This window comes from Orbicella faveolata, unplaced genomic scaffold (assembly GCF_042242905.1).
Source record: "Orbicella faveolata isolate gen_17 unplaced genomic scaffold, um_ofav_v1 contig_46, whole genome shotgun sequence".
Lineage (NCBI taxonomy): Eukaryota > Metazoa > Cnidaria > Anthozoa > Scleractinia > Merulinidae > Orbicella > Orbicella faveolata.
Window position 1 is genome coordinate 4,968,295 of NW_028301576.1, and position 108,222 is coordinate 5,076,516.

At 39.6% G+C, this 108,222-nt stretch overlaps 9 protein-coding genes and 3 pseudogenes across 11 annotated transcripts; 5 read left to right on the forward strand and 7 right to left on the reverse strand.

Moving 5' to 3' along the window:
• Window positions 1-459: 459 nt before the first annotated feature.
• Window positions 460-6,760, reverse strand: LOC110051040 (MOB kinase activator-like 3). Of its 2 annotated transcripts, XM_089277299.1 has the most exons (9): window positions 6,593-6,756; window positions 6,329-6,394; window positions 6,101-6,185; window positions 5,143-5,236; window positions 4,736-4,799; window positions 4,120-4,189; window positions 2,293-2,408; window positions 1,860-1,946; window positions 460-1,004 (listed from the first exon to the last, which is right to left on the reverse strand). In XM_089277299.1, the coding sequence occupies exons 1-9, from the start codon at window positions 6,662-6,664 to the stop codon at window positions 975-977; spliced, it is 684 nt and encodes a 227-aa protein (XP_089133425.1). In that variant the 5' UTR covers window positions 6,665-6,756; the 3' UTR covers window positions 460-974. The 2 variants fall into 2 exon arrangements, with proteins under 2 accessions (XP_089133425.1, XP_089133424.1); XM_089277298.1 differs by lacking the exon at window positions 460-1,004 and having other exon boundaries at window positions 1,726-1,946; window positions 6,593-6,760.
• LOC110050996 (V-type proton ATPase subunit C 1-B-like) lies at window positions 6,754-18,666 on the forward strand. The gene is made up of 15 exons (XM_020756971.2): window positions 6,754-7,036; window positions 8,611-8,678; window positions 9,264-9,315; window positions 9,482-9,515; window positions 10,147-10,241; window positions 10,647-10,738; window positions 11,110-11,208; window positions 11,464-11,532; window positions 12,760-12,852; window positions 14,141-14,234; window positions 14,597-14,662; window positions 14,807-14,838; window positions 15,864-15,903; window positions 16,326-16,424; window positions 17,885-18,666. The coding sequence occupies exons 1-15, from the start codon at window positions 6,914-6,916 to the stop codon at window positions 17,972-17,974; spliced, it is 1,146 nt and encodes a 381-aa protein (XP_020612630.1). The 5' UTR covers window positions 6,754-6,913; the 3' UTR covers window positions 17,975-18,666.
• Window positions 18,667-21,133: 2,467 nt separating this feature from the next.
• LOC149098072 (uncharacterized) lies at window positions 21,134-45,306 on the forward strand. Of its 2 annotated transcripts, none has more exons than XM_089278134.1 (3): window positions 21,134-21,945; window positions 31,071-31,386; window positions 44,201-45,306. In XM_089278134.1, the coding sequence occupies exons 2-3, from the start codon at window positions 31,093-31,095 to the stop codon at window positions 44,825-44,827; spliced, it is 921 nt and encodes a 306-aa protein (XP_089134260.1). In that variant the 5' UTR covers window positions 21,134-21,945; window positions 31,071-31,092; the 3' UTR covers window positions 44,828-45,306. The 2 variants fall into 2 exon arrangements, with proteins under 2 accessions (XP_089134260.1, XP_089134259.1); XM_089278133.1 differs by lacking the exon at window positions 21,134-21,945 and adding an exon at window positions 27,447-27,604.
• A 2,546-nt stretch (window positions 45,307-47,852) lies between these two features.
• LOC149098073 (GPI alpha-1,6-mannosyltransferase 2-like) lies at window positions 47,853-55,771 on the forward strand. Its single transcript, XM_089277976.1, has 4 exons — window positions 47,853-47,945; window positions 48,015-49,039; window positions 50,805-50,937; window positions 52,092-55,771. The coding sequence occupies exons 1-4, from the start codon at window positions 47,877-47,879 to the stop codon at window positions 52,284-52,286; spliced, it is 1,422 nt and encodes a 473-aa protein (XP_089134102.1). The 5' UTR covers window positions 47,853-47,876; the 3' UTR covers window positions 52,287-55,771.
• On the reverse strand, window positions 53,890-54,333 carry LOC149098074 (uncharacterized). Its single transcript, XM_089276637.1, has one exon. It carries the CDS (start codon window positions 54,331-54,333, stop codon window positions 53,890-53,892), a length of 444 nt encoding a protein of 147 aa, XP_089132763.1.
• LOC149098075 (uncharacterized) lies at window positions 54,523-60,668 on the reverse strand (annotated as a pseudogene).
• A 6,676-nt stretch (window positions 60,669-67,344) lies between these two features.
• On the reverse strand, window positions 67,345-67,887 carry LOC149098076 (uncharacterized). Its single transcript, XM_089276638.1, has one exon. The coding sequence runs from the start codon at window positions 67,858-67,860 to the stop codon at window positions 67,345-67,347; it is 516 nt and encodes a 171-aa protein (XP_089132764.1). The 5' UTR covers window positions 67,861-67,887.
• Window positions 67,888-68,017: 130 nt separating this feature from the next.
• Window positions 68,018-70,305, reverse strand: LOC149098077 (uncharacterized; annotated as a pseudogene).
• Window positions 70,306-71,791: 1,486 nt separating this feature from the next.
• On the reverse strand, window positions 71,792-73,752 carry LOC149098078 (uncharacterized; annotated as a pseudogene).
• A 2,088-nt stretch (window positions 73,753-75,840) lies between these two features.
• On the forward strand, window positions 75,841-91,118 carry LOC149098079 (uncharacterized). The gene is made up of 3 exons (XM_089278214.1): window positions 75,841-75,937; window positions 78,848-79,163; window positions 90,314-91,118. Exons 2-3 carry the CDS (start codon window positions 78,870-78,872, stop codon window positions 90,938-90,940), a joined length of 921 nt encoding a protein of 306 aa, XP_089134340.1. The 5' UTR covers window positions 75,841-75,937; window positions 78,848-78,869; the 3' UTR covers window positions 90,941-91,118.
• LOC149098080 (uncharacterized) lies at window positions 80,570-83,764 on the reverse strand. Its single transcript, XM_089278216.1, has 3 exons — window positions 83,572-83,764; window positions 82,736-82,932; window positions 80,570-81,429 (listed from the first exon to the last, which is right to left on the reverse strand). The coding sequence occupies exons 1-3, from the start codon at window positions 83,636-83,638 to the stop codon at window positions 80,812-80,814; spliced, it is 882 nt and encodes a 293-aa protein (XP_089134342.1). The 5' UTR covers window positions 83,639-83,764; the 3' UTR covers window positions 80,570-80,811.
• A 2,384-nt stretch (window positions 91,119-93,502) lies between the features above and the next one.
• LOC149098081 (GPI alpha-1,6-mannosyltransferase 2-like) lies at window positions 93,503-101,843 on the forward strand. Its single transcript, XM_089278019.1, has 4 exons — window positions 93,503-93,586; window positions 93,656-94,680; window positions 96,494-96,626; window positions 97,782-101,843. The coding sequence occupies exons 1-4, from the start codon at window positions 93,518-93,520 to the stop codon at window positions 97,974-97,976; spliced, it is 1,422 nt and encodes a 473-aa protein (XP_089134145.1). The 5' UTR covers window positions 93,503-93,517; the 3' UTR covers window positions 97,977-101,843.
• Window positions 101,844-108,222: the final 6,379 nt, after the last annotated feature.

A 108,222-nucleotide genomic window follows, 5' to 3' on the forward strand; every position in this document is an offset into this window, starting at 1 on the left:
TTTGTCAACTCTATGCATTGTCGTTATTATCTTCGGACGCTTTCCATTCGACCAAAATTTCCGAGTTGCATTTCGAAAATTTTCAGTAGCGAGTGGAACAGCTTCTTGCACAATTTCCGGCAAAGAGGACAACCGCTGGGAGCTTCCGATATTTGTTACCGGGAATTTCTATTCCATTTGATTTTTATCACTGAATTTCCGGAACTTTTTGGTTGAAATGAAAGCGCGCCTCATTTAACCTATCAGTAAACGGGGTAGGGTTGTTGTGAGGGGGGGAGGGGGTGAAAAGCGAGGAAGGAGGGGGGAGCTCTTTTCCAGTCTCCCTCCTCTCCCTTCCCGTCAGTGTTCCGGGTGAAAATACTAGCGGTTCGATTTCACTGAAAAAAAAGACCAGTGCATCTGCACCATGCGCAGAGCAGAAGAAAAAAAAAAAAATTAATTAATAGATAAAGTTAGGTATCCAGTTTGAAAACCGTTCCCATTTATTTTTCAATCATGGAGTGTTTCTATAATTAAATCTACAACAATAACGTGAGCTTCCTTAAATAGAAATGGAGAGAAGTTCTATTCATTTAAACTACCATTGACAAGGTTCCATTGGCAGTTCAGCCACAATTTGAAAAATCATGACAAAATTCTCTTTTATAAAAACATTGAAATGGTAACAAAACTCTCACCATTTGTGCTTAGACATTTTTAAACGAAAGCTATTTCTTTATGGTTTGTTAGGTTTTTTTTTTTCAATAATTCTTCGTTCCTTATAAACAACTACCAAAACTGTATAAATTTATCAATTGATAATAGATTATATATGAAAATATGCATGCATATAAAGAAGTCATCTTTACAATAAGAGCGAAATTCATTAAATATTTCAAGCAAGACAAAATTACTGCTACAACTGGAAAAGAGTGATCATTCTACATGTATTTACAAACAAACTACCATTGAAATCACAAATATCAGTCCTGCTGTCAACAACACAGCTTCTGGGTCATTGTTTTCTGTATGGAAAAAAAATACTTCCATTAACACACTTCTCAATCTTGCTATGCAAGCATACAGTCTTGATAGGGGAAGACCCAACTTCTTCAAAAACAGGGAGCTGTGCCAGTTGTGCCAAGATTATCTGGGGCAGATCTAGGGGTTCAGAAGGGGGGGGGGGGGGGGGTTCAGTCGAGGACCTCAATTTTAAGGATGAGGATGCCCTGGACCCCTGTAGGGGGACCGGTGCATCTCTTAGAAATCTTGCATCCCATTCTCACACCCACTTCTCAAAAATCTCGCAACCCCTTCTCTAAAATGCTCTATCTGCCCCAGATTATGCACACTTTAGAACCATAAGGGGACGAGATGGAATCGAAGGCCCTCTTGGAAAATTGAAACATCTAAGTTTACTTGGCTGCTTTTACTTGTATTATTTCCTCCATCTCAGATTTTTGACAGATCACGATCAGATTCCAACCCCCACCACATCTCACCTCTCCCTCCCAAACAAATGCTCTATGAAGTAGTGTCACTGGAGTAACAACCATGGAATAGAGGGTGGTAAAAAGTATCATTGTAAATATTTGAATTGATGCATGGAATGAGAAAAGACAGTCGCTGCTTTCATCCTTGTGAAAAGTTTGCTGCTAAACAGCCATGAACCGTAATTTGTACATGTGCATGTAGCTACTTGTCATCCACAATTGTCTCGACTTGTACTTTTTGTTTGATAATTAATGAGGTGGAAGATAAAAGGTGTAGGATCAAGAAGTGTGAAATATGCAGTTAACTTTCCGTGAAAGGTGATCTGCATTATGCCACCAAGGGGTGGTGCAAAGGCATATAGGTGCTACCTGTAATAACTGACTTACAAGGGGCTCAAGCTCTTTCCTCTCAACAAGGTTAAGCTCAGTGACAAAGTAATAGAAATGCTTGTAACACTGGTTCACGTGTGCTTCCTGGAATGCAACACAAAACAATAAAATTCTATCAAAACGCATCTTAACATCCTTCATAAAATTTCAGTCCAATCTTTAATATGGACACAAAATGGGATAGAAGAGCTGAGTGTCTGTGTTATGGAGGTGTAAATAACAAAATGAAAAACCAACAAATGGACCAATCAACAGACAAACCAATTGTGTAATAATTATATTCTGACTAAGCTTAGTTTTCACTTTCTTACTTCACACGGATACATGTAATTATTAAATAAATAAAGAATCTTTAAGATCTTGTTCAAAGCTATCTTCAAGTTCTTACAGTGTGCTTCTAAGAGTACTTGGATTCATGGTTGATACTTACAGCTCCTAGAGATTGTATTTTGTCAAAGTGATGGATGTAAACATGAACAAACACTCTGAAAAGTCTTGTTAAGATCTTCTTGGCAGTGGGAAGAAATGTTTTGGGAAAGGGAACATCTGAAAAGGATTAAAAAGGACAGGTCAACTGATTACCTTGTATTTAATACAATAACTGTAATTATGTGTGGCACAATTAATGCAACAAAGGGAGACAGCTTTATGTTTTTGGACGCATTGCATACCTACATTGTGTCATGCGAGGAAAAGAGCAGAAAATTATGCATGAAAAGACCTCATAGTTAAACATACATGTAGCTTTCTGCTCACAATAATTCAAAGGTAAAGAAACAAAGTACTGGTCATCAGGGATGTTGTTAAGGGCCACATGTGGACTTATTTCACTGGCTGAAAGAAAACTTAAATCCAGCCATAATCTCTCACAGAACCAAAGACTAATTAAAATGTAAACTCTGGACTGGAGCTGCCTTGAAGGTGTGAAAAGCTGGGTAGGCTTGTTTGAGCCAGTTAAGCTAAGTGTTCTCTAAGCTTAAGGGCCCATTAACCGATTCATGTGCGCGCTCGCACGCGTTGCTAAGGAGGTGAAATTTCACTTCCGGTCACTTACGTCAGCCTGAGCATGGGAAATAAAAACAACTCAAAAACTTGCAAATTCGCTTACATTTTACGCGTTTTTCTTTGTGTTTCGCAAGATGCAAAGTAAAAAAGGTACAAACAAAGACAAAATAAGAGAAAGACAGAAAAACAAGAGCAACAGAAAGAGAAAAACTAACTCCGTATGGCTTTGTTTGATCTTACCGAAGTGCGCTGGTAGTGTAAATTGCGCACGCGCTGATAGGGTAACTTCCAATAGATATCGGGCGCACTTCCGGTTTCTTTAAATGCTAAAGGAAACGCGGTTTTTCATTAAATTCAGCCTTTTTCGACGAATTTCGATTAAAGCCAACGTTGGCAACATAGCTATGCATTCCTTTTTCGAAATCATGCTTTTTTCAGAAAATTACGAATTTTTCAATATTTTGAAATGCTCTCAAAATCTGACCTTTTAGAAATTAAACAAAATCGATGTATAGCGTAATGAGGATTTAAATTAAAACACTAAATCAATGAAAAAAATCCCGGGAAAGTAATTTGCCTGGGAGCCTTTGCATTTTTTCTGTATTAGTCACATGACCATGGGCATGGCCTGATGACGTCATCACTAGTATTACTGATCAGGAAAAAGTTAAAACACATGAAATAACTCTGAACTAACTAAAAATGATGAGGTTATATGAGACTAAATTTTCCCTAGCAACGAGGGTTTTCACTATTTTTTATGCTAACTGCATTACCAAAATGGAATGTGACTACCAGTATTTTAAGTTACTGTCTAATTAATAAAAATTGTGCAGTACCAGAAAATATCCATACTCCCCCCACAGAAGGGATTGGAATTTTCTGAAGGGTGGGGGTTCTCTAAGACCAAAAAATTTAAAGAAATGTATCAAGTTTAATTGGAATTTCCAGAGGGGTGGGGGGGGGGGGGGAGGTCTTGGAAAAAATCCCTTCTGTGGGGGAGGTATGGATATTTTCTGGAACTACACATTACTGATTTATACATGTCTTTATAATAGTTGATTGCATTTCAGACTAGGCAGTTAAAACAAACATTCCATTAAAACACAACACACAGTTAGGAATTCCAGTTCATAAGTAGCTGGGAGGAGGATTTTAACTCCAGCACCTTCAGGTTACATGTCCAACATTGTAGGCCAAGCTGCTTCCTGAAGAGACCCTTTGATATCATAATAACATGCCCAATCTGTACCTTTATCAATGGGAAATATGTCCTCATTGTTAATTTGACTTTCAACCCAATCCATCAGCAGGGAGATATACTGTTAAAGTACAAACACATCAAATGTAAACAAACTAAAAAAATAACACGATGAGCAACTTTAAAAATTTTCGGGAGAAAAGAAGAAATCCTAAGTGACTTCAAAATATGACAAATGAACTGACAAACAAAAAATTAAAATTAAAATTACCAATTATAGGGGATATGTACATACAATGAGTATGTGCATGTCTATCCTTTCATGTCGTAATCTTGGAGTCATAACTAAGCAGGGACTGAAATGTCCTATCATAGTGACCTTAGTTTATAACAAGGACAGAGACAATAACCCTTACAGATATCATGGACTGGACTAGCAGCATATTTCACCCCTAAGACCTACCTGCAAACTATGTGAAAATTTTATAATCACTCAGAAAAGAATTTGCAAAGCAAAAGATGAAAAAAAAAAAAAAAAAATACCCACAGAAAACCAGCATGGAGATGTAATAGAGGTTTTAGAGGAGGTTGGTTGCATAAACAAGGCTCGGCGAAAATTTTGAGCGACTCACACAGTCATGGATAATAAGTTTTGATAATTCCATACCTCTTGTGCAGGAACTGATGTTGGTTTCTTGTATCTGTCTCCATCACACCAGTGATACTCGTACCTTAAAGAACAACGTATTCACAATGTCATTAGTTAACACATGTTGATACTGTACACAAAAATATTTTATAATTAACTTATCACTCCCACCCCTCTTCAGTAAAGTACCGGTATACAGTATCAATTGAGGGGAGGGGGGGAGGGGGGGAGGGGGGGCGGGTGGGGGAGAGGTAGGACTGCAGGCCTGGCCTCCATCAAAGACAGACACTACTATTGCTATGTTTTTGCATGCTAGTCTATTAATCAGAACATGGATCTTGCATATCAGGTATGTACTTCAATGGATATGCTTAGTCTCAGGAAAAAAATTAAATGCTACTTATACATAGTTAATTAAAACAAACCTCTTTCCTCCAGACATGGTGGGACAGCTCTCCTCTGTGCAGACTTCAGCAATTGCACCATATATCAAGTTAATGCGGTTAAAGAAATCCACAACTGCATTAAATACAGATACAGACGAGTGTAAATTGTGCATGATTCAATTACATTATATTGCAAATTAAGCACCCTGTCTGAAGTGGAATGACTTGTTTTCAAGAGTGGTTTTACTCTATAAGGAAGGGAAAACAAGTCTAGTTTGTTATATGATGTACATGTATATGTCAATGCCAAAATCTCTACATCTCCAACTGATTTACCCTAGTGGGGAGAGAGCAGGGTGGGGAGCTGCAGGGATACACCATAAAATTACAGTAACATTAAGCTCCCTAACTAGGAAAAATCAATTAAAACTCTTAGTTGCCCTTAGGCAGTGTATGTGAGTAAAAAAGACAATGTTTGAAGTCTGACAGGGGTGGACATGTCTGGAAAGAGGGCATCTATTTTTAGGAGGTATTGATCAAACTTCATATTGAAAACCAAAAACATAAAATAAAATAAAATGAAATAAAATAAAATAAAAAATGAAAACCAGAAATCTAACCATGGGCTAACATTGATCAGCAGCAACAGTACAGCTATATGTCAGCCCCAAGGCAAAATCAAATTCAAAAAATCTTAAATACATTTATCCAGAAAGCACTTTAATCGATAAACTGAAACTTATCTTCCTCGCCATCTGTTATCTAAAGGAGCTCGTCAGTGATTTAAATCAGCTTATCTTACAACAGTGGTACAACTACATGAAATCAGATCATTACGAATGCGTACTCTGTACATGTATCTCAAGAAGCTAAGAAAGTAATCAGGCGCCATTTTGTTAACAGGAGTCGGTAAACTTCCCACAGTTGTAATTTAAGACTGGGTGGATTACGTTTTAAGATGTTCAGTCTGATTAGAGAGCTGTGATTTTAATCTTACTGTGCACGGCCACCCAGTCATTGAGATCCTCGTCAGCTGGGAGTTTCACGCATGCTTTCAGATTGATGCCGGAATGAAGCGAGGCCTTGAAAAGGCAAACGACATCAAGAATGTAAGTTAGTTTTACACGGCTTCAGCGCGTCAAAACGACTGATAAAATAATCATGAAGATCGAATCAAACTATGAATGGCTGAGTGTATTTAATTTCTATGTTTTATAAACGGTACCTTGGACTGCTTGTGTAGTTCGTAACGTAATGTTCCTTCTTCCAACTTCCTTTTCGGACGAAAGGTCTGGAAGATAACACAAAGTCAATGATAGCGACTTTGATAGGCAAAATGTGTAAGGATTCCTACAGATACCAACTTATAAATGTTGTACAACCATACAATCACAACAAAACAAACAATTATCATGCGGAAACGAAGTCAATTCGACGTACTTCCAACTGTAACAACGGAACAAACAAATCTAGTGGCAATTTTATCTACCTTGTCCTTTTGAAAGAAGTGAGAAAGACCCTTCGCAGCCATTGAGGAATAATATACTTTGACTTTTCGCATGAAACGGAAGTCCCCTTGACCATATAAAGGCAAGTTCGAATCATCAATCGATTTTAGAAGAAGCCATTCCAGTGAAATCGATAAGTCGCCGGCGATAGGATGAGCCAGCGTTCGTGCACGTGACAGTCATGCGCTCAAGTTGGGAAAATAGTGATAGATCGGTGGTAGTTAAGTCTTCGGAGATTCGTACGAAAAACACGTTCATGTTAGCATTAACTGCTTAGATTTTTGATAAGACTAGCTGACAGGATGGCAGAGTATTGGCTTATTTCAGCTCCCGGTGATAAAACACCACAACAAACGTATACAAACCTCAAAGGCAAGATGACCGGTCTCACCCCGGTCTTCCAACTTCAACTTCCCGAGCTTAAGGTTGGTGATGATCTGATCATATAAATCATAGTATTATTTCAATAAAAAACCTAGCTACGATAACATTAAGTACGTTTGTTTCTTGGTAAGCCATAGGCAACTCAAAAACCCTTAATTTTACGCGAGATTTATGATCAAATGTTCTTGTTCTAGAACTCGCAATTCCATAGTTGGCTTATATGATGTAAGCTAACAAGTTGTAGCTTACTCTCTGTGATGGTATTATTCACGAATTTGTTCTCACTTAGCTTCTCCGTTTGCTTCTGTTTTAAAATGACGTTTGTACAAAACGTTTCATGAAATTGAACAAGTTTTAACCTTGCTGATCTCGTGGAGTTAAAATATAGTTACATGACTTGCCTGGAGGCAGAGAGCTTACGGCCCAATTCTCCACTTGGAGAACGGATAAATGATGATGACATGACTTGTACATTGTACATGTTCAGTGTATGAGAACAACGTAGGCAGTTGCAAAAATAAAGTCTGAAAAACGAAATAAGGCTCCAACAGGCTTCAAACCCATTACTTTTACACTGTGATCCTGGTTCAGTGCTCTACCCACAGAGCTATCATATCCATGGATGGTGAACTAAAGCTAGTGAATATGTGAAATATCATGTACATTTTGTATTTGAACTGCAGGAGAAAAGATGTGTAAGTACAGTAGGCAACATGAGAGGTCATTGCAGTTATGAACACAACTTAAACAGTTATGTAAATAAAGCCTGAAAAAAACAGCAAACAACCAAAAACATTCAACCTTGAACTGTATTTGAACCCAGGAATTGCTGCACTTGCATTCTGTCCAAGCCTGAATTTATGTTACTTAGCTTTATTTTGATAATTGCCTAACTTGCACTTATAACTGCTATATATGCAAATTATCACTCATGGTGTGTTTCCAGTTAGTGGCCTTTATGACATTCCCTCTGTAATTACAAAATAAATAGTTCCCACAGTTTGGTAGCCTGTGTCACTACCGCCCTCCCCGAAAGAAAAAATTGGAGAGAACATCTCTGTGAAGCAGATATTGGTTCATTTCTATGTTGTAAACAGGACATTTTGCAAAGGTAGTGCAAAGAATGCGACATTGAAAATTGAATTCAGTTTGCCCCTTCTTCCTGATGGAAGAATTCAAACCAGCTGAATTTCAGGCAAATGTTGAAGGGATGTGATTTTGTCCCTGCAACATATTTTTTTCCCCAAAAATCATTTTTAGATATTTTATAGTAGTTATATAATCCTATTTGTTAGTTAAGTTTAATATTTATTCCCATTTGCACATTTTCACATTGTTAGTTTGTTTTCTTGGTACACCTGTAAACTAGCTGGTGCATCCTGTAGACTCTGCGTAAAGTCTATGGGACGTACCGTTCCCATTATGTAAGTATGCGACCAAGTAAAATAAACCATGTCTATGTCTATATGGCTATGTCTAAACATGGTCAGTCACTGTTGCAAAAACTGTGGCTGTGACACATCCCTGCTTCATGTCCTTGTGTCATATCCCCCAGTGTGTGCAGACCTTAACTTCCATGTACTTCTTCAGCAGTACTGTTATTATTTATTGGCAGGTGGGAACCTTGGATACGCTTGTTGGGCTGTCAGATGATCTGGGGAAATTGGATGGATTTGTTGAAAGGTACACATACATGTACACAAAGATACATCAGAAGGTTTTAAAGGATATTATGACGCTAAACTGGAATTTTCTTTAGAGAGTTGTGAGATTGAAATTATAAAAACCTTCCGTGAGAGGGGTATGGATATTTTCTGTAACAACATATGGTGAAACCTGTTTACAGGACTATAAATTTGATATGATGTTTATATTTTACTAGACAAATAGGGAAGTTCCCAAGCCTGGTGGTAGATTGAAGGGACTTGGGATAGAGGATCTGGGTTAGAGCCCTCACGGCTGGCTATGTCCACTATGTGGTGTTCTTGGGCAAGACACTTATAAATAAAATTAATGAACTTAATACTCTCACAATGCCTCTCACTGCAAAGATGGAAATAATAAGGACCCTTGTCTGGTGAATTTTTTGTAACCCTTACAATGGACTAGAATTCCATCAAGGAGATTACTTAAATATACTCCTTCTACTGTCTACGTGTATATTACAGTTAACTTCATGTTACTTGAATTAGGATGTACTCTGGGATATTTGCACATCTGGCATGACAGGGACTTAACATTGTTTCGTTGTTATTTCCTTATTTGCAGTGTCACTCGAAAGTTAGCTCACTACATGGTTGATGTGTTAGAGGAGCATCAGGTGTGTACTAAGATCTCTTCAGATTAATCACTGTCAGTAGGCTAATACACTCTCTTAATGTCCTCATGTGTAAATTTATGTGACCTAAAATAATAATCATTGTTACTGTTATGTTTAATGTTCATACACATGAATTTGTGTTGAATATACTCTTTGCTTCTTTCAGGACAGAGTGAGAGAAAATCTGCTTGCAAATGGCCGTAAGTATGATAGACATGCATGTACATGAATGCTACTGATGCTTGTTTGAAAAGCTAATTTGTAGATGCCAGCATGCACGTACATTTGTACATGTACAGTATTTCACTTTGTAATGTAAAATGGGTTTTCTCCAAATTTGAGATCACTTTGAATGGCACTGTGGCACTACTAATCAAGAAACCTAGTTTAAAAATTAAAACCTAGTGAAACATTTCAACCAATATTGTCTTTGATTAATGTCTGACTTAAAGAAGGGAGGCGCGGTGGCCTCATGGTTGCTGCGCTTGTCTCTGGATCGAGCGGTCTGGGTTTGAGCCCTGGACTGGGATATTGTATTGTGTTCTTGGGCAAGACGCTTTACTCTCACAGTGCCTCTTTCCACCCAGGTGTATTATAAATGGGTACCGGCGAATTTAATTCTGGGGGTAACCCTGCAATAGACTAGCATCCCATTCAGGGGAGAGTGGAAATACTCCTAGTCGCTTCATGTTATAGAAACCGGAGATAAGCGCTGGCCTGATTGGCCACTTGGCTTGTATGCAGTCTTTACCTTAAAGATAGTGAGTGTTGTATTATTAAGATTTAATGGAGTGCACAGTCCAAGACTGAAAGACTGTTACAATTTCACAGAGGACCTGTCAAACTTTGTAACCAAGTTTCAGTGGGATTCCGCTAAATATCCCATCAAACAGTCACTGAGGAACTTGACAGAAATCATCAGCAAGGTATGCAGAAATTATTGAACATTCTTACAGCTGTATGTCAATACTCTTCAGTGGAAACATTCACAGTAGACTGTGAAGGCCTGTGCCTCATCAAACTGAGTTAATTTTCTTAATTGTACTGGCTTCTTCCTTCATTAGTCACCAAGTAGACTGGGAACTTTACTGTAAAACGTGGTGAAATTCTAAGTGGTAGCAATTTAAACTGTTCCTTTGCTCTCTACATGTTTCCGTCAATGCCACTGTAATTATGGACTGAAATAAAATAGTTACATGTCTACATGTCTTTATGTCAATGTTTTCTGTACATGCCTAACAATGCAGTCTGTAAAAATCTTGATTTCATATGCTTAAATTCTAATTTGGTTAATGCATTTTTGTGACTGATTTTATCATTTTACAATGTAGCAAGTGACACAGATTGAGCATGACCTGAAGACCAAGGCATCTGCGTACAACACAATCAGAGGCACTCTGGCTTCCTTGGAGAGAAAAGCTACGTAAGTCTATCATGTAATGCAGAATTTAGCTTTCATGAGCACTCGACCCCTACAGATACACAATCTATCAAATGAACGCAACCACACAAAAACAGATATTCTTACAGGTACTTAAAATAATTATTATTTTAAGTACCTGTAAGAATATCTGTTTTTGTGTGGTTGCATTCATTTGATAGATTGTGCATCTGTATGGGAGTGCTCATGAATGCTACCTTTTCTGTTGAAAAGAAATAAAGTATAGAGATGAAGGCAAGGACACTAAGGAAAAATTGGGCTACTTTTTGTTTGTTTGCTCATTGAATCTGTGGTATTCTCGGTGTACTTAGTCCTCAGTTATTTACTAATGGAAACAATTTTTTTTGCCATAGGGGAAGCCTTCTCACAAGAAATCTTGGTGACCTGGTGAAAAAGGAAGATTTTGTTTTGGACTCTGAATACCTCACCACTCAGTTAGTGGTTGTCCCAAGGTACATGCATGTCACTTGCTCTTAGAAAAAACAAGTTTCTCTTTTCATTTCTTTGTTAATCATTTATATGTGGACCATTTTAATCCAGTGTGAGACTGATCTACATGTTGTCCATAGTTTCTTGTCTGATAAAAATGTAAGACAGTATTAACTGTGTTAAGTATAACTGTACTAGGCTTTTATCGTTTAATTTTGATGTCACACTACACGTACTTACTGTCAGTAACACTGGTTTAATGTTGCCACATGATATAGGGCCCTGTACAGTGAATGGCAGAAGGCATATTGGAAACTAACAGATATGGTTGTTCCGGAATCATCACGGTTGGTATAGGTTACTCTTACCATGTAAATCATTTATTTGAAAGAAATCAATTATAAATCAAACTTGAACATAAAATGAAATTTAAATCATGATCAAGTTATGCCTTCACTATCCTTGTAGTTATACTGTTGTTGCATCAATTGATTTTCATTATTTTGCCTTCACTGCCCAAGCAAACACTCTCAAAGGTTATGAGGCATGGGCACATTGGTCTGCCAGGACCAAGATGTTTTTTTGACACAATAAGGTTCCAGCAAAGTGGATAAAAGATACATCAAAAAATATCTTACATGATTGTGCCAAAGCTGGACACATAAACCCAAAAACCTCTTATGAGGAAAAATAGGGACTGTGTACCCCCAGCCAAACGCAGTGGCACCACCTTTGGGGTTTTAAGGTTGATATATAAACAACAGAATGCAAGATAAATCAGATAACGCTATTCACACAACGCTGAAACAAACAAAATAAACCTTATCCTAAAGTGAAGAATTTTTAAGAATTTTAAAGAAAGCTTATCTTCTATCTTTACGTAACCGCAGACTCCAAGATATTGCTATCCTTAGTTAATGTTTAAGACTAAGAACAATTTGGTTCCAACATATATTTCAGAACTATTTAGTTGTAACATGAGTAATTATAGCCTTAGGAATAAAGACCATTTTTCCATGCCTACAATAGATAGAATACCACTACCTCTGGGAGACACAGTTAAGATATATGGGTCCGTTTATTTGGTCTAAGCTCCCAAAATCTATTAACATGATTGAAACCTTGTATGCCTCTAAAAGTAAAGTGAGAAAGTTAGACCTTAGAAATGTTTTAAGTAATAATTGCAAGGATTGTCATTTATTTGATCTAATTAGTTGTTATCATACTTGTGGTAGATCCTGCAAAAATACTGGGAGGGACTTTTATTTATTTTAGATTTTGTATTTAATAATGTATCTTTTAAATAGATTATCTTTAGATTTGATATTGTATGTAATAATATTTTTAGATAGGTGTCCTTAATTAGTTTCTGTAATGAAGCTAGAACGAAAGACATTTTTAAATAAAATAAAAAAGTGCTAGTGGCAAAGCTGACCGTAGAATGTCACAAGTTTCTCAACTGTCTCTTTGCAAATGTACTAACCATGAGCCTTCTCTGCTTGATTTCGTCACAATACTAATTCATGTCAACACCGATTATCACAAATGACATGTTTTATGTTGTTGTTTTGTAGATTAGTTTTTGAAGATAATGAACACGGTTTGTTTACTGTCACCTTGTTCAAGAAAGTGGTGGATGAGTTCAAACTTCATGCAAGAGACAAGAAGTAAGTTGCATTGATGGTCCAAGAAGTCAGAGTTAATGAATCACTTTATTTATGTACTTTTAACACTACAGTACAACTCGGTTACAAGTGGTCTAACAGTTAATACATTGGACTTGAGGTTCAATCATGGGGCCTGTTCTTGAAGGTTCCGAAACGTTTTCACACCCGGAAAGCAAAAGCAAAATCTCAAATCTTATGATTACAGAGCTGTTTTATTCACTTATTCTTAAAATGAACAGAGGTTCCCTTCATACAAGAAGTTTCAGGCATATACACTTCTCCGTTTTTAGATACAGATGAACTAAAAATTTATAAAAATGGCTTTACCGACCTGAAAAGTTTCTGCGGCTTTCGAGAAATGGGCCCCTGGTTTCTTCATTGTGTTGTGCAATTGGTGAACTGCTTAGGGTCACCGGACAAGATATACTTGTCTGGGAGGGGGCTCTGTTGGACTAGCATCCCATCCACAATGTACATGTAGTGAGGACTAGAAATACTCTTAGTAGCCTGTATCACAGCCGCCTTCAGTGAAAGAAAAAGATTGGAAATTATCAACAGCAACACACAGATGATCTCTCCGATTTTCTTGTATGGCGAGGGCAACTGTGACACAGGCTCTACTGTTAGACTTGTTTGATTAAAGGTTGGATAATGCTATACACTACTTGTATCTGGCGGCTAGCGTGCGCACAACTGCAGTTTTGTATTTTGTTAATAAAAGATAAAAACAGTTTGTATAGTGTATAGAACTACTGATACTCCTGGGTTCAAACCATTTACTGTGAAAAGATAAAAACTTCAAATCTCGTTGAAGAAATTCAATCTACAGTGTAGTATGTTTACAACTGGATGGTGGTGTGGTATTTCCAGTGAAAAAACTTGTTATCCAACCTTTTAACGACTCGACCCTGGTCACTTGTTCATACTACAGCTTGTTAGATCACCAAAGCCTAAGCCATGTGTTAAAAATTCGCAAACATTAGATACAAAGCAGTGCTAAGTACATGTACACTGGTGAATTCCACATGTCTAAAATATCAAATTTAACCCTTTCCTCCTATAATAGGGATTAATAATAATAATGATAATAATAATAGGGAAAACAGTCCACTGGTATCACAAAGGTTTTGAGTTAAAAAGTTTTTCTTGCTTTCTTCCGAAGGTAAAACTTTCAAATAGCCTCTTTCAGAGTTACCATGTCAAAGCAGAATCTCTCTGTGCATTTTATGTTTACTTTATGATTTTTGTGTGTTCTCTGTTTTGAAGTTTATCTTGTTATTTTTTTTAGGTTTTTAGTTCGTGAGTTTGTATATGATGAACAGGCTCTGGAAGCAGGAAAAAACGAAATCACAAAACTGGAATCCGACAGGAAAAAACAATTTGTAAGTTAAAATAAGTTTCCTCTGTTGATAATAATATTTGTCAGATATTTTGGATTGTGAATTGGTTGATCTTAGTAACAGTAAACATTTCGCCAAATCACAACACCGTAAACTCCCCGCGTCTGGCAACACAGAGCGCGGTAAAAGAAAAGTAACTAATGATTGATTGTTTTGTTCTTTAACCCGATTGGTCGTGTAGATGACAGCTTCTCTCTAATTGGTTCGACCGCATTCCACGTGATTTACCAAACAAACTGGTTCACTTTATCTATCATTTGGAAGTGACCTGAAATGCAATAAAGTGTGTTACATTTTGTATATCATTTAACTCATAAATTTTTTTTATTTGAATTCCATTTTAGGGTCCTCTCGTGAGGTGGCTAAGAGTGAACTTTAGTGATTCATTCATTGCGTGGATTCATGTCAAGGTACAGAGTTTTTACCAAATTACACTTGCCAGTTAATCGTTCGGCTGGAGTTTGTGAACAAGTTCATACAATTTGAAAAAAGTGTCATTTTCTCGTGCTGCTGTTACATTGTAAGAAATTAATTTCCTCATTTTATTTGTTCAGGCCCTTCGTGTGTTTGTGGAGTCAGTGTTAAGGTAAGCTCGAATTCAAATGTTGAATCTTCTAAATCAATTTTAGTATATGGCTGGTTTGCAGTGTCACGCCATCAAAAATAAAAATCATAATCATTCAATAAACTAAGTTAAGAGGCTGGGATATGAAATATGATTGATATATAAACAACCTCGCCAAGATTTAGGTCTGTGCAATTTTTCATTCTCTCGTTTTTCGGAGAAGTGTTTCACTCAAATTTATAGAGCTTTGTATGAAGTCGCCATGTTTGTGCCCCTCGGAGGGACACGAACATGGCGGCCGTAAAGTAACAGAAACATCTATCATCGAGTTTCGCTATTGAAACGAAAAGTTATTACTCTGTAGCTCTGACACATTGAAATTAATACTTCTGCTAGAGCAACAACTGTTTAGTTAGCAAAAACTTGAGCAATAACTCAACTTTTTTGACTACTCGAGAGCCTTATCGGGCCGCCATTTTAATGTCACACAACGCATAAACTTGGAAATTCAAACGTGCTCTATTACATAATGAGAACCCTGTCGAGCTGAAACGCTGCAAAACATCAAGTTATTAGAGGGTCTTACATCTGATGAAACTAAAACTTCAGAAGGATTGGTAATTTCTTATTTTGGAAAATGATGACGTCACATGAAAAGCGGCAATAGGCCACATTCGATATATTAAAATTCAGTTTGATAGTCAGGCCTAGACGACACAAACAAAAGAAATGAATAAACTTGTTCATTCAATTTCCTTTGTTTGTGTCCTCTAAGCCTCGCTGCAATGTTGACTCGAAAGTGGTCTAATGTTTGCACTATTACTGCGCGCTAAATAGAATGACGTGCTACGCACACTCTGGTTGCCACTCTGATTGCTCTTGTTTAGTTATTTTCGCGCTCGCAAAAAACAGCCAATCAGAGATGCTTGGCAGATACGTAATCAGTATGGAATTTTTTGGGTCCAGTTTTACGCGTGTTGGACTTCCATTATTGTGGTGATGCAAACTATGCAATAAGCTCTAAATTTTTCTTTTTTTTTTTACAGATATGGCCTCCCGGTAAACTTCCAAGCTATGCTTCTACAGGTATAAAATGTACAATTTTACTTCATATTAATGCAGATGAAAAATCCAGCAAAATAGCACATTTTATGTTACCTTTATTACGATTCACGATCGTGTGAGTGTTGCGTGACCTAGTAGACGTTGCTTGCACACTTTGCGCGTGACTATTTGATTATTTGACATGCACGGAGTACTTTTACGCCCTTAAGGCACAGAGCACATCATTAAAGCTTTCCGAAGCTGGGTCGTGCCGGTCTTCCGGCACTTGCTGGTCATTTTAAAGATATTATTTGAGTCAACGCAAACACAGTTGAGCCAAAATGGCAACAATGGACCCTCCCAGTCAAATAAAATTTGTTATTCTTGAAGCCTGCTTCAAGATTCTCGCCAGCAACATCACATTACATCACTAGGATTTATTGATGTTTTCTCTACCCTCGCAGCCTTCCAAGAAGTCACATAAGAAGATAAAAGACATGCTCGACTCGTGTTATCAGCATCTTGATAACCAAGGCTTTAGTTCCACCATGTATGACGCTCACGTATGTATTACTTTTAATTGTTTGTACTTTCTTAACGAACAACGAAGTACCCCTGTGCTTGTAAAGTACAGCAAATGAGACATAAAGTAGAGGCTGCATCAAACGAACTGGCAACAGGAGTCAGTGAGGGTAGATCATAAAATTTGGTCAGGAGCTTTCTTCCGGAATCTCAGTTACTCTCAGTGCGGTGAAACGAGCTGAGAGTACACAAGATATGCCATTATCATTCGATGCATTTTTTCTTTCTTTTCATTGGCCCAGAGCCCACCACATGACATGCAAATAATTGTCTACAAATAATGGTCTGTTCATGCGCAAACCGTCTAATTGTGTTTTGCTGAAAATACCATATCCTACTTATGCGTAATTGTAACCACGCTCTTAATTTAGCAATAGCAAATCGCTTCCCTGAGCTGTCAGAGAGATTTAATATATGAAAACAAACTTGGTGATCAAATGATAAAACAATTATTGAACTCGGTTGTCGTAAAATATCGTGATTTGTCAGTGTCTCGCAGTTCAATTATTTTCCTCAGCCGTCGACTTCGGCAAATAATTGATCTGCTCGCCACTGACAAATCACGATGTTTTGCTCAACTTCGTGTCCAGTAATTGTCAATTATTTGCCTGTCAAGAAATTGGAAGGCGCGCTAGTCTTAGACTCAGCGGTTACTCTCTTTACGTATTTTTCGAAATCGTTATTTAACTCGAACGCATGCGCACAATAAAACCGGAACTGGGTTTTATTTTTCATCGTCCACGGATGAAAAACGGAGCAAGTTAGACTTGAAGACTGCTCTCAAGGGTGCACTGTTATATCAGCAGCAAAAAGAAGTGGTTTTAGTGACTTACCAGACTCGAATGTCAAGCAGTTTGTCATAAGAGGAGGCAGAATGGCCGAGTGATTATGGCAGCGGACTTGAAATCCGAAGTCAGTCGTGGGTTTATGTCCCGCTCGGATCACTAAGCTGGAGTTGTTTCTCGGTAGACTGTAGTTTCAACTCCCCGGTCATGCTTTTAAATAGCCAAGCGGTCTACCTCACGCCAGTTGGGATTTTTGGAATGTAACTGTTTCTTTCAGTTTAAAGGAGCTCAGTCACGGTATTTTGAGTTATTTGGGCCACGTACAAAATTACCTTTAAATGGTAGGAAACCTGAAAATAGCAGTTTAATAAGATAGAAAAACACCAAAGAGGTAATGGTAAACCATAAGGAACAAGGATGGCCAAGGATGGAGAAGATTGACACGGATTTCAAATGACGAATTTGAAAAATTGAGGCGTAACTTTTCAATATGCGTAAACCGTGACTGAGCCCCTTTAAGTGGCATGCCTGTGAACTACATGTAGCCAGGTGTAGTTAAGAGCATTGACCCCACTGTAAACAACAGCATTTGAGCACATATTTTTTTAACATTATTGGCTTCTAACCCGATGCTTGTTTTTTTCTTCTTCTTACAGAATCTCGACATCCCAGGGCTCAGTTTGTCTCAGCAAGAATATTATCCGTACGTTTTCTATCAAATAAAGTTAGACCTAATTGAACGGTAGAGAAAGACAGAGAATAGATAATGAACGTTTTAATATGAATTAATTAATTTCAGGCAAATTTCACACGGGATGTCAATTGTAATTTTTATTATACAGCGAGAGACTGACTGTTTGGCTCGTGGGAAATGGTTCTCAGATAATTTGTCAGTTCGGTTAAGTGACGTTGACAATACTAATCTACCTGCAGAATTATACAAAGATGATATTGAACTGTAAATACAATAACAAGATAAGTGAGCGAGATTGTCTTTTCGGTTGCCGCTAACTGCGGTTGGATTGATCTAGTCTGTGTACATTTTATCGATCAGTATTCTACATAAAAAATGCTTCTACTTCCTTTTCTGTTTTTGTTCATACAAAAATGGTGATGATGCATTGTTGTAAAAGACAGTTGATGAAAATGAAGTTTGTGGATTACCTGGATTCTCACAACTGACGGTCAAGCAAATGTATAACAGTGAATGAGGGAAATTAGAATTTCAGTATTTTTTTTTTCCATCGCCGCCTAAACATTCATACAACATTTAGAAAGTCGTTTTGCTTGATCGTTCTCCAGATATCTCAATAGGTAGCACTGGCCGGGACTTATGTCCATCCTCTTCTTGATAATTTAGTAATTTATCAGCATGTAAGGTCATGCATATTTTAACGACGTGAGTATGAAATAAAATTGATAAGTGGACGAGTAAGAACATTTTGTTCGTTTGTTTATTTGTTTGTTTGTACTGCTTACACAAAGTGCGTTATTGTTGTTGTTACTGAAGTTGTTAGTTTTGCTGTTGTTCGGATGAGAAAGATGATGCCTCGCGAAACAACAGACGAAAAATTATGCTTGACTGTTAACCGAAGCAAAACACGCCTGCAGTCTCTTTCTTCTTGGTTTGCTTTTTCTCATTGTTTACCAGGTACACTACATGAAATACACGACCGACCGACCGACAGACAGACATTTTTGGTGACAATAGACCAATTTCGATATATTTAAAAAAAATCAGCTTAACACAATAGACCTCAGCATGAGGCTCTGGAGAATAAACCCCACAAACTCTGTATTTGTTTCCTAGAACCTCGCATTCGTCTATTGTTTTAGGCTGAATTTTGATACATCGAAATTGGTCTATTCACTACTGGGCTGTACGGCAGAGGCAAAAGAATACCATCGTCAGAGAGGACGACGCATGCTGATCAGCATGAGGGAGTAGTGAACGGTATGCATAATGTAAAGTAAAACGTCCTGCGCTATCGGTAGGGTTGGTCAGCTGGCGTTGATGTGCGCTCTATAGTTCAGTGACATACTCAGTCACGGCCTGAATGTACCTACTATCCTGGCCACAAGTTGCTGGGGCACCTCCCCTTTTGCGCGCTAAAACCCACGATTTCAACTACGTCCTAGAAGCTTTAGGAAAAAAAGAATAGAGGCAAGTATAATTGACCCCCTCCCCCTACCAATGTTGAAAGAAAATGAAGCTATTCTGCTTGAAGACTATATCGGATGTGGTTGAAAAGGAAAAAGTGGTTAGACAGTTGTGTTGGAACCGAACGTGATTGCTGAAAAATTGTTATTATTGGAATAAGACGTGAATATCTATCTTATCGTCACTTTAGTTGGAGAATACTGCTCTAGGAGGCGAACAATTCTTGAAACGGCTATTCTGAAGCTATTGTCAAGGTTTTTTTTTTCCAAGATTTTTATCAACATTGACGGGGGGAAGGGTGGCAGGGGGGCTTACGCGGTCTTGGTCTTGAGAGGCTACCTGTGAAGTCATCTGCCGTGAACTGTTCCAACACTTGTGACCAGGATTGTAGCCTCCGCGCGTTCAGCAACAGACAATTTTTTTGCAACGATAGAGAAAATCAAGATTTTGGAAAATAACGCCATTATCCAAGATAGAGCAATGGGGACTCTCAACGTGTAAGATATGTTGCGACCGTACCTCGATCAGTCAAGCTCAGTGAGAAGCTGCTTCATTTCTTAAACCGACGCACATAACACATAGGAAAAAAATGGCCGCAAGCTTTGGCGAAAAGCGCTCTCTAGCCGTCGCGCACGCGGCCACTACTGTTGTGGTGGAAAGGATTAACTACGATTCTTCGTCGCCAATGCAAATGTTGTAAGTTTTTTAACAACAAGTGAAACAAGTAATGACACTTCGCAGAGAATGTGCCATTTTCGGTTAAATGAAAGTTTGTTTGATATTTGGTATTGCTGACTGGCTTTGCTTAAGGTGATTCCACGTGAAAAGAAGGAGTATTAAAAAATTCTTCAACTTCATCCAGTTAGTAATCATGTTATATATATATTAGAAAAATGCAATAAAAAATAGGGTTCACCGTGCTCGCTTTTGCACAACATGGATGGCCTTTAAAGCACCTTTGCAACCGACGAGGTTGTCATTACTTAACCATAATTATTAATTAACAAAAAGGGGCACTAAAAATTCTAAGAAAAGCACTTATTGGATTAATTTATTAGAGAAGTTAAACAAAATAGACCCTGAACCTACATTTTTAACCATGTTTGTTAAACAGGAGTTACGGTGTTCTTAGACGTGTTCATTTACAGCATTAAAATCAAAATATTTTTAAGCAGAATTTTCAACTTTTCTTCAAATCGAGATATATTGTAGATAACCTCGATAATTTAAATTTACGCATTAAAAAGTGGGGGTCACCGTGCTCGTTTAAAAGAAAACGAGCATTTATTTCGCTGTCGAGCTTAGCTTGAGGAAATTCTCTTACGTTGTGTACGCGCACGCGCTAATGTGCGCTTAAAACGTGCTCAGTTTCTCAGTGTCCTGTATTTCAGTGGACCTTTCTCAAATAAGCCTCTTAACTGTCGTGACGTTATGCTAACTGCAGTGATCTCCTGGCGATAAATGAAATACCGTAAAATGTCGATGATAAGACCTTCCAACCCACCCATAAAAACCATCAATCTCTTTCTTTATCCTTGCAGCTGTCCACCTTTATTTCCCTGAACTTGATCGGTTCTGATCAGTTTCTTTCAATACAATTAATCTCCAATCAGGCAATAGCCGAGGACAACTAGATCAGAAAAAAGTCATTGCTCAATTTCCTTGTATAGGGAACATAATTACGTGTGCATGAAAGGCAACACCATTTGTCAAATTTTCCATGCTAACGACAACTTGAGCGGAGATTGGGCGAGGAAATTTTACAGAGGAAAAAACGCGATTTCTTTCCCATGTTTTTTTTTTTTCGTTTTTTATTCAACTTCTAAAAGGAGCAAAGCGCCACGTATTTTCTCCGTTTTACGCCTCTGGGGAATACTCCCCCATATTGGCTATATAGATATGTGCGGCCCCAAAGGATATGGTTTTTAGCCATTTTGGTCATAAATAAGGGTCTGGTTTTTGTGCCATGGTCTTGAATTGAGTATGTTTTTTAGAAGAAGCCTATTTTTTTTTATCATTCTCGATAAGATCATCAACAAAAGCCCTTCACAATGCCTTTAACATCGGTCTGAACTAGGTAACTAATTCTAAGGCAGGTCTGAAACAGAGTATTGAATCAAGGGTTAAGTTTTAAATGGGGTAAGGGTTTTGAGAAGCGGGCCGCACACCCCAATCCGATTTCTCTGGGAGTTCCCCGCGGTTTATACCTCCGCTTACTTTAGATAAAACTGAAACTTCTTCATTATTAAAGAAAAAAGCCAGCTGAGAATTCGCTACTCACAATAAAATATTTTGTGTTTAAGCCAGTATTCAATGTTAACATTTAAAATTACAAGCCGTGCAAGGTAAAGACAAAAAGTGGAACACGGTAGTTTATTGTGACTTTTAAATGTCAAGTCATGCAAATTGGTTGGTTACACGGCATGTTTAGGGATCTATTTTTAGTAAGCTAATTCTACCATTACTGCGCTGGTGGCTACGGCGGCTAACAAACTGAACCAAGCTAAGAAAGGCCTACTATCAACATATTGCGACACCGTTCAATAAGTGACTGAGGTATAGTAGCTATGGATTTCCACTACATCCTAAATACACTTAGCCTGCGAAAACAGCCGTGTTTTTTATTCGAATACTGTTTTTAATTTCCGGCCCAGGCTGAATATTCTTATTCTTCTGACGATTTTAGGCTGAAATTATCCTTATGAATATTCTTAGATTATAGTCACATTGGAGCCAGACTGCAGGCCATAGAGCCTGATATCATAGTAGAGGGGATTATGATGATATGCAACACGTAACGTCTTGTCGAGATCGTTTTAGCATCGAACATACGTCTAGTGCTCTTTTAGTTGTGTTTTGGCTAGTTTTGCTGTTTAGAGTTAGAAAAAATTTTGTACCGTTTAGTTAAAAATATTTAATTTTATTGTATTCTACAAATTTTCAACACACCAAATTACATTCTTTTTAAAATCTCAGCCTTTAGGTTTGTTCTAAAGACTTCGCAAATTTCAGCCTCGTTATTCTTATAAAATGAATTGTTTTAAAAAAAATTAAAACGAGTGCAGCTGCTTTAATTTGACTTCAATTAATTTCGGTCAAAATTCAGATAAAATGACAGACAATTTCATGCAGGGAGCTTTGTTTTTGATAAGTTGAACAAAGGAGATCAAATAAACTCTTCGTCTTCGGAGATCGTAGCTTGATTAGAAATATACCACAAACAGCGGTGATAAAATTTTTAAAAACATGCATTTTATGAATTTGACGTTTCGTATGCTAGTCAATACACATTTTCAAAAGTATAACCGTTAAAATTTTTTGAAAAGCAATTTATACGGTATCAATGGGGGTCTGGAACCTAAACAGACAGAGAACATCTGCACTAGAGATTTAAGACGCTTCAAACGGAAACTGTCTGTAAATCGACACTATGGAAAAGCTTTCTTAATTAAGGTCATTCCTCAGGATTGCATTGCGCATCTCTACTGCGTATGATCTTTGCACGTACAAAACATAAACAAAATGGTGGCTTTTTCTAGACGGCTTGGCGAGAGGCAAATCATCGTTTTTTCCTCGAAAACGAGTACTGGGACCTAACGATATTTTTATTTAGTTTGAATGCAGAGATCACCTTTCTACTCAGTGAATATGGACCAAATTCTATTGCAGGGTAAAACAATTATCACGGAAAATGAGAGCATAGCTAGCACTCGTAAAAGATAACATGTGGTCCCAGAACACTACGTGCTTGGAATATATTGTATCCCTGTCGACTAAATATGAGTGCCTTTATAGTGAAACGTACATCAAATTGCTCCTTAACATTGATGCAATACATCCATTGTTGTATTTCTCGCTTAACTTTTTCCCTATTTTTCTGCTCTCTTAGAGCGTAAGGTAAATGATTCAAATATAAACGTTTCTCAAAGCAGATAATTTCTGGAATTAAATTATGGGGTTTATTGAAGGTCTTCGTGCTCCTAAACGAATACGGGGACTCCCCCCCCCCCCTTTTTTTTAATTTCAAATTTTAAGTTCTTTTGATATAAGAAGCCAACAGGTAAAGTTTGAAAGAAAATCTATTCTGAGTTCTATTTCGATGCTGATTACCTTAAGTAAAAGCTTTTCATTGCTGACGTTGCATGGTATTCAATGGATTATGCTGGCCGCAACTCCTGAATAAACAAGGTCTCCTTAACCTTACAATATGGTAGTCAGTCTTGCCGGTCGCCAAATTGTCAAAATGGTCCCATTTGATGTTGTGACCAGTTGTTTCAACGTGATTAGCAATAGCAGAAGAGTGATCATGTTTCAAAAGGGCCTTGAAATGTTCCGTTTTCCGGTGGTGAAGTCTTCGCTTCGTTTTCCCAATGTAAAAATCATTGCAGTTTTGTATTCATCATCATCATCATCATCATCATCATCATCATCATCATCATTTCTCTTCGCGCCAGTAGGCGCATAAGGCCGTCACGCTTTCCGACCAACACTCCCTGTTCCGTGCCACCGCTTTGGCTACTTCCCAGCTCTTCCACCCCGCCTTGTTTAGTTTTGTATTCGCATGGTGTAAATGAATCCCATTTGGTGTAGAGTCTAGTAAACGCTGCCCAAACAACACTTTCATCACGTCTCTTTACCGGAAGAAGACATTTACAGGACTCTATACCAATGGGATTCATTTATACAACGCAAATACAAAATCAACCTTATCCGCACGCTAACCTATCGATGCTTCCGTATTTGCTCTTCCGCTTCATTGTTACAATCCGTTGTCGAGGATCTCAAAAGGCTTTTGGTGCAAAATGGCTACCCTCAGGGCATCATCACTTTTCAGTATCAATGATGTCCTGAACAAGAACAAGAAGAAGCCAAATGAACCCGTAGCAACAGTCCCAAAAAAAGATGTTATTATTTTATTACCTTATATAGGTCTCCATAGCTATAGCAATCATATTACTAAGCGTCTAAAATCTTGTGTTAATCGTTTTTACTCTTCAGTGTTAATGTGAGAGTTATTTTCAAAACACCCGGTGCATCAAATCCTTCTTCCCTTACAAGGACCGTCTCAACCGATCACAATTGTCCAAAGTCATTTATAAAGCTAGTTGCTGGGGCTGTAAAGATTTTTACATTGGGAAAACGAAGCGAAGACTTCACGACAGGAAAACAAAACATTTTAAGGCCTTTTTGAAACATGACACGAGGCACGAGCAAAGCCTTCAGCGAATATGCCGGCTCTAAGCCAGTCAAACTGAAGCAATTTTACCCGTCATACTACAAGAATCAGATGTCAATGCGATAGATAAAAGCAAACCTCATATGTTGACATTTTGCCGCCAAAATTATCACTAATCTACCCATTCGTCTATTGTGTTAGGCTGAATTTTGATATATCGAAATTGGTCTATTCACTACTGGGCTGTACAGCAAAGGCAAAAGAATACCATCGTCAGAGAGGACGACGCATGCTGATCAGCATGAGGGAGTAGTGAACGGTATACATAATGTAAAGTAAAATGTCCTGCTCTGTCGGTAGGGTTGGTCAGCTGGCGTTGATGTGCGCTCTATAGTTCAGTGACTGGCCAAAAGTTGCTGGGGCACCTCCCCTTTTGCGCGCTAAAACCCACGATTTCAACTACATCCTAGAAGCTTTAGGAAAAAAAGAATAGAGGCAAGTATAATTGACCCCCTCCCCCTACCAATGTTGAAAGAAAATGAAGCTATTCTGCTTGAAGACTATATCGGATGTGGTTGAAAAGGAAAAAGTGGTTAGACAGTTGTGTTGGAACCGAACGTGATTGTTAAAAAATTGTTATTATTGGAATAAGACGTGAATATCTATCTTATCGTCACTTTAGTTGGAGAATACTGCTCTAGGAGGCGAACAATTCTTGAAACGGCTATTCTGAAGCTATTGTCAAGGTTTTTTTTTTCCAAGATTTTTATCAACATTGACGGGGGGAAGGGTGGCAGGGGGGCTTACGCGGTCTTGGTCTTGAGAGGCTACCTGTGAAGTCATCTGCCGTGAACTGTTCCAACACTTGTGACCAGGATTGTAGCCTCCGCGCGTTCAGCAACAGACAATTTTTTTGCAACGATAGAGAAAATCAAGATTTTGGAAAATAACGCCATTATCCAAGATAGAGCAATGGGGACTCTCAACGTGTAAGATATGTTGCGACCGTACCTCGATCAGTCAAGCTCAGTGAGAAGCTGCTTCATTTCTTAAACCGACGCACATAACACATAGGAAAAAAATGGCCGCAAGCTTTGGCGAAAAGCGCTCTCTAGCCGTCGCGCACGCGGCCACTACTGTTGTGGTGGAAAGGATTAACTACGATTCTTCGTCGCCAATGCAAATGTTGTAAGTTTTTTAACAACAAGTGAAACAAGTAATGACACTTCGCAGAGAATGTGCCATTTTCGGTTAAATGAAAGTTTGTTTGATATTTGGTATTGCTGACTGGCTTTGCTTAAGGTGATTCCACGTGAAAAGAAGGAGTATTAAAAAATTCTTCAACTTCATCCAGTTAGTAATCATGTTATATATATTAGAAAAATGCAATAAAAAATAGGGTTCACCGTGCTCGCTTTTGCACAACATGGATGGCCTTTATAGCACCTTTGCAACCGACCAGGTTGTCATTACTTAACCATAGTTAGTTAGCAAAAAGGGGCACTAAAAATTCTAAGAAAAGCACTTATTGGATTAATTTATTAGAGAAGTTAAACAAAATAGACCCTGAACCTACATTTTTAACCATGTTTGTTAAACAGGAGTTACGGTGTTCTTAGACGTGTTCATTTACAGCATTAAAATCAAAATATTTTTAAGCAGAATTTTCAACTTTTCTTCAAATCGAGATATATTGTAGATAACCTCGATAATTTAAATTTACGCATTAAAAAGTGGGGGTCACCGTGCTCGTTTAAAAGAAAACGAGCATTTATTTCGCTGTCGAGCTTAGCTTGAGGAAATTCTCTTACGTTGTGTACGCGCACGCGCTAATGTGCGCTTAAAACGTGCTCAGTTTCTCAGTGTCCTGTATTTCAGTGGACCTTTCTCAAATAAGCCTCTTAACTGTCGTAACGTTATGTTAACTGCAGTGATCTCCTGGCGATAAATGAAATACCGTAAAATGTCGATGATAAGACGTTCCAACCCACTCATAAAAACCATCAATCTCTTTCTTTATCCTTGCAGCTGTCCACCTTTATTTCCCTGAACTTGATCGGTTCTGATCAGTTTCTTTCAATACAATTAATCTCCAATCAGGCAATAGCCGAGGACAACTAGATAAGAAAAAAGTCATTGCTCAATTTCCTTGTATAGGGACCATAATTACGTGTACATGAAAGCCAACACCATTTGTCAAATTTTCCATGCTAACGACAACTTGAGCGGAGATTGGGCGAGGAAATTTTACAGAAGAAAAAAAGCGATTTCTTTGCCATGTTTTTTTTACGTTTTTTATTCAACTTCTAAAAGGAACAAAGCGCCACGTATTTTCCCTGTTTTACACCTCTGGGGAATACTCCCCCATATTAGCTATATAGATATGTGCGGCCCCAAAGGATATGGTTTTTAGCCATTTTGGTCATAAATAAGGGTCTGGTTTTTGTGCCATGGTCTTGAATTGAGTATGTTTTTTAGAAGAAGCCTATTTTTTTTTATCATTCTCGATAAGATCATCAACAAAAGCCCTTCACAATGCCTTTAACATCGGTCTGAACTAGGTAACTAATTCTAAGGCAGGTCTGAAACAGAGTATTGAATCAAGGATTAACTCTTAAATGGGGTAAGGGTTTTGAGAAGCGGGCCGCACACCCCAATCCGATTTCTCTGGGAGTTCCCCGCGGTTTATACCTCCGCTTAGTTTAGATAAAACTGAAACTTCTTCATTATTAAAGAAAAGCCAGCTGAGAATTCGTTACTCACAATAAAATATTTTGTGTTTAAGCCAGTATTCAATGTTAACATTTAAAATTACAAACCATGCAAGATAAAGACGAAAAGTGGAACACAGTAGTTTATTGTGACTTTTAAATGTCAAAATCATGCAAATTGGTTGGTTACACGGCATGTTTAGGGATCTATTTTTAGTACGCTAATTCTACCATTACTGTGCCGGTGGCTACGACGGCTAACAAACTGAACCAAGCTAAGAAAGGCTTAATATCAACATACTGCGACACCGTTCAATAAGTGACTGAGGTATAGTAGCTATGGATTTCCACTACATCCTAAATACACTTAGCCTGCGAAAACAGCCGTGTTTTTTATTCGAATACTGTTTTTAATTTCCGGCCCAGGCTGAATATTCTTATTCTTCTGACGATTTTAGGCTGAAATTATCCTTATGAATATTCTTAGATTATAGTCACATTGGAGCCAGACTGCAGGCCATAGAGCCTGATATCATAGTAGAGGGGACTATGCTGATATGCAACACGTAACGTCTTGTCGAGATCGTTTTAGCATCGAACATACGTCTAGTGCTCTTTTAGTTGTGTTTTGGCTAGTTTTGCTGTTTAGAATTAGAAAGAATTTTGTACCGTTTAGTTAAAAATATATAATTTTATTGTATTTTACAAATTTTCAACACACCAAACTACATTCTTTTCAAAATCTCAGCCTTTGGGTTTGTTCTAAAGATTTCGCAAATTTCAGCCTCGTAATTCTTATAAAATTAATTGTTTTAAAAAAAAAATTAAAAAGAGTGCAGCTGCTTTAATTTGACTTCAATTAATTTCGGTCAAAATTCAGATAAAATGACAGACAATTTCATGCAGGGAGCTTTGTTTTTGATAAGTTGAACAAAGGAGATCAAATAAACTCTTCGTCTTCGGAGATCGTAGCTTGATTAGAAATATACCACGAACAGCGGTGATAAAATTTTAAAAACATGCATTTTATGAATTTGACGTTTCGTATGCTAGTTAATACACATTTTCAAAAGTATAACCGTTAAAATTTTGTGGAAAGCAATGTATACCGTATCAATGGGGGTCTGGAACCTAGACAGACAGAGAACATCTGCACTAGAGATTTCAGACGCTTCAAACGGAAACTGTCTGTAAATCGACACTATGGAAAAGCTTTCTTAATTAAGGTCATTCCTCAGGATTGCATTGCGCATCTCTACTGCGTATGATCTTTGCACGTACAAAACATAAACAAAATGGTGGCTTTTTCTAGACGGCTTGGCGAGAGGCAAATCATCGTTTTTTCCTCGGAAACGAGTACTGGGACCTAACGATATTTTTATTTAGTTTGAATGCAGAGATCACCTTTCTACTCAGTGAATATGGACCAAATTCTATTGCAGGGTAAAACAATTATCACGGAAAATGAGAGCATAGCTAGCACTCGTAAAAGATAACATGTGGTCCCAGAGCACTGCGTGCTTGGAATATATTGTATCCCTGTCGACTAAATATGAGTGCCTTTATAGTGAAACGTACATCAAATTGCTCCTTAACATTGATGCAATACATCCATTGTTGTATTTCTCGCTTAACTTTTTCCCTATTTTTCTGCTCTCTTAAAGCGTAAGGTAAATGATTCAAATATAAACGTTTCTCAAAGCAGATAATTTCTGGAATTAAATTATGGGGTTTATTGAAGGTCTTCGTGCTCCTAAACGAATACGGGGACCCCCCTCTTTTTTATTTCAAATTTTAAGTTCTTTTGATATAAGAAGCCAACAGGTAAAGTTTGAAAGAAAATCTATTTTGAGTTCTATTTCGATGGAATTACATTAAGTAAAAGCTTTTCACTGCTGACGTTGCATGGTATTCAATGGATTATGCTGGCCGCAACTCCTGAATAAACAAGGTCTCCTTAACCTTACAATATGGTAGTCAGTCTTGCCGGTCGCCAAATTGTCAAAATGGTCCCATTTGATGTTGTGACCAGTTGTTTCAACGTGATCAGCAATAGCAGAAGAGTGATCATGTTTCAAAAGGGCCTTGAAATGTTCCGTTTTCCGGTGGTGAAGTCTTCGCTTCGTTTTCCCAATGTAAAAATCATTGCAGTTTTGTATTCATCATCATCATCATCATCATCATCATCATCATCATCATCATCATTTCTCTTCGCGCCAGTAGGCGCATAAGGCCGTCACGCTTTCCGACCAACACTCCCTGTTCCGTGCCACCGCTTTGGCTACTTCCCAGCTCTTCCACCCCGCCTTGTTTAGTTTTGTATTCGCATGGTGTAAATGAATCCCATTTGGTGTAGAGTCTAGTAAACGCTGCCCAAACAACACTTTCATCACGTCTCTTTACCGGAAGAAGACATTTACAGGACTCTATACCAATGGGATTCATTTACACCGCGCAAATACAAAATCAACCTTATCCGCACGCTAACCTATCGATGCTTCCGTATTTGCTCTTCCACTTCATTGTTACAATCCGCTGTCGAGGATCTCAAAAGGCTTTTGGTGCAAAATGGCTACCCTCAGGGCATCTCACTTTTAATATCAATGATGTACTGAACAAGAACAAGAACAAGCCAAATGAACCCGTAGCAACAGTCCCCAAAAAAGATTTTGTTATTTTATTACCTTATGTAGGTCTCCATAGCAATCATATTACTAAGCGTCTAAAATCTTGTGTTAATCGTTTCTACTGTTCAGTGTTAATGTCAGAGTTATTTTTCAAAACACCCGGCGCATCAAATCCTTCTTCCCATACAAGGACCGTCTCAACCGATCACAATTGTCCAAAGTCATTTATAAAGCTAGTTGCTGGGGCTGTACAGATTTTTACATTGGGTAAACGAAGCGAAGACTTCACGACCGGAAAACGGAACATTTTAAGGCTTTTTTAAAACTTGACACGAGGCGGCTCTAAGCCAATCAAACTGAGGCAATTTTACCCGTAATATTGCGTGAATCAGATGTCAATGCGATATGTAAAAGCCAACCCCATATGTTGACATTTTGCCACCAAAATTATCACTAATCTACCCAATAAAAATTGCCCCTATCAGATATGTGTATTTAACTGGAGTTAAGAACAATTTGGTCAGTCTTGGTTGTCAATTTTGCGTGAATCAGATGTCAATGCGATAGGTAAAAGCCAGTCCCATATGTTGACATTTTGCCGCCAAAATTATCACTAATCTGCCCCCAAAAAATGGCCCCTATCAGATATGTGTATTTGACTGGAGTTAAGAACATTTTGATCAGTCTTACTTGTCATTTTTGCGTGAGTTTTAATGATTTTAACTGAAGTGAAATTTTAAGAGAGCGAATGTGCCACTGCGGAAAAAGTTGAACCACCTCTAACTTGTAAGAGGGATTTGTTAGACCCGGGTGGGAGAAGGAAAGACGGTCTAGGATAATTGTATGCACATGCTCATTGTGAATGTTGTTTGTTTGCGAAGGGGGGAATTTAAAAAAGGAGAAGCCGGAGATGAACAACTGGGGCAAGGAAGAGACCTAGACAAAATGCTGGGTTCAGGATTTGGACCGACCAGGCCGCATTTGGATGGGCTTGTCGGGGGGGGGGGGGGGGATGGTGGGGAAGCGGTGGTTGGAGCTCTGACCACTGCTCCACCTCTTGTAAGAACGGAAGCTTATCGGGGATTTCGAAACGACGACCTTCCACAAAATGGACAGAATATAAGATGTATTTCTCAGCATTGAATATGTTTCCCTGTTTTTTGCCAGGTGTTTTGGAGACAAAGCTAAAATGGTAGGCTTGATGTTCTTGCTTGTCATGTTTGTAACACCAAGTGTCCCTCAACAATGCAGCAAACCTATACGTTCCGTAAAAGGAAAGTACTTGTCTGGCCACGTGATGTTAAACGGAAGCGCAGATGGTTTTAGCGACTGCTTGGTCAACTGTTCGCTTAACCCACGATGTAAAAGCGTCAACTTCCGGTTTAAGGAACTGCTCTGTGAACTGAACGAGGCCGATAGATTCACGCAGCCATGGGATTATGGGTCGAAAGATGGGCATGCGTACAGCGACTACCCTTTTAAGGTTATATCACTACGGTTATATTAGGTTGTACCAGGTTATATCAGGGCCGTTGCCAGAAACAAATTATAACTGAGGCAACTTCCATGAAAAAATTATGACTGGGCAATGTCCATGGTTAAATTCCCTTCCTAGGTATTTAGAGTGTATATGATGACTATAAACAAAAACAGGAAAAAATGACTGAGGCAAATGCCTCAGTTTGCCTGTTACTGTCTACGGCTCTGATGACTATCTTATACTTCATTAGCTCACTCCACTAGCTTAGGTTCTCGTAATAGAAATCTAATACTGTTATTTCAGCCGGGTATAGTCTATCAATAAAGGAGGGAACATAACGATTTATGGTAGAATATAACTGTAACCAGTTTAACACGTTCAATTTTGTGCGGTTTTACACCCGTTGAAAGGAGAACGACAGCAATTCCGTTGCGCGTTTCGGAGAGATATTTACGTTTATCCATCATGTGGGAGAAATGAGAAATTATGACTATGACTTAATTAAAATTAATTTTCTTTAATTATTTATGCATTTATGTACGTTTTTATTTGTTTATTTATTTATTTATTTATTTATTTATTTAGTTAGTTATGTAATTGCATCTATCTCCTGTTGGAAATCTCTCTATCGTCTAAACGAGGAGGTGCAGAGAATCTGTTTATGAGGTTTTCATTTCTTGTACTTGTCTTGCACGTTCTGTGTCTAACTTCTACTGCTTCTTCTAAATTACTTGACCAACAAATGCACACGCACTTAAATAGCCTATCGGTAGCCATGTGTAGGCCACACGAGACGAATTGACCATGGAGGATTAAACATCCTTTTTAAAATACTAACCCAGGCGACTCTCAGAAGTATACTACAAAGTTCTTGAAACAACCAATAGAAACTTAAGTTTAGAGAACAAGAAACCTGAACAGGATCTTTGTGGGAGATTCAGAGCAAGGCCAGGAGACAAAGCCAAACATGACCATTGATGAGGTATTGTCCGGAGCTTAAGTGTTCTCGATAAAACAAGATAGACAACTTGAAGTCACAAGACTCACTGTGTGGGAGGTCGGGCCCTCGAATCAGAGACTAACGCCGGTGGTAACTACAAAATAATAAATAATCGGTGATCAAGAACCAAAATTGTATAAAGATTATTGAGCTTCATAATATATCTATATTTATGTATTTATTTAATCTTTATTTATCAAGTTTCAATGTAGTTTTAGCCCATTTTATATTATTGTACCTTTTTAGTTAATAACACTTTAATTTTGTATGATCGTATATTCATGTAACCTGTGCAATATTGTCAGAGATCGTACGATCGAAAACCTCAACGGCTCTGGATACGACCAGAACAAATGCCTGGTGGGACAACATGATAGATCCGACTATCCTTTCGTTGTAATCGCCTACGAATCCGAATACTCTAAAACTAATGAATCCGGAAACATTTTCGAATTCGGAAAAAAAAACTCTCCTCTGGTGTGAACGTAGCCTTACTGTGTGGAATATTTTTTACATTACAAACCAGAAAATGGTGACAAGTAAAGGATTCTTTTTTCTTCCTTGATGTGAAGATAGTCATCAAGTCGTTGGCCTTGAATACTTCGCTCTGTCATTTTTCTTTCTTTGCTGCAATGGTGGTGGACAATATAAAGGATTTTACACGGGTTCTTTATATTAAACTGTACATACCTTTTAAAGTAATATATCAGCCTCTGTTCTATCCCCATAATGTTCGGCCGGAAGTCAATGCTATCCAACAGATGTGAGGGAAGTGGCACGAAAAGCCTGAACAAAAATGCATCGTGGGAACCCATGTAGTGTGATGTCGGTCCACAGAAGTCTCCCGTGTTGCAGAGACGCACGTTTTTGGAAGTTTCATGCCTGGTCAATGCGTACATTCTTTTCCTGTTCAAAATGCTTACGTTTAGTTGCTCAAACCCTTTATCCACATAACAGTCTGCGTTCATTATCATTACATTTCTACGTAGCAAGTTGTCCGAAGCGTACTGGAAGGCGTCTTTGCAGCGCATGCGCCGACCAAGAAAATGAAAATTTAATTTTCTGTCCTCGCGCAAATCCTTGATGTCGTCAGGATCCGTGTCACTTTCACAGAAGATATGGATTTTTTCAACCTGGAAAAAATCAAGGAAATTTACCCTCCATAAGCCACGTGCAGATGGATTCCATATAAGCCTACATAACTCATTTACACGTAGACTCCCCGGACAAGAGGTCGCATTCTTATTCTAGGTTTTCGACGGGAACTAGCTTGCAACTGGGGATAATGCGGAGTAGTCTTTGCAAATGCAAATTACATAAAGAAGGATTCCACCAAAAGAACGAGCAACGATGCAAGTGGACGAAAACCTCGTACTGAGATTTCTGAACAACACCAAATGTCGAGACAAAGTTTGAAGTTCATGTGAAACACTTTACCTGTGTTTGCACAATTTCTCGGAACTTTGCAATTTATTTTCTCGAGTTCTCATGGGAAATTGTTTTTGGTGCTATTTCAGGCAACTATATATTATAGCGGAGCTCCGGCGGCTCGAAGATTCGCTAAGCGGAGCCCCAGAAAGAAAAGGAAACCCGTGAATTGATTTTCTCAGGGTTATCATGGCTAGCGGTATTGCTCGTGGGCGCGTAGGCACGACGACGGCGACGGAGTCGCGCAAGATGGCGGCCATACTCCAGCTAATAGGCTGACAGAGACATGCAGCGTTGGTTTACAGCGTCCTCCTTTGAAATTGGACATCCCTGTTGTGGTTAAATGACACCTGTCAAATCAAGGTATCCGCTGACCAGTATCACGTAAAAATATGGTGGGCTCAAGTTTAGAGCTCATCGAGGACGCGTGTTTTTGAAGTTGACCGCTGACCGAGTGCTGATTTTTGATTGGATCGTAGGCTATTCGGAAGCCAGTAACTCTAACCCAGGGTTAAAGGTTAACCAAAGTATAATTGCTTAATATACAAATGCTTTTCACTTCTTCTGTTTGAGCTCGAGTGTATTTTGAGATTATTCAAACTCAGAACAGAATGCCAAGCAATATACAGAAAACTTCACCGCAAATTTACAAACTCAATTCAAAATTCTCGCTTATCCTAAAAAATGTAAAAAGAACTGTAATATACGTAACATTATTCTGATGCCAGATTTTTGTCCACAAGGCTGCAGCTGTTTGAGAGAAGTCCAAAAAACAGAATACATTGACCCATGGCGAGTTTAAACCTTGAATTCTCTCACTCGATTCAGCATCGAACATGCTGACACCTGGCTGACACCATTATTTAGACAAAGACAGTGCTCTGTGTGAGCTGTTACGAGAAAGGAAAAACAAGTCAAGATGAATTCGAAAACTGGAGAGTCCACAAAGTTCTTAGACAGCTTTGGGATGTTGTTGGCGATCAAAACTACGTTTAGAAACTGAGGGACTTGTGACTGTCTATTTCTTAAGTTAAAATGTCAAATAGTTGAAGATCGACATAAACTTACGTGTGGACTAATCAGGTTTCTTCTGAGGCAATAGATGTACTCCTTTTGTCTCGAGACATATTCGCCATTTTCTGGTTCGTTTATGATATTCAACACTGGAATCTGCCTCCGAGATCCGGCCGGAAGCTTTTCGGAAATATTTTGTGTGGTAGTTCTGTTTGATAAAGAATGACTGTCTAACCTCTCTGAGATGGAGCATCAAATAAGAAAAAAAAAATTAAAAAAAAAAGTATTATTACAATTGGCGTTGAGAGACAGTTTTACTTAAAATTATAAGACCCCGTACATTAAATCACGAATAAATACTTGAACAAAACATGAAAAATCCTAAAACCTCTAATTAAATGCAGAAAAGGTTGTGTTACGACCGCTCTAAGGATGGTGAACATAACTGACAGAAAGGGATACCGTTATCAAGGCCCTTCCCTCTCCAATGAGTTCCTCCCGCATTCTTGAGAACTTTGCCTTTTTTAAACACGTACTCCACCCTGTTAAGCCTCCATCCCATATTCAAGGCAACAATAAAGCCAACTCAAAATATTAGAAAGAATGATTTTGAGGTATGAATACGTTGTTTGAGCTGTCTTCTCACAACATTTCCGTTGTTTTATTGGAGCTAGCTAGCGTGGCGGCATGGTTAGGGTGTCAGAGGCCTCACTACAAGATATGTTTTCTCTAGTCCCGAGTACTACTACATATCATAATTGGTCAAAATTTCAACTGTCATCTAAGAAATAAATTTTTCAGGTCTGTAAAATTCACTGATAAATGAAATATTTCATTGATGAGCTTAGAAATCGCCGAAAATCTCAGTGATATCTGAGATTCCAGGACCTCTATCGAGATAATCTTCTAGCCAGTCAATTAAAATTCCATAAAACGTGAGATATACTTTTCCTCTTACCGTCAAGTTTTCTGTTTGGCATCAACGCAAATCCAGCCAAAAGAAGGAGAATTGCTGCCGCGATCGTTAGAGGCTAGGCCGACTTCGGAATGACCCGCACTAAAGAGAATATAGAAAACGACATGAGATTTCAAATAAATAAGCACCTTAACTTAAGGCGAAAGAACTTTCTGTTTTTACGGCAAACTCAGAGGTCACTGCCCAAATTTATAATTTTACTGGGGAACGAAAAGAAGCAAGAGGACTGGGGGGAGTAGTAGACGAGGAGTAGCTAATTAGTCAACTCAGTTTAGTGGTTCGCTTGCACCAGACACTCTCCGACGGCCGAGATTTGCATTTTAAGTTTTTCATTTCCTTTGTATAAATACGCCAGACGATACGTCAGATATGCTTAAAGTTATGCCTAAAATAGGACGGTTGAGTAAAGCCCTGGTCAATGCAAACGGCGCACGATAGTCAATGATAGTTGATTCTCTCCTAACTATCATAAACTATCACCAAATATAATTCACATGGTCAAAGGGCCAAAGAAGTTCGTGATAGTTGATGATAGCTCACGTTTTTGAGTCCATTGCGTTAGGCATTAGCCTACTTGTCAAAGTATCGGAGATGTTATTTTTGGGGCTTCAGTGGCGAAGACTTGATCAAATTCTTCGGTTTTAACGGTAAAAACATTCCTACGCCCACAACAATCATTCGATCGGCTCGAAAACGCTAGTAAACCTAGAAAAGGGGTTTCTCCATCTACAGTATAGGTATCCAATCCAAATGTGAAATCACAACAGAAATATAAAGAAAAATGTAAGTTTTACGGCTTTGGTTTCTTTGTAAATTTGCCCAGATTACCTAGGATGCAACTAAGAGCGTGAACCCGTCTATCCGAATGAAATTTCAACCGCTCTTAGATTGACTTAGGCCCGGTTCAGACGCCGTACTTCACTTGAGCCGAATCGAATTCAATGAATTAAGTTCATGTGAAGTACGGCGTCTGAATCAATTCGAAACGGCTGATTGAATTCGGATCGGCTCAGCCGTTCTTCAGGCCTGGCTCAGCCGGGAATAACGGCTGTGGACAGGCTTTGATTGAGACGCCGATCTTCACATGAGCCGAACCAAATGCATAAATTAATTTAACGTATTTTTAATGTATTTTGAAGACCTGAGTATGCGCAAAAGTATAAATTGTGTGAAGCGCATCAAAATGCTGGGTTTTGCCCGTCAGAGGAGAAGCCGATATATGCAGTTTGTCGTTTCCTTTTTTCGTGTACAGACTAGCTGCTACCCTGGTAAACAGCATCAAAATTAAATGTGCATTCATCATAGTTTTCTTGCTTGTGCTTGAATTACGTGTGAACATTGCATTTGTGAATTAACTTGAATATTGCAGTTGGGCTTTTTGCCCAAATTGTGTATTTCATGCAATACAAAAAGGTTGAAAGTTGAAATTGTATGTTGAAATAAAGTTAATGTGAAGTACGACATCTGAACCAATTTATCAGTTGTCTTCTTACAGTTACATGTAAATAGATTGACGCAGTTTGCCTCATTCTGCTCGTTTTTGTCGACTTTTCTTACATTTTTCACAGGACGGCTTTGGACCATGCTTGGTTGTAGTTCACTATGTTTATGGGAGTTCAGCACGTATCTGCGCTGATGCACTGTTATGCCCTGTTGAATTTAGTTCGGCTGGAATTGAGATCGGCGTCTGAATCAATTTAGCCGGTCTAAATTGATTTGGGTCGGTCTAAATTCGAATTCGATGATTCGGCTCATGTGAAGTACGGGGTCTGAACCGGGCCTTAGACTTGAACTAAACAGAAAAACATGGAACTCGAACCTTCAGCGGTAAAAACACATTTCTTGGGTAGAGTTAGATTACAGCTTTCAAGACGACTTTAGCTTTCCACTGCTGCTTTTTCTCTCAAAAGAAAGTTCCACCGCTCAAACAAATTCACTAAACCCGGCTCAACCGATCCTCCAGAAACCTTAAGTTCGTAGCCTAAATTACAGCACTTTGATCTGTGACTAACACCGAAAATGATCTGAACAAAGGCAAAAGAAACAATCTTACCTTCTTTGGCAATTAAGAGCATTTTTTGAGAAAGAATTCTGTAAAGACCTAAACTTTTCCTCTTGATGTTTTTCTCAACTTGTGTCGCACACAGCCTAAGAATATTAATTTTTTCATGTCTTTTCTTAGCAAAATACAATCGCCAGGTGATTTGACCAAACTCAACAAACATTCAAATAGCAGTTTGCAGCTAGGGATATTAAAAAATGCAGCAATATTAAATCTTGCCCCAGCTGAAACCTGATTTTTCAATTATCAGTCTATACTCGGCCCGTCCACTTCCTTTTTTATTTACTTATTTATTTATTTTTTATTTAATGTTATTGCCTTACAGAACACAGAATAAATGATTACAGTACTAGATACTAGATACTACTTGGGAATAACTACTTACAGAGCTGACATTAACTATTGTACTAGACGAAACTTATTATTCTTACAATACTATACTTACAATGTTCACACGAATAGTGTTTACAGCACCTTTTAATCCACAAAAATAAATCTAACACATTACAATAAAAAGAAAAAAAAACAATGAAGATGGTACAAAAGGGAAGAAAACGAAACAAGTGTTTCAAGTGTATTGTTAGGTTGATTACGTATAGCATTACTAGTATGTGAGAGCGAAGATAAAGAGCAGATTGCTGTGAAAAGCTCGTAGGTGACAGCGTATGTACGAGATGGTTGGCAAAGTTGATAGCTGCAAACGCTTCAGAGGAAGTGATGCTATCTATCAGTAGGTATATATTCTGCAAGAGGTTCCCATTTTTCCATATCGCCGCTTTTTGTCTCTAACTCGAGCCTTGATTTCAGAAAGCGTAAATAATGGTCAAAGTTAGGGGACATTTCTTTAGATTTGGCTAGCCAGATATGACGTCGAGCTAAAAGAAGGCAATAGTAAATTTGAAGTGCAAATTTTGATGTTTCCGGTTTCAGACCAAAAGCTGTAATGTTTAATAGGGTGGAGGTTTTGGGCATTAGTTTTATACTTTGCAGCCATTCTGATACTCTTTTCCAAAAGTTAGATGTCTCGTGACATGTCCAGAAGAGATGCATTAATGACTCTGGGCCTTCTTGACAGAAGGTGCAATTATCATTTGCCTTAAGCCCAATTTTATATAGAAAGTCATTAGTTGCTAGACGTCTGTGTAAAAATTTAAACTGGAATTCGATCAGTTTGGTACTCCTGGTGCATCGTGATGTCAAAAGGTATGCTGAGCTCCAGTCGAGATTTTCATTTCTTGAGTAGCTACAATCTAGAAGCTATTTCATTTGGCTGTTTTTTGGAACTTCGCCTTTGATTCTTGTCAGAATTTTGTATACGAGTGAGCTTACTTTTTTAGTCTCTAAAAGCTTGGTGCAAAAAGGCTTGTACTCCTGACTATTATCATGATCATCCACTTCTTTACGGAGGGTCTTTACAGCCGATATTATCCCGTAATATTTAAGAGGAGAGACACTTAAGCTGTATTTTAATTGAAAATCATTCAAAGAGAGAAAGTTGCTGCTCCCTGGTTTTTGTAAATGTTTCACTTTTGTAATTCCTTGTGCACACCAGTCCTTAAAGAATATTGGTTTGTTTGCTATTCTAATTAGAGAGTTGTGCCATAGGCTTTGTTCTTGAAACTGCACCTGGGATTTTATTTGTTGTTCGAAGTTGACCTCTGCCCAGACCTCCAAAATTTCTTTGAGAAATGCATCCGTAGCTTTAATAGACGTTGTGGTGTCTTTAACATTGAGATTGCCAGCAAAAATATTTTCACGACCATAGTGTTTTAGAGACAAATCTAAAAAAATTTTCCATTTTGCGTTATTGGTGGTATCTGGGTATTTCTTGATCCATGTTGTTTTTAGAGCTTTGTTAAAAGAAATAAGATCAATCATCTTTAGGCCTCCATCATAATAATCATTTATCATAATTTTGCGTTTGATTTTGTCTCCCTTTCCGTTCCAAAGAAACTGATAAAACAGCTTGTTGATCTGATTTAAAGCATTGTAATTCGATGGCAAAGGAGATAGTAAATAAACTAACTGCGACGCGGCTAACGATTTCAAAACAGTAATTCTTCCCATCAAGGTCAGTCTACGGTACTTCCAACAGCTAAGGATTTTCCTTATCTTTTCCACCTTTTCATCATAGTTTAGCAGAGCAGCTATTTCAGGCTCGACTGATAGCCACAGTCCTAATGTTTTAACTTTGGATTCCGGCCACTTTAATTCCTTTCCTGGCAGAGAAAGTTTGTCGTTTCCAATACTAGAACCGATCCAAAGGGCTTCCGTTTTCTTCTCATTGAGTTTCAGACTGGAGGCTTTACTAAATTCATCTAACATGCTAAGGGCAGAGAGAAGAGCTTGTTCTGACCCGTCTAAAATCAGTGTAGTATCGTCGGCATATTGGCTAATTTTACTGAATTTCATTGTTGTTAACACATATACCTTTTATGTTCACATTGTTTCTGATTGCTTTGGCCAATACTTCCGCTGAAAGGATAAATAAATAAGGAGATAGGGGACAACCTTGTCTAACACCTCTTTGGATCTGAAAGAAATTACTGGACTGTCCACTTCCTTATGTGTAGTTACTAAATGAGAACGTCGATCGAACGTTAGATTAAGTTTAAGCATTTTTAAAAACTGTGGTTAATGGGCTTTCTGCTCTACTTATCAACGAAATTAACGCCTTGAGGCCGCAATCTTGCCATCTCCAGACAGTTATTATGCAGTAGGCTGGGGTTAATGTCTTATGATGTATTATTATGTTGCTTTTCACGACGTTGACTGCCTGTCTAGTGGACCAAAACAGTTTTCAACTAGGTCCATCTGGCTCTTTTAACAGTTATCTCGCCGAAACTGAGGAGCGCTATTATATAAAGTTTTATGATTCGTACCTCATTAGTTTCGAGAACAGATGGCCTCAGCGAGACAAGTTTCTTTTGATCGCAAGTATTGAAACAGGACAATGTTCTACGATCGCAAATATAGAAGCCAGCGCAAGTGGCATCCCCCCCAACGACAAAAAAAAAGAAAGAATAAAAGAAGGAGAAGTAACCATTCTTGCTTAATTTGCGCCCGAGATCATTCTTGTCTCATGTGAAGAACGCTTTTAGATAGGTTTGTGACTAACGTATATGTCAGTCAGCAAATTTTTTGATTAACACATGTTGGCTTGATGCAACCACTGCCAAAATGTAGAACTTGCGAAATTTTTGTCAATATTTTTCTCGCCCAAAATTAGAAAATATTCGAATTCACTCCAGTGCTAGGGTACGAGACAAAAACAGAAACCACATCCGGGACTCGAGTGGCGTACTTTCCATATCCTCACTAGTGAAGATATCGATGATTTCACTGATATCAAGTTTGTCTCTTAAATTGTTCTTAAATTCGTTGGTGTATAATCGAAACATCTTCGGGTCTTACTCGAAAGTCTTCGGTAATCTTCGGAAATCTTCGGAAAATCTTCGGCAACGTTCCTGTGGCCTTCGGACAAGGTTTGAAGAATTTTCGGAAAACTTCGGAAAGTGGTCGGAAATCGTCCAAAAATTGTCAAAATGCCGTCATCAGTATGTCTATGTAATAAAAAGAACACTCTACCTTAGTTCGAAGAATATCTTCTCACCACTGTGTACTATCCTCTATATATAAAGCCAGAGAGATAGACAGTTGTCAAACTATTTACACTCTTAGACAAAATCAGTTTTTAAACCAGGTAAATCTGACTCTTTTTAGTGTATTTTCCAGTAAAACCCTCGTGTCTAGATAATAAGTCAAATTATTAGTCAATCGAGATTAAGTACGAACATGACAGCAGGCTTTTAGTTACAGTACGCTATGGATTGTGCTTTGATTGACTAGAGTGGACGGGAGGCTTGCCCGTAGAAGTAAATCTGCGTTTTCAATGTTTTACAGAAACGACGACGGCGACGCCGAAAAATAAGGCAAGTAAACAATGAATTCATATTTTACCAGGGAAATTCGCAATTGTTTAGATCTATTCAGAACCCCAATGGCTCTAAAAACGTGCTCAGGCTAAAAATACATTAATGACAGCGTTCAATTCCAAATAGTTATACGAAAACTTAGCCGTCGTTGTTCGCGTCCCTCAGACTACACCGAGAATTTGGTTATTTCACGTTGTTAGTTTTCAGAAGACAGCTAATTAAATGTAGAAAGATTTATAACGCACGCTGTGTACAGGTCTTAAACCTTTTGTTGGGAGACGTTTTCGGTGCCGTTGCCGTCCTGGTCTGCTTAAGCTCTCTAATAAGCGTTGTTAAAAGTCGACTCTGACTGCCCATCAACCCAAAATGCTCGACACAATTTATGGTGTACACATTAGGTGCGTTTTCACAACGACTGTTTTACACCCGTTGAATTTAGGAGAACGACAGAAATACTGTTGAGGGTCGTGGAGTGAAATTTAAGTTCATCATATCCATCATGCGAGAGAAATGATCGAAAACAAACCGGCACAAACGTTTAAACGATTTAACATGCTAAAAACACCCACAAGAAAAATAAATGGCTTGTTCTGAAAACTCCCATACTACAAAACTACGAAGTTTTTTTTTGCCGTTTACACACAACTGGACGAATCGGAATAAAAACTCCCTGGTTTGGTCATGTTTCCGGGTATTTTAAATCCGGACTTTAAAGTGGAAACTTTGAATTTGAAAACTTTGGAATCCGGAGAGTTTTGTTTTGTAAACGATTTTCTCTTGAATCCGGATATTTTCCTCGATCCTGCATGCGAACTTTTGAGTTTGCGATAGAACCAAAATGGCGTATCGAGTAATGTAGTCAGGCCATGTAGTCACAATCATAAGGGAGTTTAAGAAAACCACGACGGCAACGGCAACGGGAACGTCGCTAAACAAAAGGTTTAATGAGCAGAACAGTGGCTGTACGCGTACATAATAATTCTTGGTACGTATACATTTCTTTGCCGTCCTCTGCAAAACCACAACGTGAAATGACCAAAATCTGCGTTGTATGCAGAACGTGAACCACAAAGGATGATTTTTAAAATTTCTATTTGGAATTTTAAGCGAGATACTATAAATCGTTTTCACGTGACGTCATCAAATTCCAAAATCCAAAACTAAAGAGCCACAAAAGTTTTTATCCTCGTCAGGCATAAGTTGATCTAAATTTATATTCGTTTACAACTTTTCAACTCAATAGCTTGCTTGGTTTGGAAACCAGCCCAGTTTGAAGTTCAGAGTTATGGCGGTGCGTGACATACTGCTCTGATTGCGTTTGTGGAAGAAAATTTACACTTATCTAGTGATTTTTAGCCGTTTTAAGAGTTAAAGTGTTAGGAAAAGGGCTTGTGTAAATGTTTGTTGATTTAGTTCAGGTAATCATTTGCCTAGATAGCCAAAGTAATTTTCAGATGTTTGTACTGTTTTCCGGCCGCCATGTTGGTGGAGCACAAAGCTCCACCAACATGGCGGCTCCATACTGGGCTCTGTGAATTTGCGCAAACCATTTCGACGAATATCTGAAGTTTGGCAAAACGCAGAGACCCAAAACTTGGAGAAGTGTCTTCTTTAAATATCTGTTGTAACATTAAAATTTCTTGACTTTATCCACTTACTAGTTTTCGATTAATTAAATGACTTTAGATTATTGGGAGATTCGTAGGTAAAATATTGTGACGAATGAATGCGTGACATTATTTGTTGTTGCGAAATCACCACGCTGTTGTAATAGAATCTCCGAGAGAGGTCTGCGTCGGAGAATTGAGAAGAGAATTAAAAAAACACGTGTTTATTTACGTGAAGGATCTGTCCTTTATTTCGGCCCGTTACAATATAACTGTAAGCAAGTTTCACCCATGCAGAGTACATTATTACTTTGTGTTATTCTACGCTTTCAATTCCTGCACTGGGCACCGTACGTGTCCAAGACACTGGACAAAAAAAACAAAAAATAAATAACAGACGAATTGTCTAGCTAGTTCTTCTCACAATGGCCTCCATTTGGCGCGAAGATATGCTCGGATATTTGTCCTTGTACACTGTACGTTCCTCAAAGCTCACAGTTTCCCCGAGCTACACTCTCGGAAAACTTTTGGCTTCTCGGAAAAGTTAATTTCTGCGGACAAATATCCGAGTATATTTTCGCGCTAAATGGAGGCTATTTTTATATAATGACTGGAATGTTCAAGGATTTACACTGTTTATGATATTTGAAAATTATTTCAAATTGCAGTTCATCCGAAGGCCCCTGCAATTTTGAGAGAATTTTCAAATATCACTCGTAGTGTAAATCCTTATTTGCACTCGCATTCATACGATTACCTATACTAATGCTGACATTCTCTGTCTATTCAAAACAGGAGACGTTTAAAGAGTTTTACATGACGCCATTATGGCTCGAGACACATGCGTCTTACATCGATAACTTTAGTGTTATAGCCGCTGACCAAATAACGTTCCACGCAGGATCAACAGACCAGGCTCTCCTTTTAAGAATTCCCTTAGTGGAAGCTGGTCTCTTGGAAGATGGAACTCCCCTGAACGTTGAAATAACAGCAGCTAATGACGTCAGTATCGGCCAAAGTAGTGACAGCGATCCTCGTTATGGTGTGTCGGACGGAACCAATTTCATCGGATTTGAAACAGTAGACCAACGTAATTATGGCGGCAGACACTTTTTTTATCCCTGTCATGGACTGCAAGCCACGTCCGGGAAGGCTTTGACTGGCAAAAAGTTTTTTGACAAGACATCCCCTACTCAAGTCGCGAAATTCTACCCCGATCAATTTGTCTTCACCTTTAAACTGGACAAGTCTTGGGGCTCGTGTTTCACAGTGCATGGTGGAGGCTTCATCAAGACGGTAAACTATACGAAACAACTTTTTCTCAGCCAAGGTCTTTTTCTGGAGGTTTATAAACAGCACAAAACAGAGAAAGTTGGTATCAAGTATGTCGAGGTCACCGTAAGGAAAACTGGTAACTACTAAGCCATGTTGTTAAGAGTCATTTTTGTGTATTGAGATTGTGTCAGCGGTTTTTTTCTCTGATTATGAGCTGTGATACTTATTTAAGATAAAGATGTAAGGTCTGCAAGTGAATATAAATAATCATCTCAGTTAAGTATACAACTTAAACAGCTGCGAAAATAAAACCTGAAAAAAATAGTTTTTGGTCTGAACGGTATTTGAACCATCAAAGCACCGGGAGCTAGTTACCTTGGGAGCTCGTATAATATACCCGTAGATAGTCATGGGTTCGAATCCCTTCCAGGCCTAAATCTTTTCAGGCCTAATTTTCACAGCTGCTTTAGTTGTAGGCATAACAACGATCGTCATTCATGTTCGGGGGCCGCGTCTTAACGACGCTAGGTCCGTAAGCTGAAACTGCTCTAAACATTTGATGTCATATAATATTACGAATTTTGATGAAACTTTAACTGGTCGCAAATAAAGTAAAAACCTCAATACCTGTTTCATACGGTTTGGAGCACCACGGGCGAATTATTAGGGACTTTAAGATACGCTACGGCGAGGGGAGTGTCTAATCAGAGCGGGTCGTGGGTCGCGGGTCGCGGGTAATTTGGTGCGGGTCGTGGGTGAATTGGAGAGACAGTGTCTCATGCAGTAGTGAGATGTCCTGAGTTAAGTACATCAGTCTTTCATGTCCAAGCAAATGGTAGTTAATCTTATCTTTTATAACTCGGTCCTCCTCCTCCTCCTGGCCTTCCTACGCTTTTATCATATTGAAAACCTAGAAATTATAGTTTTGAGTAAGCCGACATCGCTTTGCTGCATGTTTCAACTCGTATTTCAAAATGTGAAAATAAGCCGTATCCGTCAACCGGATTTTCTCGATATTTCTTGTGTAATGAAAACTATAACAAAATTTTCATACGTGACTGGTTATTAGTAGCCCCATTTGAGCACCAATAGGTCGGTTTACTGCCGGGTCATGCTTGTAACTCACCCTCTGGTGTAAAAACGGTTAAACTTAAGTGTTCCCTAGCGTATGTAGGCGTAATTTCTTTCCAAAACCCTTTACGCTCTCTCACAAACCAAAAACCATTGCTACGAAGGTTAAGCGTTCCCAGGATGTCCCATCGGCTGACCTATTCATCAGACTAAAAGAAGTGGTAATAAATCAAAGTATTTTTGAAATACTAAACTACCCAATGATGTACAAAATAATTAGAAATCTAGCACTAATTGCCTTGGTTTAGAACACCTTCTTTTCAGTTTTAAAACAGTCACCGACGCACCGTGTTTAATGTCACCGTTGAATGAAAATTAAGGCTCCTTTGAAGAAAGCTTCTTTGAACACAAGCTAACTTAACGAAATGGAACTGTTCTGAATTCGTAAGCGGGCTTGGTGTTTGCCCGATTAACAAAACAGAACAAATAATGCCAACTTGGCAAATTCCAACCAAGATTTGAGTTAACAAGTTCGAGTTAAGAGGCTGCTCTATTGGTAAGCCATCCTCTTTTAACTAATTTATCGTGGATTCAGTTACTGACAATTTTTAAACCACAATACTACCGGGGAGGGGGGGGGGGGGGGGTGGGGGCTGTGTAAATTAGTCCAAGAAGGTATGCTGTTGACACAAGTCACGCTCGGGCAAAAATAAAACATATTTTCTGTTACAAAGTATTGACCGTATGGGCGTAGGACCCTTTAACACTAATTGACTCTCCCTCATTTTGTAAATTTCTACAGCCTCGACATCTTGGCACAGTTCCTCTTTTCTTTTCCTTTTATCCCCAAAGTCCAAATTTGTGCATACTGGTTTCTGGTGTCTTCTCTCAAGAGATATTCTACTATTGTTTTCCTGGATCTGGGCGGGGTTGTATTTTTATAAAGGAGATGCTCCGGGATAACCGTTGGTGTATTACCCAACGGTAACAAAACTTCAATGTTGGTTAAGGAGAGCTGCTGTGGAAGATGACTGTTCTCCGGCACTCCATTTTTTTAAAGTAGCTTCAAAGGGCAAAGCAGTAGAAGGAGACAATTAAAACTAAATCAAGTTCTTCGCAGTCGTCTCTCGAAAGGACTTTTATTGTAGTTAATTCTAAGAGTCAAATTTCCAGTTACAAAGTTCAATTTGGAAATAATCCCTCTTGCAAATGCGAGGATTTTTCAAAAAAATTCGGGCAAAGAACTATGTAAACACATCATATGGACAATGCATAATATTTGAACGTGCACGAGCACGAGAAATCCGTGCTGTGCTGTGCATGTTTCATGATTTTGGTTCATTAGGTTGTACAATGCAATGAGAAAAACACGCTCTCCAGTGTCTAATGTAGCCTGCCAGCAGGCTCACCTTTGAGTCACGCGCGCGCGAGCGGCGACTGAAGAGCAGTGTCTCGTCTCACGCTCGATATCAGGGAGTTTACGAAACCACGACGGCAACGGCAACGAGAACGTCACTGAACAAAAGAATTAATGAGCAGTACAATGGCTGTGCACCTGCGTTATAATTCTTGGTATATTTCTTTGCCGTCCTCTGCAAGACAACGACGTCAAATGGCCAGATTCTGCGCTGTCTGGAGAACGTGAACCAAAACGGCTAATTTTTAAATTTTTTATTTCAAATTTATCGCTGTGTTCCGAATTTAGTTTTGCAATAGTTTTGACAGTGATAAACAAAGTAAATGACTTTAGAGCATCGCGAGATTCTTAGGTAAAATATAAATTCATTTTTTAATCGACGTTGTCCTTGGCGTCGCCGTCGTTGTTTCGTAACTACTCCCCGATTTCGATTCGCGCGCGCAGCGTAGCCCGAGCGCGAATCGAAATCGAGCGCCGAAATGGAGTGCCAGTATGCTATTTTAGAATTCGTAGTACCTCTTAGAGGTGAAAAACATTTCAAGCCATGCCAGCAAAACAGGACCTTGCTACCTCTTCACGGGTTCTTTTCAAAAATTCCGACGAGCACCCGGGTTTGAAAGCTGTACTGAGTGGTTCGTCCGCAGGTCCAGTCAGTCATGTGATCGCGTTTGAGCCTACGTTGTAAGCGGTATCACTGGAAAATTCAAGATGGCGGACGAACTTGTACAAGTTGTTCGCTTGGCAATATCTTCAAGAGTTCTCTTACTTTTCGTTCAGGTAATTAGTGGTAAGTGCCTGTGGCAATCTGGTATGATCTCTGTCAAACTGTCGTACGTTATTTTGTAGGTTGTGGTGAATGAATTCATCTCTGACTACGATACTTCGAGTTTTATCGATGAAAACAGAATACAAATTTCAGGATGGTGCGACTGGACTCTTGAAAAGATTTTTGGAGGATTTGGCAAGTGGGACGCTGTATATTTTCTGAAGATAGCAGAACAAGGATACAAATATGAGCAGTACATGGCTTTCTTTCCGTTTTACCCTTGGTTATTAAGGATCTTGGCTCGGACACTACATCGAATGCTTCAATATTTTGTGAGCGAGCGAACTCTGTTGCTAGCTTGTGGATGGGTATTAAACACAGTTTTCTTTACATTAGCAGCTGTGTCGCTTTACAGATTGACTCACGGTTTGTTTGGGAAAAAGAGTGTAGCTTTGGTTTCGACGCTTCTTTTCTGCTTTAATCCTGCAAGTGTATTTATGTCAAGTCTCTACACCGAAAGCTTGTTTTGTTGTTTGCAGTTCACTGCCTTGTGTTACTTGGAAGAAGAACGTTCAACTCTAGCAGTATTGCTGTTTGGTCTGGGTTGTGCGACTCGGTCTAATGGTGTTATATCTTGTGGATTCGTAACTCACCAAATAATAAAATACTTTGTTTCTAATGCGGTTGATTCACTGAAATCTACAGCAAGCCTTTTTACCCTGTTGAATTTACGCAATGCAGTAAAGGCTTCCTTGAAGCTAATCATCTTTAATGGCATTATACTTGCTCCATTTATCCTCTTCCAGTTGTATGGATATGTGTTATATTGCATGCCTCCAGCAGATGTTACTCATGATACAGCATATAGCCCATGGTGTGACAAATTGATACCTTTACCTTACTCATATATCCAAGACAGTTATTGGAATGTTGGATTTTTACGTTACTTTGAGTTGAAGCAAATACCAAACTTCCTTCTTGCTACACCTATGATTCTTCTCAGTTCATATGCAGTAGTGATTTACTGTTGTAATCGAGAAAACCTTGAAATTGTGAAGACACTTGGTCTATTACAAAAAAGAAGCAAGCCTGATAATATGGCAAGGTATGTGCAAGGAATGAACTTGAGAACAAGCAATTGTCCTGTCCATTTTCGATCTCCATTTATTTATGCAATTGTGAGAGGCACGGTGGCCTCATGGTTAGTGCGCTTGTTTCCAGTTTGAGTGGTTTGGGTTCGAGCCCTGACCTGGGAACATTGTGTTATGTTCTTGGGCAAGACACTTTACTCTCACAATGCCTCTCTCCAACCAGGTGTATAAATGGGTACTGGCAAACTTAATGCTGAGGTAACCCTGTGATGGACTAGCATCCCATTCAGGGGGGAGTAAAAATAGTCCTAGTCGCTTCATGATGAAGAATCCCGAGATAAGCGCTGGCCTGATGGGCCAGGCAGACTTTTTATTTATGGAATGCTGGAAATAACAGTCGAACATTATGTGCAGGGTTCTCAATAGAAGCTGGCAGCCAGTGGAATTCTGCCAGCTGTAATGACGAATGTAGCCACCTGTTCCGGTTATTAAAATTTGCACACATCCAACAATAAATCAAGACTTACAGACTGACTGAGATGTTTCAAGAAGAAAATAGCATTTTAAGAAGGTGAAACAGCACTACTTGCTATGTCAAAATGTTATGATCATAAACAACTCATTTTCTGTAACACTTTTCCCATCTTTGGCAACCTACAAACTTTTCTGGTGGGGGGGGGGGGGGGGGGGGAGGGAGGGTCTAGGCTGGCTCGGCCCTTCAGGCCTTGCTTTACACCACCTGTTATGCTTTTTTGGCTGCTTATGAAAATTTCTACTGAGAACCCTGTATATAATCAAATTTGTAAATTGTCCAACTAAGTTTACATTATGTTTGGACATCATCACTGAGTGCCAAGATGATTTTTAGTTTTAATCATGAAGATCTTGTTTTGTAGACCTGATGTTTGCTTTGTAACATAAACACAAATTGTACGGATCTGTGGTTTGTTTTACTTTACACAAGTACCTCTCCAGACTTACATAAAACTTGAAACAAAAGCATCTGTTGTGAAAATCACCCCATAATGCATTGCTGAGCATGCTTATTACTTTATACACATATATTATACCCACAAATTGAGTGATCAGAAAATTGGTGTACATGCAAAGTACATAATTAATGTCTGACCAAACTGGTAATATTTCCAGCCAAAACAGAAATTTGAAAAATTACTTGCAGCTCAGTTACAGTATACATGTACATTTAATTTAAGTTCTGAGACTTTTTCATGTAGCTCATTATTATTATAGGAGAGACAAAGATTCACTAAATCAATACACCAGTGCAAACTACATGTACTTTACCTCGTTTTTCTTAGTGTAATACTTATTACTTGACCCAGAGTGCTTGCTCTGCCCTATGGATGGGTGCTAGTCCATTGCCAAATCACCCAAGCATTAAATTCACTAGTGCCCATTTTCAGTGGAAAGAGGCACTGCAAAAGTGAAGACAGTCTTGCTTAAATGCATAATGAAATGGTGTTTAAAAATTACACGCCATTCCACAGTTTGGTGATATTCATGGTATTCTGAGTGTCCAATATCTGCTAACAGTTAGGCCACTACACTTCTAGCACATACAAACTTCCTTTACATTTAGTTGTTTTCTGTCTACGTTTTCATGATCTTCAGAGACCTTGACTTTAGTCTTGTGCAGACACCTTCCTTAGTTTTCATGTTTACTGGCCCCAGTGTTGTACAAAAACAAGACCTTCTAAAGCAGTCAAAATTAAAAAAAAAACTTTTGAATTCTTACAGTGTGCTTCTTTTTTTTCAAAGGAGACCGATTCATCTAGCTATTGGAAGAAGTCAAAAGAAAGACTGTGATTTCTACTACAGCCCTTCAGTCATAGTTTATACATTCCATCTTGCTTTCATGACAGTGTTTGGCTTCTCATCGATGCATGTCCAGGTCAGTGTCAATAAGTTCTTGATGCAAACTAAGGTCTGTAAGTTGCTCTAGAGAAATGAATGTTGAGACATGGTCAGGATTATTAAAAAATGATCTCCATGCTTTTACATGACTTGTACAATAGAGCATCAAACTACATGTACAACTAAGCAAAGTCTTGGGACAAATTTGCAATTGTTGGGCTTTTTCACACAAAATACAAAATCAACAGTTCTGTGCAAATCCAGCTACACTACTTGTCACACTTGCCCCCCTCCCCTCCCTCCTCCCCAACAACAATGTTGGAAATGTGTTTAAACCACAGTTTCTCCATAGTTTCAACATGATACATGTCCATGTACATAAGTGACAATGTGTGCACTAATAATTTGAGAATAATTTGAATAATAGGAGCAAGTCTATGGTTGCCCATGATTTGTTTAAAGACAGATGTATATGTATAAAAGCACTATATGGGTTGTGTTTCCTTGTTATCGTTCTTTGTTTTAATTGCAGTCCACAATGTACATTTGCTGCTGTCACTATATTAGTTTAATTTTTAAATTCAATCGTCAGCCTGGTCAAAAAATGTTATTATGCCTGTACAAATGGTGATACACTGTGTGGCATGGATTTTTTTTTTTTATCTTAAATGAAGTCAGAAAGTTGATATTTTTTAGTAGCTGTTGTGGAAAGGCATAGAGGTTTATAACTTTGCACAGAATACTGTACCTGACCCAATAAACATTGTAAACATTATCCTCACTGCCCCCTCTCCACCACAAACAACACCAGTAAGTCGAGATCTTCTTCATATAACCATAACGTTGCCTAAGGGACGGGCCATTATTTTTTTGATTGGCGGAGGGGTTGGGCAATTTTCTAGGGCATGAAATTTTTTTCTCCTTTACAAAAGGAGGTTTTGCATAATTTATTTTCGGTGGGCAATAGCTGGTCCAAGAATTCCATTTTTAGAAAAAAAGTAACACAGGACCTAGTTAGTAGAAAGCACTTGCTCTAATTTTTTACCCCATTGCTCCCCTTGCACAATTTTGTTTTCAGCAGTTTTTGCTGTGGCGGAAGTTTTTGGAAGAAATTGCCCAACCCCCCCCCCCCCCCCCCCTCAAAAATGGCTCATCACTAATTCTGATGTATTTGACAAATTTCTTGTCTAGGTCATCACAAGATTCATTGCTTCTGCATCTCCTCTCATTTACTGGTACTCTGCACATGTCATCATCAAAGATACTGCTGACCTAACATACAGGCAGTGCAGTAACAATTGGAGATCTAAGTTTATCGTGGGCTATTTTTTGTTGTATTTCTTCATTGGAACGGTGCTACACTGCAACTTCTATCCATGGACCTAACTGTCTACCCTCAGGAGTCTGCAAGTGTCAAGTCGATAATGATATTATTTATATCTGTCTGGATTTATGAAAACAGTGTTAAAGAAATCACGCTCTGCTCAAGCGTTTTTTTTTTCTCTTCTCTAAAGTAGACCATATAAAAATTAAAAGGAATGCCAGCCTTTGTTTTTCTTCTCCACTGTCTTACATACATCTTCCTTTTCTCGCTCTCCTCTCCCCCTTTTTTTTTTTTTTCCATCGCTTGGAGTGATTTTAAGGCCTTTAGGAGTCGTGAAATCAAAGTGCATTTTTACCACAATTACTACTTATCTCGTAATCTGATTGACTAATTTCCCGTTGTCGATAAGAGTCCAGACAACGCTGCTCGCGTCAATGTGTCACGCTCTTGGTCACGCTCTGAAAAAAACACTTTCTTTGACGTTGAAATTGTGGTAAAAAACAAATCGAATGTGATTTAGCGTTGTCTTTACTCTTATCGACAGTGATATGCGTCATCACAGTGGTCAAAATTTGTTGTGGACTCACGAGGCGCAGCTGGTGCAAGGTATTGACACGGTTTACATAAATCCAGTCATACATATATTGTTTTTAAATGGAGTACTGTTAGTTGAGAAATGTTAAAGTAACTTTTTTTTTGAGAAGGAACCTTTACGAAGTTCTAATGTGCGTGAAAACTTTGACGCCTTCAAATGCAACTTGCTTTTCAGTTTGTTGTTGATTAATTGTTTGGTAATTGATATGCATATTTATTCTCCGCAAAATTTCATTATTTTTATTTTTATTCAAGTTAGCGAAACCTTTCTTGTGTAGTGCAGCATTTGCAATTAAAATTAACTTCGTCTGAAACAATAACAAAACAAAACTGAACGATGGTTAAACAGTAACTCGCCTTCTTTTAAGTTTATTTCTCTCCTTCAAAGAAACTGACACCAATCTAGTAAATTAATTTCTAAGGAAGTTTATTTCAACGCAATGTTTTTTTGTTTTTTGTTTTTTAAATTTCTGTAATATTAGCAACTCCGGACCCGGACTATCGATATCGCACGCCAATGTATAGTTTTAATAAGTTCTTATTCTTCCTTTAGGCTGGTTTTCACTAACACATAAGCATTACCAGCAAGTGAGAACACCAAACATAAGCATAAGAGCATACGTCGGTGTAGTATTAACAAAATTCCTCGATACCAGCTTTCCTCAACTACAATCAAGATGGCGGATGAAGATGAAATATTTCTCTTTGCGTTGCTTGTAATTTACCTCTTTCGCTTTCGGTCTAGGATCGGAACGAAAAGGTTGAATTTTGAATTTCTTAGATTATGTGAGTGAACACTGGATGTAAACTTAAAAACACTATTCAAACTAGTCGGAAAAGGATTATGGAGTGCCTTAAACAGAATAATTGCTTGTTGCTTAGAACGCCTTCGCTCTTGATAACACTGAGCAAGTAACTCTTCGTTTGAGATGGTGTTTGGTCAGAAAACTCTTTTTATTCTTCTCAGGTTCCTTGTGTGGAAGACTGATAGTTTGGTAAGGTTGCTTACTGTCATTCTCCAACATTCTGAGCCGTACAGAAGGGTGGAGAAGACACAGCTCTGGTTCAGCCTTAGTTTGGTCCTGATGTTGTAATGTTGAGACCTCCATATGTTGTGAGCATTCTGAATGCATTCCTGGCCTTGTTTAGATGGCTGCTGATGTCATTGCTTGCTCCTCCATCACGCCTGACTATGCTGCCCAGGCATGTAAACTCCTCGGTTGTTGGAAGATCCTCTCCGTTGACTCGGATTGGTGAAGGATTTGTGATGTTTAAAATCATCATCTCAGTCTTCTTCTGGCCGATTTGCAGGTCAATCTGCTGTGCATAGTTAGTTGCTGAGACATGACGTTTTTTCATGCATGTGTTGGTGGCTGTGGGAGACCAGAGCCAGATCGTCGGCAAAGTCAAGATCTTCCAATATTGGAAGGGGGTCCATCGTATGCCTCTTGCTTTATCCTCAGTTGTTCGGCGTATTACCCAGTCAATGGCTAAGTTAAAGAGGAGTGTCGACATCACGCAGCCCTGCCTTACGCCTGTTGTCACCTTAAAGCTGTAGTCACTGCTCCCAACTCTGCATGAGAAGCAGGACTATCTGTTAAGGAATTCCATATAGTCGCAGTATCCGCCAGAGACAGTCTCTATATAGGCTATCGAAAGCTTTTTCAAAATCCACAACGTTGATATAAAAGTTGTCTCATTGGTCTATTCATTATTTACTCTAGGATGTTTGGCATGAAGGCATTTTGGCCGACCAGATACTTTTGACTTTAATGACTTTGGCTCAAAGCTAGGGTCTGGGGTGATGCTTCTACTAGCGCTGCTGGCTAGTCGAGTGCATGTGCCTTCATCTTCATTATCGGCATCATCTACTTGTGAAGTTTCGTCTATCACTACAGGGCTACTGGGAGAGCGATGGGGGTGGAACATATGGATCCCGCCACGCCAAAAGCCTGTACATGTCGCTTGTTTGACTTTTGGCATCTGTGACAGATTGTGTATCCGTTCCACTTACTTTAACATTTTGTACTTTCTTCTTGTCTCTTGAGTATCTGTTACTTAGGTTTTTGAAGGCAGTTTCTGCATCTTTACCTAAACATTTTAAGCATCGATTCTTGGTCTATTTGGCCTGTTTTAGTCTGAAAAACCTCAAACTACTTTGCACACAACGATGCCTAATAAAGATCAACCATATTAATAATTTTATCAAATAATATCCAGTCACAATAGAAACAGCTTGCCATTTCGGGTGAATTCTTCTGTTGTTCCGACTGTTTTGTGTTACGTTAAAATCAAAATAAAGTGGACGCGGGGACTATCAATTCCATGAAAAAGCTTCATGAGGTAAACCTGGGTAAGCTTAAACTTAAGCCTACAAATGATGTCAGATAAAAATAATGACCTGAGTGAAAACCAATCTTCCGTGCCACGTCTTGCAATGCCAGCTCCTTTTTCTTGCGGTCTTTGAAATCTTTACTTGCTTTATTTACTCAGGCTTCCGTAGGAAAGCCTGAGTCTAAAAATGCAAGCCGTTCGTCGTCGTCGTCGTATTTGGTTGCCAAATGGGGGGTCATGGTCCCAGGCGTTCTTAGCGTAGTGCGAGGAAACTGGGGATGAGAATGCGACAGCTCTCGCTCTTCGCCGGTGAGAATGCTATGAGTATCCAGGTAGTTTTCAGAGCTTTCGTCTCCTTTGCGAAGTCTGCAGCAGCTTGTGGTGAAACTTGTTCGCATTTGATTTGTTCCTCGTGACGACGGTGTACAAAGCAAGCGATAAATGAGAGAAAACTATCAAAGAAAAGTTGAAAAATTAAAACAATGAACTTGTTAAACCAAGCCCCATAACAACTGTTATATAACGAAAAGTCTACTTCATACCTACAAACCGTTCGATACTAATAAGTGTAAGATGTAACAGAAGTGCAAAAATAGGAATAAATAACATCAGATGGGTCGCCTTGTTGTATCGGCAGTATTCCGATAGAGATAAACCTTTTATGACATAAACATTCCCCGCTATTAAAATTCGGCTGGGAAGCCGCTCCTACCAACAAGTCTGTTCCAGCCAAACAGGCCAGCAAAATGTAATATTTACTTTGCAATCTGGGGCTTGTCTTCACCGCCATTATCACCAGCACATTCATCGCGATCGTCACAGGGAAGCTTAGATGTTCAGGATTATTGCTGTTATGGCGAAGGCCATCTTTTCCACATGGTACTCTTGCTTTCAAACCATTGGTCACATTATAACCAAAGATCCTGCTTTAGCTATGGCGAGTTTTCAGCCTGCGGTATTTTTTCAACCCGACACGACATTTTTTTTTTTTTTTATGAAATATGCCTAACTAGATCACAGTCTATATCCGAAACTAATTAGAACGAAAACAGAGACCACAAAAAGTTCATTCATGTAAAACGTCATTAAGCAATATTTCACGAAGTATGAAGTGATATTTCGCAAGGTAAAGTGAAGTAACTTTTCGGAAAGAACCTCGAAGGATTATTTTAAAAAGCAAAACGCCATCTTTCTCAAAAATGGAAAGTAACAGTTCGCCAAAAATCTTAACAAATATTTGTGTCTGTTAAAGTGACAAACACCATTTCGCAAATTACCAATTAAAATTTTGTAAACTCTATTGAAGGTTAAGACTCAATCAAAACACGGAAATAAATGTTGATAATTATTATTCGTTAAAATATAGTTTTTGTCTTGGGCTTGTTCATTGAAAGCGGCAGCTGTCGGCTACTGATTAAAAGTCCGAGTGACTCCGGATTACTGAAATTCGAGAAGGAATTTAATTTCAAATGCAGGAGAAAACTTACTCTGCTTTAAAGTGTAATACTCTCACTTGAGAAAATTAATGTATCTCTTTCAAGAAGGAACTTCAGATATTATGAGTTAAAAATTTGACACCTTCAAGTACAGTGACACTTGCTTTTCATTTTGCCGTTGATTCACCAATATGTACGACAGCGAAACCTATCTTTCATAATGCAGGATTTCCGATTAAAATGAAAGCCGTCTGAAACTAAAACAAAAACAACTCTGAGTTGCGGCTAAACAGTAACCCGCCATGTTTTAAAGTCTAATTCTCTCCTTCAAAAAAACTGAACACACTCTGAATCAATTTCCAACGAAGTTTATTTCGTCATGTTCATAATAATTTTAATTTTAGCAATTCCAGCATTATCGATATCACACACTAGTAATGCTATTTTTTTAATAAGTTCTTACTCCTAGTTAAAGTTTTTGTGCGGTTCATCCTAAACAGCTCCTTGCATGACTTTCGAAACATCTTCTTTCACAGTCTACAAACGTCTATATACGAAATTAATTAGAACGAAAACAATGAACACCACACAAAGTTCATTCAGGTACCACTTCATCAAGCAATATTTCACGAAGTATGAAATGACATTTCTTTCGAATCTCGAAGGATTATTTAGCAAAGCAAGACGTAATGTTTCTAGAAAGTGGAAAGTAACATTTCGCCAAGAATCTTAACAAAGATATGTATCTTTGAAAGTGACAAACGCCATTTCGTAAATTACGAATTAAAAGTTTGTAAGCTATATTCAGTGAAGTGAAATTTCTTAAATTATAAACGTTGAGACACAATCAAAACACTGAAACAAATGTTGCTAATTAGTATTCGTAATCGGAGCCCTCGTTAAAATATAGTTTTGTTTTCCGCTTGTTCATTGAAAGCGGCAGCTGCCGGTGACTCATTAAAAATCCGAAAGATTCAGAATAAATAAAATTAATGCAAAAAAATTATTTTTCAGAACCAAAAGTAAACTTATTGAGCTTTAAAATTTAGTACTGTTAGATGATAAATTTTATCGCATTATTTTTAAAGAAGGAATCGTTACGAAGTTTTGATATGCGTAAAATCTTTCAAGCCTTTAAATGGCACTTGCTTTTCAGTTTGCTGTTGATTCATTGATGGGTAATTGATATGCATTTAATCTTCTTTTATTCTCCTAAAAAGTTTGCTATTTTTATTCTAATTTTTGGTTAGCGAAATCTTTCATTCATCGGGCAGGTTTTGAAATTAATATTTACGTCGTCCAAAACTGAAAACAAAACAACTGAATGGTAGCTATAGCTAAACAGTAACTCGCCATATTTTTAAGCTCTTTTCTCTCCTTCAAAGAAACTGACAACACTCTAAATCAATTTCCAGCGAAATGTATTTCAACATAACGTTATTAATATCTTTAATAATACACATGAAAAAATTACTCGATTCTGATCGGCTAAGAGCAGTGCAGTTCAAGTGTAACACCAGTGCAAAAAGTGTAACATCAGTGCAAAAAGTGTAACACCAGTGCAAATTACACATCGAAATTCTGGATTATGATTGACTGAAAGAAAATAGGAACTTTTCTAAGAAAATGATATCACATAAAATGATGACAAAAAGTTTGTGCTGAAACTTTGAAAAGAGTTTTCTCAAATGAGAAAAAATGGCTTCAAGAAAGATTTCCCGGCGCTTCCTCCGCGCGAATTTTTTCATGTTTATATTATTAATAAGTAATCATACGGTTTTTCTGGTTCAATTTGGAGATAATTTGCACTTGTGAGTTTTTCAAAAAGCTGAAATTACACTCGCCGAAGCGGCTCGTGCAATTTCAGCTTTTTGAAAAACTCACTCGTGCAAATTAATTCCAAATTGAACTCGAAACCGTATGATTACCTATACTAATCAAGAGATTATGATCCCTTGCCTTAATATTATCAGTTTCAAGATTATCGATATCACACGCCAGAATTGTGTTTGTTTTGAAAAAACAAAGAGAGAATAACATAAGCTCTTAGTTCTCGTTAAATTTTGTGCACTTCATTCTAAGGCAGCTCCTTGCATGTCTTTCGAATCATCGCATTTTTCTATCGCACTACTAATACATAAATTAACAATTTTTACCTGTAACAGAGATGCAACAACGAGAAATTCAATTTAAAACATCAGATGGGCCGCCATATGGTATCGGTAGTATTCCAACAGAACTATACCTTTTATGACATAAATCTGACCCACGATGTAACTTGGCTGTAAAGTGGCCCCTAATAACAGGTCTGTTCCCGCCAAACAGGCCAGCAAAATATTATATTTACTTTGCAAACTGGGTCTTTTCTTCACCACCATTATCACCAGCACATTCATCACGATCCTCACAAGAAAGCCTAGGATCCTCAAGATTATTGCTGTCATCACGACGGCAATCTTTCCCACCTGGCACTCTTGCACCCAAACAATGGGACATATTATAACCAAGGATCCCGGTTTAGATTCAGTTACGTTCATGGCGAGTTTTTTCAGTGAAATTAAAGCAAATGATGTTTTTTCTAACACGGCACGAAATGTTCTTTATGAAATATGCCTAACTAGATCACAGTCCGCTATATACGAACTTATTTCGAACGAAAAACAATAATCGCCACACAAAGTTCATTCAGGTACCATGTCATCAAGAAATAGTTCACGAACTATGAAGTGGCATTTCGCAAAGAATTTCGAAGGTTTATTTCACAAAGCAAAACGCAGTCTTTTTCAAAAGTGGAAAGTAACATTTCGCAAAAAATCTTAACAAATATAAGTATGTTTCCCAGTTTGTAAAACGTAAAATTTTGTTTTCAGCCTCAATTTCGTTTCCAGGATCCAAGTTATGCGCGCTTCCGCTACACGGCAGACCATTTTTAACAAGAATACGAGCATACAAGCACGAGCAAGCGAGGAGTCACCTGATTTTTGCGAGCAATTCAAGCAAAGGAAAAATTTGGCGAGGAGGAGTATTGAATGAGACCACTCAATACACCTCAAATTCTCTCCTTTAAAGAATCTGACAACAAACGCTCTCAATCAATTTCCAACGAATGTTATTTCATCATGTTATTAGTAACTTTAATATTACCAATTCTGACATTATCGATTTCACACGTCAGTAAAGTTTTTTTTAATACTTCTTACTCCTCGTTAGAGTTTGTGCAGTTCATTCTAAGCAGCTCCTTGCATGTCTTTCGAAACATCTTATTTCTATAGCAGTATATGATCGGATTGCACAGAGAATTCAGCGATGTCAACCAGATGACAACGGGATGAGACAAATTATTACGTTCACAATATAACTACTACTCTTCGAAGAGACGCTCCAAAACAAAACATACAAAAACAGGGGGAAAAGACATACAAGCAAAGCCATTATAATTATCCTGGTGGTCTTCAGAGCTTTTTTCTCCTTTGCAAAGTCTGCTGCAGCTTGTGGTGAAACTTATTCACATTTGATTTGTTTCTCGTGACGACGGGTTACAAAGTAAACCGATAAATGACAGAAAATTATTGACAAAATGTTGAGAAATAAAACCATTGCAATTGCAATCCCAGAAATAAATTCCACCTTTTCAGAAAGACTTCGCAGAATAGCTGGGCAAAATGCGAACACCCAGGAACTATCTAGCGAAAAGTATACTTCATGGCTACAAAACGTTCGATACTGATTAGTGTCAGATGTAATACGGATGCAAAAATGGGAATTAAGACCAGAAAATTGGTCAGTTTGTGGTATCCGCAGTATTCCGACAGAGATAGACCTTTTATGACATAAATCTGTCCCACGATGTAACTTGGCTGTGAAGCGGCCCCTACCAGCAGGTCTGTTCCAGGTAAACAGGCCAGAAAAATGTTATATATACTTTGCAATCTGGGTCTTGTCTTCACCGCCATTATCACCAGCACATTCATCACGATCGTCACAGGAAAGCTTAGGAGGTTCAGGATTATTGCTGTCATAGCGAAGGCGATTTTTTCCTCCTGGTATTCTTGCTTGCAAACCATCTCGTTCATGAGACATGTTGATCCCGCTTTAGACTCAGTTACGTTCATGACGACTTTTTTCAGTGGAAGAACAGCTTGCGGTTCTCTTTCAACACAACACGAAATGCTCTTTATGAAATTTGCCTGACTAGATCACAGTTTATATACGAAGTTAAACAGAACGAAAAAAATGCACACCACAAAACGTTCATTCAGGTACAACGTCATCAAGCAATAATTCACGAAGTGTGACTGACTTACATTTCGCAAAAAATCTCGAAGGATTATTTCACAAAACAAAACGCAATGTATCTCAAAAGTGGAAAGTAACAATTCGCTAAGAATCACAACCAAGATATATATCTTTAAAAGTGACAAACACCATTTTGCAAATTACGAATTAAACGTTTGAAAGCTATATTCACTGAAGTACCATTTCTTCAATTATAAACGTTGAGACACAATCAAAACACTGAAACCAATGTTGATAATATTCGTAATCGGAAGTCTTATTAATTTGCGCTTGTTCATTGAAAGCGGCAGCTGTCAGCGACTCATTAAAGGTCCGAGTGACTCAGGATAAATGAAATTAATAAAAGGAATTTAGACTAATTTCAAATGCAAAAGTAAACTTATTGCGCTTTTAAATTTAGAACTGTAAGATGATGAATTTTAAAGTTCATTTTTTTAAGAAGGAACCTTTACCAAGTTTAGATATGCGTAAAATCCTTCACGCCTTCAATTGGCACTTGCTTTTCAGTTTGCTGTTGATTCATTGATGGGTAATTGATATGCTTTCAATTCATAGTGCAGAATTTGTAATGAATATTTACGTCGGCTGATACTGAAAACAAAAAAAAAACACTGAATGGCAGTTAAACAATAACTTGCCATATTTTTACGCTTGTTTCTCTCCTTCAAAGAAACTGTTAACAATCTAAACCAATTTCCAGTGAAATTTATTTTAACATAATGCTATTAATATCTTTAATCAAGAGATTATGATCCAGATCATATTCTGTTGTTTTAATTTTATCAGTTTCGTTATTATCGATATCACATGCCAGTAATGGTTCCCTTTTTCTTTCCAAAAAAAAATAATAATTAGTAGTAGAGAGGGGATTAATCAAATACCGTTTCGCAGAGGGAGAAGCATTTCCCCGTTCTACAACCCCCAGCTTTAATTCCGAAGCTCGCAAGCTCGCTTCGGTTGAACCAGGGGGTTGTAAAACGGGGAAATGCCGGGTCCCTCTGCGAAACAGTATTTGATTAATCCCCTCTCTACTACTTGGGAATCGTGAAACCGGGAGGGATTCCAATTAGAAACAAACGACCGCGCTGTTATACCGTTCGAACATAAGCGATGATTCGAGGAACAAACAAGTGTGCGTGGTTGATGCGTAGCCGGAAAGAAAGCTGCGGAAAGAGCTGTGTCGGCGCTTATTGCAGGCAGCACAAATACCAACTAAAGAAAGGAATGAAAATGCCAGCTCCGTGTAGAGGCTGCGGAGTCGGGGTTTTGTGTGATTACCGTCTATGCATTCCATGCGGCGGAAGCGCGCTAAAACAGCGACTGATCCGCAAGCGCAAAAAAGCGAAGAAAACTATTGAACTTGTTTTGCTCGAGCTGAGGTCAGCCCAATTAGAGAAATAAAATCTTCCGTTATACAACAAGTCACTATGGCTTCCGTTGACCACAGGTTTGAAGAAATTCTGAAAGAAGAGTTTGCAAAATTTTGATCCAGCAGCGTTGCAGTATTTAGAGCAATTACTTGCAGAAAACGAGCCCGCTGTTAGAAAGATTGTTCAGAACGTGCTGGATGAACCTATTTCCCAAAACCTTTAATTCCAAAACCTTACCAACCAAGACCCCCTCCCCGACAAAGAAAGGCGAGAAAGGAGCAAGAGCTTCTGAGGGAGTACGACCCTTTTCCTGCGCAGAACATCCGAACAGTGACAGACTACCAGAATGAGATTCTGGATCTGTTCGATGATGCAACGCATGAGGGGAAAGAGAGTAAAGGACGGCGTTATATTCGATGGCGGTTCATCAGAGGTCTGGAAAATACCTAACAACAAACTTTATGGAAAAAATTCGAGGAAATGTTGACACATCGTTTTACCTGAGGCATGTTTTCTCGTGCCAGTTGCGCAACATTGAAGATGGAACGGTCATTCTGTACTACACAAACCACGGCTCACCTTGGATAAACAGACTGGCAGAGGCAGAAGAATGGCTGAGTGAAGAAGAGACGAAAAGCCTGGACCATGACAAAATCGAAAGACCATCAACAAAGTCGGAGTTTGTAAGCTTTTTTAATGTTGACCTGAAGGTTGTGATCGACCGTCAGCCGTTGTTGGGCGCAGGCTCTTTGCCGGACTGGCTGCGCAACCTTGCCCATGGCGGGGCGATGGCGGCGTTGGATACGCATAAAGACAACTTGTGCCTTTGGCCTGGGCGTGCGAAGTTGGGAAAATCGACGCTGATCCACCGCGAGCCGAAACAAAAAGCTACCCGCACGCGATCTTGTACGATTTCGAGGCGTATGGCGATAATAATCATCGGAAGGAAGCGGCGCCCGCGCTCACGATAGAAAACACGCACGTGCCAATTTCGGTGAGCGTTGGCGACACCCTTGAAAGAGAGCCCACCCACATCTGTGAAAGAGACCCCGCGAAGTTGGTCCGCAAGTTTATGGAAGAGCTGGAGAGGCGCGGAAAAAACATTCGGGACCGCGTTAGAGCGGAGTTTTTGACAGAATGCGTGGGCACGCTTCCAAAAGCGCAGCAACAAAAAATCAACGAATGGTGCGACCAGGTTCCTGTCGTCGGGTTCAACTCAGGCAGTTACGATCTTAATCTGATCAAAAACCACTTCCCGGGCCAGCTTGCTGACACAACAAGCAAAGTCAGAGTGGCAAAAAAGGGGAATAAAATCATGTTCTTGCTCACTTGGGGCTTCCGTTTCCTTGACATCATCAACTACCTTGGCCCGGGGACCAGCTACGAGAAATGGGTGAAAGTCTACGGATGCAAGACCGTGAAATCATGGTTTCCGTACGAGTGGTTTGACAATCCAGGAAAGCTTGATTATCCTGGGCTTCCAGACTATCCAGAGTGGTATTAGAAGCTAAAGGGGGAATATCTTCTCACGCTGGATGAGTGGGAGGGGTGCAAGAGACTGTTCAAAGAAATGGGCATGCGTACCTTCGCAGACTGGCTGTGTTACTACAACAATGTCGACGTGGCTCCCGGTCTTGAGGCTCTGGAAAAGATGAAAACTTTCTACAGTGAGAAGGGGATCGACATCCTGAAAGACGCTGTCAGCATCTAAGGTGTGAGTTTACATTACTTGCTCCAAGGCGCGGTTGAGAGGGGCGCGGAGCTTTACGGCCCGTGCAAAGAAGAGTATGAGATTTTGAAAGAAGCTGTTGTAGGGGGGCCGAGCCTCGTTTTCACAAGGCGCCACGAAGTTGATGTAACGCGGATCAGGTCTCATCGAGTTAAAGAGCCGCGTCTTTGCAAAAAAGTCGTTGGTTCGACGCCAACGCTCTTTATCTTTCGACCATGCTCAGAGAAATGCTTTGCGGGAAGGGAAGGGTTGTGCACTACAGCGACGAGCTCCAAGCGGAGGCGGGCCCTGTACTAATAAACTGGCTCAAAGAAGGAAACTGGTTCGGATTTGCTGAAGTCGGCGTTGAGATTCCAAAGCTCTTATACCCAAAGTTCGAGGAGATGTGTCCTTTCGTTTACAACAAAGAAGTGCCTATCGAAGCTGTACCGAGACAAATGCTCGATTACTTGAGACGAACCGGCAGAAACCGTGGAGACGGAAAAAAACTTGTGGCGGCGCTGTCTGCAGAACGGGTGTTGGTGTACGCCCCTCTGCTGCTCTGGTATGTGAACCACGGGGCGGTGGTCACGAAGGTTTACAGAACAATCGACTACCAACCGGCCAAGATCTTTCCCTGGTTCGTGGAGCAGGTGACGGAGGTGCGCCGGACAGGAGACGTGGATAAAAGAAAAGCGCCGCTCGCTGAAGTGTTCAAACTGCTGGGAAACAGCGCGTATGGGAAGCCAATCGAAGCCTTGGAGCGGCAAACATACGTCATTTACACCAAAGACGAGAAGATAGTCGACAGGGCCTTGCGAAGCGCGTGTTTCTCCGATCTTGAAGAGCTCGGGCAGGCGTGTGAGTTGGAAAGCCGGAAGCCTCGGATCACAATCAGGCGGCCGTTTCAGGTTGGAATCGCTGTCTATCAGCTGGCAAAGCTGCGGATGCTGGAATTTTATTACGACTTTCTCGACAGGTATGTCGATAGAAGAGGTTTTGAGCTGATCCAGATGAACACTGAAAGCTTATACATGGCTATCTCTGGCGAACGGCTCGAAGACATTGTTCGGCCAGAGTTGAAGCAAGAATATGAGGCGCAAATAAATCAGTGGCTGTCTTGGGACAAGTGGAGCGGTCGGACCCCAGGTCTCTTCAAGCTTGAGTGTGAGGGCAGCCGGATGATTGCGCTCTGCTCGAAGTGTTATTTCGTTGACGAAGCAGAGGGCGAAAAAAAGAAGTTTAGCACGAAGGGGATGTCGAAGAAGCAGAACGAGATCACGTGGCAGCGTTTTGAGGAAACACTGGAAGGCGGCAAGGTTTCAGGATGCGGGACGGGCAAATGGTCACTTACGAGCAGCGGAAGCTGGGGCTGAGCGCTTATTACGACAAGCGGTGGGTGCTGCCCGATGGGATTCACACCGAACCAATCGAATTTCACATTTAGTTCACGTCAGCCGGAGGAAGAGTGGTGTTTGGAGGGACAACCAGCAGTTCTTCACGCACGAAGCCGCGCTTGGGGCCGTCGTGCAAATAGTAGAGAACGGGTTGATCCGGTTTGGTGAAATATCTCTCAATGTTGTAAACTTTCAAAGACCAGATTGGATCCGTGGCTCTTTTAACACCGCCTTCAAGCTCTCCGGGTTGGTAGAGATAACGAACTTGGACAAGGGAGGGGAGTATTTTTTCGCTTTTTCGAACAGGCCTTGAATAAGATGTCGATGGCCTTGCATAAACAGCTTTTTCTTTGATAGCAACGGCGGGTTTCTTGCTGACAAGGCTTGTTACCTCGTTGTTCAAAGCCGAAACAACTTCTGGAAGTCTTTTCACCCAGGCAGTGGACCGCTGGCCCTCAGGGAGTCGCATTTCCACGGCGTACTGGTGCCCGAACAAGCGCTCAGCCAGGGTGCGGTTGAAACGTTCAACAATGGCCTGGTCACGGTAAATGTCAACGCGTCCGTGCCGGATATATGTTTTGTGCTTTTCCATCTCTTTTGTTACAGCTCCCATGAATTCGCGACCGGGGTCAACCTGCAGCATTTGTGGCCATTTCAGAGGCGAGCGCTTGTAAATCTTTCGAAAGGCCTGGGCGACCTCATCAGAATTTTTCGAAGTCAAGGATTCGGCCTCTTTGTAGCGGCTGGCCACGTCGACAACGGTCAGCGCGTATTTGAAAACTTTGCGCCCGCGGGGCAGTTTGTCGTGCGGCAGGAAAAGAAGGTCCGCCTGGTGGACCGCGTTGGGTGTGGGAACGTCGAATTTCGGCCGAGGAATTCGCCTCGGCACGGGGAGGAATATCTGCCAGAGCGCTTGCTTGATCAGCCACCTTTTTGCGGTTTCTTCAGGTACGTTGGGGGCTTCGGCTAATTTTTTGATCGCGGCGATACCTTTCCAGTAGCCCCCGGGGCCGTAGTATATCTTTGCGAATTTGTCGTCCATAGTGTTCTATAAGAAAGAGTTAAAAAAAGTTTAAAGGAACCGGAAGGATGCGTAGCCCAGAGCGAGCGCCCCGGCGCCCACGAACATGAGTTCACCATTTTTCTGCTGCTCGCTTGGCTGATAGAAATCTGAGAACTTGGGCTCTTTGGGGGGTATCATTCGTTCTTCAGGATGCGCCTGGTTGTAGAGTTTGAAGGCATAGTCAGTGTTGGTGAAGTTCTGCTTGGCCTCCGCCTTTATTTGCGCGTTGGTCGCAATCCAGTCGAGAAGATGGGTGCGGTCGCGCGTGTATTTGGCGTAAGCCGCTTGGTACGCCTCGAGAGCTTTGTCATGGCGCTCTTTTTCTTCAAGTGCAGCTTTGTCGCCCCCGCCAAGCGCCTTTGCCAGATAATTGCCACCGATAAAAGCCGTGGCGTTCAATACAGCCCCACCAACCATAATCGCGATGCTCGCCATGGTGTTATATATCAGAGTCTTTTTTTTAAACCATTAATTTCAGACGCTGGTAGGAAGGATTTTTTGGTCCTCGAGGTACTGTTTGAGCGCAATGCTACCTGCCATGACGGCGGTGAACTTCACGTAATTCATCGCACTGCTGCTGGGATCAGAGGTAAAATTCTCTTTTACAACCTTTTTTGCGGCCCAGCCGATGCCAGTGGCTAAGTCAGTGATAGTAGCGGCGTCCATGATGGTCTTAACAAGCTTGTTGTCGGACATAGTAGCGTTTGATTGTATAGAAATATACAAAAGTTTAAAACAAAATTTAATCTGTATTTTCTGCGTCCTTGTCACACATGTTGCACTCAAAAGATCGCGGCCTGTATGAAAAACCTTTACGTTGAAGTCGTACCATACCAGCGCGATGCCAAAAATGGCGGAGAAAGAGATAAGAATTTGGGGAACGTCAACTTTCTTCATGTTTATCTACTACAGGTGAAAATATTTAATCCATTTGTCTTAAGACTTTTGGCTGTGTCGCGCGAGCAGGTTGTGGCTCAACACGCGCGGGCTCAGGCGTATTTTTTTTTTTTTTTTTTTTGCCGAGTACGGCCTTGAGCTCTTCACGTTTGTAATAAATCCCGACCAGTGAAACGACTAAGCTGCCAACAGCAAGCCATTGGGTGGTGCTGAGGCTGCTATTTTTTTCTCCGCTGCACTTTGGGCTTTCGCCTTCTGTAGTCGGGGCTGGCTCAGGGGCCGCTGTGGTGGCTTTCGTCTTGTTGTTTGCGATATAAGCCTCAGCTGCTTTTTTCTGTTGTTCCCGGGCCAGCCGCGTTCTTTCAGCAACCATTTTTCCAGCAGCCACACGCTTGGGATTTTTTACGCGCTGCGTTGTCGTAGTTGTCGCTTGCTGTGTGATATCGACCTGCGAATTCGCCGTGACGGCAGGTGCTGTCTGTGTCTCGCCCTGCGAATGCGCCGTGACGGCAGGTGCACTCTCGGATTGTTCGGTAGACATTCTGAAACAAATGTGTATGCTTAGCAAATATTTACTTCGGCGTTTCTCTCTTAATGCGAGTTAAAATCAATATGTTTTGTGGTGTTCAGCGCCGCGTTGGCCGCAGCAAGAAACCAGCCGCACTTCAAAGCAAGGATGCCGGCCAGGTTCGAGCTCTTTGTTTAAGATGTAGTCGTTTCTGAGTTCTTTTTCATAAGCGTCGATGTCTTTGATTTTAAGTTTAATTCCGACCGCTTTGGTTACAAGAAAAATAAAGCTGTCGATCAAACTTTCTGTTGTCTTTGAGCCCACGTATGTCTCGTAGCGTTTGGTGTATTTCTCGACATTTTTGTCGCTCAGGCGCTTCACCTGCTCGTGGGTTAACTGCACTCCGACGGCGTCTTTAGCTTTTCCTGTGGATACCAGCACGGCCAGCCGCTCACGAAGAGCAGGAATGTCAGGTCCGGGGGCGGTTGGCACTATACCACCAGCTGGCCCACTCGACAGCTCGGCTTCCAGCTCGGATTCCACTGGTTTTAAAACATCTTCTGTCACGACGATCTCTTCTCCAGCCATTGTGCAACAATATATACAGCTTTCATTTCTTTTATTCAAAATAACTTTACCTCGTAGGGGTGGCGAAGCGAGAACACAAGATAAGAGAACTTCCGCTCTTTCAGCTTTGAAACCAGACCTTTGTACTCATCCAGGGAGAGTTCGCCAGCGTAATCATCAAAAATGGCTTTCGTGGTCTTGGCCGAGGGGGTGTAAAAGAGAACGATCGCCGCCACGTTCTCCCGGAAGAAAGCTGTTATGCTGGTCATCTTCTGGGTCAGCACCCAAACGCTGATGCCGATATGCCGAGTAGAAAAGGCGAGATTCACCAGCTGGCCGGTGCGCCCTTTCACATCTTTGGAGGCTGCACAGTCATCGAGTATTATGAGCGTGTTGGTGCCGTCGAAAAGCCATCTCACTATCTTCAACCACTTTTCCACGTCGTGCTGCTCGTATGTTACCACATTCATTCTTGGATCATTTTCACCAATTCGGTAGTAGGTCTTGTTGTGCGCGAATGTCGGGCAGATGAGCACGATGTAGTCGAACTTGAAGCGGAAAGGGCCGTAGATCTGGTCAACCACAAACCTCGATTTGCCTGAATTCGTCGGCCCCACGATGAGAGCGTTGAAGGAAATCTTGCTGGGGTCCATGTTCATATTCTATACTGCACAGATTCCAGCTGTCTGTGCAAAATGTTGAACTGGGAGTCGGAGATGACGAATATGTGGCAGTTCACGTTGGCTGAGCCTTCGGCTTTCCGCTCGATTTCCAGCTGAACCCCGTCTGTAGTGTTCACAAGGCGCTTGCCGCTGCCGTGCATCGACTGATCCGCCATGGAGCGCATATCGATCACAAGCCCGAACTTATCACCTGTGTAAAACTTTGTCAAATTCATGTGCTCGGTTTTATTTTTTTCTTTCACAAAGAAGCTGCGGGCCTCTTCCCACATGTCCTTGCCTTCGATGCCGTTGTTGTAAAGCATGTTGGGCGAGCCGTTGACCGCGACGCTGACTTTCGTCAGATTCGGGAAGATGTATTTTTCTGAATCTCTGGCCCCCCATCATACGGCTCCATGAACAGGAGGAGGATGGCTTTGAGTAACCTTCTTTGGTCGTCGACTTTGATGTTGATCCTCGTATCAGTTTCTTTTTTGAAAGGCACCACTTTGGAACGCATCACGTGGTCATAAGTGAACTCTTTGCCGGGGTAGTAAACGCTGTCTGCCTCTTCTGCCAGAGTCTTGCTGCGGATCATTTGGTACTCGAGCTGGATGTTGGTCAGCTTGTATTTCAGCTGGGTTGGTTCAGAACCTCTGACCACTTGTGAAGCTGGTGCAAGGGTTACTTGGAACATGAGGTCGTTGTAAAGGGCCTGGGGGTAGAGAACGCCGTGGTCAGTTACGATCTGATGGTCAAGCCTGATCCGGTACTTGCTTCCGTATATCTCGTTCAGCTTGTTTTCAGCGTCGACGCCCGAGGTTTTCTTGTCTCCCGCGCCTGAGCGGATCTTGCATAAATCCTCGCTCTGGATCCCTTCGAGAATCATGCCGTCTCGCTTTTCCCGCGAAAGGAAAAAGTCTTCAAAGATTTTGTAGATGTCATATCCAACCGTGTCTTGCAGGATAGCGCCTGCAAACTTCACGACCAGCCTGTCAACGAGCGCCCGCGTGACGTTCTGGACAAGGAAGTTGTTGGCGTGCCCTCCAGAAAGGTCGATGTTAAAGACAAGCGCTAGCGAGCCTGGCACCAGAACCTCGTTCTCGTTCAGCTTGGGCACTGAAACATACAGCGTCTCGCCGGGGATGGCTTCAGAGCGTTCAAAGGTGATTCGCTTGACCTCTCGCTCGGCCTTCATGGCGTTTAATGTCTTTTCGTTGTACGTTGGGCGGAGGTTCTCTGACACTCACATTTCGTATAATATACCGGTTAATATTTTTCTAATTTAAAAAATAACAGGATTGAAATATATTGCAATGGCGAAAGGCGGCGGCGAATTTGATTACGAAGAAGGCGATAATCTCCTGGGTCATACAGATGACCAAGACGACGATGACGAACAAGAGGCTGAAAGAACCCAGCCTTTTCAGCCAGGCGCGGCGTCCACTCCTTACCATGGCGGGGAGACAATAGAAATGCAAACGTGGCAACACGAGCAGACAGGGCTGCCTGAAACCTACGTAAAAGTTACAGACGAAGAGCTTCGAAGAAGGCTGGATGCTTTGAGAAACCCCGTACACGGGATTCCTGGATGATTGTGGAATCACTCTTGTGCCCCCCGATTTACGACAAAAAGAAATCGAAAGAGTCAAAAAATTTATCTAAGCTCGGTACCCCAACGCCGAAGTTGACAAGCTGGTCATCAAATTCTCCGATAAAAACCAGATAGTGGTTCTTGGCCCGAAGCAAGGTGAGACCAAAATTGTTTTAGACGATGGGAGCGGTTTCCGGAAAGACTTCTTAAACAAGACGTTCGTCAAAAAATTCTGGGAGATAGTGCTGAAGAAACTATCCGCAAAAACACTGCTTCAATTCGAAAAAAGCAAAAAGAATTTGAGGAATTAAGAAAGCTAAAGGCAAAAGCAGAACAAAGATTGCGTGAAAAGAATAAATTGGTGATGTCTATTAATGAGCGGTTAAATAAAGAAAATGCCAAGATTGATCAACTCAAAGACCTGCCAGAATATGAACAAGAAATTAAAACGAAGAAACAACTGGCAAATAATTTAGAAAAAGATTTAAACGCCGCAAAAAAAAGAAAGAAAAGAGCTCGAAAAAAAAAGTAAAAAAACTGGACGATCAAGAACAAAAGAACGCCCGCCTTGAAGAAAGTATTGCAGAAGAGATAAAAAATAGAAATGCGCTGGAAGAAAGGCTGAACAGCACAAAGCCTTTGGATGATCTAAAAGAGCAGGAAAGCGAGGTGCAGCGCCAAAACGAGGAAGACCAGGCAATCATCCAAGATGAGAATGCCTCGCCCTCCGACATAGAAGCCGCAAGAGAGAGAGTGGAAGAAAGAAACGAAGAGCTCGCGCGTTTGCAAACTGAGATTGGGGAAAGGGAAAGGACGTGGCCTCTCTCGGAAAAGGTCAAAGATATCTTCAAAAAATATGGCGTGGCGGTCACTGCTATTCTTCTCGCCGCGGGGGTCTCAATAGGGGTTGTCGTCGGTTCAATCACAAACGCTTTGAAAGCCACCGGAAAAGCTTTGGGAAAAGGCCTAAAAGATATTGGCGCGAAACTTGGTTCTCTGCTGCCCGGGCTGATTGGATCGATTGCGACTTTTCTATTCAAAGCTGCGGGCCAAGCCGTCGGGTTTCTGGCCGAGCACACCTGGCTGCTGATTCTTGCCGCGGTGGCCTTTTTGTTCGAAAAATATTTTAAGAAGCAGCTGTAGCTTACCGCCAAGCCGTGAACAGCAAAGCCGATAATCCTACTACACCGACAATTACCGATGTTTTGTTTATTTCATGTTGCGGTGTTTTATCTGGAGCCTTGGGCTCTATTTTTTGCGCCGTTGGCTATGCTTGCTGAGTTTCGGTCGAAGCTGATTTCCTTGATTCGGGTGTTGAAGCTTTGTGAATCGGGTTGGAAGGATGGCTGTTGGGAGGGTTAATTTTTGACGGGCCGCCTGCCATTAGTTTGAGCGCAGCTTTTTTTGTGTCTGGATTTACCTCGTTTTTAACGCCAAGCTGCATTCCAGGAACCGCCTGTTTCAGCTTGTTGTTGTAACCGACCGTGTTTTCGGTGTTGATTATCATTTGCGCGGGCATAAGCCAGGCCATAGGGGCTACAGCAAGATTGAACCTAACCTTCGCTTGATCCACCGAGAGCTGGTACCTTTGCACGCTCTTGGCCAGGTCAGGCTCTCTGATCGCGTCTTCCACCAAAACAAGAAACTCGCTTTGGGCTTCTTTTGCTCTCCCTCCTTCGCCAAGAATACTGCTGCGCACATTAACCTGCGCGCCCAGAACGCAGTAAACAAAGGCTTCGATTGACTGATTTATTCTCGACAATCCGGCCTGCGTCAAACCAGATGCTGTGTTTGGCGCGAACCAGTCCGATTGAGTATCAGAAGGGGCGCCCGGCTCGATGTAATAAATCAGGTTTCCTTGAATCGCTTTCCCACCTTCATCACTGAATTTGTTCCATCCCGGGTATAGGTAGGTTAGTTTTCAACGCGCCGCCCGCATAGACGTAAACGCTTCTAAGCCCGTGGTTTGCCCCGCGTGTGAAGCGAAAATCGCTCGAGGGGTCTAAGCCGAACTCGTCGCATAACCTTTTGTACGAAGAAACGTCATAATGATTATTGAATTGGTTGAAAGGCGGATCTCCGAGCAAAGCGCTCATGCTCTGAATTCCTCCTAGCTGGTACAAAATGCGCCTGACGGTGAAATACACGTGGAAGGTGTAAAAAGCTCTTATCTGCGGGGGGAGATTTATTCCATTGACAAAGATGTCGCGAGAAATTCCGCACCCCTGTGTCGCGCAGAAAACCGCGAAGTTGAGCTGTTGCGGCCAATATTTCATGTCAGGCCCTCCTAACCAGTGTTTTGATTCGGCTCCAGAAGTGTGCCTGAGTTTGGTTTTTTGGAATATTTCTCTGAATTTTGCTGTGAAATATTGGTCAGGCGTGACGTAGATTTTGATTTCGGCGTTGAATATTTTCTTCAAGCTTGGCGCTTTTCCGTCGAAAGGTTCCCCAGGGATGGGTAAAGAAACTTTTGAACCAAGTGGCGACAATTGATAAGGAAAACCCCGCTGTCTCCCAAACCGAGCGCCTGTTTCATTTCCGCACTCCAATACCGCCTGTCTGAACCGAAGACGCTTTGTAACGAGCCTTCGCTTTCTTTGAAAAACACCTCTGCGGTTGCGTTATTTTTCTCGTCGATGCTTTCTTGTGAAACGAACCGGCTTTTTTCCGCTTTTGGAAAGTGGTTTAAAAAGTTTGTCCACGCCTTTTCCTTTGCGATTGCCGCTTTTTTCACAAACTCAGGATCTTCCCACATATTCGCCATTGTATTTGAACACAATTTTGTTTGTTAAATATAAAATGGTTGTTCTCACTATTGCCACACAAGAGAACGGAGAGACTATCTATTTTGAAGACCCGATACCGAAAGCACATTTCATGAAACTCATATCTTGTAGTTTATTCAACAGCTGGGACACTTTGAAAAAAGAAGGTTCAGCCTCCTTGGGAGATAAAGACAAAGATAAAGCTTTATCAATTAGTAAATTACTCCCAGGGCATTACAATTTAGAAAGCTTGGCAAAAGAAATAGACGGTCTGTTCGACAAATATGGCTATGAACAGTTGGAAACAGAAATAAATCAACCTGTTGGCCAGCTTGTAATCAAAAATTTGGGGGCAAAACCGATTGAATTGATCGCGATTTAGCCAATTTGCTTGGTATTGGGCGAAAGTTGAATCTTATAACATTATATCCAACTACATATTTTATTCATTGTGATTTGATCGACAAAGAACGGAATCTGTTCAATGGCAAAAAGTCAGACGTCTTAGCCCTGTTTGATATAAAAGGGAAGCCTTTTGAAAAGGTAAGCTACCAGGGTTCTCCGCAACAGGTTTTGCGTGACTGCTCTACGGACAAGTTTATAAATAGCATCACTATTAGCGTCAAAGATAAAAATGGCGAACTCTTTGATTTCAAGGGCTTCCCGCTTCTTTTTGAATTAGAGTTAAATTAGATTTCTTTTATATACACGATGTCTTCAGCGAATGTGTTACCTTCCGCTCCTCCTGCCGAGCCTCTTTATCCAGTACTGGCGGCGCCTTCTGAAAATTTCCGCTTGCAAAAGATCAACGAGATTTCCAACACTTTGGACCGTGAGGTCGGCCACTATCGCCTCGTTGCTAAAAAATACAAACGGGCAAGAAAATTAGTTAATTGGAGTGCTGCCGGCTCCAGTGTTCTCTCGGCAGCGTTTTCCAGCGCTAGTTTTGGCTCCGCTCTGTCTTTGGTTGGCCTACCGGCAACAGTTCCTTTAGGCGGCGCTGGGGGGTGTTTCGCTCTCGTTTCTTCGAGGCTGATAATCGCCAGCAAAAAACTTGATTCTAAAATAAAAAAACATCAAGAGATTACCACGCTCGCCGTTGCCAAGCGGGATACAATCAACAGATTGCTCTCCAAAGCTTTGTGCCTTCCCACGAGTTTGACACCATCCTTTCCGAGTTTCAACAGTATAATGCACTGAAGGAACAAGTCCGAGCAAAGATGCTTCGCCAACCATCAAATAGAAAGCTTGCTGATGTTGATGTTCAGAAATGGAGAAAAGACATCCGCGACAGACTTGAAGCTGAACTGATAAAAAAAATAACAGACCCCTCCACTTCGAACTGACTTTTAGAAACAGACGGTTTAATTTGCATATTATAAAAAACATGCTCGTCAGTTTCCACCTGATTGCGTTTCTCGTCCACGAATATTTCACATCTGAGTGGCAAAAAAATGTTCCTGATATTACGCGCGAGATTGTTTCTGCTATGCTTGATGCCGATGAGGTTTTTTACTAGGAAACACCCGCCTTTTTTTTTCACACTTGTGATGTTTGCTTTTCGCTAACGCTCCCTGCCAAAAAGGAACCATTCATGCCAATCATAACCATCACAGGAGCATACTTTTAAAAAATTCTTGTACTTAGCGCTGTTTTCTATGAGAGGCGGGATTAGCGATACTTTATGAAGAGTTCCCTCACTTTCGAAACATGGGAAACAACAACCCTCGAAATAGCAGTTCGGAAATTCAAAGCAAATTATCGTTGGTACAATCTGCTGCATGTATTGATAGAAAGGCAGTTTTGAAATATGCTCCTGTACCTTTTCCCAGCCCAAATCCGCTCGCCGCCTAAGTTTTGTGGCGATATATGCCCTCAGGATTTTCTCACGAAGCTCTGGAGTGAGGTTTTGAATGGCCTCGGAAAGTTGGCAGTTGTTTGTTCCACGAACCATGGCCGCCTCTCGAACGATATAACGCTGGTGTCGTTGTGTCTAAATTGTGAAACCCCTCTCTAGCAGTATATCAGTAGTGTATCCGGAATTAAACAAATAATGTTTTGAATCAATTAGCCTCTTTTTCTTATTTTAAGCCCCCCACCGACCCAACAACCGAGCTTGTGAGGTTGTTGGCCGCACACCTCAATCTGATTTCTCTGGGAGTTCCCCGCGGTTTATACCTCCGCTTAGTTTAGATAAAACTAAAACTTCTTCATTATTAAAGAAAAGCCACCTGAGAATTCGTTACTCACAATAAAATATTTTGTGTGTAAGCCAGTATTCAATGTTAACATTTAAAATTACAAGCCATGCAAGGTAAAGACAAAAAGTTAAACACAGTAGTTTATTGTGACTTTAAATGTCAAAATCATGCAAATTGGTTGGTTACACGGCATGTTTAGGGATCTATTTTTAGTAAGCTAATTCTACCATTACTGTGCCGGTGACTACGACGGCTAACAAAGTGAACCAAGCTAAGAAAGGCTTAGTATCAACAGACTGCGATACCGTTCAATCAGCGACTGAGGTATAGTAGCTATGGATTTCCACTACATCCTAAATACACTTAGCCTGCGAAAACAGCCGTGTTTTCTATTCGAATGTTGTTTTTAATTTCCGGCCCAGGCTGAATATTCTTATTCTTCTGACGATTTTAGGCTGAAATTATCCTTATGAATATTCTTAGATTATAGTCACATTGGAGCCAGAATGCAGGCAACAGAGCCTGATATCATAGTTAGTAGAGGGGACTACGCTGATATGAAACTCGTAACGTCTCGTCGAGATCTTTTCGGCATCGAACATCGTCTAGTGCTGTTTTAGTTGTGTTTTGGCTAGTTTTGCTGTTTAGAGTTAGAAAGAATTTTGTACGGTTTAGTTAAAAATATATAATTTTATTGTATTTTACAAATTTTCAACATACCAAATTACATTCTTTTCAAAATCTCAGCCTTTGGGTTTGTTCTAAAGATTTCGCAAATCTCAGCTTCGTTACTCTTATAAAATTAATTGCTGTAAAAAAAATTAAAAAGAGTGCAGCTGCTTCAATTTGACTTCAAGTAATTTCGGTCAATATTCAGATGAAATGACAGACAATTCCATGCAGGGAGCTTTGTTTTTGATAAGTTAAACAAAGGAGATCAAATAAACTCTTCGTCTTCGGAGATCGTAGCTTGATTAGAAATATAACACGAACAGCGGTGATAAAATTTTTAAAAATATGCATTTTATGAACTTGACGTTTCGTATGCTAGTCAATATACGTTTTCAAAAGTATAACCCTTAAAATGTTTTGGAAAGCTATTTATACCGTATCAATGGGGGTCTGGAACCTAGACAGAGAACATCTGCACTAGAAATTTAAGACGTTTCAAACGGAAACTGTCTGTAAATTGACACTATGGAAAAGCTTTCTTAATTGACGTCATTCCTCAGAATTGCATTTTGGTTCTTGCAAGCGTAAGGTGAATGGTTCAAATATAAACGTTTCTCAAAGCAGATAATTTCTGGAAATATGGGGTTTATTGAAGGTCTTCGTGCTCCTAAACGAGTACGGGGACCCCCCTTTTTTATTTCAAATTTTAAGTTCTTTTGATATAAGAAGCCAACAGGTAAAGTTTGAAAGAAAATCTATTGTGAGCTCTATTTCGATGGAATTACCTTAAGTAAAAGCTTTTCACTGCTGACGTTGCATGGCATTCAATGGATTATGCTGGCCGCAACTCCTGAATAAACAAGGTCTCCTTAACATCACAATATGGTAGTCAGTCTTGCCGGTCGCCAAAATGTCAAAATGGTCCCATTTGATGTTGTGACCAGTTGTTTTAACGTGATCAGCAATAGCAGAAGAGTGATCATGTTTCAAAACGGCCTTGAAATGTTCCGTTTTTTGGTGGTGAAGTCTTCGCTTCGTTTTCCCAAAGTAAAAGTCATTGCAGTTTTGTATTCATCATCATCATCATCATCATTTCTCTTCGCGCCAGTAGGCGCATAAGGCCGTCACGCTTTCCTACCAACATTCCCTGTTCCGTGCCACCGCTTTGGCTACTTCCCAGCTCTTCCACCCCGCCTTGTTTAGTTTTGTATTCGCATGGTGTAAATGAATCCCATTTGGTGTAGAGTCTAGTAAACGCTGCCCAAACAACACTTTCATCACGTCTCTTTACCGGAAGAAGACATTTACAGGACTCTGTACCAATGGGATTCATTTACACCGCGGAAATACAAAATCAACTTTATCCGCACGCTAACCTGTCGGTGCTTCCGTATTTGCTCTTCCACTTCATTGTTACAATCCGCTGTCGAGGATCTCAAAAGGCTTTTGGTGCAAAATGGCTACCCTCAGGACATCTCACTTTTAATATCAATGATGTCCTGAACAAGAACAAGAACAAGCCAAATGAACCCGTAACAACAGTCCCCAAGAAAGATGTTGTTATTTTGTTACCTTATGTAGGTCTCCATAGCAACCATATTACTAAGCGTCTAAAATCTTGTGTTAATCGTTTCTACTGTTCAGTACCTGTTAATGTCAGAGTTATTTTTCAAAACACCCAGCGCATCAAATCCTTCTTCCCATACAACGACCGTTTCAACCGATCACAATTGTCCAAAGTCATTTATAAAGCTAGTTGCTGGGGCTGTAAAGATTTTTACATTGGGAAAACGAAGCGAAGACTTCACGACCGGAAAACGGAACATTTCAAGGCTTTTTTGAAACTTGGCACGAGGCACGAGCAAAGCCTTCAGCGAATACGCCGGCTCTAAGCCAATCAAACTGAAGCAATTTTACCCGTCATACTACAAGAATCAGATGTCAATGCGATATGTAAAAGCCAACCCCACATGTTGACATTTTGCCGCCAAAATTATCACTAATCTGCCCAATAAAAATTGCCCCTATCAGATATGTGTATTTAACTGGAGTTAAGAACATTTTGATCAGTCTTGCTTGTCATTTTTGCGTGCGTTTTAATGATTTTAACTGAAGTGAAATTTTAAGAGAGCGAATGTGCCACTGCGGAAAAAGTTGAACCACCTCTAACTTGTAAGAGGGATTTGTTAGACCCGGGTGGGAGAAGGAAAGACGGTCTAGGATAATTGTATGCACATGCTCATTGTGAATGTTGTTTGTTTGCGAAGGGGGGAATTTAAAAAAAAGGAGAAGCCGGAGATGAACAACTGGGGCAAGGAAGAGACCTAGACAAAATGCTGGGTCCAGGATTTGGACCGACCAGGCCGCATTTGGATGGGTTTGTCGGGGGGGGGGGGTGGGGGAGGGGATGGTGGGGAAGCGGTGGTTGGAGCTCTGACCACTGCTCCACCTCTTGTAAGAACGGAAGCTTATCGGGGATTTCGAAACGACGACCTTCCACAAAATGAACAGAATATAAGATATATTTCTCAGCATTGAATATGTTTCCCTGTTTTTTGCAAGGTGTTTTGGAGACAAAGCTAAAATGGTGGGCTTGATGTTCTTGCTTGTCATGTTTGTAACACCGAGTGTCCCTCAACAATGCAGCGAACCTGTACGTTCCATAAAAGGAAAGTACTTGTCTGGCCACGTGATGTTAAACGGAAGCGCAGATGGTTTTGGCGACTGCTTGGTCAACTGTTCGCTTAACCCACGATGTAAAAGCGTCAACTTCCGGTTTAAAGACCTACTCTGTGAACTGAACGAGGCCGATAGATTCACGCACCCATGGGATTATGGGTCGAAAGATGGGCATGCGTACAGCGACTACCCTTTTAAGGTTATATCACTACTCAGGGCCGTTGCCAGAAACAAATTATAACTGAGGCAATTTCCATGAAAAAATTATGTCTGGGCAATGTCCATGGTTAAATTCCCTTCCTAGGTATTTAGAGTGTATATGATGACTATAACCAAAAACAGGAAAAAATGACTGAGGCAAATGCCTCTGTTTGCCTGTTACTGTCTACAGCCCTGATGACTATCTTATACTTCATTAGCTCACTCCACTAGCTTAAGGTCTCGTAATAGAAATCTAATACTGTTACTTCAGCCAGGTATAGTCTATCAATAAAGGAGGGAACATAACGATTTGTGGTAGAATATAACTGTAACCAGTTTAACACGTTCAATTTTGTGCGGTTTTACACCCGTTGAAAGGAGAACGACAGAAATTCCTTTGCGCGTTTCGGAGAGAAATTTACGTTTAACCATCATGTGGGAGAAATGAGAAATTATAACTATGACTTAATTAGAATTAATTTTCTTTAATTATGTATGCATTTATGTACGTTTTTATTTATTTATTTATTTATTTATTTAGTTAGTTAGTTAGTTATGTAATTGCATCTATCTACTGTTGAAAATCTCTCTATCGTCTAAACGAGGAGGTGCAGAGAATCTGTTTATGAGGTTTTCATTTCTTGTACTTGTCTTGCACGTTCTCCGTCTAACTTCTACTGCTTCTACTAAATTACTTGACCAACAAATGCACACGCACTTAAATAGCCTATCGGTAGCCATGTGTAGGCCACACGAGACGAATTGACCATGGAGGATTAAACATCCTTTTTAAAATACTAACCTAGGCGGCTCTCAGAAGTATACTACAAAGTTCTTGAAACAACCAATAGAAACTTAAGTTTAGAGAACAAGAAACCTGAACAGGATCTTTGTGGGAGATTCAGAGCAAGGCCAGTAGACAAAGCCAAACATGACCATTGATGGGGTATTGTCCGGAGTTTAAGTGTTCTCGATAAAACAAGATAGACAACTTGAAGTCACAAGACTCACTGTGTGGGCGGTCGGGCCCTCGAATCAGAGACTAACGCCGGTGGTAACTACAAAATAATAAATAATCGGTGATCAAGAACCAAAATTGAATAAAGATTATTGAGCTTCATAACCTATCTATATTTATGTATTTATTTAATCTTTGTTTATCAAGTTTCAATGTAGTTTTAGCCCATTTTATATTATTGTACCTTTTCAGTTTTTAACACTTTAATTTTGTATGATCGTATATTCATGTAACCTGTGCAATATTGTCAGAGATCGTACGATCGAAAACCTCGACGGCTCTGGATACGACCAGAACAAATGCCTGGTGGGACAACATGATAGACAACAATTGCGAGGTCAGCGAGCGGAAAGGAAACTTCAGACTGTCTCAGTCTACCCCTAGCCTTCTTTTTGGCGGCATTTTGTTTCTCGTTGTCGAGGGAACGAATAGCTTGTTAACCATTCCATCATAAATGTTCCCAGAGTTAACGCCAGTGCAAACGGTGAGGAATCCGAATATCCTTTCGTTGTAATCGCCTACGAATCCGAATACTCTAAAACTAATGAATCCGGAAACATTTTCGAATTCGGAAAAAAAACTCTCCTCTGGTGTGAACGTAGCCTTACTGTGTGGAATATTTTTTACATTACAAACCAGAAAATGGTGACAAGTAAAGGATTCTTCTTTCTTCATTGATGTGAAGATAGTCATCAAGTCGTTGGCCTTGAATACTTCGCTCTGTCATGTTTCTTTCTTTGCTGCAATGGTGATGGACAATATAAAGGATTTTACACGGGTTCTTTATATTAAATTGTACATACTTTGTAAAGTAATGTATCAGCCCCTGTTCTATCCCCATAATGTTCGGCCGGTTGTCAATGCTATCCAACAGTTGTGAGGGAAGTGGCACGAAATCCCTAAACAAAAATGCATCGTGGGAACCCATGTAGTGTGATGTCGGTCCACAGAAGTCTCCGGTGTTGCAGAGACGCACGTTTTTGGAAGTTTCATGCCTGGTCAATGCGTGCATTCTTTTCCTGTTCAAAATGCTTACGTTTAGTTGCTCAAACCCTTTATCCACATAACAGTCTGCGTTCATTATCATTACATTTCTACGTAGCAAGTTGTCCGAAGCGTACTGGAAGGCGTCTTTGTAGTGCATGCGCCGACCAAGAAAATGAAAATTTAATTTTCTGTCCTCGCGCAAATTCTTGATGTCGTCAGGATCCGTGTCACTTTCACAGAAGATATGGATTTTCTCAACCTGGAAAAAATCAAGGAAATTTACGCTCCATAAGCCACGTGCAGATGGTCTCCATATAAGAATACATAACTCATTTACACCAAAGTTGGAATGCCTGCTGTGATTTCTAATTTCAACATCACAGTTTACCCAGCAAATCATTAGACTCCCCAGACAAGAGGTCGCATTCTTATTGTAGGTTTTCGACTCGACCTAGCTTGCAACTGGGGATAATACGGAGTAGTCTTTGCAAATGCAAATCACATAAAGAAGGATTCCACCAAAAGAACGAGCAACAATGCAAGTGGACAAAAACCTCGTACTGAAATTTCTGAACAACTCCAAATGTCGAAAACAAAGTTTGAAGTTCATATGAAACACTTTACCTGTGTTTGCACAATTTCTCGGAACTTTGCAATTTATTTTCTCGAGTTCTCATGCGAAATTGTTTTTGGTGCTATTTCAGGCAACTATAGTAGGCACGACGAAGGCGCCGGAGTCGCGCAAGATGGCGGCCCTACTCCAGCTAATAGGCTAACAGAGACATGCAGCGTTGGTTTACAGCGTCCTCCTTTGAAATTGGACATCCCTGTTGTGGTTAAATGACACCTGTCAAATCAAGGTATCCGCTGACCAGTATCACGTAAAAATATGGCGGGCTCAAGTTTAGAGCTCATCGAGGACGCGTGTTTTTGAAGTTGACCGCTGACCGAGTGCTGGTTTTTGATTGGATCGTAGGCTATTCGGAAGCCAGTAACTCTAACCCAGGGTTAAAGGTTAACCAAAGTATAATTGCTTAATATACAAATGCTTTTCACTTCTTCTGTTTGAGCTCGAGTGTATTTTGAGATTATTCAAACTCAGAACAGAAGGCCAAGCAATATACAGAAAACTTCACCGCAAATTTACAAACTCAATTCAAAATTCTCGCTTATCCTAAAAAATGTAAAAAGAACTGTAATATGCGTAACATTATTCTGATACCAGATTTTTGTCCACAAGGCTGCAGCTGTTTGAGAGAAGTCCAAAAAACAGAATACATTGACCCATGGCGAGTTTAAACCTTGAATTCTCTCACTCGATTCAGCATCGAACATGCTGACATCCGGCTGACACCATTATCTAGACAAAGACAGTGCTCTGTGTGAGCTGTTACGAGAAAGGAAAAACAAGTCAAGATGAATTCGAAAACTGGAGAGTCCACAAAGTTCTTAGACAGCTTTGGGATTTTGTTGACGATCAAAACCACGTTTAGAAACTAAGGGACTTGTGACTGTCTATTTTTTAAGTTAAAATGTCAAATAGTTGAAGATCGACATAAACTTACGTGTGGACTAATCAGGTTTCTTCTGAAGCAATAGCTGTACTCCTTTTGTCTCGAGACATATTCGCCATTTTCTGGTTCGTTTATGCTATTCAACACTGGAATCCGCACAATGAGGTGAAGTTGAGCTCCGGACGGAAGCTTTTCGGAAATATTTTGTGAGGTAGTTCCGTTTGATAAAGAATGACTGTCTAATCTCTCTGAGATGGAGCATCAAATAAGGAAAAAAAAATTTTAAAAAAGTATAATTACAATTGGCGTTGAGAGACAGTTGTACTTAAAATTATAAGAACCCGTACATTAAATCAGGAATAAATACTTGAACAAAACATGAAAAATCCTAAAACCTCTAATTAAATGCAGAAAAGGTTGTGTTACGACCGCGCTAAGGATGGTGAACATGATTGACAGTACTCCACCCTGTTAAGCCTCCATCCCATATTCAAGGCAACAATGAAGCCAAGTCAAATTATTAGAAAGAATGATTTTGAGGTACAAATACGTTGTTTGAGCTGTCTTCTGACAACCTTTCCGTTGTTTTATTGGAGGTAGGTAGCGTGGCGGCGTGGTTAGGGTGTCAGAGGCCTCACTACAAGATGTGTTTTCTCTAGTCCCGAGTACTACTTCATATTATAATTGGTCAAAATTTCAACTGTCACCTAAGAAATGAATTTTTTTTAGGTCTGTAAAATTCACTGATAAATGAAATATTTGATTGATGAGCTTAGAAATCGCCGAAAATCTCAGTGATATCTGAGATTCCAGGACCTATATCGAGATAATCTTCTAGCCAGTCAATTAAAATTCTCATAAAACGTGAGATATACTTTCCCTCTTACCGTCAAGTTTTCTGTTTGGCATCAACGCAAATCCAGCCAAAAGAAGGAAAATTGTTGCCTCGATCATTAGAGGCCGACTTCGGAATGACCCGCAGTAAAGAGAATATAGAAAAAGACATGAGATTTCAAATAAATATGCACCTTAACTTAAGGCGAAAGAACCTTCTGTTGTTACGGCAAACTCAAAGAGGTCACCGGCCAAATTTATAATTATTTTTACTAGGGAACGAAAAGAAGCAAGAGGACATGGGGGGAGTAGTAGACGAGGAGTAGCTGATTAGTCAACTCAGTTTAGTGGTTCGCTTGCACCAGACACTCTTCGACGGCCGAGATTTGCATTTTAAGTTTTTCATTTCCGTTGTATAAATACGCCAGACAATACGTCAGATATGCTTAAAGTTATGCCTAAAATAGGACGGTTGAGTAAAGCCCTGGTCAAACGGCGCACGATAGTCAATGATAGTTGATTCTCTCTTAGCTATCATAAAATATCACCAAATATAATTCACATGGTCAAAGGGCCAAAGAAGTTCGTGATAGTTGATGATAGCTCACGTTTTTGAGTCCATTGCGTTAGGCATTAGCCTACTTGTCAAAGTATCGGAGATGTTATTTTTGGGGCTTGAGTGGCGAAGACTTGATCAAATTCTTCGGTTTTAACGGTAAAAACATTCCTACGCCCACAACAATCATTCGATCGGCTCGAAAACGCTAGTAAACCTAGAAAAGGGGTTTCTCCATCTACAGTATAGGTATCCAATCCAAATGTGAACTCAGAACAGAAATATAAAGAAAAATGTAAGTTTTACGGCTTGGGTTTCTTTGTAAATTTGCCCAGATTACCTAGGATGCAACTCAGAGCGTGAACCCGTCTATCCGAATGAAATTTTAACCGCTCTTAGATTGACTTAGGCCCGGTTCAGACGCCGTACTTCACTTGAGCCGAATCGAATTCAATGAATTAAGTTCATGTGAAGTACGGCTTCTGAATCAATTCGAAACGGCTGATTGAATTCGGATCGGCTCAGCCGTTCTTCAGGTCTGGCTCAGCCGGGAATAACGGTTGTGGACAGGCTTTGATTGAGACGCCGATCTTCACATGAGCCGAACCAAATGCATAAATTAATTTAACGTATTTTTAATGTATTTTGAAGACCTGAGTATGCGCAAAAGTATAAATTGTGTGAAGCGCATCAAAATGCTGGGTTTTGCCCGTCAGAGAAGAAGCCGATATATGCAGTTTGTCGTTTCCTTTTTTCGTGTACAGACTAGCTGCTACCCTGGTAAACAGCATCAAAATTAAATGTGCATTCATCATAGTTTTCGTGCTTGTGCTTGAATTACGTGTGAACATTGCATTTGTGAATTAACTTGAATATTGCAGTTGGGCTTTTTGCCCAAATTGTGTATTTCATGCAATACAAAAAGGTTGAAAGTTGAAATTGTATGTTGAAATAAAGTTAATGTGAAGTACGACATCTGAACCAATTTATCAGTTGTCTTCTTACCGTTACATGTAAATAGATTGACGCAGTTTGCCTCATTCTGCTCGTTTTTGTCGACTTTTCTTACATTTTTCACAGGACGGCTTTGGACCATGCTTGGTTGTAGTTCACTATGTTTATGGGAGTTCAGCACGTATCTGCGCTGATGCACTGTTATGCCCTGTTGAATTTAGTTCGGCTGGAATTGAGATCGGCGTCTGAATCAATTTAGCCGGTCTAAATTGATTTGGGTCGGTCTAAATTCGAATTCGATGATTCGGCTCATGTGAAGTACGGGGTCTGAACCGGGCCTTAGACTTGAACTAAACAGAAAAACATGAAACTCGAACCTTCAGCGGTAAAAACACATTTCTTGGGCAGAGTTAGATTACAGCTTTCAAGACGACTTTAGCTTTCCACTGCTGCTTTTTCTCTCAAGAGAAAGTTCCACCGCTCAAACAAATTCACTAAACCCGGCTCAACCGATCCTCCAGAAACCTTAAGTTCGTAGCCTAAATTACAGCACTTTGATCTGTGACTAACACCGAAAATGATCTGAACAAAGGCAAAAGAAACAATCTTACCTTCTTTGGCAATTAAGAGCATTTTTTGAGAAAGAATTCTGTAAAGACCTAAACTTTTCCTCTTGATGTTTTTCTCAACTTGTGTCGCACACAGCCTAAGAATATTAATTTTTCTATGTCTTTTCTTAGCAAAAAACAATCGCCAGGTGATTTGACCAAACTCAACAAACATTCAAATATCTGTTTGCTGCTAGGGATATTAAAAGATGCAGCAATATTAAATCTTGCCCCAGCTAAAACCTGATTTTTCACATTATCAGTCTATACTCGGCCCGTCCACTTCCTTATGAGTAGTTACTAAATGAGAACGTCGATCGAACGTTAGAAGTTTAAGCATTTTTAAAAACTGTGGTTAATGAGCTTTCTGCTCTACATATCAATGCAATTAACGCCTTGAGGCCGCAATCTTGCCATCTCCAGACAGTTATTATGCAGTAGGCTGGGGTTAATGTCTTGTAATGTATTATTATGTTGCTTTTCGCGACGTTGACTACCTGTCTAGTGGATCAAAACAGTTTTCAACGAGGTCCATCTGGCTCTTTTAACAGTTATCTCGACGAAAATGGGGGGCGCTATTATATAAAGTTTTATGATTCGTACCTCATTAATTTCGAGAACAGATGGCCTCAGCGAGACAAGTATTTTTTGAGCGCAAGTATTGAAACAGGACAATGTTCTTCGATCGCAAATATAGAAGCCAGCGCAAGTGGCATCCCCCCCAACGACAAAGAAACGAAAGAATAAAAGAAGGCGAAGTAACCATTCTTGTTTAATTTGCGCCCGAGATCATTCTTGTCTCATGTGAAGAACGCTTTTAGAAAGATTTGTGACTAACGTATATGTCAGTCAGCAAATTTTTTGATTAAGCCATGTTGGCTTGATGCAACCACTGCCAAAATGTAGAACTTGCGAAATTTTTGCCAATATTTTTCTCGCCCAAAATTAGAAAATATTCGAATTCACTCTAGTGCTAGGGTACGAGACAAAAACAGAAACCACATCCGGGACTCGAGTGGCGTACTTTCCATATCCTCACTAGTGAAGATATCGATGATTTCACTGATATCAAGTTTGTCTCTTAAATTGTACTTAAATTCGTTGGTGTATGATCGAAACATCTTCGGGTCTTACTCGAACGTCTTCGGTAATCTTCGGAAATCTTCGGAAAATGTTCGGCAACGTTCCTGTGGCCTTCGGACAAGGTTTGAAGAATTTTCGGAAATCTTCGGAAAGTGGTCGGAAATCGTCCAAAAATCGTCAAAATGCCGTCATCAGCATGTCTATGTAATAAACAGAACACTCTACCTTAGCTCGAAGAATATCTTCTCACCACTATGTACTATCCTCTATATATAAAGCCAGAGAGATAGAGAGTTGTCAAACTTTTTACACTCTTAGACAAAATCAGTTTTTAAACTAGGTAAATCTGACTCTTTTTAGTGTGTTTTCCAGTAAAACCCTCGTCTCTATATAATAAGTCAAATTATTAGTCAACCGAGATTAAGTACGAACATGACAGCAGGCTTTTAGTTACAGTACGCTATGGATCGTGCTTTGATTGACTAGAGTGGACGGGAGGCTTGTCCGTAGAAATAAATCTGCGTTTTCAATGTTTTACAGAAACGACGACGGCGACGCCGAAAAATAAGCCAAGTAAACAATGAATTCATATTTTACCAGGGAAATTCGCAATTGTTTAGATCTATTCAGAACCCCAATGGCTCGAAAAACGTGCTCAGGCTAAAAATACATTAATGACAGCGTTCAATTCCAAATAGTTATACGAAAACTTAGCCGTCGTTGTTCGCGTCCCTCAGACTACACCGAGAATTTGGTTATTTCACGTTGTTAATTTTCAGAAGACGGCTAATTAAACGTAGAAAGATTTATAACGCACGCTGTGTACAGGTCTTAAACCTTTTGTTGGGAGACGTTTTCGTTGCCGTTGCCGTCCTGGTCTTCTTAAGCTCTCTAATAACCGTTGTTAAAAGTCGACTCTGACTGCCCATCAACCCAAAATGCTCGACAGAATTTATGGTGTACACATTAGGTGCGTTTTCGCAACGACTGTTTTACACCCGTTGAATTTAGGAGAACGACAGAAATATTGTTGAGGGTCGTGGAGTGAAATTTAAGTTCATCATATCCATCATGCGAGAGAAATGATCGAAAACAAACCGGCACAAACGTTTAAACGATTTAACATGCTAAAAACACCCACAAGAAAAATAAATGGCTTGTTCTGAAAACTCCCATACTACAAAACTACGAAGTCTTTTTTGGCCGTTTACACACAAGTGGACGAATCGGAATAAAAACTCCCCGGTTTGGTCATGTTTCCAGGTATTTTAAATCCGGACTTTCAAGTGGAAACTTTGAATTTGAAAACTTTGGAAGAGTTTTGTTTTGTGAACGATTTTCTCTTGAACCCGGATATTTTCCTCGATCCTGCATGCGAACTTTTGAGTTTGCGGTAGAACCAAAATGGCGTATCGAGTAATGTAGTCAGGCCATGTAGTCACAATCATAAGGGACTTTCAGAAAACCACGACGGCAACGGCAACGGGAACGTCGCTAAACAAAAGATTTAATGAGCAGAACAGTGGCTGTACACGTACATAATAATTCTTGGTACGTATACATTTCTTTGCCGTCCTCTGCAAAACCACAACGTGAAATGACCAAAATCTGCGTTGTATGCAGAACGAGAACCACAAAGGATGATTTCTAAAATTTTACGCTGTGTTCCATATTCAGTTTCGAGATACTATAAATCGTTTTCACGTGACGTCATCAAATTCCAAAATCCAAAACTAAAGAGCCACAAAAGTTTTTATCCTCGTCACGCATAAGTTGATCTAAATTTATATTCGTTTACAACTTTTCAACTCAATAGCTTGCTTGGTTTGGAAACCAGCAAAGTTTGAAGTTCAGAATTATGGCGGTGCATGACATGCTGCTCCGATTGCGTTTGTGGAAAAAATATCTACACTTATCTAGTGATTTTTAGCCGTTTTAAGAGTTAAAGTGTTAGGAAAAGGGCTTGTGTAAATGTTTGTTGATTTAGTCCAGGTAATCAGTTGCCTAGATAGCCAAAGTAATTTCCAGATGTTTGCACTATTTTCCGGCCGCCATGTTGGTGGAACACAAAGCTCCACCAACATGGCGGCTCCATACTGGGCTCTGTGAATTTGCGCAAACCATTTTGACGAATATCTGAAGTTTGGAAAAACGCAGAGACCCGAAACTTGGAGAAGTGTCTTCTTTAAATATCTCTTGTAACATTAAAATTTCTTGACTTTATCCACTGACTAGTTTTCGATTAATTTCTTCGTTGCGTGACAGTGAAAACAAACTAAATGACTTTAGATTATTGGGAGATTCGTAGGTAAAATATAACTGTAAGCAAGTTCCACCCATGTAGAGTACATTATTACTTGGTGTTATTCTACGCTTTCAATTCCTGCACTGGGCACCGTACGTGTCCAAGACATAAATGACCATTGAAATGTAAAGAAGAAGTCCATTGATCTTATTCAGGCTAAACTGAAGCATTGCATCTCACTAACATTCTGAGAAAGTTCTGCCATAGATTTTCGATAAGCTATTTTTCTCTAAAGCCAAAGAAACGTTTTATAATAAGATAAGTCTCAGGGCGTTTTTGCAAAAAAAACAAAAAAAAAAAAAAAAAACAGACGAATTATCTAGCTAGTTCTTCTCACAATGGCCTCCATTTGGCCCGAAGATATGCTCGAATATTTGTCCTTGTACATTGTACGTTCTTCAAAGCTCACAGTTTCCTCGAGCTCTCGGAAAACTTTTGGCTTCTCAGAAAAGTTCATTTCTGCGGACAAACATCCGAGTGTATTTTCGCGCTAAATGGAGGCTATAAATCGTTTTCACTGTCACGCAATAAAAGAATAAATCGAAAACCATCCAGTGGAAAAAGCTATGAAATTATGTTATAGAAGATAACTAAATAAGCCACTTCTCCAAGTTTTAGGCCTGTGCGTTTCCCCAAACTTCAGATATTCGTCGAAATGTTTCGCTGATATTTACAGAGCCCAGTATGAAAACGCCATGTTGGTGTACCTCCGTGGTACACCAATATGGCGGCCGGAAAATAGTGTAAACATCTGGAACTGAACTTACTTTGGCTATCTAGGCGACTGATTATCAGTACTGATCAAACAAGTATTTACATAAGCACTTTTCCTAATGCTTTAACTTCTAAAAAGCTCAAAATCATGGGATAAGTATATATTTTTCGACAAACTCGATCATAGCCTTGTGTCACGCACCTCCATAACCCTGAAATTCCAAATGCTCTGGATTCCAAACGAAGAACGCTATTGAGCTGTAAAATTGTAAACGGATATAAATATACCGCCTCTTGTGCCTGATGAGGACAAAAACTTTGGTGGCTCCTTCGTTTTGGATTTTAGAAAGTGATGACGTCACGTGAAAACGATCTATTGTTTATATAATGACTGGAATATTCAAGGATTTACACTATTTATGATATTTGACAATTATTTTAAATTGCACTCGTCTGAAGGCTCCTGCAATTTTGAGAGAATTTTCAAATATCACTCGTAGTGTAAATCCTTATTTGCACTCGCATTCATTCGATTACCTGTACTAATGCTGACATTCTCTGTCTATTCAAAACAGGAGACGTTTAAAGAGTTTTACATGACGCCATTATGGCTCGAGACACATGCGTCTTACATCGATAACTCGAGTGTTATAGCCGCTGACCAAATAACGTTCAACGCAGGATCAACAGACCACGCTCTCCTTTTAAGAATTCCCTTAGTGGAAGCTGGTCTCTTGGAAGATGGAACTCCCCTGAACGTTGAGATAACAGTAGCTAATGACGTCAGTATCAGCCAAAGAAGTGATAGCGATCCTCGTTATGGTGTGTCGGACGGAACCAATTTCATCGGATTTCACACAGTAGACCAAGGTAATTATGACGGCAAACAATTTTTTTATCCCTGTCATGGACTGCAAGCCACGTCCGGGAAGGCTTTGACTGGCAGAGAGGTTTTTGACCAGACATCCCCTACTCAAGTTGCGAAATTCTACCCCGATCAATTTGTCTTCACCTTTAAACTGGACAAGTCTTGGGGCTCGTGTTTCACAGCGCATGGTGGAGGCTTCATCAAGACGGTAAACTATACGAAACAACTTTTTCTCAGCCAAGGTATTTTTCTGGAGGTTTATAAAGCGCACAAAACAGAGAAAGTTGGTATCAAGTATATCGAGGTCACCGTAAGGAAAACTGGTAGTTACTAAGCCATGTTGTTAAGAGTCATATTTGTGTATTAAGATTGTGTCAGCGGTTTTTTTCTCTCATTATGAGCTGTGATACTTATTAAAGTTAACGATGACAGGTCTGCAAGTGATTGTGAATAATCATGTCAGCTAAGTATACAACTGAAACAGCTGAGAAAATAAAACCTGAAAAAAATAATTTTTGGTCTGTACGGTATTTGAACCATCAAAGCACCGGAAGCTAGTCACTAGTTATATATCTTTAACTCGGCCCTCCTACGCTTTTATCATATTGAAAACCTAGAAATTAATGTTTTGAGTAAGACATCACTTTGCTGGTTCAACTCGTATTTGAAAATGTGAAAGCAAGCCGGATCCGTCAACCGGATTTTCTCGATATTTCCTGTGTAATGTGAAAAGTATAACAAATTCTTCGTACGTGACTGGTTACGTTATCAGTAGCCCCGTTTAAGTACCAATAGGACAATTTACGGGTCATGCTTGTAACACCCTCTGGTGTAAAAATGGTTAAAATTAAGCGTTCCCTAGCGTATATAGGTGTGATTTCTTTCCAAAGCCCTTTACGCTCTCTCACGAACCAAAAACCATTGCTACGAAGGTTAAACGTTCCCAGGATGTCCCATCGGCTGACCTATTCATCAGACTAAAAGAAGTGGCAATAAATCAAAGTATTTTTGAAATACTTAACTATCCAATGATATACAAAATAATTAGAAATCTAGCACTAATTGCCTTGGTTTAGAAGACCTTCTTGTCAGTTTTAAAACAGTCACCGACGCGCCGTGTTTAATGTTAACCTTGAATGAAAATTAAGGCTCCTTTGAAGAAAGCTTCTTTGAACACAAGCTAACTTAACGAAATGGAACTGTTCTGGATTTGTAAGCGGGCTTGATGTTTGCCCGATTAACGTTTTAAAAACAGAACAAATAATGCTAACTTGGCAAATTCCAACCAAGATTTGAGTTAACAAGTTCGAGTTAAGAAGCTGCTCTATTGGTAAGCCATCCTCTTTTAACTAATTTATCGTGGATTCAGTTACTGACAAGTTTTCAACCACAATACTACGGGGTGGGAGGGGGGGGGGGGGTGTAAATTAGTCCAAGAAGGTATGCTGTTGACACAAGTCACACTCGGACAAAAATAAAACATATTTTCTGTTACAAAATATTGACCGTATGGGCGTACGACCCTTTAACACTAATTGACTCTCCCTCATTTTGTAAATTTCTACAGCCTCGACATCTTGGCACAGTTCCTCTTTTCTTTTCCTTTTATCCCCAAAGTCCAAATTTGTGCATACTGGTTTCTGGTGTCTTCTCTCAAGAGATATTCTACTATTGTTTTCCTGGATCTGGGCGGGGTTGTATTTGTATAAAGGAGATGCTCCGGGATAACCGTTGGTGTATTACCCAACAATAGCAAAACTTCAATGTTGGTTAAGGAGAGTTGCTGTGGAAGATGACTGTTCTCCGGCACTCCATCTTTTTAAAGTGGCTTCAAAGGGCAAAGCAGTAGAAGGAGACAATTAAAACTAAATCAAGTTCTTCGCAGTCGTCTCTCGAAAGGACTTTTATTGTAGTTAATTCTAAGAGTCAAATTTCCGGTTACAAAGTTCAATTTGGAAATAATCCCTCTTGCAAATGCGAGGATTTTTCAAAAAATTGGGGCAAAGAACTATGTAAACACATCATATGGACAATGCTTAATATTTGAACGTGCTCGAGCACGAGAAATCCGTGCTGTGCTTAAAATGCATTACACTGTTCAAGTTCTGCATGTTTCATGATTTTGGTTCATTAGATTGTACAATGTGACGAGAAAAACACGCTCTCCAGTGTCTAATGTAGCCTGCCAGCAAGCTCACCTTTGAGTCACGCGCGCGCGAGCGGCGAAGAGCAATGTCTCGTCTCACACTCGATATCAGGGAGTTTACGAAACCACGACGGCAACGGCAACGAGAACGTCACTGAACAAAAGAATTAATGAGCAGTACAATGGCTGTGCACGTGCGGTGTAATTCTTGGTATATTTCTTTGCCGTCCTCTGCAAGACAACGACGTCAAATGACCAGATTCTGCGCTGTCTGGATAACGTGAACCAAAACGGCTAATTTTTTAATTTTTTATTTCAAATTTATCGCTGTGTTCCGAATTTAGTTTTGCAATAGTTTTGACAGTGATAAACAAAGTAAATGACTTTAGAGTATCGCGAGATTCTTAGGTAAAATATAAATTCATTTTTTAATCGACGTTGTCCTCGACGTCGCCGTCGTTGTTTCGTAACTACTCCCCGATTTCGATTCGCGCCCGCAGCGTAGCCGCGAGCGCGAATCGAAATCGAGCGGCGAAATGGAGTGCCAGTATGTTATTTTAGAATTCGTAGTACCTCTTAAGGGTGAAAAACATTTCAAGCCATGCCAACAAAATAGGATCTTGCTACCTCTTCATGGGTTCTTTCCAAAAATTCCGACGAGCACCCGGGTTTGAAAGCTGTACTGAGTGGTTCGTCCGCAGGTCCAGTCAGTCATGTGATCGCGTTTGAGCCTGCTTTGTAAGCGGTATCACTAGAAAATTCAAGATGGCGGACGAACTTGTGCAAGTTGTTCGCTTGGCAATATCTTCAAGAGTTCTCTTACTTTTCGTTCAGGTAATTAGTGATAAGTGCCTGTGGCAATCTGGTATGATCTCTGTCAAATTGTCGTACGTTATTTTGTAGGTTGTGGTGAATGAATTCATCTCTGACTGCGATACTTCGAGTTTTATCGATGAAAACAGAATACAAATTTCAGGATGGTGCGACTGGACTCTTGAAAAGATTTTTGGAGGATTTGGCAAGTGGGACGCTGTATATTTTCTGAAGATAGCAGAACAAGGATACAAATATGAGCAATACATGGCTTTCTTTCCGTTTTACCCTTGGTTATTAAGGATCTTGGCTCGGACACTACATCGAATGCTTCAATATTTTGTGAGCGAGCGAACTCTGTTGCTAGCTTGTGGATGGGTATTAAACACAGTTTTCTTTACATTAGCAGCTGTGTCGCTTTACAGATTGACTCACGGTTTGTTTGGGAAAAAGAATGTAGCTTTGGTTTCGACGCTTCTTTTCTGCTCTAATCCTGCAAGTGTATTCATGTCAAGTCTCTACACCGAAAGCTTGTTTTGTTGTTTGCAGTTCACTGCCTTGTGTTACTTGAAAGAAGAACGTTCAACTCTAGCAGTATTACTGTTTGGTTTCGGTTGTGCGACTCGGTCTAATGGTGTTATATCTTGTGGATTCGTAACTCACCAAATAATAAAACACTTTGTTTCTAATGCGGTGGATTCACTGAAATCTACAGCAAGCCTTTTTACCCTGTTGAATTTACGCAATGCAGTAAAGGCTTCCTTGAAGCTAATCATCTTTAATGGCATTATACTTGCTCCATTTATCCTCTTCCAGTTGTATGGATATGTGTCATATTGCATGCCTCCAGCAGATGTTTCTCATGATACAGCGTATAGCCCATGGTGTGACAAATTGATACCTTTACCTTACTCATATATCCAAGACAGTTATTGGAATGTCGGATTTTTATGTTACTTTGAGTTGAAACAAATACCAAACTTCCTTCTTGCTACACCAATGATTCTTCTCAGTTCATATGCAGTAGTGATTTACTGTTGTAATCGAGAAAACCTTGAAATTGTGAAGACACTTGGTCTATTACAAAAAAGAAGCAAGCCTGATAATATGGCAAGGTATGTGCAAGGAATGAACTTGAGAACAAGCAATTGTCCTGCCCATTTTCGATCTCCATTTATTTATGCAATTGTGAGAGGCACGGGGGGCCTCATGGTTAGTGCACTTGTTTCCAGTTTGAGTGGTTTGGGTTCGAGCCCTGACCTGGGAACATTGTGTTATGTTCTTGGGCAAGACACTTTACTCTCACAATGCCTCTCTCCAACCAAGTGTATAAATGGTTACTGGCAAACTTAATGCTGGGGTAACCCTGTGATGGACTAGCATCCCATTAAGGGGGGAGTAGAAATAGTCCTAGTCACTTCATGATGAAGAATCCCGAGATAAGCGCTGGCCTGATGGGCCAGGCAGACTTTTTATTTATGGAATGCTGGAAATAACAGTCGAACATTATGTGCAGGGTTCTCAGTAGAAGCTGGCAGCCAGTGGAATTCTGCCGGCGGTAATGACAAATGTAGCCACCTGTTCCGGTTATTAAAATTTGCACACATCCAACAATAAATCAAGACTTACAGACTGACTGAGATGTTTCAAGAAGAAAATAGCATTTTAAAAAGGTGAAACAGCACTACTTGCTATGTCAAAATGTTATGATCATAAACAACTCATTTTCCGTAACACTTTTCCCATCTTTGGCAACCTACAAACTTTTCTGGGGGGGGGGGGGGGGGGAGGGTCTAGGTAGGCTCGGCTCTTCACGCCTTGCTTTACACCACCTGTTATGCTTTTTTGGCTGCTTATGAAAATTTCTACTGAGAACCCTGTATATAATCAAATTTGTAAATTGTCCAACTAAGTTTACATTATGTTTGGACATCATCACTGAGTGCCAAGATGATTTTTAGTTTTAATCATGAAGATCTTGTTTGTAGACCTGATGTTTACTTTGTAACACAAACACGAATTATACAGATCTGTGGTTTGTTTTACTTTACACAAGTACCTCTCCAGACTTACATAAAACTTGAAACAAAAGCATCTGTTGTGAAAATGACCCCATAATGCATTGCTGAGCATGCTTATTACTTTCTACACATATATTGTACCCACAAATTGAGTCATCAGAAAATTTGTGTACATGTAAAGTACATAATTAATGTCTGACCAAACTGGTAATATTTCCAGCCAAAATAGAAATTTGAAAAATTATTTGCAGCTCAGTTACAGTATACATGTGCATTTAATTTAAGTTCTGAGACTTTTTCATGTAGCTCATTATTATTATAGGATAGACAAAGATTCACTAAATCAATACACCAGTGCAAATTACATGTACTTTACCTCATTTTTCTTAGTGACAGTAAGTGTGCATCAGGCTGAAGTGTCCAAGACTGTCAGAGCTTTTCCTGGTTTCTGTAATACTTATTACTTGACCCAGAGTGCTTGCTCTGCCCTATGGATGGGTGCTAGTCCATTGGCAAATCACCCGAGCATTAAATTCACTGGTGCCCATTTTCAGTGGAAAGAGGCACTGCAAAAGTGAAGACAGTCTTGCTTAAATGCATAATGAAATGGTGTTTGAAAATTACACCCCATTCTACAGTTTGGTGATATTCGTGGTATTCTGAGTGCCCAATATCTGCTAACAGTTAGGCCACTACACTTCTAGCACATACAAACTTCCTCTACATTTAGTTGTTTTCTGTTTACGTTTTCATGATCTTCAGAGACCTTGACTTTAGTCTTGTGCAGACACCTTCCTTAGTTTTCATGTTTACTTGCCCCAGTGTTGTACAAAAACAAGACCTTCTAAAGCGGTCAAAATTTAAAAAAAACTTCTGAATTCTTACAGTGTGCTTCTTTTTTTCAAAGGAGACCAATTCATCTAGCGATTGGAAGAAGTGAAAAGAAAGACTGTGATTTCTACCAGAGCCCTTCAGTCATAGTTTATACATTCCATCTTGCTTTCATGACAGTGTTTGGCTTCTCATCGATGCATGTCCAGGTCAGTGTCAATAAGTTCTTGATGCAAACTAAGGTCTGTAAGTTGCTCTAGAGAAATGAATGTTGAGACATGGTCAGGATTATTAAAAAATGATCTCCATGCTTTTACATGACTTGTACAATAGAGCATCAAACTACATGTACAACTAAGCAAAGTCTTGGGACAAATTTGCAATTGTCGGGCTTTTTCTCACAAAATGCAAAATCAACAGTTCTGTGCAAATCCAGTTACACTACTTGTCACACTTGCCCCGCTCCCCTCCCTCCTCCCCAACAACAATGTTGGAAATGTGTTTAAACCACAGTTTCTCCTTAGTTTCAACATGATACATGTCCATGTACATAAGTGACAATGTGTGCACTAATAATTTGAGAATAATTTGAATAATAGGAGCAAGTCTATGGTTGCCCATGATTAGTTTAAAGACAGATGTACATGTATAAAAGCACTATATGGGTTGTGTTTCCTTGTTATCGTTCTTTGTTTTAATTGCAGTCCACAATGTACATTTGCTGCTATCACTATATTAGTTCAATTTTTAAATTCAATCGTCAGCCTGGTCAAAAAATGTTATTATGCCTGTACAAATGGTGATACACTGTATGGCATGGAGTTTTTTTTAATCTTAAATGAAGTCAGAAAGTTGATATTTTTTAGTAGCTGTTGCGGAAAGGCATAGAGGTTTATAACTTTCCACAGAATGCTGTACCTCACCAAATAAACATTGTAAACATTATCCTCACTGCCCCCTCTCCACCACAAACAACACCAGTAAGTGGAGATCTTCTTCGTATAACCATAACGTTGCCTGAGGGACGGGCCATTATTTTTTTGATTGGCGGAGGGGTTGGGCAATTTTCTAGGGCATGAAATTTTTTTCTCCTTTACAAAAGGAGGTTTTGCATAATTTATTTTTGGTGGGCAATAGCTGGTGCAAGAATTCCATTTTTAGAAAAAAAGTACCACAGGACCTAGTTAGTAGAAAGCACTTGCTCTAATTTTTTACCCCATCGTTCCCCTTGCACAATTTTGTTTTCAGCAGTTTTTGCTGTGGCGGAAGTTTTTGGAAGAAATTGCCCAACCCCCCCTCCCCCCCCCCCCCCTCAAAAATGGCTCATCACTAATTCTGATGTATTTGACAAATTTCTTGTCTAGGTCATCACAAGATTCATTGCTTCTGCATCTCCTCTCATTTACTGGTACTCTGCACATGTCATCATCAAAGATACTGCTGACCTAACATACAGGCAGTGCAGTAACAATTGGAGATCTAAGTTTATCGTGGGCTATTTTTTGTTGTATTTCTTCATTGGAACGGTGCTACACTGCAACTTCTATCCATGGACCTAACTGTCTACCCTCAGGAGTCTGCAAGTGTCAAGTCGATAATGATATTATTTATATCTGTCTGGATTTATGAAAACAGTGTTAAAGAAATCACGCCCTGCTCAAGCGTTTTTTTTTTTCTCTTCTCTAAAGTAGACCATATAAAAATTAAAAGGAATGCCAGCCTTTGTTTTTCTTCTCCACTGTCTTACATACATCTTCCTTTTCTCGCTCTCTGCCTTTTTTTTTTTTTTGCCATCGCTTGGAGTGATTTTAGGGCCTTTAGGAGTCGTGAAATCAAAGTGCGTTTTTACCACAATTACTACTTATCTCGTAATCTGATTGACTAATTTCCCGTTGTCGATAAGAGTCCAGACAACGCTGCTCGCGTCAATGTGTCACGCTCTTGGTCACGCTCTTAAAACAACACTTTCTTTGACGTTGAAATTGTGGTAAAAAACAAATCGAATGTGATTTAGCGTTGTCTTTACTCTTATCGACAGTGATATGCGTCATCACAGTGGTCAAAATTTGTTGTGGACTCACGAGGCGCAGCTGGTGCAAGGTATTGACACGGTTTACATAAATCCAGTCATACATGTATTGTTTTTAAATGGAGTACTGTTAGTTGAGAAATGTTAAAGTAACTTTTTTTTTGAGAAGGAACCTTTACGAAGTTCTAATGTGCGTGAAAACTTTGACGCCTTCAAATGCAACTTGCTTTTCAGTTTGTTGTTGATTCATTGTTTGGTAATTGATATGCATATTTATTCTCCGCAAAATTTCGTTATTTTTATTTTTATTCAAGTTAGCGAAACCTTTCTTATGTAGTGCAGCATTTGCAATTAAAATTAACTTCGTCTGAAACAATAACAAAACAAAACTGAACGATGGTTAAACAGTAACTCGCCATCTTTTAAGTTTATTTCTCTCCTTCAAAGAAACTGACAACAATCTAGTAAATTAATTTCCAAGGAAGTTTATTTCAACGCAATGTTTTTTTTTGTTTTTTTTGTTTTTTTTTAAATTTCTGTAATATTAGCAACTCCGGACCCGGACTATCGATATCGCACGCCAATGTATAGTTTTAATAAGTTCTTATTCTTCCTTTAGGCTGGTTTTCACTAACACATAAGCATTAGCAGCAAGTGAGAACACCAGAACATAAGCATAAGAGCATGCGTAGGTGTAGTATTAACAAAATTCCTCGATACCAGCTTTCCTCAACTACAATCAAGATGGCGGATGAAGATGAAATATTTCTCTTTGCGTTGCTTGTAATTTACCTCTTTCGCTTTCGGTCTAGGATCGGAACGAAAAGGTTGAATTTTGAATTTCTTAGATTATGTGAGTGAACACTGGATGTAAACTTAAAAACACTATTCAAACTAGTCGGAAAAGGATTATGGAGTGCCTTAAACAGAATAATTGCTTGTTGCTTAGAACGCCTTCGCTCTTGATAACACTGAGCAAGTAACTCTTCGTTTGAGATGGTGTTTGGTCAGAAAACTCTTTTTATTCTTCTCAGGTTCCTTGTGTGGAAGACTGATAGTTTGGTAAGGTTGCTTACTGTCATTCTCCAACATTCTGAGCCGTACAGAAGGGTGGAGAAGACACAGCTCTGGTTCAGCCTTAGTTTGGTCCTGATGTTGTAATGTTGAGACCTCCATATGTTGTGAGCATTCTGAATGCATTCCTGGCCTTGTTTAGATGGCTGCTGATGTCATTGCTTGCTCCTCCATCACGCCTGACTATGCTGCCCAGGCATGTAAACTCCTTGGTTGTTGGAAGATCCTCTCCGTTGACTCGGATTGGTGAAGGATTTGTGATGTATAAAATGATCATCTCAGTCTTCTTCTGGCCGATTTGCAGGTCAATCTGCTGTGCATAGTTAGTTGCTGAGACATGACGTTTTTTCATGCATGTGTTGGTGGCTGTGGGAGACCAGAGCCAGATCGTCGGCAAAGTCAAGATCTTCCAATATTGGAAGGGGGTCCATCGTATGCCTCTTGCTTTATCCTCAGTTGTTCGGCGTATTACCTAGTCAATGGCTAAGTTAAAGAGGAGTGCCGACATCACGCAGCCCTGCCTTACGCCTGTTGTCACCTTAAAGCTGTAGTCACTGCTCCCAACTCTGCATGAGAAGCAGGACTATCTGTTAAGGAATTCCATATAGTCGCAGTATCCGCCAGAGACAGTCTCTATATATGCTATCGAAAGCTTTTTCAAAATCCACAACGTTGATATAAAAGTTGTCTCTGCCACTCTGTACATTGCTCGATGATGTTACGTAAAGAAAATATTTGTTCAGTGCATCCCCTTCCTTTCCTAAAGCCAGCTTGTTCCTGTGTGAGCTGTTGGTCCACTGCGCTCGATTACGTTGGATGGTGATCGATCTTTACCATTATCTTACTTGGGACTGACAAGAGAGTGATTCCGCGCGAGTTGCTACACTTCCTAAGGTTTCCTTTCTTAGGGATCTTCACAATTATTCCCTCTGACGAGTTTTCCGGTATCTTCTTCTCTTCCCATATAGCTGTAAAGAGTGGTGGGAGCAGTTTGGCTGCAAGTTCGGTGTCTGCCTTTAACAATTCTGCACTGAGATCTTCTTGTCCAGGGGCTTTTCCGTTTTGGAGGAATTTAGCGAGCGCTAAAATTTATTCTTTTATTGGGGGTTCAATGTTGATGTCAAGATCTGCCTCCGCTGTCGCATAAAGTAAAGTAAAATCCTTTATTTAAAACACAATTATCGTTTAAGCATTACATGCTTGAGGGGTCGTGTATCTAATTAATTATCTAATTATCCAATTACCTGCTGATAAAATGAATGAAATATAAGAAATTAACTTACTTTATCGCAAATCTGATTTCCCTAAATATCGGACTAGATTTTGCCTTTGAACAAATAAATAATAATAATACTCGTGTATATCAGCCGCTGTCATTGGCGGTGGTCTGTTCAAGACTTCTCTGAAATGCTCTGACCATCGAGGATATGTGAAACAGATTCTACATTAGCCAGCTCAGACATGAAACTTCTACCAGTTTCAGGGTACCTAGAAGCTACATACACGTAGCTAACAGTATTAAAGTCTTGAGAATTACTCTTTAATAAGAGGGAAAAAATCAAATTGTTTATTTCGACCTTTGTTGTTAGTTAGGCAGCAGTTAGTTCTCCAAAAAGGCATTCTGCATCTTTGCGTTCTCTCTGACTGCCTCTACTTACACGGTGATTTCCAATAGATATGAGAACATCTATTTCAGCTCCTTCATTACCTTCATTATTTACTCTAGGATGTTTGGCATGAAGGCATTTTGGCCGACCAGATACTTTTGACTTCAATGACTTTGGCTCAAAGCTAGGGTCTGGGGTGATGCTTCTACTAGCGCTGCTGTCTAGTCGAGTGCATGTGCCTTCATCTTCATTATTGGCATCATCTACTTGTGAAGTTTCGTCTATCACTACAGGGCTACTGGGAGAGCGATGGGGGTGGAACATATGGATCCCGCCACGCCAAAAGCCTGTACATGTCGCTTGTTTGACTTTTGGCATCTGTGACAGATTGTGTATCCGTTCCACTTACTTTAACATTTTGTACTTTCTTCTTGTCTCTTAAGTATCTGTTACTTAGGTTTTTGAAAGCAGTTTCTGCATCTTTACCTAAACATTTTAAGCATCGATTCTTGGTCTATTTGGCCTGTTTTAGTCTGAAAAACCTCAAACTACTTTGCACACAACGATGCCTAATAAAGATCAACCATATTAATAATTTTATCAAATAATATCCAGTCACAATAGAAACAGCTTGCCATTTCGGGTGAATTCTTCTGTTGTTCCGACTGTTTTGTGTTACGTTAAAATCAAAATAAAGTGGACGCGGGGACTATCAATTCCATGAAAAAGCTTCATGAGGTAAACCTGGGTAAGCTTAAACTTAAGCCTACAAATGATGTCAGATAAAAATAATGACCTGAGTGAAAACCAATCTTCCGTGCCACGTCTTGCAATGCCAGCTCCTTTTTCTTGCAGTCTTTGAAATCTTTACTTGCTTTATTTACTCAGGCTTCCGTAGGAAAGCCTGAGTCTAAAAATTGCAAGCCGTTCGTCGTCGTCGTCGTATTTGGTTGCCAAATGGGGGGTCATGGTCCCAGGCGTTCTTAGTGCGAGGAAACTGGGGATGAGAATGCGACAGCTCTCGCTCTTCGCCGGTGAGAATGCTATGAGTATCCAGGTAGTTTTCAGAGCTTTCGTCGCCTTTGCGAAGTCTGCAGCAGCTTGTGGTGAAACTTGTTCGCATTTGATTTGTTCCTCGTGACGACGATGTACAAAGCAAGCGATAAATGAGAGAAAACTGTCAAAGAAAAGTTGAAAAATTAAAACAATGAACTTGTTAAACCAAGCCCCATAACAATTGTTATATAACGAAAAGTCTACTCATAGCTACAAACCGTTCGATACTAATAAGTGTAAGATGTAACAGAAGTGCAAAAATAGGAATAAATAACATCAGATGGGTCGCCTTTTATGACATAAACATTCCCCGCTATTAAAATTCGGCTGGGAAGCCGCTCCTACCAACAAGTCTGTTCCAGCCAAACAGGCCAGCGAAATGTAATATTTACTTTGCAATCTGGGTCTTGTCTTCACCGCCATTATCACCAGCACATTCATCGCGATCGTCACAGGGAAACTTAGATGTTCAGGATTATTGCTGTTATGGCGAAGGCCATCTTTTCCACATGGTACTCTTGCTTTCAAACCATTGGTCACATTATAACCAAAGATCCTGCTTTAGCTATGGCGAGTTTTTCAGCCTGCGGTATTTTTTCAACCCGACACGACATTTTTTTTTTTTTTTTTTTTTATGAAATATGCCTAACTAGATCACAGTCTATATCCGAAACTAATTAGAACGAAAACAGAGACCACAAAAAGTTCATTCATGTAAAACGTCATTAAGCAATATTTCACGAAGTATGAAGTGATATTTCGCAAGGTAAAGTGAAGTAACTTTTCGGAAAGAACCTCGAAGGATTATTTTAAAAAGCAAAACGCCATCTTTCTCAAAAGTGGAAAGTAACAGTTCGCCAAAAATTTTAACAAATATTTGTGTCTGTTAAAATGACAAACACCATTTCGCAAATTACCAATTAAAATTTTGTAAACTCTATTGAAGGTTAAGACTCAATCAAAACACGGAAATAAATGTTGATAATTATTATTCGTTAAAATATAGTTTTTGTCTTAGGCTTGTTCATTGAAAGCGGCAGCTGTCGGCTACTGATTAAAAGTCCGAGTGACTCCGGATTACTGAAATTCGAGAAGGAATTTAATTTCAAATGCAGGAGAAAACTTACTCTGCTTTGAAGTGTAATACTCTCACTTGAGAAAATTAAAGTATCTCTTTCAAGAAGGAACTTCAGATATTATGAGTTAAAAATTTGACACCTTCAAGTACAGTGACACTTGCTCTTCATTTTGCCGTTGATTCACCAATATGTACGACAGCAAAACCTATCTTTCATAATGCAGGATTTCCGATTAAAATGAAAGCCGTCTGAAACTAAAACAAAAACAACTCTGAGTTGCGGCTAAACAGTAACCCGCCATGTTTTAAAGTCTAATTCTCTCCTTCAAAAAAACTGAACACACGCTGAATCAATTTCCAACGAAGTTTATTTCGTCATGTTCATAATAATTTTAATTTTAGCAATTCCAGCATTATCGATATCACACACTAGTAATGCTATTTTTTTAATAAGTTCTTACTCCTAGTTAAAGTTTTTGTGCGGTTCATCCTAAACAGCTCCTTGCACGACTTTCGAAACATCTTCTTTCACAGTCTACAAACGTCTATATACGAAATTAATTAGAACGAAAACAATGAACACCACACAAAGTTCATTCAGGTACCACTTCATCAAGCAATATTTCACGAAGTATGAAATGACATTTCTTTCGAATCTCGAAGGATTATTTAGCAAAGCAAGACGTAATGTTTCTAGAAAGTGGAAAGTAACATTTCGCCAAGAATCTTAACAAAGATATGTATCTTTGAAAGTGACAAACGCCATTTCGTAAATTACGAATTCAAAGTTTGTAAGCTATATTCAGTGAAGTGAAATTTCTTAAATTATAAACGTTGAGACACAATCAAAACACTGAAACAAATGTTGCTAATTAGTATTCGTAATCGCAGCCCTCGTTAAAATATAGTTTTGTTTTCCGCTTGTTCATTGAAAGCGGCAGCTGCCGGTGACTCATTAAAAATCCGAAAGATTCAGGATAAATAAAATTAATGCAAAAAAATTATTTTTCAGAACCAAAAGTAAACTTATTGAGCTTTAAAATTTAGTACTGTTAGATGATAAATTTTATCGCATTATTTTTAAAGAAGGAACCGTCACGAAGTTTTGATATGCGTAAAATCTTTCAAGCCTTTAAATGGCACTTTCTTTTCAGTTTGCTGTTGATTCATTGATGGGTAATTGATATGCATTTAATCTTCTTTTATTCTCCTAAAAAGTTTGCTATTTTTATTCCAATTTTTGGTTAGCGAAATCTTTCATTCATCGGGCAGGTTTTGAAATTAATATTTACGTCGTCCAAAACTGAAAAGAAAACAACTGAATGGTAGCTATAGCTAAACAGTAACTCGCCATATTTTTAAGCTCTTTTCTCTCCTTCAAAGAAACTGACAACACTCTAAATCAATTTCCGGCGAAATGTATTTCAACATAACGTTATTAATATCTTTAATAATACACATGAAAAAATTACTCGATTCTGATCGGCTAAGAGCAGTGCAGTTCAAGTGTAACACCAGTGCAAAAAGTGTAACATCAGTGCAAAAAGTGTAACACCAGTGCAAATTACACATCGAAATTCTGGATTATGATTGACTGAAAGAAAATAGGAACTTTTCTAAGAAAATGATATCACATAAAATGATGACAAAAAGTTTGTGCTGAAACTTTGAAAAGAGTTTTCTCAAATGAGAAAAAATGGCTTCAAGAAAGATTTCCCGGCGCTTCCTCCGCGCGAATTTTTTCATGTTTATATTATTAATAAGTAATCATACGGTTTTTCTGGTTCAATTTGGAGATAATTTGCACTTGTGAGTTTTTCAAAAAGCTGAAATTACACTCGCCGAAGCGGCTCGTGCAATTTCAGCTTTTTGAAAAACTCACTCGTGCAAATTAATTCCAAATTGAACTCGAAACCGTATGATTACCTATACTAATCAAGAGATTATGATCCCTTGCCTTAATATTATCAGTTTCAAGATTATCGATATCACACGCCAGAATTGTGTTTGTTTTGAAAAAACAAAGAGAGAATAACATAAGCTCTTAGTTCTCGTTAAATTTTGTGCACTTCATTCTAAGGCAGCTCCTTGCATGTCTTTCGAATCATCGCATTTTTCTATCGCACTACTAATACATAAATTAACAATTTTTACCTGTAACAGAGATGCAACAACGAGAAATTCAATTTAAAACATCAGATGGGCCGCCATATGGTATCGGTAGTATTCCAACAGAACTATACCTTTTATGACATAAATCTGACCCACGATGTAACTTGGCTGTAAAGTGGCCCCTAATAACAGGTCTGTTCCCGCCAAACAGGCCAGCAAAATATTATATTTACTTTGCAAACTGGGTCTCTTCTTCACCGCCATTATCACCAGCACATTCATCACGATCCTCACAAGAAAGCCTAGGATCCTCAAGATTATTGCTGTCATCACGACGGCAATCTTTCCCACCTGGCACTCTTGCACCCAAACAATGGGACATATTATAACCAAGGATCCCGGTTTAGATTCAGTTACGTTCATGGCGAGTTTTTTCAGTGAAATTAAAGCAAATGATGCTTTTTCTAACACGGCACGAAATGTTCTTTATGAAATATGCCTAACTAGATCACAGTCCGCTATATACGAACTTATTTCGAACGAAAAACAATAATCGCCACACAAAGTTCATTCAGGTACCATGTCATCAAGAAATAGTTCACGAACTATGAAGTGGCATTTCGCAAAGAATTTCGAAGGTTTATTTCACAAAGCAAAACGCAATCTTTTTCAAAAGTGGAAAGTAACATTTCGCAAAAAATCTTAACAAATATATGTATGTTTCCCAGTTTGTAAAACGTAAAATTTTGTTTTCAGCCTCAATTTCGTTTCCAGGATCCAAGTTATGCGCGCTTCCGCTACACGGCAGACCATTTTAACAAGAATACGAGCATACAAGCACGAGCAAGCGAGGAGTCACCTGATTTTTGCGAGCAATTCAAGCAAAGGAAAAATTTGGCGAGGAGGAGTATTGAATGAGACCACTCAATACACCTCAAATTCTCTCCTTTAAAGAATCTGACAACAAACGCTCTCAATCAATTTCCAACGAATGTTATTTCATCATGTTATTAGTAACTTTAATATTACCAATTCTGACATTATCGATTTCACACGTCAGTAAAGTTTTTTTTAATACTTCTTACTCCTCGTTAGAGTTTGTGCAGTTCATTCTAAGCAGCTCCTTGCATGTCTTTCGAAACATCTTATTTCTATAGCAGTATATGATCGGATTGCACAGAGAATTCAGCGATGTCAACCAGATGACAACGGGATGAGACAAATTATTACGTTCACAATATAACTAATACTCTTCGAAGAGACGCTCCAAAACAAAACATACAAAAACAGGGGGGAAAGACATACAAGCAAAGCCATTATAATTATCCTGGTGGTCTTCAGAGCTTTTTTCTCCTTTGCAAAGTCTGCTGCAGCTTGTGGTGAAACTTATTCACATTTGATTTGTTTCTCGTGACGACGGGTTACAAAGTAAACCGATAAATGACAGAAAATTATTGACAAAATGTTGAGAAATAAAACCATTGCAATTGCAATCCCAGAAATAAATTCCACCTTTTCAGAAAGACTTCGCAGAATAGCTGGGCAAAATGCGAACACCCAGGAACTATCTAGCGAAAAGTATACTTCATGGCTACAAAACGTTCGATACTGATTAGTGTCAGATGTAATACGGATGCAAAAATGGGAATTAAGACCAGAAAATTGGTCAGTTTGTGGTATCCGCAGTATTCCGACAGAGATAGACCTTTTATGACATAAATCTGTCCCACGATGTAACTTGGCTGTGAAGCGGCCCCTACCAGCAGGTCTGTTTCAGGTAAACAGGCCAGAAAAATGTTACATATACTTTGCAATCTGGGTCTTGTCTTCACCGCCATTATCACCAGCACATTCATCACGATCGTCACAGGAAAGCTTAGGAGGTTCAGGATTATTGCTGTCATAGCGAAGGCGATTTTTTCCTCCTGGTATTCTTGCTTGCAAACCATCTCGTTCATGAGACATGTTGATCCCGCTTTAGACTCAGTTACGTTCATGACGACTTTTTTCAGTGGAAGAACAGCTTGCGGTTCTCTTTCAACACAACACGAAATGCTCTTTATGAAATTTGCCTGATTAGATCACAGTTTATATACGAAGTTAAACAGAACGAAAAAAATGCACACCACAAAACGTTCATACAACGTCATCAAGCAATAATTCACGAAGTGTGACTGACTTACATTTCGCAAAAAATCTCGAAGGATTATTTCACAAAGCAAAACGCAATGTATCTCAAAAGTGGAAAGTAACAATTCGCTAAGAATCACAACAAAGATATATATCTTTAAAAGTGACAAACACCATTTTGCAAATTACGAATTAAACGTTTGAAAGCTATATTCACTGAAGTACCATTTCTTCAATTATAAACGTTGAGACACAATCAAAACACTGAAACCAATGTTGATAATATTCGTAATCGGAAGTCTTATTAATTTGCGCTTGTTCATTGAAAGCGGCAGCTGTCAGCGACTCATTAAAGGTCCGAGTGACTCAGGATAAATGAAATTAATAAAAGGAATTTAGACTAATTTCAAATGCAAAAGTAAACTTATTGCGCTTTTAAATTTAGAACTGTAAGATGATGAATTTTAAAGTTCATTTTTTTAAGAAGGAACCTTACCCAAGTTTAGATATGCGTAAAATCCTTCACGCCTTCAATTGGCACTTGCTTTTCAGTTTGCTGTTGATTCATTGATGGGTAATCGATATGCTTTCAATTCATAGTGCAGAATTTGTAATGAATATTTACGTCGGCTGATACTGAAAACAAAAAAAAAAACACTGAATGGCAGTTAAACAATAACTTGCCATATTTTTACGCTTGTTTCTCTCCTTCAAAGAAA

Bases quoted from the DNA above. Each gene is read 5' to 3' on its own strand.
- LOC110051040 (XM_089277298.1), bottom strand. From the start codon at position 6,664: ATGCGAAAAGTCAAAGTATATTATTCCTCAATGGCTGCGAAGGGTCTT. The intron at 5,237-6,100 runs GTAAGATTAAAA...TATTTAATGCAG, and splicing joins TGACTGGGTGGCCGTGCACA to TTGTGGATTTCTTTAACCGC. The intron at 2,409-4,119 runs GTACAGATTGGG...AATCCTTTTCAG, and splicing joins CATATTTCCCATTGATAAAG to ATGTTCCCTTTCCCAAAACA.
- LOC110050996 (XM_020756971.2), top strand. From the start codon at position 6,914: ATGGCAGAGTATTGGCTTATTTCAGCTCCCGGTGATAAAACACCACAA. The intron at 9,316-9,481 runs GTGTGTACTAAG...TGCTTCTTTCAG, and splicing joins ATGTGTTAGAGGAGCATCAG to GACAGAGTGAGAGAAAATCT. The intron at 12,853-14,140 runs GTAAGTTGCATT...TATTTTTTTTAG, and splicing joins CTTCATGCAAGAGACAAGAA to GTTTTTAGTTCGTGAGTTTG.
- LOC149098072 (XM_089278134.1), top strand. From the start codon at position 31,093: ATGGTAGGCTTGATGTTCTTGCTTGTCATGTTTGTAACACCAAGTGTC. The intron at 31,387-44,200 runs GTTATATCACTA...TATTCAAAACAG, and splicing joins ACAGCGACTACCCTTTTAAG to GAGACGTTTAAAGAGTTTTA.
- LOC149098073 (XM_089277976.1), top strand. From the start codon at position 47,877: ATGGCGGACGAACTTGTACAAGTTGTTCGCTTGGCAATATCTTCAAGA. The intron at 47,946-48,014 runs GTAATTAGTGGT...GTTATTTTGTAG, and splicing joins TTCTCTTACTTTTCGTTCAG to GTTGTGGTGAATGAATTCAT. The intron at 49,040-50,804 runs GTATGTGCAAGG...TTTTTTTCAAAG, and splicing joins AAGCCTGATAATATGGCAAG to GAGACCGATTCATCTAGCTA.
- LOC149098074 (XM_089276637.1), bottom strand. From the start codon at position 54,333: ATGTCGACACTCCTCTTTAACTTAGCCATTGACTGGGTAATACGCCGA.
- LOC149098076 (XM_089276638.1), bottom strand. From the start codon at position 67,860: ATGTCTACCGAACAATCCGAGAGTGCACCTGCCGTCACGGCGCATTCG.
- LOC149098079 (XM_089278214.1), top strand. From the start codon at position 78,870: ATGGTGGGCTTGATGTTCTTGCTTGTCATGTTTGTAACACCGAGTGTC. The intron at 79,164-90,313 runs GTTATATCACTA...TATTCAAAACAG, and splicing joins ACAGCGACTACCCTTTTAAG to GAGACGTTTAAAGAGTTTTA.
- LOC149098080 (XM_089278216.1), bottom strand. From the start codon at position 83,638: ATGATCGAGGCAACAATTTTCCTTCTTTTGGCTGGATTTGCGTTGATG. The intron at 82,933-83,571 runs GTAAGAGGGAAA...GCTCCATCTCAG, and splicing joins GCCAAACAGAAAACTTGACG to AGAGATTAGACAGTCATTCT. The intron at 81,430-82,735 runs GTAAGTTTATGT...GATTTTTTCCAG, and splicing joins GAAACCTGATTAGTCCACAC to GTTGAGAAAATCCATATCTT.
- LOC149098081 (XM_089278019.1), top strand. From the start codon at position 93,518: ATGGCGGACGAACTTGTGCAAGTTGTTCGCTTGGCAATATCTTCAAGA. The intron at 94,681-96,493 runs GTATGTGCAAGG...TTTTTTTCAAAG, and splicing joins AAGCCTGATAATATGGCAAG to GAGACCAATTCATCTAGCGA. The intron at 96,627-97,781 runs GTCAGTGTCAAT...TTTCTTGTCTAG, and splicing joins TCTCATCGATGCATGTCCAG to GTCATCACAAGATTCATTGC.